Source organism: Indicator indicator, chromosome 8 (genome assembly GCF_027791375.1).
Source record: "Indicator indicator isolate 239-I01 chromosome 8, UM_Iind_1.1, whole genome shotgun sequence".
Taxonomy (NCBI): Eukaryota; Metazoa; Chordata; class Aves; order Piciformes; family Indicatoridae; genus Indicator; species Indicator indicator.
In genome coordinates, this window is record NC_072017.1 from 16988270 (window position 1) to 17132448 (window position 144179).

Genomic DNA, 144179 nt, shown 5'->3' on the forward strand with positions numbered 1-144179 from the left:
TCTGGCACTTAGAGAAAAATAGACCATTTATTGGCATTTTAATTTCTGCCAGTACTATAACCTACACCCCACCCACCCCACATCCTCTCACCCTTTATCCCCCACCAAGATTAGCTTCTGATATAGTTTAGTACAGACACAAAGAACACGATGGACAGAAGAATATCAGTTGTCACTGGAACTGGGAAACTCCCATCTGAATTAAGAGAACTAAGGCTTAAGATAGAGGGTTCTTGAGAGGAAACTTTATCCAAAGAAAAACACATCCAATCTGATGATCACATCTCAGACCATTGAATTAAATACCCATGAAGTAGAACCAATTTCTTTGTATGTATCCAGAAATCAAAGGCAACAGCAAACACTTAAGAAAACCAGACTAAAAGATCTATTTATTTGAGTTACCCTAAAACTTACTTTTGAGGTAATATATTTTGAAGAATGTTAAGTTACAGCCTTGTGATAAGTATGCATATTTCTTATGGAGAAAATTGCCAAATACTCTTATGTAGACTCCTCACTTGATTTTCAGAAAGTGAAATATGTTGCTAAGCCTCTTGTTGCTTATTGAACTATACTGAACATCTACATTTAATATTTGTAAGTGATTTTACTTCCATATTTTAAAGTTGGCCTTTCTATTTTAGGACTGTGTTTATCAAAAAACATCCATTCTATTTGTAGTTTTGTTTTAGTAATAGGTCAAAGCCTCTGGGGTTTCACACTTGAATGAATTACATCCTGGGGAGTCCTGTGTACTGAGAAAGCCAGATTAATTAACATAATCAAACATGTCTCAGTAAAACTGGGATCTAAAACTACAGTGATGTCATATCCCATCACAACACCCTCTTAAAATGCTGGAAACGTTCAAACTGGCAATGCAAGTGTGGTAAAGAGCATAAATGTGAGATCTTTATTCTTCACCATTATGATATATGTGGGTTCCAACTCTGTCAGCTTGACCAATATATGCAAGGTCAATTTACTGCTTTTTTAAAAAGTAAGTAACTTTAACTTTGTAGCTGAATATTGTGTGTTTATAGATTCACATGTTTTAACACTGGAGCCACTGCTGATTTTAACTTCTAAATCTCAAGGGTCATCAAACTTTACTCAGCGGCTTCTGGATCAAACCCAGAACATACAGCTGACCTAAATTTGAAGACTTTAAATGCTGATCAGTACTACTCCCTCTTTAGTTGCTTCAATCTTTTAATTGTTTCAAAGTAGGATTTTTTTTTCTATTCTGAATTAATCTTTTATCATGTTTCAATCTTGTTAATTTACTACCTCTACTTTTTTTAAAAAAATTACCTTCACTTTGTAACCTTTTTTCCACCATGAATGTGTCTAAACCTTTTTTTGATTCTTTTTCAAGCTAAACTGCTTTAATTTTACATTAGAAAAGTATTCCAAACTATAAGGTTCTTGTAGCTCTTTTCAGAAACTTTTCAAACTTGTCAGCAGCTTTCTTAGAAAATGATTATTTAAATATATTAAACCATAACATGTTCAAGGATTTGACACACTAAAATGACAGCAACTTCTCATGACTATCGCTATGATTAGATTGTCTTAATATTACAGAAGGACTCTGTCACACCAAAAAGAACACTCAGTAATTCTTCAATCCATAGCTGCACATTGGCTTCTCCATATGAATACTGCTGCACAGCTGCATGATCTTGCATTCAGTTGTATAAATCGTGTGTTATTAAAGTGAGCTACTCACAAATATCGACCTACACTTACCTCTTGCTGAGTACGAAAGTCCTTTGAGATTACAGGAGGGAGACATTCCTGATGGGGGTCATAACAGTAGATTACTTTTTTTGTTGTTGTTTTGTTTTGTTTTAATTCCCAAAAATGGGGATGCTTGTTCTTGCAGCTCTTTCCAGAAACCTTTCAAATTTGTCAGCATCTTTCTTACAGAATGATTATTACCTTTGGGTGCCTTGAGAAGAGTGTGACCAGCAGGTTGAGCGAAGTTATATTCCCTGTTTGCTTTGATCTAGTGAGGCCACATTTGGAGAACTATATCTAGTTCTGGGTTCTGTACTTCCCAGTTCAAGAGAAACAAGGAGAGTATCCTTCTTACAAGGAGAGGCTGAGAGAGACCTGGTGCTGTTTAGCCTGGAGAAGAGAGAAGACTAAGAGGGGGTCTTATCAATTCTTACAAATATCTAAAGGGTGGGTGTGAAGAAGATGGGGTTGAACTCTTTTCAGTGGTGCCCAGTAATAGGACAAGGAACAACAGTTATAAACTGGAACACAGGAAATTCTATCTAAACATATGGAAAAACTTTATTTTGAGGGTGAGCACTGGTACAGGCTTCCCAGAGAGGTTGTAGAGTGTCCTTTTCTGGAGAGATTCAAAATCTGCCTGGACTCATTCCTGTGAAACCTGCTCTAGGTGAACCTGCTTTAGCAGGGGATTTGGTCTAGATATCTCCAGAGGTCCCTTCCAACACCTACTACTCTATGATTCTGTGAAGAACATGATTATCTATGGATTTAATTTTAAAATGGATGTTTAAACAAATCTCACCTTTCAAATTATTGTAGAAGTATCTAGAGATACCATAGAGACTCAACATAGCTATCTGTTCAGCTTTGTGTAATAGCAGGTAAGTCTACCTGTGGTGATATAGAAAGAATAAAAATGTTTTATCAAAGTTCATGATTAAAAACCAAATGTGCTCTTATGGCTCTAAGCTCATTGAAATCAGGAGTAAGTGGTTGAGCACTTTCTTGAACTGGAACTTTTTGTAAATCAAAGCAAGTTGTTTGAATTCGCTCAGAAAAAAGAAAAGTATTTTAATATTCAACAGTTCCCATATGAACATTTCAAAAAAACTTGAAAATAGCGTTCATATTTGCAGAACAAAATGATGCAACAGCAAAGTTGCTGCTTAAAGCACAAGCGAGTGTAAGTTTTTCCAGTGGGGACTTGGGGAATTTTGAACTCTGCTTATCTAAAGTACAATCTATACTTATAATTAACAGAACTGTTCCTATAGAAGTACTGGAGAATTTGTGCTGGTAGTTTTAACTAATTCCATCATAAGAAAAATGCACTTGCCTCAGTCCAAATAAATGAAATGTCAGACCAGTTCACTGTTGACATACATAACTGCACAAAGATAAACAGCACCTGGAGAAGCAAATTCGTTAGTTATTTTGAGCAGAAAGATAAGAATCAATTGTTCTTAATATACAAAGGAAGTACTCTACACCAGTTCTGTGGAGCACCAGCACTGGCAGACTGTCCTTAGCAAATAGAGGGATTATTTAGTTTGCTTGCTATTATGTTTTCAGGTAAGGATTTAAATAGGTTCTTTTCATGATCCCTGTTTCCAGCCACCCAGGGCTAAAGGATAAACGTTTTGCAAAGTGGACCTAGAAACTTTGAGTACTGAATACAAAGAATCTTTGAATTACATAAGCAGTACTATTAAAGAAAAAAAGTTCAGGGAACAGAGGAAATAAGTTAGTGATACTATACAACATTCTTCAGCTATAGACTTGATAGGTATCAACAAATAAATCTAAACTGGATCTAAAATATGTAGTAGATATCATTACTTAATGATACATGCTGGAACAACCTTGAAGAGCTAAAACATTAATAAGGATATGGTGAAAAAGGAAAATATAAGTTAAGAAGCAAAATGTAAGTTTGAAGCAAAAAGGAGAATATACTGGGAGGTGGAACATGGGATTGCTTTAAAAGATTTCTAATTAAATACCCTAACACCTACCCTATCCTCAGAAATAACAACTGCATAAAATCACTGCTTCTTATTTCTTTCCTGCATCTACTCTACACAATGATCATTTAATCTGTTTTTTTTTCTATTTTGTGTAAAAAGTTGATGCATATTTCTGTCTTTCTTCTTGGGATTTTTGTTGTTTGTTTGTTTTTCTGTAATGTGTTTATTATACTCCCCTAAAATTTCAGTTTCTTTTGCTCTGCTTCATGTGCCTAATCTGCTTCCTGCTAATCTGCCTTTTACCACATCTGTTTCCTTCTTCATCACTTGATCTTTGTTATAGCTTTGTAATAGTTTAAATAGGGCTGCAGAGCTAGTAGGGCTGCTGTCTGACATGAATTAGTGGCTACAGGAAAAAGCATGTCAGATTATACTGAGGCAAATACTGGGAGGGGCATATGACCAGACAGATACATTTCACATATGCAGAGATCCGTCTCTGAACTGATCCCAGATTTCTCCTTCCATTGACTCTCCCAGACATGATAGAATCATAGAATGCACTGGGTTGGAAGAGTCCTTTAAAGGTCATCTATCTAGCCCAACCTCCTTGCAGTAAGGAGGGACATCCCCAACTAGATCACGTTGCTTAGAGCCCTCCCAAACCTAATTTCCAGTCTAAATCTACCCTTCACTAGTTTAAAACCTGCACTACTTGTCCTATTGCTACATACTCTTATAAACAGTCCCTCTCCAGCTTTCTTGTAGGCCACCTTCAGATACCGGAAGGCTCCTATACGGTCTCCTCGGAGCCTTCTCTTCTCCAGGTTGAACAATCCCAACTGTCTAAGCATGTAGATGTTCAAAGGCTATTACCTTTTAGGCTCACAGAGGGCATCCCTACTTCACGATGTATTCTCCTCTTCTGACCCTCTCCAGGTAAAGCCCTTCCTTACAAATCTGCCGTTTTACTTCACGCACAAACCACACAGATTACTGCAAGACTCTCAATACTTCTCAGTATTGACTAATAAATCCTTACCCTTTTCTAATGCAAGCAGCTCCTGGTTTGCATGAAGTGCTGTCTGGTAACTCTAACTACAATCATTTACTTTTCTACTGTCGCCTGTATTCGTAAAGTTGTTTCTTGTTCCTCCTTTCTCTAGTGATTAACTTTCTTGTTTCCTTCTTAAAATGTTCCTTCTTTTGTTCTCTCAGTCCCTTCCGCTCTCCTCCCCGGCGAAATTTGCCAACCCTTTCGATTTCCCTGCCATCCCACCTCACGGCACCGGATCATCTCGGTTTTCTAATTAGTGGAATAAAACAGGATATACTTCTCCTGTGTCCAACAACACTGCTTCCGCCCCTTCCCCCCCCCATCTAAAGAAAAAATCATAGCACCAAGCTCTACAGGCAAAGTAGAAAAACTTTCACTCTTCTTTCCTCAAAGACCCAAGGCTCAGAGAATTCACCCCAGCCTTTGAACGCAGTTTGCCCCGCGCAGGCGTTCCCGCCGGGCCCTTCTCTCCGGGGCAGGAACCGTAGACGGCGGCTGCTTTGCTCAGTGAGGGACTGCTCTCACGAGCCTCGGCCAACCCCATGCCCGCGCTCCCAATGGGGCCATCTCCCCTTTCAGGGGCAGCCCCTCCAGGGCGCCCCCTCGCCGCCGCCGTCCACGGTCCCGCCCCGCCGACCTTCCCAACGACAGCGCACTCCGAGGGGGCGGCCGTGGCCAGCCCCCCGCCCTGCCTCCCCTCCCGCCCCGCCGCCACCGGGGCTGCCGCGCCCCCTCGCCCAAGATGCGGCCGGCGGCGGGGTGCTGGCTGCTGGCAGGAGCCGGGAGCGAGCAGGCAGGGAGGTAGGGTCCCGCCGCCGCCGCGGCTGGGATTAAGCTCCCACTCGGCGGCGATGCGGAGCGGCGGGGCGGGAGCGGCGGGGCCCAGCGGGAGTGCGCGGGCTGTCGCCGGGTGCTAACAGGGCGCGGAACGGAGCTGCTGGAGCTCTCCAGGGTGCTGGGGCGCCGGCCTCCCGCCGAGAGAGGAGATTCACTCGCGTCCACCTCCCGAGCTGCGCCTCGTCGCGCAGCGCTGCGGAGCCGCGCCGATGCCTCGAACACGACTACTCCAGGGCTCCACGGTGGCGCCGAGCAGCATGACCCGGATTAGGTACCTCCGCGCTGCTGTCTCGGGATTTTATCTGTGGGAAGCCGCGGTACTGCTCAGGTGAGTTTTGCTTTTTGAGGAAGAGAAGGTATGCTCGCCAGTTTTCTCGGGCGGCCGAAACGCCCGGGACTCAAGCAGCGAGTGGCCGTGGTCGCTGCCTTTCCTCGCTGCTAACGCCTGGCTACCTTCGGCAGCCAGACTGCGGGCACAAAAAAGCAATGCGCGGGGTTTGCGCTTCGCAAATGGCTTTGTAACCTTTCATTGCCGCGAATTTAATTCTGAACCTGATTTGAAGCTGAACACTGCATTTCCTTCACCTGGTTGTAGGTAGGGTTTCTCTATCTGATCTGTGAATTTTACCCCTGGTTTTAGCAGGAAACATAACAGTTGTCTTAAAAATTCTTAAGGTGCCAAGTGTCAATATTTAAAAGTTACAGAAGGTAATCTGAGTTGGTAAAATACAGATTTACTACTATCAGTTATTTTCAGTAAAGGGAAAAATTAGAGATTGCATTCAGGCAGAGAAGTCTTTTACAGAAATGATCACGGAGTGAACAGGTCTAGGGAATTTCCCTTAAGAGGGAAAATATTTGCTGTGCCACTGACATTCTAGGATTTGTATTATGAAAAAATGGCAACGTATCCATAAATTATTACCTGAGTTCATACTCATATGACCGAGGTTCATACAGCTTTTTCTGCTCAGCAGCACACCTTTTCAATCTAAAGTAATGCTATGGTATCAGTGCAACAATTCTTTTAATACATAGCTCTGTCAGTGTGGTGAGAGCAGGCTAAAATAAACTTGACTCCTCCATTTAAAGGTGAAGGGAAACTTTAAAAGGAAAAATCAGATAACTAACGAAGCAGACTTGAATGTCAGCATGTATGCACTGCTCATTACCAACATTCCAGCTCTGTGTCGCAATGAACAGACTATGGCAGATAACATGACAATGCCAGACTGCTTTAAGAATCACATTGTTACTTGACAAAGATTAAAAAAGGAAACCTATACTGGAAAAGTGGTTCTCCAAACAGAGTTTGGAGATTTTACTTGGAAGGGGTTTATAACGGTGCACAAAGTTAGCAGCATGTAGTGCCCCACAGTCTTGGCACACTTCACAAGTGCTCACAGGTTCATAATAAATCTTACTTTTTGAAGACCTGTTTTGTATCCACATATGCATTGTAAATAGTTTACAATGTGATTTTACTGCAAGTGTGCCGAAAGAGATTTTAGGAAACTGGGTCACATGGTATGGGATTAAATGGCACTGGGAGGAAAGAGTAAATGTACTTATATTACCATTTAAATTTTCCAGTTGCACTGAGTCTCTAATGTTCAGAGTAGATGACCAAACCCCTGTGTAGTGTGGGCAATACAAGGAGCATGGTGTTAGTATTGCTCTCTTTCAGTATACTTACAGAAATTATTTTTTCTCTGCATACTCTTTAAAGGCCATTTTACTCTTGAACAATTAATCCTCTATTTTAATGATATTAAACCACATACTAGGGACTGTAAGTGACTTTAGGTCTAGCAATAATATCCAAGAAATCGGAGTCCATTCAAGATGCACTACACTCTCCTCCATGCTTTACAATATAACAAGTGGGGGAAAAGAAGGAAAAAACCCTGAGGTTAAAATAATAAAACCTGTAAAATTCCTGGAGCCATTACTTCTAGTTCTTTTACAACTTAAGCCTTGTGAAATTATTTCCATTAGAGCAAAGGGAACAGGGAATAGTGAGACTCAGCTTCCACTCTCTGCGAGACACGCAGCCCCCAACCTTAGCTCCTATGTAACACTCAGTGAAAAGATGAATGTGCTGCAAATTTCCAGGTGCAAACCTTGTTTTACTTGCTCAAACATTATGGAAAAAAGGAATGTATCTTCTCTTACCTTGTACAGCATCAAAATATTTCTGCTCTTCATTAACACACACTGAAGGCTGTGTAAAAAGACTGAATGAACCTGACAGTAAAAACTTTAATTTCTTGTCCAACGGCCCCAAGGCTGTTTAAAGTGATCATTGAAATGTTAGGCCTGTGAAGACAGATGTTTAGTTTTGTTTTCAATATGGGCCAAATGAAAACAGGATTCTTTTCAGTATAAATTTACAGGCTTGATACTTTAATGAGAAAAATCTTGAGACTGGCATGCTTCACAAGAGGAAATTGCACCTAATTTTTATTTATTTTTAAAAATAATTACATCTAAAGACTTTTCAAATTGAAATGACTGAAACAAGATGTATATTGGTCATTGTAGAAGCTAATTTTCAATTTAATATCCGAAAGACATTGTAGAGAGAATAAAACATTGGTAATAGTCTTTCGCAATATTGTACATGTTTGTAGTACTATGTCTTAGATTAATAATGTACTTATCAATAATATATTAATAGATTTTAGACATGAAAAACAAAGGTTTAAGCACATAAGACTCTATTATGGTTCCAGTGGTGTATTTGAGGACTGGGAGAAAAGCTATAATCAGAACCAAAATTTAAAATAAATAAATATTTATTAATGACTGCCAGGCCAAGTCCCAGTGTGATACTGAGAGTAGAAATGCAAATGGTGAAAGCTAGGGGAAATAATTTAATAGAGCCTAGAAATAACTGTAATTCACTACCAGAAAAGGAAAATGAACACATTTAAGATATGGTTTGAAGTTGTAATAATCTCTAAGACTAAATATTCCTACGAGTTTTCATTAAAGTAATAGCACAAACAAAAACTCCTCTGGAGCTGCATGGCAGGAGATCATGCTGAGAGCAAGGTCATACTTGTAGAGGCAACATGAAGATCATTTTTGTGCATATGTTTTATGACATCTCTCAAACTTGCATGGACAACCACACAGTTAGGGACTTCCTGGGGACTCTGCTTTCTCCTTAAAGCGTATGGCATGGCTATTCCATATGCACACCTGTGTATGAGGAAAGCACAGAATGAAAAGGTAGGTGGCACTGTAGAAATGCAAAACAGGTTCTCCCTATATAATATTTCTAATATTTCTAAGAATCAGGCCATGACTAGATTATTACCTCTTTCCTTGTTCTGTTCACTGCCCCATTGGATTTATTTTGAAGGAAAAAGTATCACAGAGATAGATAATTGCACTCAGAGACTAGATTCTTGTGGAAAAAAATCTTCACACAATTTAACTCTGGGGCATGTCTGAGCTCACAGATAACTGCTTTTGAAATTATTCCTGCATTACATTGCAAATTTTTTTCAAACGAATAGCTTTAAGAAGCGGAAGTCGGCATTAGTTTCCCCAAATAATGAAAAATGAAAAAAGAAAACAGCTAGAAATATACTAAGAATTATACTATCAAAAACACATTTGACAATAGTTTCAGATGTTCTAATGAGAATTCAGCATCTAATTAGTATGTTAAGAGTTATGCTTACAATATTGTCCAAGAAATAAGATCAGGATGTGAAAAAAAGTAGCATGTGAAAGAAAATGTAACAATTCAATATGAGAGCTCTGAGGCACAATACCTTTCCTCACCAACCCAGACTCAGTTTGAAAAGATTTTGTAGGATGAATCAGTCAACAGCCTCCAGGTCCTAGTGAAAAAGGTTTGCTATATCTCAGGGAGTGGCAAGGGAAGGGAAGGTGAGCTGGTCATTTACATTCACAGCAAGGCAGGCAGGAACAGGATCCTACTAACAAAGTTTGCAGCCCCACAGCACCTGTGCAGAAGCAGAGTAGATCCAGTAAAAAAAAAAAAAAAAAAAAAACAGTTCAGATTTACAAGCAAAGTTGGTAGTGATGAGGCAGGTCCAAAGTAAAGCCCAAAAGTCAGGACATCACATCAGGCTCAGGGTCAGAATTAGGAAGGTAGGAGACCAAGTGAAGTTGTGCTTCCACAGTGGCTTGCACAGAGACCAAAAGCACTCCAGAGGTTAATAATAATAATAAATCCCAGCTCCTGAGAGAAGAGGGGTGAATCCATGCTAAGGCTTCTACATCTTATCAAACAGCTCTGTTTCAAAGCTGGGCTTTGAATTACTAGAGCTGGTACTGAGCCCAGGTAGCCAGACCGTGGGATGAAGGAAATAGGCTCAGGGTCCTTATAAATGTTAGGAGGAGAGCGTTGGGGTTCCCTTGCAGGGGATGGGGGGAAAGCATAGACAGGCATTTTACTTTCCGAAATTCACACAAAAAGGAAGTAGGATTTCCTGTGAACAAGAATGTGTTATTCAAATTCTCTTGTATTTCAACTATACCAGTGAAAATACTGAAATCCCTTTGAATTAAATACAGGCTTTGTCATGAGTATAAATTTAGTCAGAACTTTTGGAATCCATTCTTTATTTCTATTAAAAAAAGTTGGCTTTTTTTTTTCCATTTTTGTAGTTTGTAGAAAGAATTGCATGCAAATTTTTTAGTTTATAATGTTATAAACTAAGATTAGATAACAGCAATTAGAAATATGAATCTTTCAATTTTTACTGTGCTAGTGACATTTTCTTACTTTTCAACCTCTTCTAATTAATTTCTAGCCAATTGATGTTAACAACAACTGAAAGCAAGTAATATTGTGAGATAAGTGCTATGCTTCGGTATGATGAAAATTGTAATAGCTCCTCTCTCAGGTTAGTCTTGTCCAGATATCCTAGGAATCATGACAATCAGAGAAAATTAAAATCTTTATAAGATTAGAGCTTCTTATTTTAACAGATTTAGAATACAAGCTTCAAATGACCTTACTGAGTATTATGTAATAAAACCTATGGGGAATTATTCCTGCAAATCAGCTTTCCTCAAGTAATGAACAATGAAGAGCCCTTCTGTGTAGTGTTGCATCTTCTTCTTTTTATTGCTTTTCCAACTGATCACCATAATGTTTGTTGGGAGAGTCATTAAAAGAAGATAGGAACCAGTATGTAGGCATTGTGAACAGATCAAGTAAAAGGCACCTTTTGGAGGCTATCAGCTACCAGCAGAAAGGGGACATTTCAGCAAGCAGGAAAGGACACAAGTAGAAACTATATGTAACAAGAAGGCAGGACCAAAGCAGAAGAATGAGAAGAGCATCAGGAAGCAGAGCAGTCTGCGATGTAAAGTTAAGAGAAAAGGCAAAAACTCTTTGAGACTGTACTTTTTTCTAGCATAGACTACAAACCATCACTTTTGTGGCTTTTGAAGCTGTATGATCCATCCTGATTTTTAGATACTGCATCAATACAAATGCTAAATAGTGAAAGCAAAAAGAAAGAAAGAAAAAAGTACAAAACTAGACTTCATATGATTATAAAAGAATGAATTTTGTTATTGTTTTTCCAGCTCTCTGTCTAGTGAATTCCTCCAATGTTATTCAACAGCAAACAGCGTAAATATACTTCCTCCACATTGCAGTGGACTTTCTGTATAACAAACACTTTCTATGCAATTTTCCTATACTGCATACCACCCAATTATTCCTCTAGACCTACCAGGGATGTACAATATAGGCAGGGACAGTGGGTAGAGTCAGGGCAATTTCTATGTAGGAACTTCCCTAAGGAAGATCAGTCCTCTTCAATATTGTTATTATTGAAGTTTCTATTCAGTGACATGAAACATTATTAGTGAAATGCAGTTTCCAGGGGAAACAGTTTGAGAGAGCAGAAAATACAGAAAAAAATCAAGACTGTAGTCTGGGGCTGTTGAAACACTGGAGCTGCACAGGTAATGGGGCTACGGTCTAATACAAATCAATAGCTACAGGGAAAAGTAAGCCAGCAGATTGGCCTGAGACTCTCCCAGTGAAACAACAGGGTAGAAAGTAAACAAAGGAGTACCACATTATAGCAAAATGTAAGGTTGAGGTAATTGCTATGAACCTGTATGTGATTCTTACAGCAAAAACTGATTTAGAAAGGGTATCATAAACCAAATCAGTGCAGCCATGGCATTGAATAAAGCTAAGTAGTGTTTTAGAATCATAGAATCAGTCAGGGTTGGAAGGGACCACAAGGGTCATCTAGTTCCACCCCCCCCTTCCATGGGCAGGGACACCTCACACTAGAACTCATCTTGATTAAAATTCAAGCTGCAGTTTTAACTACACTACCTGTCTTAATATTTTGCCCATTTCTGCATTCCATCTTTGATATAAAATATATATAAAATAGATTTGATATTAAAAGAAGCTAATAGTTGAATACCTACCCATTTCACTTTTGTCCAAGGCTTCACATAATATGTACATTTCACATGAGACTCCACTATAGCTAGAATTTATCTTCAGTCTCTTTTTCTCCCTTTCAGAATTTTGAAAGGTGAAATATGAGCCTAATGTAATCCTTCATAGCATCTCTGAGGGTCCACAAGTACCAGAATATATAATTTCCAAGATGACTTTCTGTAAAACTGTGTGTTTATAAATTTGTATAATATTTATCTATTAACTTTAATTTCATAGCTAGACACTCAGGAGAAAAGCCTTGTAAATACAGTTATGCTAGACATGGTTCTTCAGAAAATTGGGGTGGTTTTAAAATTATTACTAGTTTATGTCTTAGTGGGTGACTGCAGAGCTTAGTGAAAACTTAATGTTTGTAATGTTTGTAATGTTATAGGATGCAGTCAGACTTGATTATTAAAAACATCCTGAGTTTTTGTCCTGCTAAGGCTTTTAATTAAAAAAAAAAACTTCTAAAAGGCACTGTTATCTGTTAGATGCTGTAATACGCAGGAGTGTCCATGCTCTGGGCATATGTAGTCTAAGACATATTCATCTGCAGGGACCAACTAAACTTCCAGTTTTATGAGCAATATATCTGCTGGCTAAGAGTGCCCTACTAGACAGATAAAATAAATGTCACAAAATGGTAACTTGCTGGCAAAAGCAGGGTAAAAGTTTTTTTCAAGGGAAAACCAAAAATTTTGAAATCAACCATGACTGAAGCACCAATGTCACAGAGCTAAATTATGACTAACTAAAGCATTCTAAGGTAAATATTAATTCTGTACCTAAACATCTGAGTGATGTTTTCCCTGACACTATAGCATCAGATCCAGCAGTATTAGAACTAAAATTAACATCACATCTGGACTACATCCTATAAAAGAGTTTTTTATAATCCATAGTAAATGTTTTCATTGCTTTATTCTATCAGTTCCTGTTCTTCTTGTTGTTTGTTTTGTTTTGTTTTAAGAAAGCAGATTTATCAGTTTGCTTTAACCCTTAATTTTCAAGAGTTAAAGTAAAATAAACTATCTTCTGTTTTGTTTCAGTTCCTGCACATTAAAGATTGAATACACAATTGTTTTGAACATGATACTGAATTTTTTTCTACATAAAGTGAATATTAATTGTAGCCACCTGAGACAATAATCCATGATTACAAAAAGTACAATACTGTAGAGAACTGGAATAAAAAAATACTATGTACAAGCAGTTTCTCCATACGTGTGTTAAAATTTTACCTCCAAACTCATCCCAAAATATTAACACTGTGCAAATGAACTTCTAAAAATTTATATGTCTCTTTACCTAATTTTGTTGTTCCTGAACACAGATCTTTGGATGCAAGAGTACTCGAATTTTTGTCTGTCATCAGAACCTAAGCACAAATGAGTTGTTCAGATTCCCTAATGGTTACCAGAATGCATTTTTTCATCCTTTTGAACTGCACTGACTCCTTCAGAAGAGGAAGTGTCTTGTACATAATAAAGGCTGGAACAAGTTTTGGGGCTGTTTCTCAATGTCTTCACAATCTCCCAAGGAAGGGATACTCTACCTGGACCCTGTGAAGCCCCCTGCCCAGCCTACATGGGATGTGCAGGAAGTGGCAGCAAACTGGTGCAGGTCATGATCTTTCCTTCACCTAGTATATTTCCATTTATTTATATGAAGCTTAGAAGACTCAGATGATAATTAAGGGTGTTGGATACATGGCATAAGCAAATAAAATATGTATTCAAGAGGAAGTTTAAATATAATTTTGTGTGTGTGAAAGTGAATGCGTGTAGAGGACCAGGATCATTTTGGTGGAAACATGAAAGGCTAGCAGCACTGTCTTTTAACCTTCACTTTATTTTCTCTGACTTATTCAGTAAGGAATATGCTTCAGTGCATACACTAGAAATACTGGGTTCTGTCATTATGTAGCATGAAGCCTGCCACTCTTACCATCACCCTGAAGCTCAACACTATTCCTTAGAGAAAATCTTATGTTGAATTATATAGTGTTGATTCTGGATAGAATTAATCAAAAAGAAAAAAATTGCTTAATCCATGTATCTCATGTAAATAATACAGCTGGTTGAACATCACTATTCCTGTCTCAGAAAATTCCAGAGTTCTGAAAAGGTTGCATTACTTTTTCTATACACAAAAGGAGGTTTAAGTTGCAGAAAGCAGGAAAAATCTCTGTCACTTCTGTGGGGGAAATGGTCAGAGAAGTTTTTGAAAATTAGAAACTGAGACTCCATCTTCAGTTCACATCAACATTAGAAAACTGATTGTGTCTGACAGAATAGAAAGGACACTGGACAATATTCATCCAAGCCTGCCAGCATTTCATTAAAGCACCACTGAAATGGATATGTTTCTGTAAAACTCTTATTTCAATAAATTACTATTTTTCCAACTAGAACATTTTCTATTAATTGAAAATTCTTAGTCAGTAGTAATAACACAGTATGTGCACTATAATTAGCTGACTAATCAGGATAAACAATTTAATGAGAAGTCTTTTGGGAAAGAACTTTATGTAGCACTGAGTTCTATTTACTGCTAAGTTTTGACTTCTCTGGGCTGTAGTCTTGCTCATCAAAATACTTCATTTTAAGGTGAGGCTATTTTCAGCCTTTCTCTAACTGAGCTTATGTCTTACCAAGCTTACTTTGGAGAAAAAGTCTTGTCTTCTAAACTGCCATCTGACATGTTCATGGAAAATACAGGACAACACTTGTACTGATGACACAAGTAGAGCTTCCCTAGGGCAAATGGGATAGTGTTTAATTGAATTGTGCTTCAGTCTTAAAAAGCCCTGCAGTTTTAATTCAAAATCAGATTTTTATCTAGGTTTGATAAACCTCAACAATTTCATTCCATTTGAAGATTTTCTGTGAAGATTTTTATGAATAGTAAAATAATTGTTTGAGAGGAAACATATCAAAGAACATCACTTTTCAATTTCACCTATGGTTTTCAACTCATAAAAATGGATTTTTAAAGCAAAACAAGATAAAGGAGGAACAGAAGACATAGCATTCTAAATGCTCATTAATTATGATTAAGTTAAATATCTTTCTTCTGCAAATGTGCACTTTAGTGGACTCTGTTCATGTTTATATTGAGTAAGAATACAGCAACCTAATATATGCAAAGTAAGCTGTGGGAGCGATTCCACAGTAGTAAAATATCTATCTAGAGAGTAAATTACTAGAAAACACAGTAATATGCAGCTCTACAATTTAACTTACACTTTGGGATGCATTCAAAATACGTGATCAACCAAGCATCTATAATCTGTAGATTTCTATTTTCAGTATTCACAGCTTGCCCCTAGATTTGGGAAGAGTTTGCATTGTAGTTTGCAATTTTTTAGGCAGTTTCATTTTAATTAATTCTCCTTTCAGTCTAATGTTGCCTCATTGACATCAGTTAAACCATTATTCATTATGGTAGAGACAGCCACTATTCAGTTCCTGCACAAGTTCAATTGGTTAGAGGAATCATTGATTAATCACAAAAATAAGTGCAATTGTTTAGCTCTGACATGCTTTTATAGAAGGATATGTGGTGTTATAAAAGACAGTCTTCTAAAATTATTTTACCTGATCACTTTACAATCTATCCTTTTCTCCAATGAATTTTCTCCATTATTCAATTGATATGCAAATTCATTTTTATAATGAGATACTAATGCAAGTTCAGACTACTATAAATTAGTGATTCACAGTTTCTAGTCTCAAAGATATTCCATTCCTTTTAGCCAAGGTTATCTATCCAGAACCCCCATCCAAAACAGTCAATTGAATTTTGGGAAGATCTGCGTATCTTTAGTTCAAAGTTGTCAGAATGTCATCCATGGAGTAGAACTTTAGAGGAGTGACAGGTATGTCAGAATTCAAATACTTGAAACATTCCCTTTTCCTTGTATAGGTGTTTGATTGAAACAGCAAGAAACTTAAGATCTGAGTGTAGAACATTTATAAAAATAAAGCTATACAATAGGTACAAAAGACTTCTAAGGAGGTAGGTGTTTCTGGAAATACAATGAGAAAATACTCAAGAGTTAAAATTCATAAAATATCTTAAGAAAATTCACATGCTGCATAACTGAAATTGGAAACAGTAAACTTGTCTCAAAGGAGAAAGCAAAATGAGAGGGATAACCTGTACTTGATTGAATACATTAATTAAATAGAAAGCCATGCCCATAGGATTATGAAGAATGCTGACAAATTACTTTTCTTCCTTTACCCCAAGAGATTTTTTTTTTTCCAAAGGCAGGCTGTAAAGCGTTGTGCTTATATCTATATATGTGTAGTGAGTCACAAACAATTATATATATAAATTTATCCTCACATGTAGAGTGGTGATAGATCAGACTGGCTTAATCAGAAGGCTTAAAAGCCTGTTATTGTTTCCTCTCTGTTAAGAAAATCTGAAACAGTCCCCAGCAATTCAAAGCTTTTTATAAAGCTGTAGCCCCTGAAGTAATTAAGCTATAAATATTATACCATTTTTTCTTCCATGACAAACAAGATGGGGGCAAGACTGTAGGGCTGGAAGGAGTTCTCAATTGCAACAATAAAGGAGAAAAGCTATGACATGATAAAAAATATCAGTTATGTCATAAAAAACAAAAAAGCTTGTAACCATTGCCTAACCTAGAATGAGCACTAAATGCAATGATACTTCAGCCACTGAAAGAGAAAAATGCATTTTTTTATCCAAATCTGAAAAGATATTTTAAATACTTGCATTGAAATGCAATCCCATGTATTTTGCATGCAGTTTTCATCTCTAACTACTAAATTAACAGATAGGATCATTTGTCATCTTAATGGAAATCTATTGTTTGCTGCACAAAAATATTGTTATTTCAGCTAAAAAGGTGTCTTGATCTGATACTACTTACCACTGCAGCATGATATTGAAAAATTAATCTGACCATTTGAATTTATTCAAAATAGGAGGATAAAATTACCTCCTTGCATTAACCTTGAATAGTAGAAGAAGGTAACACTACCTAATTCAGGCATCTAAACTAGAAATTCAGTTACTCTGGGTTCACAAGGTAAATAATGTAAAGAGACTGAGTCCTCCAAAAGATAGTTCAGAGAAGGAGATGAACTTTGAGTCTTGGTTTCCTCCTCAGAAACAAGTTTCTGCGTGAGCTGGAATGGGGCAGCAGTGACAGCTGATATTGTATATCACTTTCAGGACTGGGTTTGTGCAGCTGTGACCCTCTGACACAGCTCTTGGCTTTTTCTGAGTCAATATTGCTGATGAATGGCTTTCAATAAGAGAAGTCGATTTGTCTTCTATTTTCTGTTAAGGATTTTAATTCCAGTAGAGTGGAGAGATTGCTTTAAAACTGCATTGCAATTTTAAAAAATATTTGCCTTAAACGTATTCATTCCCCTTCTGAGCTCCCATTCCACAATATCTGCCTCATCTGCAAGGCTTTTAAAAGTTCAAGTTGGGTATTGAAATAAAACACAGAGAACTGCATTTCTCTTCTGACACAGCTATCTCAGGCACCCAGTCTAAACACATGAACATCTGTGTCATGCAACTTGACTGAACAAATGCATTTTAATGAAAAACTGTGCACAAATCTGGAAAGTCCTTAGTTTTATCCACAAAAATCAAACAATTTAGTATTGTTTATGCCTTACCTTGACATTTCCTTTTCTTTTTTTTGTCTAAAATTGAAGGCAGTTTTTATGATTCTGAAAGAGCAGTATTTATCAATTCTCTACAAACAAGGAAAACACTTTAATTTGGATGGGCTTGAGGCCTTCAGTGGTCATTCTTCTTAACATTTGGCTGTAATTATGAGCTGTCACATTCTGGAACCTTTTTCTGTCAAAAAGGTGTCAGATTTAGATTCACTCTTGCAAGTTAATAGATCAGAGATGCTCCTTTTACAAAAAAAAAAATCATGTGCTTCTGATTTCTTCAAACATAATACTCACTTTAATCCTACCAACTCCATTGATCCTACCAAATATATTTTATGAAATTATCTATGTTGCACAGAAGAGGTTCTAAAGACTGTTTTCATACCACAGAATCTTATTGATACAATTTTGAAAGTGCAATTATCATGGTACTGTCAGATGATCAGACATCACCAATTTGACAAGCATTTCATTATAGCAGACCTTGTTAATTACATGTTTACACTGTATAATTTTTATTTTAAAACTTATGAATTTTAACACCATTACATACAGTTACAGAATCAAGAGAATTAGTCATGAGATTAATTAATCTAACCATTATTTGTGAACCAGTGAATAAATACCAATGCAGATAAATTTACTGATATGCTTTTGTGTATTGTTGTTTGTGAGATGCAGCTGAGTGTGTATTGGCTGGCTGCAGTTTTTGCTTTCCTTATGAGTGTGTAATTAATTTCTTGAGATTGTCCACAAAGCTCTTCAATGTAAAGTGTACTGAAGTCATTCAGACATCAGCTGGAGGGAATGGTCCACAAACACAGGATCCAATTGCTCATGGGGTTTTATCACACTTTCTGTCTGAAAGATTAGACTAATTAATGACATGAAAGAGTCATTGGACCATCATAATGCATGCAAAGCATAACAGTTCTGTAGTGTGCATTCTAAGATGAAATATAAAACTTCTGCTTATCTAAATGGCTAAGATGGATTGTGGTTGAGATGAAAGAAAGAATTTTTGATCAGATGAGAAAAATCAGCAAGCCAAATATGACAGTAACCTGGTGTTGAAATAAGATAAAATACATATGAAGTTTTACTATGGAAGGAAGAAAACGAACATGCCATCTAATTCAAAGCCAACTGGTATCAGTTGTATTCAAAAGTAAGTTAGTGAGACTCTGGAGACTGCTTTCAGAATGACTTGGGTAAATTAGGGGACTGCTCTAACCTGGACTTGGAAACTTTCCTTCTCTCCAGGAAGTTTCACAGGTAGCAGCGGCAAACCGAGAGGCAGCAAGTGATATAAGATGTAATTACTTCCTTCACATTTTGCCTGTACTATTCTTATTAAGTCCTTCTGGAGGACTACAGTCTTTCTTGTACAAATGTTGACAGTAGCCCATACTTCTTCTCTTCAATATTTTCAAATAAAGAGACATTCTTTTATTATTAAAAAAACCCACACTAAATATAATTTTTAAGAACCCATACTGAAAACGAGAGAAGAGAAATCAGTGAAAAACAGGACTTACTACAGCACACAAATGATACCAGACTCTCAAAGCTGTACAACTGAAAATACTTCTGAAAAGATAGCTTTAAAAATAAAGCAGATATAAAGCACTTTCATTTGCAGAATTTGTGCTGCAGCAAAAATGTGCAGAAATTTGAGGCAGATAGAAAAGAGGCCATTTATGAGTAGGAATACAGTGATTCTTAAAAAGCAAACAAACAAACAAAACCGTGGGAAAACTATCTGATTTTTTGTAGGTTTAAATGTTCTAGGCAAGGAAACAGTTGTGGAGATTGTAAAAACCTCTTTGAAAAGTTGCTCTCAATCTTTTCCCTTTGAAGGACAGGAATAGAGTATGGTTTCCTCTCACAAACATGCATACTTTAAACAGACATTTCAGGAGCATGGATTCATGTGCCATGCTTTCTATTCCTAGCTAAATTGCCAGCTCGTAGATGAGATCTCCTGTTTAAATTCTGTAGATTTTGGTGCTCTAGCTGTATAGCTATGTTAGCTATTTTTATTACTTTTTTCTTTCAGACTTCTGTAATAGCATTTATTTTAAAGACATCAAAGAATAATAGTGCAAAACATATCCTCAGCAGAGGGGTTAGAAAAGAACTAAATCCCATCATAGTTATACATGCCACAGCAGCCTGATATCTAGCTCCATCTTGACACACAAAGGCTTTTCTATCTCAACTCGGAGTGCTAAACTATTTCCAAACTGAAGTATTTCAGTAGTTGAAAGCCATTTAGTTTATGCTGTTTCTTTCATGACAATGTCATCATTTAGCTTAAAATTCTTTGCTCCTTGAGGGTGCATGTCCGAGAGAGAACATTAGCACATTTTCTCCTAGCAGTGCTCCATCTCTGATATTTTAAGCTGCCTGTAGTTCACAGGTAACTCAAGTGCAGTTTCCAGTCTAGAGCTTAATTCCATACTGTGCAAGGAGATGATGCTTGTAACTGCTGGGTAAGTCAAATATCCAGCTGTGAAAAGAACTGAGGTAAATGGGCCAACACCACCACGTGTAACCTTCAACCCAGATTACAGGTTACAGTACCAGCAACTGTAAGCCTGCAACCCAGATTCTTTGTAGAAGGACACTGAGAAGAAAATATTTTTCACTTTGGACTATGCCTATTGTTTCTCTTCCTTAAGGTCTTTAAGATTCACCAAGCTAGCCATATATTGAACACAATACCTTATATTTTACTAAATTGTGTCTTACAGAAAGGTAAACTGTCTTGGTTGCTACACCTTGATCCTCTGTTATCTTTAATGTTCAACTGTGTGCCTAAATTTCCGTTTGAATTTGTCTGTCTCACTGATTTTTCTTCTGCCTCTCTTTGAATAAATTTTATGCCCCTTTGAGTTATTTACACCATTCAATTATGTTATTTTGCAATCTTCTTTTTGATAAACTAAGCTCATTGAGTTCATAAAGTCTCCTACTTTTTTGGTACTTTTCTTAATGCTTTGACATCCTTTTAAAAATTGGACACAGGATTTGATGCAATGTCCCCAACCTGGTCTCATTAATAACATAAAATGATAAGCGACCTTCATGCTTCTACTTACTCTTTCAAATCTTTCCACACCACTGGATAACATAGTAGTGCTGTGACAGCTGTAACACAACAGTGCTGAGTTGTTCAGCATGAATGCTGAATCCTTCTTAGACTCAAATGCTCACATTCCCAATTTATTTATTTCTGAGTATCCTTCCTCTGTCTGTTTTAAACTGTTTTACTTACTCAAGCCAGACTTAAGAAATTAGTTATTTTCTTGGACTCATCAACATTCATACCTGTGTTGGGTTTTTTGTTTGATTTTTTTTTTCTTCTAATTCTTAGTTTTAAACCATCAATGACTTTCTATTTTCTTTCCTGATGGTAGATGTCAGTGCTGAATGTAATTCTTACTACAACTCCCTACAGTAGCTTCTTGTCTAGAATTTAGCTGCACCTTGACTTTTCTGGGCAGCTTCTTACTCTCTAACATTTATATTCCATGCTAAATGTCTTCAGCTTGGCCTAACACTTTCTGACTGAAAAACCATTTTGGGTAGGTCATGCACTCTGAGAGATCTGTGATTCAGGGTGTTTTCTTATCTCAGTTCATGAAATTCTGATTTGACAGTCTTCAAGGCCTGATTCACAGCTCATCTCTCCTGAGGTTTTTTTTTAGGTGAACACTGATTTAATGGACAGAATAGATCAAAGACAGAAGTAATTATAGCCCTGGTGATTCTAATTTTCTTTTCATTTCTGGTTTTGTGTAACAGTTTATTTGGAACAAAAACTTTTACCCCAATTTTTGATGGTGTAAATTCAGCCAGTAACAAATTACTTTTTTTTTTTAATATAACTTTTGACAGCATTTTTGAGACTCCAAAAGCCACAAATGGTTTTAGTTGCACTGTATATCACAACATTACTCACAATTTTATTTGCATATATATTTACTGACTACTGTAACTCAAGAGTTACAGTTAAGAGTTAAGAGTTCCACAACAGTAAAGACCTTTCAGTTGGGTCCACATGGCCAGTCACAGTGTGGATATTCCTCACTCCTATTGTGTGCAGAGCACACTTTAGAATGTCAGTGGAAGTTCTGCATGAATATGAAGAGACTATAGGAGATGACATTTGCCATGTGGCACGGAGATAAAAATTTTGCCCTAAAATAGTTCCTTCAGTAATTTGTTGGGTTTTTTCCACCACAGGAGTCACTTTTGTTTTAACAGATAATGAATCTCCATGACACTGCTAAAGAATACCATTTGCCAAAAGACTGTTTGATATTTTGTATTATGTTTGAACACCAACTTAAAATATTTGCTGAACAAAAGTGGTGGTGGTAGTACTATTCTATGAACAATCCTTACTATGTTTTTTTTTTCCTGATCTAGCCTTCTGTTACACCACCACCCAGTTAAACAGACCAATCCTAACTCATTATATCATTCCATATGCACAGCTCTTATGTAGATGACTTTATAATGTATGATTGACTGAAAGTTTCAGTAATCTCCAAAAATCCTGTGGAAGAGTAACCTGTAACTATGCAGCTTAGCAAAATACAATTTGCATATAAAATGACAGATAGATAAAAGAACTTGATGTCCATTTCTTTATTACTATTATTTTTGAAGCATAAACTAGCTTGAAAGTCAGTCTTAGCTTTCCTATTTTCCTGTTCATACAAGAATGAACTAAGTGATTGACTGTAAAATTCATGTTTCCGTAACAAAATCTCTAACAAAATGTTCTGTTCTGTTTTTTTTTTTTTGTTTTCCCTTGCTACTAGCTTGGTAGCCACAAAGGAAACAGACAGTGCAAGATCTCGTAGCATGCCAATGTCGCCATCTGATTTCCTGGATAAGCTAATGGGGAGGATGTCAGGCTACGATGCAAGGATCAGGCCAAATTTCAAAGGTAATTTCAAACCTAAACTTTCAGGTTTTAAGTATTTCAGTATTTCTTCTCACACCAATGCAGTTTCTGGAATAAGTATTAAAATGAGGTACACACTATAAGAAGTGTTTTTTTTATTTTTACCTTTCATTCCTGTGACACTTTGTGTCGGTTCTAATATGCTCTATTCCTGCCATTTTCACATCCTCCCAAATGCAGATCTCTTGGAAATTTAGCTTATCACAGAATGCTATCACTGTTACTATTATCAATAGATTTGAATTGTCTAATATGCTTTGGGTTTATTTTGCTTTCCTGAAATGCTTGTTAATAGATTCGTCTTTCCACCTTGCAGCCTGAAGCATTCCAGAAAAAGCAAGTTCCATGAAAAAGAGGCCAAATACTCACACCTGCCTGTTCGTAACTAAAAGGAAGGGCATGTTAATGATATGTCCATCAAATTTGAGGGACCTTATCTTAGTTATCTATCACCAAACCTGTTTCTCACTCTGGTGTCGCAGCTGTGCTTTTAAAAGGTGAAAGGGATCATCTTTCTTCTTGTTTCTTTCCCAGTTCTCAGTTCTCCACTGAAACTGCTGGTTCCAAATACCTGGAATTGTCTCTTGGCATATGCCTTTTATGCACTTACCACAAAGAAGATTCAAAGAAGTCCAAGGTTTGCAAATGCAATGATTACGTCTTCCAAGGGTCTTAGTACAAACCATGTTATCCAGACTCAGTCATGCTAAAATAGGATATTTAATGAAAGGTTTTACAAACTGCAATATCATACAAATATATAAGTGATTCTACAGACAAAGACCACCCATTCTAACTTTTACAGTCCAGGAAGTTTAGGCAATTTTTTTTTTTTTTTTTTTTTTTTTAGAATGCAAAGAGTTACAATAATAGAGTAGAGCTACATTTCACTGTATTTCTGAATCGTTAAATCAAGATATCAATCTTTTGAAAGAATAAATCTATTGTGATTAAAAATTACATTATTCTTTTCCTTAGCTGCTTTCTTCTGTGCCTAACTCCTTGAGTTCAAGAGATTTCTTCTTTCTAACATTTCACTATAAGGAAGTTTTACTCCCTGTTTACTACAAAAATTGTCCTTCAAGCAGACAGGCCTGCCTCCTTTAAGTCACCTGTTGCTGCCTTTGTATCCTAATTCTTATTCAGTACCAGATTTTACCACTTTCTGACTTCTTCAGGTCCCAGAAACTTAAGTGGTTATGACTCTAAAGCTGTTGCTGTTTACTGGCTTTGCCAGAACTCGCCCAGACTGATTCATAAGAACCAAGTAGTTTGTAAAATTACTTCCTCATTGGTAAGCCATAAACACTTGGTATTACATATGTAAACTTATTACCAGGATTTAGTGCAGCTGGAAACGCTTTGCTTTTAATAAGTTAATTATGTTGATGTTTCTCAGAAAATGATAAAGATGCACTGGAAATTCAAATACATTGATAAAAGATTTACAGCAGCAATCAATATCACTGATGACCACACAAAATAAGTCTGTTGGACTTTCCTTGATGGAGATATTTTGAACAATATTCCGGTGCCTGGCCTCCTGCACCGTGTCAAACATTGTGTCAAACAATATTTTCAAAGTAACCTAGAACACTGAGTTAATTTCTAAAATTAACTTCTTATATGAATTTTTTGCTCCTTATTAAAGTTACCTTGACTTGTTGCCATTTTATACTCATTACCGTGCAAACTACAGGTTCAATCTGAGGTAAAGCCATAGTAGGCAAAAGAAGACCTCAGGCAAAGACAAAGCACTGCAGTTTTTCTTCTTCTTTAACTCAAGTCCTGCAAACAAGCATTTAAAAATGAGAGTTTACCACTTAGCAGTTCATTTGGGGATTGAATTTTGGAGTGTGTTTTGGACACCATGCAATCACAATCTGCTGATGGGGCTATGCTGAAGAATAGGCAGATGGTATGGAGATTAGCAAATTCAATACAGTGCTTCTTGAAAGCATAATTCAAAAGATTTACAGTCTTGTTTTGTAACTATTAAAATTTAAAGAGACAAAACCTAATTTGACATGGTTCTTTTTTAAAAAGTGTACATTCTAAATCTTCTAAGACAGCTACGCAGTTTGAACAAATCTGCCCAGAATGATTCAAATCTGTCACAAAGAATAAGCTTCTCCTTAAGTGACTTTGCCACTTTCTGGTTAGTTTTATTAGTCCTAGAACAAGCACTGGGGCTTAGTGCTTTTTTGAGGTTTTTAATCTGGCAACAGTTTTGAGAATCACAACAAGAACGAATAAGAGAACTCATACAATAATTTAAAATAATTTGTTCTTCCAATAAAATTCTGGTGTAGACAAGGTTTTAAACTACCAATTTTAGTGATAATTTGACTGAATGCTCTGCTTTTGGATAAGGAATTCTGCCTGTCTGTTCTTGTACAACAGAAATAATAGAGAAGACTGATGATATTATTTTTGCTATAGGATCAAGCATAAAATTAATAACTCTTGTAAAATCTTTGTTCCAGTTGCAAAATATTTTTATTTTCAGTACATCAAGCCTATACCAAGGCACTTCTCCTACTACAAAGATTCAGTGCAAATCCATGGAGGACCTTACCAGCAATCACTTCATACTTTGAAAATTTGCTATTTACGCCTAACGTTAAAAAACTTCAAAGCAAAAGGACTATCAAGACTGTCTCTCACTTCTAACAACCTTAAAAAGCCTTTGACAAGATCATGCTGAAAAGTTTTTGAATATCCAAGTTAACTTTTTCAATTAATTTAATTATATATTACAATTAAAATTAATATTTAAGTCATAGATTGCCTTTGTCCACATACTCATCAGCTCTTTCAAAGAGAGCTTCAGTAGACATGTTCAGCAAAAGTATTCACAGAATCGTAGGAACTAGAAGGGACCTCTGGAGATCTAGTCCAACTCCTCTGCTAAGCAAGGTTCACCTAGAGCGGGTCCAGCCTGGCTTTAAAGATCTCCAGAGAAGAAAGCTCCACCATCTCTCTGGGCAGTCTGTTCCAGTGCTCCATCATCCTCAAAATAAAATTTATCCTTATCTTTATGTGGAATTTTGTGTGTTCTAGTCTGTGTTGTTGCCCTTTGTCCTGTTGCTGGGTGTGTTGGGCACCATTGAAAAGTGTCTAGCCCCACCCTCTTGATGCCCTTCTTTAAGATGTTTAAAAAGTAATGATAAGATCCCTTTTCAGTCTTCTTCAGGCTGAACAGCCCTAGGTCTTTCAGCCTCTCCTAGTAAGATGCTCCAGTCCCCTAATCATCTTCACATCCCTGCACTGGACTCTCTCTCCAGTAGATCATTGTCCCTCTTGAACTGAAGAGCCCAAAACCAGATACAGTGCTCCAGATGTGGCCTCACTAGGGCAGAGCAGAGAGGAAGAAGAACCTGCTGGTCACACTCTTAATGCACCCCAAAGTATTCTTGGTAACAAGGCTCATCGCTGGCTCATAGCTAACTTGCTACCCACCAGGACACCAAAGTCATTATCTGCACAGCAGATGAACCCATAACCTGTATTGGTGCATGAGGTTGTTTCTCCCAAGGTGCAAGACTACGCTTCCCCTTGTTGGTCTGCATTAATTTACTCTCCACCAAACTCTCTAGCCTGTCCAAGTCTTACTGCACAGCCACTCCACCCAGTTTTATATCATCAGTAAACTTTCTGGAGGTACACTCTGTTCCTTCTTCCAGGTCATTAATGAATATAGTAAACAAGACTGGATCCAGTACTGACCCTTGGAGAACACTGGAGATGTTCTGTAGGACTCCAACTAGACTCTTTGCCATTGTTCACAGCTATCTCATAAGTCCACCTGGCCGTCCACTCATCTAACCCACATTTCCTAAGCTTCCCCATGAGGATCTTGTAGGAGACAGTGTCAAAAGCCTTGCTGAAACTGAGGTTAAAAACATCCATTGCTCTCCTCTCATCTATCCAGCCACTCATGCCATCATAGAAGTCCGTGAAATTGGTCAAGCATGATTTTTCCCTTTGGTGAATCCATGTTAACCATTCATGATAACTTTCTTTTCTTCTGTGTGCTTAGTTCCATCTGCAGGGGTAGAGGTGAAGCTGACTGGCCTGTAGTTTTATACCCAAAAGAGTAGTCTTACCCTTTTGGAAGGCTAACGTGACATTGGCTTTCCTCCAGTCCTCAGGCACCTGTTCTGTTTTCCATGACCTGTCAAAGACAATGGAGATTGGCTTAGCAATAGCATCTACCAGCTCCCCCAGCACATTAGTTCATCCCTTTGGGGCCCATAATATTCACCCATATTTTGTAAGCAAAACAATTCTTATAATTTCTACCAATCTAGCAGGTACAGAGGTAAGGTTTAAAGGGATAGAGTTCATTGACAGCATCATCCACCATCGTACCTCAAGTCTGTTTTTTGTTTTTTAATTAAAGTTATACTTGCTGGACAGGGTATGCATTTCCACTGATACCAAAACTGACACAGGTGATAACTGATTCAGTGATTCCTATATCCACAGTTTTGCAAAGATTTTTATAATATATGGCTTGATATCACCTCAGCCTGTCAGTTTGTTCCTGTTTGCTTTGCCTGAAATGTCTTCTAAAGTCCTCATATATTCTTGAATCAGAATGGCTCCAGTATTTGACACAGCTAGCAACTGGAGGCACAAAGACTCCATTTAGTTTTTCTGCTCTGAGCTTCTTATCTTTTATGTTGTAATAATCTTCTTTTACCTTCACTTTCCAGATCTTGGCAAGATTCTATTCTTAATGCCTTGCAGATAGTTATCACTGTTAGCTTTCCTGTCTCTAGTGAGTTTCATCTTTTTTTTTATTATTATTCCTGTCTTTAATGTATGTTTAGCTTGTCTGCGTTCTTGTGGTTTGCATTTCCTGTGGTTTCCTGTTTCAGCAACTTCATTTATGCTTCTTTTTGACCATGTTTTGCAAAGTTCATTTTTACTCTTCGCACTATCTTTAAGTAATCTCTCCATCATTCACAATCCACTTTTAACCTTTCCTTTTATGTTCCTTTCAACTAGCTGTTAACTATATTTCTGCAACACTGCTTTTCAAATTAAGCATCAACACTGTAGTGATTTAGAGATTTTTCTTCATAAAAGCAGCTATGATTTTTGATACATCAAACTTAAAATTTGAAGCGTAGGATGATTTTAAACAAGGTAATATCATACCAAAGTTGAAATGATGACAAACATTAAAATAGGGAAGCTTTTGTCAGGAAAGCTGCCTTGCAAAGAAATTATCTAACATAGCCAGGAAGCACACTATTCTCTCTGACAATTTTTACTGACTCTGCCTTTTTTTGTCACTCTGGCTTTTTTTTTTTTTTTTCCCCTTCATAATTTTCAGGAGTTGTCCAAATTTACTGAATTTCAAGAAGGATAAATATGTTGGATGTGCTTAACAGTTCTAAATAAGTAGCCAAGTATCAAAGTGAAAATGGTATCAAAGTGACTGCAGAGTGATACCTCCTTACCTGAGAATTCTGCTCCATAAGTATAGTCTTGTGTATTATTAATGATTGAAGAACACAGAGATTTTTTTCTTGAAATTGCCATAAAGTACATCAAAATAACAATTGTCTTGAGGAAAGAAAATGGAATCTTCCAAGTTGCGTCCTACTGGTCCAATTTTTAATGGATGGTCAGATTCTTCATGTATTTGATATCAAGTACATTGGTCACTTTAGATTTGCTAGCTGCAGAGCATGAGCAGAACCAGACAACTTCTTACTTCAGCAATCCTGGAAAAGAAATATTGCATAAGGGTCCGTAAGACCAGCACTCAAATTCCCTGTATAGATCTTTCATTATTAGTGACTGCTTTGCTCTGCTAAAAGAGCTCCAGTGCTGAACTAGGTTATTGATACAAGAATATCAAGGTACAGGAGGGTGACAGAAAAACCTTGTGATGGAAAAAAAAAAAATCTTCTTTTCATTGTACACTGAATGAAGTTGATAAGAAATAATGGAGCAATTCACATGCTCTACCACAATGTCATTTTTACAGAAACTTTCAGAGAAATAATTTAAAACCTTTTCCATGAAGAGACAAATCATTGTTCTGTTATCATCATGGCTGCTCTGCCACTACTGATGCTTCACAATTGCAAGATAAGACAGAACAACAATTGATTGAATGCCTGTGGTAACAGAAAATTCAGTTTAAATAGATTCTTAACCTTTTTGTGGATTTAAGAGGAATGAGAATAGAATCTAAGTCATTTTTTCTTATCCACATTCTTCCTGTAAGCAGTGGAGATAAGAGCAGCAATATTTTTCTGTAACCAGTGATGACAGATAACATGAAAGAGAGCAGCTGCTTAAAGTGAAAAAGGTGACTTTTATCTCTAATTGTTGTAACAAATGACATACAGTTCTAATTGAAACACATAAAAATGCTTTTTACTATTTATTTCAGACAGAATTTTTATCATTATATATAGTATCATCCTCACAATTTTATAACAAACTTTCTGTCTTTTATTGAGAAGTGGCCAGTCAAGTATTGTACCTTAGAGAACGATCACAAGGAAAATTATTGGAAAACCTTCAATTTAATTTTGCATTAAATGAGGTGTGAATGTAGACTTATTTTTTCTTAAATCAATAAACATTGTTTCATAATGGTTTGTATTTTACAGTCACTGCTTAAGCAATGATTTTGGAACAAGGACTGGGTTTTTTTCCTCTTTTGCAGGCCCTCCAGTTAATGTCACATGCAACATATTTATAAACAGCTTTGGATCCATTGCAGAGACAACCATGGTAAGATATTTTACCTCAAAAAATGTTTAAAGTTCAAGTTGGTCAATGGGCTCAAATGCTAGCGAGGGCTTCTCTTCACCAGAAGCTAAATAAAGGAGGAAATCCACATCTGAGAACAGAAAATGAGAACATTACTTTAGCAATTGTTTGGTGCTTTTCTGTTTGGTTGGTTTATTCTAACATAAAATCCATCATTATACCATCTATCACACAAGTAAAAGTAAAGCCAAAGGCTGTTTTTTAATATCTCCATAAGTTTTATCTGACAGTTGTAGTGAACTCATTTTTAATTAATTTGTGTCTATAGTGTTCAAACTTTCCAACCTCAAAAATGTCAATTCATTAGGTTATTTTGTTAATATTTTAGAATTTTGTTATAAACAGTGCATAGGGTGATATATACTTTATTTTTAAATTCCTTCTTCCATAGACCTATTGCACAGAGAGAATAACTCAAACAGTGATCCGGTACATAAGATTTCTTTACAAATTCTTAAAGTGGGGTAAATAAGTGGATTGCACACCTTTTGTATATATACTTATAGTTTATATGTCAAAGAAAGGCAGAAGATAGAGTACAAAAAGTCTGTGGATTTTAAGGAAATAATGAGATAGAGTCTAAAGACAGTAAAACCAAATATTGAACTGTGAATGAACAAAAATAACTTGGGTAATCTTATTTAACAGGTGAAACATACAGTAATGACTTGGAGCACAGATTTACTCATTAAAATCTGTGGAACTAAAAGATATTCATAGAAAGCTTTGCATTGGAAGGAACCTAAAAGAGCATCTAGTTCTAACCTCTCTGACATGGGCAGGGACACTTTGCACTAGACTGGCTTGTTCAAGGTCTCATCCATCCTGGCTTTGACACCTCCAGGAAGGGGCATCCACAACCTCCCTGCGCAACCCGTACCAGTGTCTCACCATACTCACTCTAAACAATTTCTTCTTAATATCTAGTCTAAATTTGCCCTCTGCAAGCTTCAATCCATTCTCTCTCATTATATCACTACAAGACCTTGCAAAAAGTCCCTTCCCAGCTTTCTGGTACTGGAAGGCCACTATAAGGTCTCCTTGGAGCTCTTTTTTCTCCAGGCTGAACAGCCCCAACTCTCACAGCCTGTCCCCACAGGGTAGGTGCTCCAGGCCTCTGATCGTCTTTGTAGCCCTCATCTGGACCCACTCCAGGTGTTTGGTGTAATTCTCATGGTGGTGGCACCAGAACTGGTCACATTACTCCAGGTGGGGTCTCATGAGAATAGAGAGGGAGATTTCACCCCCCTCATCCTACTGGTTACACTTCTTTTCATGCAGCCCAGAATATGATTGGCTCTCTGGGCTGCAAGTGCACATTGCCAGCTCATGTTGAGTTTTTCCATCAACTGACCTCCCTCAAGCCCTTCTCCTCAAGACTGCTCTTGAGCCACTCCTCTCCCAGCCTATATTTGTGCTTTGGGTAGCCCCAACACAGGTGTAGGATCTTGCACTTGACCCTGTAGAACTTCATGAAGTTGGCTTGTGCCCACCTCTTGGGCACGTCCAGGTCCCTCTGGATGGCATCCCTTCCCTCCAGTGTGTCAGTTGGACCACAGAGCTTGGAATCCTCCACAAACTTGCTGAGGGTGCCCTGAATCCCACTGTCCATATTGCTTCCGAAGTGGTTCCAGCACCGACCCCTGAGTAACACTGGCCTCTGTTTGGACACTGCTGTTGATCTCAACTCTGAATGTGGTCATCCGTCCAGTTCCTTATCTAGTGAGTGGTCTACCCTTCAAATCCATACTTGGTCAATTTGGTGACCAGGATGTCATGCAGGACAGTGTCAAAACACTTCACACAAGTCCAGGTAGATAACATCCGTTGCTATTCCCATATCCACTGGTGCTGTAACTCCATCACAGAAAGCCACTAAGTTCATCAGGCATGATTTGCCCTTGGTGATGTCATGTTGGTTACCAACAATCACCTCTTCTTCATTTTACATGTACCTTAGCAAAGCCTCCAGGAGGATCTGCTCCATGATCTTGCCAGGCACAGTGATGACACAGACTGGCCTATAGTTTGCAGGCATTTTTTCTCCATACAAGTGCTTTACATATTTTTATATAAGGCAAATAAGCACTTCTGGAAACTGTTATATAGTAATTTGGGGACTGAGGTAAAGGCAGAACTGAGAAAATAGAGAGATATGAAGGGAGTTAAAAGGTCAAAATATAGCAAATAAGAAAAGATGAAGGCAAAAGTCACCATTCTGAATTGCAGGTAAGAGCTAAAGCCAGACCTTTGAATGTAGCCAAGGGCATGTAGCTAGGAAATTCATAAAGTCAAATACTTATGACTCCTATCTCCAAACTGATATTCACAGCTGCCTCATCTACCTTGGAACACAGTGGTAGACATTGCTGAGAAAGGCAGATTATTTTTTCAGGTAGAAAATTACTTTAATTTGCATTTGGGTGCCTTGCCAGATTGCAAAACAGATTGACATGGCATCCCAGGAGATTTATTCAGGTTCTATCAGAGGATTAAGCAATACCCACATGATAAGAATAATAGTGCTCCACAGCTACTTTTTGATGGCAAGCTTTGTGAATCTGGTGCAAAGCAGAAGACAGACCACAGGGTCAGTAAAGGGCAAATATCCGGCAATTAGATTGTTATAAAAAGAATATTAGAAAACTGAAGTTTCTGCCACTTAAAAAAAAAAGTCCTGAATTTAGAAAGAGAGTGTCTGAGTTCACATCTCAAGTGTGAGAAGTAAAAAACGTTTCCATTCAGAGCAATTTAGTAAGCCAGTTCAATACTTTGATTTTACAGTGAAGTTACATTCTTCTCCTTGTTGCCTTGAAAGCAAATTAAAATAGTTGAGACAGACTACAACCTGATCTATAACAAATGGTTCCAGGAGTATGTTACAGAAAAGACCAAATCTGGTCAGAACCACAGGAGGCTTTGTTCTATTGATTATATGTATTCAAAAAATGGATAATTAAGCACAACTGTGACCTTAGGACAAATGCTGCCTTCATGATACTGGTATGGTGTTTATATGCTATTCATTGGTACAGTTCAAAACAGACTTTTGCTTGTGGTCTGCAGCTGTTGACATCTCAGAGACTCAAATCCTCCCTTGCAGAAAAACAAATGCTTTTGTGTAGATAGGACTTTTCATTGTGTGTTTTATTAGTTTTACTTCTCCCCAACACTGAAGATGAACATCTTCTGAAAAACATTATAATATTTCTATATTGTAATTTCATTCAAAAGCATATTCCATTATTTTAAAAGCTGACTTTCTACATTTTGGAACAAATCCATTTACTGCAGTTCAGCATTTTACCAGTTATTATTATTTTACCAGTTTTATTTACTGTAGCCCTTAAAATCCAGGTAGTTATGTCTTAACATTTATTCTAAATCCTTGTGCACAAGATGACTCATTAGAACAATTTATTAGTCTCAAAAAAGCTTTCTATGTTCTTGATAAATTATTTTTTCAAGCAGGAAACAAAAGAGCTTAAGTAATCAGCAAGCGCAGAATAAAACCTGGACACTAAATAGTATCTTGAAGGCTCGCTGGTATCTAAAACTACCAGCAGAATAATGAGAATTGCATATAATCGGTTAACTTTAAAGGGGTCCGAGTACATCAAGACACGCTCTTACGTGTCTTTGCACCCAGCATTGTCAGTTTCTTGAATCTTCCAGTCTCTATTTCGCCATTCTTTCACTGATCGTTAAAATCTTTGAGCTCCCTCTGCTGCCTCGGTTGTGTATAACACAGTAAACAGAAGAGCAATGTGTTAAAAAACCCAAACCAACCAGGATGGGCTGCAAACTACAGACCAGCGCCAACTTTGCATTACCGGACTTCATGGTTCTCAGTAAGGAAGAGGAGTTTCTCAGTGCGCAGTGGGAAGTGAGTGTGCAGCTTTCTGGGAAGTGAGTTCTAATTTGCACATGCTTAATTCCCACATATGTCTGGATGTGTTCCTGTGTGACCTGCTCTAGATGGTCCTGTTCTATCAGGAGAGGTTGGACTAGACAGTCTTTTAAGGCCCCTTCCAATACCTAACATTCTGTGACTCTGTGTGATTCTGATTTTTAAACTCATATACCTGGTCTAACCGATCAGGAGAGATGGTTAAATGAAATAGAAAAGGACCTTAATTTGGTTTACAGCTTGAAATGCCATAAATTGTTTGGTTGTTTTTTTTTTTCATGGTTAGGTTTTTGGTTTGGGTTTGTTGTGTTTGGTTGGTTGGGATTTTGGTGGGTTTGTTTGGGGGTTTTTGTTTTATTTTTTGTTGCTATGTTTGTTTAGCTTTTTTTTTTTTTTTGTTGAGTCTTTCAACTTCTTGAGAGCACGAGTTATAGTTAGTTCATATTCAATTTCTTTGTCTCAAAAGACAAATAAGATGGTTCATAGTGGGGAAAAGCTGTGCCATATCTTGCATGGAAGATGTGATTCTAGTTGAACCTAGGTCATTTTATGTGATCATATGAGGAACCTAATGTATATCATATATGCTCTGAGGAGGTAGAGAAAAAGTAAATCACAATGTAAAACTCCCCTAAACAAAATTTCATCAGCAGCATGACTTAAAGTCAGGCCTTGCAAATCTTCACATGCTATTGAAATGAATGGCAATATCTGATCTGTATCTCTCTCAACAGTATTCACTAAGTAAGGATTTCATACTCATCCTCTAGGCAAGTAAAAGTCATAAGGATTTAGAAATCTTAAAGAACAAGAGATTTTAAAAAAAATTAAAGCTTAGACTAAAATAACTATTTCATTATATGAAATTAACATAGCATATTTAACATAAATTAAATCTGAATTTTACTTCAGATAAATAGCGACATAGCTAACCCTAAAAATCTCACAAACGAATCAGATTGCTTTGTCATGTAAAGTTAAATGTATGCTAGCAATGCGGGAATCATTTCCTACGGGAAACCAAATCATTTGCTTATGGATGCACTGGAACTTTTTTATCACAGGATTTATCACAACATCCTCAAAAGTCCTTTATGGGTTTTTTGTAGCTCAATCTGTGCACAACCTGTATTTGGGCTCTACCTCCTAATACTAAGAGATTCCCTGATTAAGAGCAGCGTCATGTAGATTGTTGGCAGCTACCAACAAAAAAAAGTCTTACATGGTGAGAATAACATCAATGCCAAGATTTTCAGCTACAAATGTTCACAGAGTACTGAATACCTGAAGCAAAGGCTACAGAAGAGTGAGGTTATGGGGGAGATAATAGGTCATACAAGGGGAAGCCTCCTTTTTTCTAGTAAATAGGACTGACCAACCTCCTTAAGGTTTTTTGAGTTTTAAAAGTCAGGAGCAACACTTTGATCTTAATGAGGATTTACAGCAATATTTACTATGTATTATTATGCTTAGCATAATGCGTGGGCTAAAAATGTATTGAAAGGGACATTCATTAAGAGACCTTATGGCAAATTACAGCAATGCAGACAACCAGCACATTAAAAAGCATGTCTGTTATTTGTTCCTGCCACATTTTTGCTGATGGGTCTCTCTTGATTCAGTCTGAAAAGAACTACATTATCCTGACTGTTGTTAAAAAGCCGGTGATAGATGTTATTGTACTTCCAGCACTAATCATATTATTTTACATTTACAAACGAAATGTGCTTTTAACATGTATTAATTCATTTACAAGCCATTATAAATTATTCTTATTTTACAAGCCGCAGCTCTAATTGCATTAGTTTCATCTTTCTTCAAGTGAAAATTTATGTTCTATTCTGCCTTTCTAGGTTGTCTTTAGAGTGCTTGAAAACAGTGTTCACTTGTAAAGCACTGCAAAGTTTAATGCTGATGAGTTTCACTAAATACTTTTCCCTAAATAAATCATTTAGTTGATTGTCTCAAATACAAGGAAATATATTCTTTTTTCAAAATATACTGAAAAGTTCTGTGTAATGGACATAAAAATGTGTTAATACTGAAGTGATGGACAGAAATCTCTATTCTGCACTTTTTATCTCAGATGAGTGAACATGAAAAGGCCATTTCATCAAAAAAAAATAATTTTTTCCTCTATTTGACAATTAACTTCCTTTTATCAAGGGACAGAGGTGTCAACAGATTGTGCTTGTATGACTTCAGAAGCTAAATCATTTAATATCCTTTATTTTGTCATAAACTTGCCTCTGCCATTCTGAGCCTGGGTCACTGTGTCAGGAGCAGACAGAGGTTTTTCAGGTTCTAGTGGGTTTGCAGCTGTGCAATTTGCTACATGACCAGATTAATCCATGCAAATCTCCCTGCTGAACCTGCATTCTAAGCAGACAGCATCATACCACCCTCCTCAGATACAGCATCTATTTTCTATATTGTACAGAAAATTTATAGGATGCAACCAAGGTGTGCTTGAAAAAGTACATTACTAATATATACATATATTCATTGCAAACTAATAGAATAATTTGTTTTCAAATTTGAAGCAAAGAAAACAAACCTGTATCAGTTGACTTCATAAGCAACACAAAACATTGTGCAGTTCTGCTCAAATTTTCAGTCTAGCATAACTTTTTAGAATTCAGATACTGTCTCGTGGAAGATGCTCACTGGTATTACAACAGCTCAACAGCATGATCCAGCAGAGGAGGACAAGGAAATGTTAAATAAAGGTAGCACAGCTAGCTCACATCCGTCTCACCCAAGTTACAAGGTGTGTCATGGTGCCATTAATCAGGTTACCCCTCAGTCTCCTCCTCTCCAAACTAAAGAGACCCAGCTCTCTCAGTCTCTCCTCATAAGGAAGATGTTCCACTCCTTTAATCATTTTTGTGTTATTTGAAAAAAGGGGCTCAGTTGCAGGGATGGTTTCCACATATTTCATGTTTGAAAGCCAGTTTGTTCAACATGAATATATAGAAAAACAGAAATAAAACATATGAATAGACACATCAGTAAAAAATGAACAAATAAGATTCTTATTAAACATTATGTTATTCTTTCTTGTTTGTTACTATAAAACAGCAACAAGACAGCTCAAAGCCAAGACTCAAGTTTAGATAGCAACCTAAGGTCAAATTCTTCTCAAAGCTCTAGAGATATAGTGCAATCTTATGCAATAACAGAGTATGTTTGTCTGAGAAAATACTGGAAAAACAGCAAGGTCTTTTTTTCAGGTTTCAAACCCTGCCATTTCCAGATAGCCTTTCAGCGATTTAGGAAGAGTTACCAATGAATAAGTATACAAACAAATATTTTTGTTAATTGACAACAGCAAACATTAAATGATTGAAATCTCCAAGCTATCACTTCACAGTCACAGCTGTCACAAAACATGAAAATTACTTTAGTACCTCAGGCCTAGTGCTGAAAGCTGAGTGGCTGTATCCATTCATTCAAGCTGGGCTCCCCCAGAATCTCTCTTCAGCTGCTACAAAATGCATGCAGTATTTTCTGCTTTGACCTCCCAGGCTTGGGGGAGAAATGTTGGGTCAGGTATACAACTATTTATACCAACTTCAGGTATGACCAGTTCTGTAAATATTTTATAATATGTCAGCCAGAGACTGTTTCATAGGTTGAGGGAACAGGCAGGAGTGCAAGTACTAAATTTGTATGCTGGGTGATGTTTTCTTAAATTCTTACATTAAGGGAAACCTAGCTACAAATATTATTTTTACCTCTTTTGAAGAAAATACTGAATCCAGGTCTGAAGTTGCCTTAAATACTCTGAGCCTAAGAGTAATTGTTCTGTTTTGGGGGGTTTGTTTGTTTGGGTTTTTTGTTTGTTTGTTTGTTTGGTTGGTTTGGTTTGGTTTTAATAGATAAATGTTTACTAGAATAGGTGTTACAATCAGCTCTTCCAGCCATACTATAGGAAATAACGTTCTCCTCACTGGTCTGTATTAACAAACATTCTTAAAGATTTTACAAAATATTTTGTACTGTGTGGAAAGCTGATCACTTCATTTTAAAAGACACCAAATTCTCCATTTCCTTATAACCATATATTGCAATTATGAGGAACAGAAGTCTTGATGGGACCTCCCTTGCAAGCCCTTACTAGTGCAGGAAATTGTGCTTTAGAATTTAATCCATCTCCTGTTCTATTGCTAAAACCAAAATGGTTTCTTTACATGCCAGCCTTTATGGAAGGTTCTTCCAGAATCTTAATCTTCTCACTCCAAGGAAGACTTAACCTGTAGCTAATTTTTATGTCCTCTATTTCCTTACACCCATCTAATCTTGTTCTATAAAGGATGGAGAAAACACGCCTCTTGCTACCTCTTGCCTGTGCTTCTTTTTGACTGTTGTTTCACTTAGAGGAAAAGCCATGATTTATGCAACACCACACTATGAAAGATCGTGTCATCTGGCATTTTCTTTCTTACTAACATTTTTATGTTAGTCTTTTTCAATCTGCCTGAATAGCAGCTATCGTTTTACCTGTTGCTAAGTCTATGTCCTGCCATAGCAACTACAACATTACCAAGAAGCAGCTGTGAAAATAACTAATTTGCAAGCTGAGATCTATGCTGACACTATTGTAGGGAAATAGGTGGATCTGAGAGAATAACATTGTGGCATCACTAAATATTCATGTTGTATGAGGTATGTTGTTTACAAAGTTTCATATTTTGTTGCAACTTTACAAGAAGACTAATTCCACTGAGGATACCATTATGCAAGACTGAAGAGGTTTCTTTTAATATATAAGGACACAGATACCAATGTAAAGACATTTTAAAAAATTATAGTAATACTTTAAAAAAAAAAAAAAGGGGGGGGGGGAATGAGCCAAAAGAAATAATTTTTTAAATGTCCTTAGTATAGCTGCCTCAAGGTATATATTAAGCAATGGAAATTAAGCTCATCGTGATATATGGGTATTTTTTCTTTAATGAATGCTAATAGGAGTTAAGTCTATAAAGCCCCATCGATCACTGTAGGAATATAGATTTTCTCACTCATTTTTGCATGAACCTGAAATTTACTAGCACTTAGTTTACAGAAACAAAAACTATGGTTGACTTTAGAATAACTGTTAAATGAACATAAATCAAGGAAATAAGGGATTTTTGAATTGTCACTTTAGTTCCTAATTTCTGTTCTTGAGTCTAGTAGAGGTATGCTGACAAAATTCTCCTGTATAAATGCCTTACGTGAGGCATTAATCTTGAAATTCCTTCCTTGAATCAATTTGACTTATTTTGGCATAATTTAAAAACTCAGTTGCACTCCCATGTCTTCACTCTATTCTGCATGCTTCATGCACTCTGGGTGTGCATTTTTAATTACAATAGCCAAAGTAGTCATTCAGCATAAAGAGCTGTGTCCTCAGATGTTTTTATGCATCACACCCATACTGCAAAGATATATCCTAAATCATATTTTTAAAACAGTTGAAACCATATTATAATACTTTAAAAAGTAAAATTATACAAATTTGTCAAAAGAGCTGTTTTCTGCATAGCATTTTTCCTTTTCCAAAGAGAATATGCAGAATGCTATAAAATATGGTGATTAAGAGCTGGTAGAACAAGTATTGTGAGACCATGATTTAGGCTTTCATTTTCCTTGAAAGCCAATACAGTTACAGGAACATGTGGGCTGAAAATGTATTTTTTACTAACATGCCCCTCCCTATGTCATTGCTGCAATTACAAAGATGGTGCCAGATGTTCCCCAACTCCCCTCCAAATCCTTCTATACTTTAATACAAATTTACACAATATCAGAGCTCACCATATCTGAGGCAGTTTGATTTCTTCAACAGCACAAAATAACTCTTGTGACTCCAGAATCTGCCTTGCTTTCTCAGCAGGCCCAGTCATCTCCTACAGCACAGAAAATGGATTCTGTACCTGTGTTCACTACCAAAGCACTTTTCTTTCTTCAGCTATATTCATCATCTTACCCAGGAAGATCCAAGCTTTGGATTCACAGGTGCCTCTAGACAGGGATCTACACATTGTCATCCTCCCGCCTCTTTCCAAATTTCAGGTAATCCCAGCTCACAAGCTTCTCTGCTTCTCTAGAATAACAGAATAACAGAATGTTAGGGCTTGGAAGGGATTTCTGCAGGTCTAGTCCAACTCCCTCCTGCTAAAGCAAGTTGCACAGGATCACATCCAGGCTGTCTTTGAAGATCGAGAGAGAAGAATCCACCATCTCCCTGGCCAGCCTGTTCCCGTGTTCTGTCCCCCTCAAAGTAAAGAAGTTTTTCCTTATGTTTAGGTGGAACTTACAGTTTGTGCCCATTGCCCCATGCCCTATCACTGGGCACCACTGAGAAGAGACTGGCTCCATCCTCGTGACACTCATCCCTTTGATATTCATGAGCTTCATCCAGGGCCGTCGACAAACACCAGCTGCCTCTGCCTGCAGCCTTCCCAGCAGTTTGGAAAGGTCCCAGCTTGTAAGCCTCTACAAAACAAGCAAACAAAACACCAAACCTGTTCAAGGCATTTCTTATCACAATTAGGAAGGTATTGAAGGTGAACTAAAACCAAATGTATTGAACACATGTAACTGAGAAAAGGGGTGTATTCATTATTTCTTCTTTACCTGTTTTTAATGATAAACGATAATGAAAAAAAAATCTTCATAAGTACTTCTGAGGAATCTGAATTTATACCCTTGCTTTAAAAAAATAAGTGTGTTTTTTAATTTTTTTTTTTTTAACACTGTCTGATCATTTAAGTCACTAGATTTCTTCTTCAGTTAATAGATTTCCAAAAGGTAAATGTGTAGGAACACATGTCAGATAATTTATTGGCATAAGAGGATTAAAGAAAATTTCTAGTCTCTTTCCTTCATAAACATTGTGCTACAATGCATGATCTCTCACAAGCATTTCTTAGTTGCTCTATCTTCTTTTGTTGATTTAAATTGTATGAAGGTTTAGCTGCTTAATTCTTAGTAGTATTGAAAGGATAGTTGAACAGATAGAACATTTAAAAATTGATGTTGCTACTTCATCTTTCTTAGTTCCCTGTTTTATATTTTCCCTTATTGTTGTGAAAGTTATGAAACTGGCTACTCTATAACTTCAGAAAACTGAACATGTAAATACATTATTTCCATGCCTTGAAAAAAATATTTATTATACATAAGATATAATAAACACAGTCCATTTGAAAGCATATGTTTGTACTTTACATGGTTAAGTCTTTCATTCATTTTGGATAATTTTACTGCAGTTTTTAAATATTTATCCTGACTTTACAGTGTAACAAGATTGTTTTCCAGCTTAGCAGAAGGTAGAGAAAATGTTTCCTGTTTGTGCCTGTGACTCCTGTTCTGGTATCACTGTCATATTACAACCTACGGGTATTTGAGATCTATCAAAATAAGGTTAGGACTGGCTTTTCAATGAGTAACCTCTAGTTCCACCCTCTTCATCATGTACCTAGTGAAAGCCCATTAACTTGACATTTCTTTCTGTCTTGATGCTCATCTAGGTACACATGCATTGGTTCACAAAGTTAATTTCTTCATGAAAGGAGCAGCTTAGTGAGTGGATACTGAATGGAGTTTATGTCTGCTCAAGTTTTCAGTTGCTTAAGTGTATTTGGAGACTGATTTAATAATTCTTGAGCCACGAGTTTTTTAGGCTGGTAGGCATATAGGATTGAAAGAGACCTGCATCCTTTTGAACTAGCAGCCAAAAGGCAGAATTAAATAGAGCTTTTAAAACACAAATAGATGTCTTTGTGTGGACAAACTGATTGTTCCCTTTCTCCTTAGTTCTAGAACAGTTCAAATGCACAGTAGGTTTTCTGTGTTGGTATGGCATCAGTGTAGAACCTCTAAAACAACAATTTTCCTGACAAACATCTCAGTGTGCTTCATACCTATCAATAAATCTAAAGACAACTCAGATCTAGTCAAGTTTGTTTAAAGTTAGACATTTATCCCTTTTCATAGCCCTTTTTAGCAGTTGCTTAAGCTGCTGGAGTTAGCTTCTGGACTTGGGCTAATTCAGGCTTGTTTTTTATTTTACTCTACCTACCCTGTTCTAAACAATGTGATATTTACCTACCTGCACAAGAAAAAACTACAGGCAAAAGGTAGTCTGGAATTCCCAAAATCCTATTTGATCTAATTGCATTATATTCCCTTGAGGAGATGAAACAGATGATTTCAAATATGTTTTCAATAAAGATTTCCTCTATTAGACCATCCACAGTCACTCACTGAAACCAGTCATATTCTAGGTGCTAACTAATAAAATATATTTTGCAATATATTGTGCAATATGTAATGTATTGCACAAAAAGTTCATCTGGACAAAGGAATAATCTCAGAAAAACTCAGCTCTTAGCAAGAAATGCCTTCTGCTGTTAGAGCAAAAACTGTTAGAGCAAAAACATCTTCAGGGACACATTATCTTCCTGCAGGAAAAAAAGAAAAGAATCTTTTGTCAACTGAGAATATTGTAAAGATCAATGAAGACAGAGGATTAGTGAATGATGTTTGTGCATGTAATTGTCATGTCCATTTTAATCTAATCCCTTATACCCCTGCTTGAAAGTGCAAACATTTTAAAAGGCCCTGAGCTAAGGCTTAAAAAAAGCAATTACATTGAACAAGTCACGATATGCATCAGAGCTGGGAACACACAGCTTCCATTAAGAACACAGAAGTAGTGTATTCAGTCTTTAAGTAATAAATATTCTGACATGCATTAAGAGCTGCAATAAACATTATTATACAGTATGTCAGTACTATGTTTTATTATTTTAAGAGCAAACATCCTATATATTAACTAGCTTTGACTTTTGATATGACAAGTATTTCTGAGCACAGAAAATTAAATCCAGCCATTGTTACAGATAATAAACAAGAAACAAAGAAACAACAACAACAACAAAAAAAACCCCAGTAAAGTTAACTAAACCTTTCCATTTTGCAATCTTTCTAGCCTGAAACCTATGGAAAATAAGTAGATTTTGTAGCACACAGGATTTTGATTATTTTGTAATAAAGACAAGCGAGTCAGAATTTAAAAATAAAGGAGTCCTTACAGAAACTACTGACTACATTCCTCTTCTTTTAGGTATGGGCTGAATGACAAAGATTGATAATTCTGTACTAATAAGCATCCTACAAATGACCCCATACCTTAAGTACAGAAAAGATTGAACTGGAATAGTGACAGAACAGTTCTCATCCTCCAAAACTTTAGCAGTGACGGTGAGATATTACTGAGCCTAGAAGAAAAGAAGGCTTTCTGTCCCAGAAAGAATATTAACAGAGGCCATACCACTTCAGAATCCAAGGGTACCAAACCAGGTTACTCACCTAGGAATAGCACTTGATGCACAAGTAGTGTATATGCTTATTTGCTGAACTCTGAACTTTGACTTTGTATTTGAGACATCTCATTAATCATAGAATGGTTCGGGTTGGAAGGGAACTCCAAAGGTCATTTAGTCCAACCCCTCTGCAGTGAGCAGGGACATTCTCCACTAGAAGAGGTTGCTCAGAGCCTTGTTGAGCGTGACCTTGAAAATCCCCAGGGATGGGGCCTCAACTACCTCCCTGGGCAATCTGTTCCAGTGTTCCACCACCTTCATGGTAAAGAACTTGATCCAATCTAAATCTACTCTAATTTAAAACCATTGCTCCTCATCCTATCACTATAGGCCTTTGCAAACAGTCCCTCTCCATCCCTTTGCAAAGTAAGTTCTAGTTCTATTGACTTCAAATGAGTATTGCTAGGCAGTTATCGGAGTGAAATTGCAACAGAAATAGGCAAAATTGAAATACAACTTTTACAAAACTCTTCACAGGACACCCACCCAGACACTTAGCATTTCAGAAGCATAGCAAAAGCAAACCAACAAACCAACCCAAATAACCTCTGAAATATTAAAAATGTGAATTAAAAAAATATTTTATACATCCATGGACAAAGAGAGCTCTTCATCCAAAATCCATCAATCTTTTCTGAATGGCTCAAGTAATTTCCTAAAGCTTGCTGAAATCAGTAGAAGCAAGTTAGCCCTTGCTCAAATCCCCAAACCATCTGGCCTGTTCTGCTTAATGGAGGGGGTGAGAGTACCCACCATTTTCAAACTAGTCTAGGATTAGAGCTTTTATCTGGGAACCAAACAGGCCTTACTGCTCATCCTCAGCCTGCAAGGACTCAAATGTAGGCATCCTAATCACCAATGAAGTGCTTAGCCAACTAACTTAAGGCAGAGCTCTTATTCCAGGGTGATAACAGTAAAATTATCCTTAGTTTTACCCACTACCAAAAAAAGTATATCAAGTTGCATGTTTTTCAGAGACTTAGATAGCAACTTCAGAAAGTCTGACCAATAAAAATTAATGTGCTATATATCATAGTAATAGCTTTTCAGGCACAGCAGTGAGAATGAGGAAGCAAACCTGAGAGAGAAGACAACTATGACAACTTCTAATCATCAAAGCCCTGCATGGTACTACCTTTGCATTAGTATAAGAAAACCCAAAATGATTCTTCATTTTAAGAAATTTTCTCTGATGGTTTTCTAAGGAAGGAAAAAACCCCACAGTTAATTAATTCTAGCTGTGGTAACCAGGAAAGCATGTTATAAGGGAAAAATATACCCAAGAAAGTGGAAAAAAAAAAAGTTACTTACTGCTGTTCCACTTGAGGAGCCCGGTCTACTGGAAGGTGTCCCTGCCCCCAGCAGGAGGGCTGGAAATAGATGATCTTAAAGGTTATTTCCAACTCAAACCATTCTATTGTTCTATGGTTCTAACATCCAGGTTGAGAAGTCAAAGTATATTGAAGATAAAATGCATAAAGTAACCATAATATTTTGTAGAGCAAACACCAAATGTTTTTTATTTATGCAAGAGAAAAAAATGTAAACTAAAGTGACATATGCTCTACAACATTCATTTTTAGGTTGGTGTATGGTGGGTGTTACCATTTCACTAGTAACTGAACACCTAATAACTCAGCACTTCTTTTTTTGCTTGTTTGTTTGTTGTTGGTTTTTGTTTGATTGGTTGGGTTTTTTGGGGGGGGTGAGAAGAAGAGTGATAACAGACTCTGACAGCTGTATGACCCAATGGTCTTGTTCCCTGTAGGGTGATAATCAAATTCAATAAAACAAATAGCCCTTTATAGTTACAAAATTATACTTGGTAATGTTTTGAAAAGTCATTGGTTATATTTTTAGGCCAGGATTACCTTGGGTCTTACTATTCCTGATACATATTCCTCTCCCTTGGAACACTTACTTGAATAACTTTAAAAAAAAACATCCTGTAACCTTCATGATTCTCGTAGTTCCCTCTAGTTCTGCCTTGACTTTTACTCCAGGACACCCCGCTGATTTTCATTCCTTCAACCTTCATGTAAGCAGCTGTTTCCAGTATGTGACATCTTCCTAGGAACAGAGGATCATATCCAGCTTTTATTAAAAAGGACCATAGCTACCAGGTTAAAAAAAAAACAAACATTCTTGACAGGAGCGATTTTTTTTCCCTAGTGCCTTTAAATGTACTCTTTGCATTATTCTTTGAAAGTCCATAAGATTCCCATGTCAAAATTTTACAATGACCTAGAACAAATAAATCAAGAATCACTTGACTATGTTTTGCAAGGGACAAGTCTAGATTTCACTTAGATATATTAATTGAAATTATAACAGTACTTAGAACTGCAATAGATAGAGTTCTGGAAGGTTATTCATTTATACATGAAAATTTGACTATTTGGTTCAAATGACAGCATTGAAAAAACATGAAGCAGGTGATATGCAGTGTTCAAATAAAGGGCACATTTTGGACGTTTGCTTTTGTATATCTCACAGATTCAAACAGATTCTACTTACGGTGCATATTAAAAACAGTGAAGAAATCAGTGAGAGTTAGGCAATTAATATCTTGAGGATTTGTGCAAAAGTTTCTGTAAAGTAGTCTAGCTTCTGTATGCTATGGGAATATAGAGCTATCTGTATCAGCATAATGAAGAAGAAATCAACATTGTGTACATATTTTAGATTTCACTGGGTGCTGAAAATTGCAAATCAAAATGTTAGTACTGGAGTCCTCAATGGCTTTGGCATGGAGAGCAAAGACCAATTACCTGATCTCCCAGATTTTATATTTCTGAAGTCTATGAAGAAGATGAACAGTATTCTCACTCTAAGTTCACCCTGTGGCTAAGGGTTTTGAAGGACAGTAGTGCAAGTGCAGGCCCACAAAGTGACCTCATTTTGTAGGACCAGTGTACAGCAGCTGTTGAGATATGTCAGCCTTGAGGTTATTGAAGTGGCTGTGGAAGTCACCACAACTTAAATGATGATTTCTCTCTCCCCTCAAGGAACCTCCCCATCACAGAGTTATTTGAGTTGGGAGTCACTCCTCCAAGTAGCACATTAGAATAGTAATCCTATTGTAGGAAAACAAAGCAATTCTCACAGTTTGATTACAGTCTCTATGTTTGCATCAGACAACCCTGCTTGTTTAAAGCAGTTAAGCCTTATGCACACAATATGTAATTATAAACTGAGACAATGAATACTTGTCTTTCTTACAACAGCAGTCAAATGTGTCTTTACTTTTGATAGATTAAGGACTAAGGATGCATAATGAGAACCACATTAAGTCACTTTCCAGGGAAGAGAACAATGAAAAATAGCTTCAGCTGTGTCTCTGAAAAACTTAACTAGGATTTCATCTTATGAGTTAGGAAAAATTTAAACCAATATAATTAAGGGAAACTGACATACAGAATAGCTTCATATAACCTGTAACATATTCCTCCATTGGTCTTCCTCCATTATTTTCATTTCATCTTTTTTGCTACACATTTTTCACCTGCCTTGAGAAGCCTTTTACTCTCTAAGTAATCCTATTCATGAACTCACCATATTCTGTAGACAAAAGTAGAATAAGCGGACATACTTCATGTTATACAAATCAAAAGGTAAAGCTTGCATTTTTCTGAAGTGCAGATGAAGTCCTGAGAGCGACAGTATTCCCACTGAGTGCCCCAGATTTAGAGCTGTTTCCTTCAGTGCAAGTATTCCACATGTTGAGGCAGGCATTAGAGATATCACCACTCCCACATCCTACTTCTTCCTGGTGTTTTGATTGTATACAGGAACTGTACTGGTACTACAATTATATACAGGAACTGTACTGGTACTACGTGGTATTTGGCATGTAATGCAAAGAAATTAGGGTATTTTAGAAGGGATTATGTCCTCTTGATGCATGGAAGACACCCAAAGCTCTGTTCTATGAACACTGAGGCACAAGCTTGTCTAAGAGTCTTATCTCATTTTATAAAAATAAGTTTGTTTCTACATCTGTAAGGTACAAATCCCTGGCTCTGGTTTCATCACACCATGGTACTAATTATGAAAAATAACAGCAGCTTCTCTTAAATTTTTATGGTTCTCAAAACTGTCACTAGCTATGATCTTTTCTGAAAGGGACGTTAGCAAAATCAAAAATTACTGTTTTTTGGGGGTTTTTGTTTGGTGTTTTTTTTTTGTTTTTGGTTTGTTTGTTTGTTTGTTTTTTTAATTGCAAATGGGTAACAAGTCCTATGCTTTTGACACCTGCCATTTAATATTGTATAATTCCATTTGGCCAGAGTACCTTTTTATGTCTGAAATAATTTGATTTTCTAGGTGTAGTTTTCCACTTACTGGATTTATCTGGAAAATTATAAGGTTGTATGAATATAAAATCTCAACTGAGGCTTAATATGATATGCCATATTTTCTGACTATCAAGCAACAAACATTTGTTAAGTATGTTTTAGCATATTTGGCTGCCCTAATTCAGGCTGAGTAATTAAATTGACCAAAACAGCATGATGCTGAAGATATAAAAAAAGTCCCTCTGTTTCTCATGAGTAAATATTACATACTGATGCTCCTGTTCTTTATTATACCTGTGGACATGATTCACACAACTATATGGCTGCATGTTCCAAGACCAAATATTGATATGATACTGGAGTGTTAGCTGTACCCACAATTTCTACACCAATGGCTCCCTAACTATTTATTCTAACTACTAGTAAATACTGCCCAATTGTATTGCTTAGCCTTGAAAACTTCATTTCCCATTCTGACTCAAAGTTTTCCTTTTTTTTTAATTAGTTTTCATTGGCTTTAACAATTACATTCAAAATTGTCAGGTAAGCTCTGACAATGATCTTACATTTCCCGTCTGCACCTAACATGTCTTGGTTTCTATTTCTATCTTCTTTCATTAGTGTAGGAGTGCAAATGAGGAAAATCATATTATGACCTATAAAAGTATAGTACTTATATCCTTATGCTTAGTATCTTAATGGTCTTAGTTCTTAATGTAATGAAATGCAAACACTCACTTCTTTAAAAGAGAGATTGGTAAAGTTTTAAGAAAGTGTCCAGTCAGAAAACACAACATTGTTTCTGACAGACTACATACAAAATGACTTCCAGAATTTTGAAGCACTCCACTTATCTTTTTCATAAAAGCACCCTTGGTTAAGACGGGACTGTCTGTAGGAATTAAGGTGACTCAGCTTGTACCTAAGCTAATTTTTCATAAGGACTTGCATGATAGTTCCCATATTTGAACAGGGGATGAACATATTTGAACAGCTGTATGACAATTTACTGCTCACACAATTTTCAATGGGGAACTGAGGCAGAAAAAAGTTGTGGATCTAAATATGTAAGGATGAGAGAGAGAAAAACTCACTTCTTGAGAGGAAAGTGGGAATGTCCCCACCAGAAGCTAGGTAACCATAAATCTTTATGCTTCTCCCATTTTAATTTCAAAACAAAGCTACTGTGGTGGTAGAATTACATGGAATTATATGCACTGTAATTGGAGGTTGGATTTCTTGGAGACTGCCCTAAAAGGCATCTTTATTCTTATCCATTGTATTCCTGCTAATACAAACAGATATCATGCTGGCATTCAGCTAAGTAATTCTTTTGTCATCCACAGATGGACAGGGGATTACATGGTTAAGAAATGAGATAAAAGCTAAATCCCTGTGTTTGATAAAGCTTTGTTTGTTTTCTCTTTCATTCAGGATTACCGAGTAAACATATTTCTCCGTCAGAATTGGAACGATCCACGTCTCGCATACAGTGAATATCCAGATGACTCTTTAGACTTAGACCCATCCATGCTGGATTCAATTTGGAAACCTGATTTGTTTTTTGCCAATGAGAAAGGTGCCAACTTTCATGAAGTTACAACAGATAATAAGCTGTTACGAATTTTCAAAAATGGAAACGTACTTTATTCCATCAGGTGAGTCTCTAATCAGATTCTTTTTTTCAGATTGAGGCTCAAAATTATACCTAAGAATTACTGAGATATCTTCAGTTGATGGGCGTATGGAACTATCACAAAAGTAGTGATTTTTCAATATGTAACTGTCATCATTCCTCTTCATTGATAATACTAGAATAAAAAAATGATCCTTCATTAGGCATGTTCATAGTAAAAGCAATACGAAAAGTATCCTTCCTATTTTGAAATTGTGGGGGGTTGAAATTACCCCCCCTCCCCCCAGCTAATTTGGAGAACTATCCTCCCCACAATAAAATTGCCAGGCTAGCTCAGTGGGATGGAATCAAATGAAGCTATATTTACAAGCAAACTACAATCTAGAAATACGAAGTACAATGAATATGTATAAAATATACAATATTTACATGTATTTACAATTTATAAACAACACAAGAACCCCCCTGGACAAAACCAGGGGGTTACCAATAGCTTCCCCCTCTCCACCCCTTCCCCCCCCTGTACAAGGGAAAAGAGAAAAGGTAAAAGAAGAGAGTAGCTTGTTAGTACTTAGCCACAACAAGAACGCACCCAAGGTCAGCAACAGCCAAGCAAAAGCTACCAGCTCATATCTGCTAGACTGAAGAAGCTGGGAAAGAGACAAAGTTAGTTTACACAACTAACTTTGTGTTAGTTATCAGACCATTGGGATTATTTCAACCTTATCATTTTCCCTTTACGTCCAATGGTAATTTATTTACATTTTACCAATTTCTACTCAAGATCTGTGGAAAATCTCCTAGGCATCGGCCTAAAACTGCCACAAAAATACAGATACCAACCCTAGAGGAGCTAGGATAATTGCACAGAGCAAATAATCCTTAAGTACTATAAATTGAGTTGGCCTGTGTATACGTTTCACATGCTGTAGCCTCCAGCATTATTTCCTTTTCATCTTTTTGGGTACTGCAGTTGGACCTTCAACATGGAAAAATTACTTGTTTGAGGAAGCATGACATGTAAATAATAGTTCACTTACAGCTGGAAATGGAGAGAAAAGTGGAAAATAAACTCTTGAAAAATGTTTAAAAAGTTGTAAGCAGCAATCATAAGTATTGACAAAACCTAGTTATCCTACTTCTTTTCTCCCCATTTTCCTTTTATTAATATAGACATTAGTATCTTCAACAACTTCACCTAATTGGAAACACATTGGATGGAAGTATATTAATGTCTCACTAGACATTATATAAATTTGGTATTAATACAATGACCTACTTGTATAAAATCTTGCATTTTTCAAAATAAATACACCTTTTGTCCACTTAAGTGTTTTGTCTTGCATGCTTTCATGACACTTCATTAACAGGTAACTGGACTTTTTGAACAGGAATGTGTAAACAGTTTGTATACTAAGAGAAAAAAACATTTGTGACTTACATGGTTGTATCAGTGGTATGGGAGTTTCCTTCCTCCCTCCTTCCAGTGCAAGTGTGGAGCCTCTTGTCAAGCTTACACAGAGAAACAGTTGGGTTAAAATTCCTACAAGCATTTCAGATCCAGAAGGAAGCTAGTCTGCCAGCTGGGGAATAAAATCATTCTTCAGCGTCACAACATGTATTCCTTCACTAGAAACAGATGGAAAGCAAGTAAAAAGATTTCTTCTCCAGTCCCAAGTAGAAAGTAGAGCTAAATCAGTTATCTCCAGATGGAGTCACCCTGAGAGCCATTGGCAGTTGCTCCACTCTAATCAAATAACTATTCCTCCTTGTCCTACTCCCTCAAGATACATACACCAGAGACAAAATCACTCAGCTGAAACAATTTTGGATTGCAAATTCAATAGAATTCATGATGAAAGCATATGCCAGATAGCTTCTGTGTTTCTTACGGAGGCAGAAAGTAGGTTGCTATGATTTAATTAAGAACTATTATAATTTCTGAAACAGACTTAAAATCCCATAATTAGCATCTAGTTGAGTTATGTGGATTTGAGTCAGTTAAGCTTTTGATGAGGGGAGACGTGCTACTTGTGTGGTGGTAGCAAAATAAAAAAAAGAAAGAAGCTCAATAAATTTTCTCTTTCCTTTCATTCCTTAATGTCTCCTCCTCCCCTAATTGCATTGGAACAATTCAGACAAGAAAGTAACAAGTAAGTTTCAGCTCCCAATGTAATGAATACTTAATATGAAACAATAAAATATTTACTGAAAAACTAAGTCCAGGTGTATCCTCTCTGAAATGACCTGCCATGTTAGCAGCCTACTAGTTAGACTTTGCATTTGGAAGCATTTTTAAGAGCATGGGAATAGGGCCTGGGTCTGAGTGCCCTCTTTGGACTCTTCCTCTGCAGCTATCACTGTCAAGCTAAATAGAAGTTACAATAACCGAGAATCCAGAAGCTTTAGAGAAGGGAAAAAGAAATATGCATCCATTCGTACTGCATCCTGCCCACTTCACTTTAGTTCTGATGCCAAAATCAGGGGAATAGGTTTAAAAGAGGTGGGGGGGGTTAAACCACAGCCATTCTAGAAAAGCCTTACATGGGATGAATTGTACTTAACCCCCTCAACTCTTTGGATAAAATTCTGTCAGCTGAACTGCTAAATGAACATGGGGCAAAGTTTTCAGGCAAGTTATTCACCAGCAAGAAGAAAAGAGCAGTCATGATCCTGAATGATGAATGGATACCCAGATATGCCCAGGGAGGTACAAAAAAATGTGCTTTTACCTCTTATAGTCTTCTCATTCCACTGAGAAGTATCACTCTAAAGATAAGCTATTGTATTGATTTAATGTGAAAACCAAGCAAACAACATTTTGCCTATAGGTTGCAAAGTATTTCACAGAAGTTACCAGGACTGATGTGAAACAGCTGCAGTTCAAAGTTGCAGGCACATTTCATTTACCATCAAAATCATAAAATATTATCCTAAACCTTTGTGTTGACAATTTAAGCACCTTATTTTAGTCCAATAACACATAAATTACTTTTCCACCAAGATTTACAGCTGACATCTGTTACAAAATTCTTGCAAATCTGGGTAAATTTTATGTCAAGGATTTGATATTTTGTAATAGTACAATAATTCTGCTGTAACACAAGAAATATGCCCTTAGAGTTCCTTGTAAAGTTAGGTAACACTACTGAGGAAAGTATTTTTCTGAAAGTCTGTAATTTTTTTTTCCATTGTCATATTAGGCTCATTGAGTGAAGTGGGCTCAGCTAATATGCATCCCTTCTGAGAACTTTCAATGAAAAAAGTATTTTTTTTCTGTGTCTAATGGCATCCAGCATTTTCATGCATTCTTCCTGTGCAGTTCTATGACATTTGTGGTGTATTTTTAATATTGTTTTTGTGTTCTTTCAGATTGACTTTAATACTGTCCTGTCCGATGGATCTCAAAAATTTTCCAATGGATGTGCAAACATGTATAATGCAGCTGGAAAGCTGTAAGTTTGCGTAATGTATTAGCCTACAAATACCTCTCTAGGGATTACAACAGCTAAGGAGGAGATAAAAAGACCACTTGTAGTGGTACAAGAACTCTCTATTTTTCCAAAAGCATCTGTGAAACAAACATGATTTTCAAAGGAAGAGATTGTTTCATCCTTACTTGTACTGAAAATCAACAGTTTGGTGTAAATCTAAAGCTACTACTGAACTTAAGTACCCAATGACAGTTTATCTGTATGCAAAATTTATACATATAGGGATTCACCATGAAATCTTCCCTATGTTCACATATACAGGGGGACAGTAATGTGAGAGAGAATAAAGAAAAAAAGAGAATAACTTAAAGAAGTGATTTATGTGATTTATGTGCATATCCTGAAATCAGTAACAACTCAGCGTTCTTAAAAGCTGGAAACAAGGTAATATATACCAAGTCCCTGCTCTTCAGATTCCTGCCCCAGCTATTCAGCATGCCTTACATGTTACAGATACATATCTGTAGTTATCACCTAATCATCCTAGAAGGGATTAGGGAAAGGGTTTACCAGAGGGGAGAATTGTAGAAGCTCACAAAGCACATGTGTGTGAATGTATATACCGGTGTGCTTATACGTAGGCTATGTCACAGCACTCACCACCTCAGCTGTGCCAGTGCCTTGATTCAGTGCAACACTCCTCAGAAAATCTTGGGAAGGGCTGTAGAGCCCTTCCATAATGAGAAGGAAGAAATCCATAGATGATGTCATCTAGCTAGGGATAAAATGCTAATATGAACTGATCATCCATAACAGTGGAAAAAAGCTCTAGCATCTTCCCAAGACTCTGGGCCTAATGGAATTTGTAGTAGCATAGATAGCTTGGCACAAAGCAAAATCTGGAAAGAATAAAGGACCCAACAGCTTTCTAGTGCAGAGAAGATCAGACAGTTTGACCACATCTGCTGTTACGCTACAATGCCAGTGGGAAAAGTGAAATCACAACTCTTCATAAAGCTTGCTTTGCATTATATACTGATGGGAACAGAAGGTAAAATGAGCTTAAACAAGACAGGCCTTGCAGAATTATCTTTCAGTTAATAGCACTACTTTTTATGTGAAATAAAATCAGCATTCATTAACCCATCATAGATTGTACTTATCTCCCTTGATACCTCACCTAGAACATAAAAGAGGATGGAAAGCATACAGCATTATCCTGTTTCAAGGCACACATACAGACAGGCAAAACCAAAGGTTCTGCCTGATACTGTCATTAGAGATAACGCAGGATGTGTGGGGAGAAAGGCACAGAGATGCATTAAATTCTTGTTCTTGTAATATTAAGTATTTGGGGGTTGCCTTTACCCCTTAAAATGAAGTGGCTTTGGAACACATTCCTAGCATAGAAATCCTCCTAGTTTTGTGAAGAACAAAATAAAATAAAGTGGATTTTGAAGTGCTCTAGCAATTTGACATTTGTGAAAATTAATGTCAGGAGAAAATCAGATAAATAACGAGTATCTTTCTTAATATCAGGTCTAGATATGCAGTTTTAGAATCTATAAGTAAAATATTTCAGAATATATTTTTTGCCTATAGAAAGAACATACTGGAAGACTCGAAATATATATCAGAAGCACAACATACATCATTTGATTAAATTAGTTCTTGGTGGTTTTCTTATTTTACTGGAACAAAGTAGCATCTAATAGAAAGGGAAGATAATTATCCCTCAGTATGTCAGAACTGTTTGTTTTATGGCTAATGGTATGCTTTGACAAAGAATTTACAGTAGGAGTATAAACACCAGGTCTATCCTTCATTACAACAGATGGATAGTAATATTATAAAGCAGCCTTTCAATATGCAGGCAATGGTTGAATCTGACAGCAGAAATTGTCTTGACTAAAATTGAGATACTTATTTGCTGCAAATGTCAAGGAATTTAGGGCAATATTATATACTCAGCATTTAAACAAAACTCCAGTCAACCCAAGCAGATAATTCTAATAATAACCTGTGTCACCTTTATAATTAATGTGACTAAAGAAAACATTGATAAGTCAGTTATATCAGAGTACACAGAGATGGCATGTATATTAATGAAATATAATTATGCTTTGAAGTATCGTCGTGTTTGACCAAACAATCAAAAGCTATAATTTCTTTTAAAAAAAAAAGTGTTAAAAAAGTTATTAAATTATTACTTTAACAACTTCATAACGCTTGGCTATATTTTGCATCTTTCAGCCCTTGTGAGGACAGGTCATACAACAACTGAGCATTCTTGAACAAACAGGCATCTGTTTTGCTTTATAGAAACCTTGCAGGAACTCACAATTCCCACAAATTTCACCACATGGAACCAATACTTGTTAGCTGAATAGCACTGTAGATGTTCTACCATATTTTCCAGTAGAGTGTTTCACTTAAGTTTTTGGTGTGTTTTTTTTTTTATCATTCAGCTCAGTGGAAATAAATTCCCTGCTGCACATTCACATAGAGAGAGGCAATGTTCATAGAAGACCTGTACAAAATGCAAATGAGTTTTTCAAAACCTGATAGTTACAGAGAAAGATCAAATTTGATTTCACAAAGGAAGTTACAAGTAATAAAGCTTTCCCCATATTGCCTTGTCTAATTCTATTTTATCTGTAGCTCCAGACATTGTAAAATAGAAACTATGAACAAAAGAGCTGTCCTGAGGCAGAAAATCTTGCATCATGCAGGGGCTCTGGCTATACTCACATATCTGATAGTGGAAAAACCAGTCAGGTTTGCAAGACAGGAGTTCCTTGAAACGATAGTGGGATAGATTTAAAGAAGATAGGCACAATGACGTGACTTCCAAGCTACTAGACCTTTAAAAATTGATGTTCACCTTCTCAAAAGCTGTTTCTCTATATAGGAAGGGAAATAGACACCTTGGATGAGTTACACAATGAGTTACACAGAAATATCTGCATGCTCTACAGGAGAATAACTAGCTAAAAAAAGTTTTCTTTGAGTCTGATCTCTGATCAGTTTCTAAAACTTGGAAAAAGCTGAGCAGAAACGTTCAAATTCCAGAGTCTCTGGCTAAGAACAGGCATCCAATTCTCTTTAAAATCACAGAAGAGAAAAGGAGGATGGGTGCATTTAGCATTTTCCCAGGCTTCATATCAAATCCCCTGAGGTGAGAACTGACATGACCCTGGGAGCCTGAATACCTCCAAGCGTCTTTAATTTCTAGGCCACAGTATCATACTCTTCTGTGGCTGTCTGGCTTAACATTTTTTGTTGCATAGTAAGACAACTTGAGTAGAAGGATGAAAGCACTGTCAGAGGAAGTGGAAGTTGTGGGGTTTCAAAACAGTCTTTTCATGTCCTGAGTAAATGATCTGATCATCAGGTTGTGTTATAAAAACCAAAGTGGTTGCAGGAGGAAACCAGCAGCAGCCAGACTTCCAGATGTTTCAAGTGATGATCACTGCTGCTTTTTCCACTAAGTGCCAAGTTGGGTAGGACATTTTACAATTATGAATTTACAAGGCCTATGTTTCTCACAGCTTCTTTGCATGCTGATCTTGCAAGCCTTGCTCCTGCATGCATCACCAGTTAGACTTTTTCTACCAAATCACAGAATTAACCAGGTTGGAAAAGACTTTTGAGTCCAACCTATCACCCAACACCATCTAATCAACTCAACCATGGCACTAGGTGCCACTAGGTGCCTCATCCAGTCTTTGTTTAAAGACTTCCAGGGACAGTGGCTCCGCCACCACCCCAGGCAGCACATTCGAATGGCCAATCACTCTTTGTGAAGAATTTCTTCCTGAAGAATTTCTTCCTAACATCCATCCTGAACTTCCCATAATGCAGCTTGAGACTGTGTCCTCTCGTTCTGGCACTACTTGGCTGGGAGAAGAGACCGAACCCCACCCAGCTATAACCTTCTTTCAGGTAGTTGTAGAGAGCAATAAGGTCTTCCCTGAGCCTCCTGTTCTCCAGGCAGCCTCGTCTTCTTGCTCTTTCTCTGTAACTTATCTTACCACCAATTTGTGATGAGGCTGTCAAATGAATAATACAATTTCTTTACTCCCAGTCTCTAAATTGGAGATTGTGCAAATGGACACCATGAGGGAGGTAACAGAACTGGAGTATGTTTGTTATCTGCCAGAGAACTGGCAGGTGTTTACCTGACTGACAGTAATTATGGACAGACGAGATCAATGCTTGCCTGTGTCTGAACATGTGAAAACCATACATATTCTCTCCTTTCTGTTTCAGTAGCACAAAAGTTGTCTACAACTCATCCTATGGTTTCTATTCTGCATATGAGTGACTCAGCTCACTGTGCATATGTGAAGCGAGACTTGACACAGCTACAAAGACCTATGTATTTGTAGTTCTCAGCTCTTGACCAATGCAGGAAGAAAGGGCAGTAGTAAGTGTGCAACCACTGCTGAACCCACAGTAACCCAGAGTGAGAGCTGAAAATCTGTCAGTATGAAATCTGAGATATGGTAGAAATCTGGGCCCAAAATCTTATTCTTCTCTGAAATTCAGGCTAAGAAAGATAAATCTGTAAATCCCAAGGCATAGATTCCATCAGAATGGCTTAAAGGGTAGTACAGGAAGCAGATCCTTCACAAAACAGGCCAGAAATACATAGAGCAAAGTCCTGCTTTCTTGAAGCTGCAGCATAAATTTAACCTTGAAATGCATCATAGCTATTTCTGAATCTAATATATTAAGTGTGTCATGTATATTAGAATAATTTATTTTAACCTCAAGCCAAACCCAGATTCATTAGCTCTGTGATATCTTTCCCCTGCTATGTTGCTCAGAATTTCAGTAACAATTTAAACCTCATGTTACTTCAGTAACATGAAGGCAGCCTATCCTGGAGGCTCATTGTTGGGATGCCTAACAGAAGAGCAGTAAATAACCCTAGTCAGCATGACTGTAGCCCTTGCCTCATCTGGATACATATTGAAGTGCTTGGTTTGCTGAATAAATCCAATGTTACTCTTGGACTTGTACCTTAGTAAAGATTGAAGTATTGAGAATGGACTTTAGAAAAATCACTGGGATTAAAAGAACTATAAAATAAATTCAGTAGTGAAACCAAACTCTTTTGTACAAAAATGTTAAATATTCACATCAGTTGCTTCTTGCCTTTCATGTGTTTATTGAACAAGAGGAAACAAGTTAGGTTTTAAGATGCCTGTGGGTATTGCAAAATGACACAAAGAAGGCATGGTCTTCCCAAATAAAACAAAACGAGGAGAAAGTTTACATGATATATTGGTGTTTGACTGGGCCACAAGTTTGCTCAAAAATCCTATTCTTCTTGGCTTGGAATGATACTCTAAGGGCAGTTAAAAGAACATAACACATAGGAGTATGTCAGAAGTAAAAATGGGGGCATCTTGGAATTACCAAGACAATTGTGGTTCAAAGACGTGGAATCTCTGAAGGTACAAGGGAATTGCTTACCCTGATTAACAAACTGTAATGGTGTAATCTGTAATGGTGTGATTTTTGGACAGTCTAGAGAAGAGATACTATTACATACATCATTCCTCTACTGCCTTTCCCAGGAGATTGTGGGTCTTTAATGTCTATAATTGATATTGAATTAGCTAATCTAAACTCTTCATGCTCGGCATGCACATGTACAACTCATAAATAGTTTGGTGGCAATAAGTTCTATATAGTCTCATAGACTATGGGGTTGAATGGAATTGTATTTAAGGTGGACTTTCTTCCTATACTTTCAGAACTGGATGAATGAAAAATTTCTATTTATTTTTAAGATTAATACAATTATTTTTAAAACCCTACAGATAAATATTTTTTTTCAAGGAGCTTAGGCAAGTGTTGATAACAATTTGTCAATGCCATTTTTGAAAAGATAACATTTTCTAGGAAAGTTGACTGAGGCCAAAATGAGAAGTTTGGTTTTCTCTTTTCCAGGCACTATAGATGACCTTGCTGCTTAGAAATATTGCAGCAGGATCACATTCTTTTCCTCTGCAATTTCTCCTAAAACCTCTAATTGAACATACTGAAAAGTTTCACTCTAGCTAGACAACAGTGACATAGCAAGTATATGAATCTGTCAGAGTAAGTCCAGAGGAGGTCCACAAAGATGGTCAGAGGGATAGAACACCCCTTCTAGGAAGACAGGCTGAAAGAGTTGGGGTTGTTCAGCCTGGAGAAGAGAAGGCTCTGGGGAGACCTTATAGCAACTTTATAGTACTTAAGAGTGCCTACAAGAAAGCAGGAGTGGGACTTTTTACAAGGACATACAGTGATAGGACAAGGGATATTGGCTTTAAACTGAGTGCATATTTAAATTACACGTAAGGAAGAAGTTCTCCAATGTGGAGTTGTGAGGCATTAGAGCACATTGGGCAGAGAGGTTGTGGATGCTCCTGCCCTAGAAGTGTTCAACATCAAGTTGGGGAGTGCTCCATACAACCTTTCCAGCTGAAACTGCATGGTCTTTAAAGTCCCTTAGGACCTAAACCATTCTATGAATGTTCATCACTGTCTAAAGGCTACAGGTAGTATATCTGTCTTGTCCATCTTCTGTCAATGTGCAGGTACTACTGAAAACCCTCTATCAACTATTCCAGGCACAAGACTTCACAATCACTCCTCATTCAATGCCTTGTCTTGTCCACCTCCTCCTCCCTCCTTAAGTGTGACCACAGTTTTACTTTTTTTTTTTTTTTTTAAACTTCACACTTACCACCATCTCTGCAACAGACCATTTTCTAAAGAAAATCTCCCACAGGCCAAATTCAACTTTCCCAAACGTTTCAGGTCCTCTACACTGCCAGCTGATTTTAAATTCTACTTCATATTCATGTCAGGCTGAGGTCTCAGTCATGCTTCACCAGCTAATTAACCTGGAATGTTTCAGGATCCCAAAAATGAGTTGTCTCTTTTAAAAGACTTGTTTGCTGGGAGGCTACTGTGACATGCATACACTCAACTCTTGAGTTCTCTTGAGAAATACTCACTCTAGAAACCTTTCTTCCTGGGATGGTAGCAAAGCTTTACCCTGAAAGATAGATATACTCAGAAACAGATTCACAATTTCTTCTTCCAGACACAGACTGGAACTACCTTCAGGCATGCACACCACATTTCCTATGAAAAGCAGAATACAATGAAAGCAAAGCACAAAGAGAAGACATCTTACACTCAGCTCTTCTCCCAAGTCAGAATTCAAGAGCTAAGCACATAACATCTACTACAGAATAAGCTCCATAAATCTATAAGTGAGATAACTTAAAAAATTCAGTATGTGTACTTGATAAAAGCATTCTTCTGATTTGTCTTTAAGTCATCTCTTCTATGCTTTTAGAGTTGAGTAGAAGGCCACTGAAGTTATTTCCCTAGACAAAAGACAGTGCCCTCTTGATAGACAGTTTAGAGACATAGGAAATATGATTAAGTATTGTCTTTGCTATTTTTACAAATTAAAAGAAAAAATAAACTGCAAAGCTCATCTCTACAGTAACATTTGGCATGGGCTTCTGCAGTACAGAAAGTGTGAGGAGAATCTAGAAACAGGTATAATGAGGGAGATAGGGTTTCTGTAAGTATGAGTCTGAACTTGAAAAGCTGCAAGAGACGTGATTCCTCATTCTGTGACATTGTCATGAGTTGGTTCCCCATTTTCCCTCAAATTCAAGGTCCTAGATTATGTCAATTCTCTTGCCATCTAAATTCTATGGATTCATACTTATGGACCTAATGGCACAACAAAAATACAGTTTTCTATCCCTTAGAATAACTAAAGAAACATCATGTTCTTTGTAACTACCACATATTTTGGTTCTTACGAGATGGAGAACTTATTTAACAATACAACACAGTGCAAGTTTCTATTGGTAACCAAATATCTGTTCAGGATAGTCTTCATGTTTCAAGCCCACAGTTCACTGAGAAGGTGATCCAATCATACAACTATTCTTTACTGCTTCATTTGCACAGTGATAACCACGTAATGCAATACAGCTTCTTGGATGTTTTATCACACAGGCTGTTTAGAAAACATGGACTATGTATCTCTAATCTTTGCCAGCAGACCCATATCAGCAAGAAGCATTTAGGCTGCTGCTTAAAGTTATTTTATTGAATGATAATCGATAATTGTTACTGAAAGATTAAAAGACATTTCCAGTTATCAGTAGGTATACTCAACAGGTCATTAGCATTGAGCTAAAGCAGGAAGGAAATACTGAAGAAGCAAAATACCTTTCAATCACCTATATGATTTAGATGTAAAAATTACCTCCTTACCCTTCTGGTTAAATCTATTATATGTGGCTCAAGCACCTTTGTCATTCAAACTGTTACAACATATATAGAAGCTATCTAGTTTTATATTTTAATCTAAAATCTCTTGTTGTCCAAATACCTTCATGGACTGGGGAGAGTAAAATTTTCCCAAGCACACAGGGGAATTTGATGTTTAACTCATTTTGTAATTCCATCAACAGACACTTTATGATTAACAGGTACAAGCAGACCCCCTGTTTTATCTCCTCTTTATGACATTTACTTAAGTCATCACTATTTACTATGCCTTTGCTTTTCAAAGCCTGGAACTGCCTTAGCTTATTTCTGGGGTTTTGTTGGTTTTGTTTTGTTTTTTTTTTTTAGTTGGATACACAATGAATGATCTAATTTTTGAATGGCAAGAGAAGGGAGCAGTTCAAGTAGCAGAAGGTCTCACACTGCCACAGTTTCTGCTGAAAGAAGAAAAGGATTTGTGTTACTGCACCAAGCATTACAATACAGGTAGGAAAGCATATAAGCAGTTAAACCTGTTATTTTGGAGAGTTTGATGTTGGTTTGGGTTTTTTTCCTAAATAATCTTACTGAACTCAAAATGATTAAAATGTACAGGTACACTGTACAGGACAACAGACTTAACAGACAGTGAAACAATTGCTTGAAAGCTGGTCAAACAACTATTTCAAGAAACTTCAGAAAATAGTTGAAATGATTTAGAAGAAATTCTGTCAGGAGTTACTTTTACAGTGGCTTCCATGGCCACAACTAGACTGTGGGATCTGATACACTGTTAAAATAAATGACCATCAGCTGTGCACTAAGCATGGCCTGGCTTAGTCAGGAAAGAGGGACACAGGGTTGCCAAGCCCTGGTTCTTACAGCAACAAGGCAGTGCAAACAAGCTGAAATCATTCTTAGGGTATGCTGGCCAAGCGTCCAAACTGGATGCAGCCTTTGAGCTGAAGCCTTTGTGGAACTTAGCTCATAATCGCTGAGGTTTTGGTTGTTGGTTTTTTGTTTGTTTGTTTTTAAACCAAAAGAGATTTTATTTTTCATTGTAAAAAGTTGTATCAATAATTGGATAATCACAAGTATAACGATCCTCAATAAAGTCTAAGAATGCATAGCTTCCATCTTCTTAGGATGAAAAAAACCCTAGAACTCTTTCATTCCAATCCATATCTCTTAATTTCTTCTCTCCAATATGATACTTAAGAGATTAAGCATATCTTGAAATAACTTTAGTATACTTTTACTTGAATTCTGCAAAAAAGGCAGAAGGGATGAAAGGATTCAATAGGTGACATTCATAAGGAATGTCCTGTGGCAATCAAAATTCAGGAAGAATGCTTTTCAACATGAGTCTTACCAAAGGGCTGCCATGCAGCCCTAAGGGAGGGAAAGGCTGTCTAATAATTTCCATTCAGAGTGGGGAGATATTGATAGAGATATTTTGAAGTGTTGCCCAAAGGAAGTTGAAAATATGTAATGTTCACTTTTACTGTACAAATCCTTAAAAATTTTCAAAAAAATGGAGATACATATCCTATAACAGGGTAATTTTTTTCACTCAAAAACCCCTTTGTAAGTGATAATAATAAAATTAATATTTTTATTTTAGCCATAATCTCTATGACAAACGAGAAAATTTCATTTTTGTTATTTTGCTCCATCTCATCGATTTCTTTTTTTCCTTAGGACTTTCATGCTTCTGTGCCATTTTAACATATGCCTGTAACTATACTCCCATAACCTGTAAAGTGAGATTAACAACTGAGAATTTGTGGTAAAAAGTACCCTAATTTTTCCAAAGTTCACCTGGACAATAGGATTTATCAAAAAAACCTCTGTGCAAGGAGTCAAAACATTATTGTGGTACTTAATCTGATGTTGAACACAAACCTGTTTTAAAATATCAGAAATCCCAGTGACTTCCAAACATTGCATCCAAAGCTGAACTGCACTTACTTGTTTAAGAACTTCCATTAAATCAATTATTTTTGAGCCACTCCTTTTCTTCATAACCTATGTTTCAAGCCTGCTTAAGTTATTATTAATAGCAAAGCATGCTAGACTGAGGTACAACACACTACGTTGCATAGGGTCAACTTAAGTCTACTGCCTTTTCCACTATGGCCATAAACTGAGCTGAGAAGTAGGAGCAACAGATGTTACTAACTGCATGTATGGTCTCATGACTCTCAAAACTTACCTACAAGACAAATGTGTTTATCCCCTCAGTGACCCTCCCCTGTTAAAAGGAGAAGAGACCCATAAATGAAAATTGATTGAACAAAACTGCAAAATTAATACCAGTATAAAATAGGCAAAGTTATACTCAGCCCACCAAATCCACAATGGCTACAATAAACAGGAAAGCAGCCCTCAATAGCAGGAGAAGAAAGAACAACAGGGTCAGGAGAACCCCAAGTAGCAAGCACACACCACACACCCCCTGCCTCAGCAGCCTTCCTACTTTATAATGAGCATGATATTCATCGTACAGGATATACCTGTGAGCCAGCTATGTGAGATGCCCTGGCTGATTCAGAACTTCTAATGACCTGCGCCATGTGGTTGGCCTATTATTGTCTTAGAAAAAAAAATGGATAATGATCTAGACACTGACTCCCATGAAAAGCTACTTATATATTCTGGGGGAAAGAAAAATCATATAGACTGACTGGAATATGCATTTTTCTACTATAGTATTGGTTTCAGTGTGAACATTACATGGAAATCATACCAACCTGGCAGATCTCACATTGTTACCAAAGAACATGTGTTAAGAGAGAAAAATCCACAAATGCCTATGTACCAGTACATTCACTTGACATACATAGGTAGAACATTCAGCAAGGCAACATTTCAGTCTTTATCACACTGGAATCCCTGGTTAGCCTAAATTTATAAACACAAAGAATGTTACCTTTGTTTCAGGGAGGAAAAAAAAAAAAAAAAGCTTATCCTTTAGGAAGCCCTCAACAGCTGTTGTTTCTTTTGCACTACAAAAGCCTGTCTATTGTATGCATTGTGTGCAAATCTATATTTGGCTTTAGTCTGTGTTAATTTGTTACTCAGCCTCAGCAGAACCACAATACCATGAAGTTTCACACACTCCTCCTAGCCACTTTCTGTGACATTTACAGTGCGTATCAGAATGAACAAGGGCTTGCTTTTTATGTACTAGGAAGGAATTTTTAGAGCAATGCTCTTAGCTGCTTGTCTGTCTCCTTCCCCAGCTGAGACAACTTCATGGGCATGTCTCTTTTGATCCATTCAAGGATCTACTGAAACAGATTCAACCACAGCTAACCTGGCTGTTAATTCAAAATGGAAGAGAAAGGGAGTCAACAGCTGTGTGCAGGCTTCAGCTGGGAAGCAACTGCACAACCTCTGCTCACTGCTTCCTAGCTGAAGCTCAGATCTGCTAGTGCAAATGTCAGGGTTTTTCCAATTTGCTTCATTTAGTTAGGTTTATGCACATTGTTCTGATCTCAGCCAGGAAGATCAAAAATTAACACCAACCTTCTCACACTCAGGCCAGTAACTGCTACTACTGTACTGCCAAGACTGACTTGCAACTACTGCTTTTCTCCCCTGCTGTCTAATGGGATCAGGTCAAGATCTGTGACATGATGTACAGTTTACAGGGTCAAAAAAAAAAAAATCTGGGTAAGAGAAAAAAATATGAGGTTTTGGCATATCTGTGAGCAAACAATATTAGTGGAAGTTCCTTAATGTTCTGCATGTGGAAAAATTAGGTGATTTAATTGGCTTCCTAAAGTTGCCTGAAGTCCTCTCTGTTTGAATCTTGATCATTATACTTCTGAATGGGGATAAAATGAGAGATTTGGAGAATCTTTTATTGATAACTTACTGCCCACACTGATCACACTACCTTTTTCCTGAATTAATTGGATTTAAAAAAAATAAATTTAATCTTAAATTTGGATCAAAAGATAAAAGAGATTTTATACAACAAGCAAGCAAGCCTTTTCTTTGCATACAGCAATTCCAAACAATAAGTGGAAGAACAAGTGTGATCACACAAAGGAAATTTCCTATGTCATAATGAGTTGTCATTTTGGTCTTTATAAGGAAGGAAGATTTTCAGAGGTTATCAAATTCTTAAATTTTCAGGTTTTCTGTGCCCTTTCTTTCCAGTATATAGTCCTGTTATAATGGGGACTTTGCATATTGAAAATCACTAAGGACAAAGAAAAACATTCATCTTTCATTAGAGAATATGTTTGACAGTGTAAATTATTTAGAGTGTGCCCTGGTTGCTGACAATGAAGAACATTCTATTCCTGTATAATATTTTTAATATTTCTTCTTTGTTATAAAAAGGAAAGTTTACATGTATTGAAGTCCGATTCCACCTTGAGAGGCAGATGGGTTACTATCTCATCCAGATGTACATACCAAGTCTCTTGATTGTCATTCTCTCCTGGGTTTCATTTTGGATCAATATGGATGCAGCTCCAGCCAGGGTGGCTTTAGGCATAACAACTGTACTGACCATGACAACACAAAGCTCAGGTTCAAGAGCATCTCTTCCAAAGGTAGGCAGAATTTCCTTTGTTTGTACCATATTAATACAAAGTCATAATGATATATGACAAATAGACTCCTCCTGTCAACCTTATGTGTTTTAATTATTAGCATTTAATCATCTTTGAAAAAAGGTAAATAACTTTGGCATATTTAGAGGTTTTTTGAGTCACCAATCAAATCTATTCTATTTCTCCCATCTCAATTATTTAGACAACCACATATCTAATAAATTCCATAAACCTCAGCAAGTAGTGAAAGCAATGTTATTCAGTACTACATAAATTCTGCTTAGAGACTGACTGCCTCAACCTTTTCCAGATCTCAGTATCTGATGACATGCTAGCAGAAATTACTACACTTCTAAAGATCAAGATTCCAGCTTGTTCTCAATGATGTTGCTTTTTCTAACCTGCCTTCCTGTTTTTTGACTTGTCATTGCTCTAAAGATTTTTTTCTTCATTTTAAGAGTCATTCTTTGACCGTTTTCATGTGCCATTGTAGTATTAATTTTAAAATGGTATTTTTAGGTTGGCTAATTAATTTTTTTTTCTAAGCAAAACAGATAGCCCTAACAGAGGTGAGTGTCCTTAAACATATGGATCCAAGTATGGAACCTGTGCTGGGGGGCGGTTCAGGCTGGGTATTAGGAAATACTTCATCATTGAAAGGGTTATCAAACATTGGAATGGATTTCCCAGGGCAGTGGTGGAGTCACCATCCCAGGGGGTGTTCAAGCGGTGTGTGGACCTGGCACTTAGCGGCATAGTTTAGTGTTGACTCTTCAGAGCTGGACTGGAGGTTGGATTGAATAATCTTTGAGATCTCCTTCAACCAGATATATTCTGTGATTCTGTGAATGCATTTGAATGTAGCATCAACAAATAAGAAAATAGAATGCTGTAAAAAATCAAAAAAGCAAGATTGTAAGAGGTTACCAAAAAGAGCTAACAACGTTTTTTATCACATTTTTGAAGCCCAAAGCTAGCTATGTTGTCTTTTATGAAGTAGCTCTTATAAATCTGCATACAGAGTGGGAACAGGCCATACTTTCCTTGTTCAGATTACATTCTGCAGTTGATGTTGGCAATAAAGGATTGCAGTGAGTTCATCCACTTTGTAATTGATTTTCAATACTTCCACTTTGTCAAAATAGCAGCACTAATTTTAACCTGTATCTTTGATTTGCCATGCCTCTATTAGCAGAGTATGTGCATATCAGTGTTCTGCACCTCCTTTCTTCTACCTAATTTCTATTCCAGGAACTTTCAATCAGATCTGTTATAATACAGGAATTTCCAGTGGTCCCACTATAAAAAATACTCTGGGTCATTCTCTGGGTATCATACACAGATCTCAGTGGGACAAATGGAGGAAGAGGTCGTGCTTCTTGTGGATTTTTTCTGGTTTGTGATAAAATACACAGTATACTACAAGGAAATGATAATGACGTAAACCATATACATATTTTATGAAAGACTACTTTTTAAAAAAAAAATATTCAACACTTACAGGTTGAATTGTTGTCCCTCTTATTACCTAGCTTTCATGTTGTGTTTTGTTTGATAAAAGTGGTGTTGGGATATGGTGATATTAATGCACCTCCTCCTGACATGAAATATTAAACTTCACATCTGTGGTTTTAACATATTCTGTCTTCTGCTCTGTTCTCTCCATAGGTGTCATATGTGAAAGCAATTGACATCTGGATGGCTGTATGTCTGCTCTTTGTGTTTTCTGCACTTTTGGAGTATGCAGCTGTAAACTTTGTGTCAAGGCAGCATAAAGAACTTCTGCGATTCCGCCGCAAGAGGAAGAAGAACAAGGTAAAAATAACGTATTCACAACTTTGAAAGAGAGCCAGAGGTTGATTTATGCCAAGATATAGGATTAATTTTGTAAGCACACTGCAGCTAAAAGTAGCAATATCAATACCATGGCAGCACAAAATGAAATTCACTATAGGCAGAGGGTCATAGGAACTATGCATTGCATAAATTCAACCTGAAATCTCGAAATAGGGTTTAAGAGGGATTTAAGTGAGGCATGGGCCATGTGGGAGCTATCTGCACAAGCACGAATTTCACTGGTAGAAAAGTTATACTTCAGTGGATGAATGTTACTGGTATTTGCAGCAGTTTGTATGACACTGAGATTCAATAAATAATGTTCCCTAATTTCATTCAAACATTCAGTTCAAAGCCTTAACAGCTGTGTTTCATGTAAATATTTTTTAAATACAAAGCATAGTTATTCAATTAATATTATTGGTGGAACAACAAATATTTTACTTTAAAAGGCTTAGAAGTCTTTTTTTATTTCCTGTCATGTTAACTTGGTGTAAATTGTTCATACAATAAGACCCTTTAATATAGCAACAGTTATTTTTTAATATGCACTTTGTAGCTGAAGTTGTCTAGTCTCTAGTAAAATAAGTCACTACCAATGTGCAAAGTCAAACAGCTAAGACTACAGGTTTGAACTCTGAAGTCCGTGGTGAAATCAAGCAATAAATAACATATCCTATAAAAATATGTAGCTCCTACTTCTGATTTTTTCAAAGAGTAAATATTTCTCCAACCTACTCATTAAATGAGTACCCACCACTGATGTCATGCAGGGTTTTTCCACTGGCTGTCAGTCACTATCTAGGATAATACTGTAGATGAAAATCTGACTATAGCAACATGACTCAGTTCAGCCATCTTTCATTCCTGAAACTTACCTCAACTTACTGCTTACATCACAGGGAGAAGACACTTTATTTAGACAATACTGAAAACCTGTAATGCTCTAAAGCCAACCAGTGCCTGATAGCAAGACCCCATATTAAAAGGCATGGACAGTCACATGAAAATTACATTTTCATACAGTTGCCTGTTCCTGTGTGTTGAGTTTTCTTCTAATACAGAGAGAAAGTCATGTACTTTAGCCTAGCAAATTATTTAGATGATTTTTTTTTTTGACAGTAGCAGAAAAAAATGCTTTCTGAGAGACACAGGAGGAAAGCATCATTTTTCTGACAGGGTTTTTGAAATATAGCAGCCCTCTGAAAGCTCTCTGTGGGTCACAGCAGTGCATCATGTATCACATACAAATTCATGTAGTAGGTGATGTGACTATACTTCTAGCCCATTTCTTTCTTACCATGTATTATAGTGTTTTCTGGAATTCAGGAAAATTTACCATATTCGACTTTAGTGATATCTTTATAATTCCTGAAGTACATGGCAGTTATTTTAACCACAAGGTTAAAAACTGTAAGTTAACATTACCTTCCTCCCTCCTAATCAAACCAAATCTCTTTCCAGCTCCCTCTTAGCAAGATTTCAAGCTCACCAATGACATTCTTTCAGTAGTCACAATCAGAGTTCAGCTTAGAGGTATCTGAGGAATGAACCACAATATACAAAACACTTCTAAGAGAGGACCACTTAACAAAAAAGTATGCACATGTCACAGACTTAAGTGGGTTTTTTGGATCAGTGCTTGTCATCGTGGTATTTCTGAACTCAAAAGCCCTTATTCTAATTTTACACTTCATGAAACAGTCTTCTATCTTCAGGTAAGTTGCCTGCTAGGCTATTACAAAATTAGAGGATTAGACTGGGAGACTGCAAAGTCTGAAGTAAATTATCATGTACTACACTAAGTTTTGTGAAGGATGAAGACATTCATTTCAATGAATTTCTTCATAACATAACCAGGTAAGGCCATATGGTTTGCCTTTTCTCCCCATATCCATATGTTTCATCATGAGGCATGTTTCTTGACCTAAATTTATTAAAAAAAATAAAAATACTTTGTTTCCATGCAAGGTTATGATTTTGAGAAACAGATATTTTTCTGAAAAAATTAACTGAACATTTCTTGACTGATTCCAATTCTAAGTAGACTTAGGGACTACCCCTTCTCAAGCTCTGAAGATAGCTCAGCTAATTGCTTCTCTTTTCTCAGTATTTTATTAAACCACTCCTTGCCCAACAAGTATAATAGAACTTGAAATATTGCAGTATGGAAATTTTATCTCTTCCAAAAAAATTGGATCACGTCCTAAACCCTCTGGTATACAAATAATAATAAATGATGTCTTATGGATTATAAAAAGCAGTTAATAACTAGCCTTTCTTACCATAAATGTTATTATTTGTTCACCACAATTTTTAACATCTAATGTAGGCCCATAGGATTGTAAGTCAAATTAACTAGTGTTTCCTTCCTCCTTTGTATTTCTCAAAGCCAGTTACTATAGTTCATAATAATATTTTGTATGGGTTGTTATCCATTTGGAATAGGACAAACAGCCACAGGCTCTCAGGAATTAGATTGTGTGGACTTTTAAAACTATCATATATAAACAAATGCTCATTTGACCAAAGGATGCATAAAGAAGTTAGGTTAAAAGGCAGTGTACAAAATAAACTTGAGGGGTTGGCTTGAGCAGTAAATGCTGTTCTAGTCAGTATTTATGTCCAAGTAGATTACAGAAATAGAGCATATTAAGATAGCATATTAGATTTTTTCATCCTGTATGTTTACCATCTTGGGACATTTTACTAGGATTAGGTTTTTCTACCAGATTAATTCCAACTGATTAATGCAGAATTTTTTGGCACTGGCATTTTATCTGCAAGGGTATGGAAAAATTCCTGAAGTCCAGAAGTCCAACAATAGATGGTTCTGGAAATGTTTCATTTTAGGCATATGTTGACAGAAGAGAACATGTATGAGTAATATCTAATAGCAATGTCACCTGAAGAATTTTTGAAGTCTATTTTCTTTACAATTAAATAAATATGTTAGTTGCAAGAAACACTTACTTTTATCAAGTATCAACCATAACAATGGCCAGACAATTGAACTTCAATGATGGATTGCCCTTAAGAGGTCAATGGATTCATTTTCCTAACCTAAATCAGCTATGCCTAATTCATCTCAGTTCTAAAGCTCCACAAGCTCCCCTGCAATCTATACCAATGGTTTAGAAAGTTGGTTTTTTTATTCATGCCTTTTTTGGCTTCTCATGGCTTGTTGAGAAGGGATGTGAAGAACATCTTACTTCACTCTTTTATTTAGCCATTTGCACATTTCCATTCAGTCTTTTTTTCCTTAAGTATTCTCAGTTGGTACTGTCTTTTTTCACTCATTCTCCATCTATGGAAATTCTCCTAATATCATACAACTCCTAAAAAACTCTCTTTGCAGCATGAAGCCCAGCCAGTAACATTTGAAAGCAGCCAAAGGATCACATGATTCAAATTATACGCTGGTTTATCCAAACCAGTTTGCCATTTACCTCTTTAATAACAGCATGGTATTGGCCCATATCAAGATTGTGACCTTCCCTATCTCCCAGGTCTTTTTTTCCAGAAATACTGCAAAGCCATCATATGTTTGTGAAGTTGATTGCTCCTCGCTGAATTTACCTTTCCCAGATCAAATTCCTTTGTAAATTTAATCAAAACTATGGATTATTCCTTTTCAATGCTGATTAAATGCAAAGGAGAACTGAAATCTCTCTCAAGAATTGTAAGAAGTCAGATAAAATCCCTGCAGTTAAGAAATTAAGCAAACAAAACAAGAGCTGCTGAATTTTATGGAAAATTATGCAGTTATACAAAATGTTATTATGTACAGAGCTATATCAAGACATATTGTCATTAAAGCTTATCTATCCTTGCCATTTTCCCTATGCTTTTTCCACTGAAGTCACTGTCTTTTTTTAACACCATCTAGTACATATGCAGGTTCCTTCCCAGACAAGGGTAACAGCAGTATCAAAGGCAATTCTTAGATAGAACTGCACCTTCTGGCTACCTTTTTTTTTTATGATTGTAAGCATGGTTCCAAATAACAGAAAGGCAAATTTCTTTCCAGAGGCACAATACAATTCGCACAGAAAAAAAAACAAAAATGTTGAAGTTTTTGGGATTGTGCTATAAATAAGTTTATAAATTATCACTGTTATTGCAACATAAAAAACAACCTGCTGTTCCCCAATAGGCATTGCAATAGATATAGGAGATATTTCAAAAAGGATCTAATTTATTTATGGTTACACAAATAGTATAATGAACTCTGAGAACAGGAGAACTTTGGTTCTAAATTTGAGACTTCTTTTGCTAGTCGGTATAATGATCCATAGTGCTTTGTCTCTGGCAGAGAAAGAAATCTGACAACTATTTCACAAATATATTTATAATGTGATGGAAACACTTCTTCAGAAGGAACGAATATTAATTATTCATTTACATATCCATTCCTTTTGGTCTTGACAAAAGGGGAAAATGGCAGATTTAGAAGGAACACAGGGATATTGAACCATACCTACAATCACTGCTTTCTCTTAGCTGCATTTACACTGTATGCAGAAAAACATTAATTGTGCATATATATTGTGTAACCCTGATTTTAGATTATCTTTCAATATATTTAGTTTTCAAGAATAACCAGTTTTTCTAATTCTATTTTCAGAAATCTAAAGATCACTCTATCTTTAGTGAGGAAAATAGACATGCAAACTAGATTGTGTTTAATGGTAACCACACCTCTTTTCTTTTGTTTTCTTTTTGGTCAACCCACCTGTTTTGATGAAAGTATTTTGAGGGAGTTCTTGATGGAAATGAAATCAGTGAATCATTGCAGCATAGCAATGGCTTGAGATGTACAGGACCTATAGACGGGACTTTGCCTCAAATCTACAGTACAAATTTAAGGGTAAACTATGAAGAAGATGTCCCATTTGTTCATGATGTGATATCCAATCATTAACAGAGGCCCTGTCCTTTTGTCTGAAATAATGTCTTCCCATGTGAACTCCATATACCTTCATTGTTACCTGTATGTGATGACGTGAAATGTTAATAGGGCTACCTGACCTCTTAATTTTGTAATCCATTTTAATCTGTTTAAATATGGAACAAACATAGCATGAAAATTTTACTTTCTGTGACTTCAAAGGAACAGTGACATCCATTCAAGGTGAAATCATTTGCTACCAAATCAGCATTTAAGACCAAGCTGCTTGAAGTGCAAAACAACATTTTTCTTCCCAAAAATAAACAATAAGAAACAGTGTTCAAATAACAGAAGAAAAGGCTTCAAATAATTCTCCAACCTGCTACCATAGCCTACCATAGTCAAAAGGCTGTGGAGATATGTTGAGTTCCTGTGCAAGAGAAATGTATTATCAAATATATGAACAGAAAACAGTGTAATCATAGGGCCACAGAAACTGACAGTGTTCTGTTATAACTTAGTATTTTAGGGAACAATGCTTATAGAAAAATAAAATAAGAGAAAGTATTTACTTCAAGTCTCCAAAGAATTCTTTCTAAATAAAGTTTGTTATCTAAATTTATTTCCATGCTTTAATTACAACAATTTGAATAGAGATGATAAATGCTTATATGTAGCTGTATGCAGAATGAATGATAAAAACAGAGTGTCATTGATATTTTATAAAAATGCCTTCAAAAAGCACTCAAAAGTTAATATATTGACAATAACTGCATCTTTACTGCTGTGCAAAAGGACCCTTAGATATGAACCTAAGGCCAAATTAATGATTTTTCTACATTATGAACCTGCTGGAAAACTGGCAGAACCACAGATTGGATATTCCACCTGGTACCCCAGAAAAGTCACGTTGGTACCTGGCACGATGTAATGCCCTTCCAGGAATATCTGTTAGCCCTAGCAATTTGGTCTGACTGCAGGCTTCAAACATCCCAACTGCCCTTATGGAAACACCATCCAACAAACACTAAGCAGAAATGCTAGATTCCTAAAAGGATATTCACACCACTTCAGCAACAGAGAACTTTTCCAATCAACCCGCTTGCAGACTAAATTCAGCATGTTTGCAAGCAAAAAAAATAAGCAGAGACTTGACCTTTAAAACTATTCTAGGGGAATGGTCAATTCAGATAAGCAGAGAGCAGATACAGTAGAGTTTTAATACATAGTGCCTCCTCCTGAAAAATACCAAACTGAAAGCTGCTACTCAGAAAAATTATTTTATCATCTTTTTGAGCCTGTGCAGTCATAAGCATTATTTTCTGAAGAAACGTGAAACTATTTAAGCCCTGAATGATATGTATGAAGGTGTTTAAATGGCAAGTTCAGTGTAAATTCTTACAGTCTGTGTGTTTGTAATTTCTGTTAACTGAAATACAAACTATAACTCTTTGGGAATATAACTACTGTGAAGATGTTATTTCACATTATTTTCTGACAGGAAAACTAAACTGTTGTAGTTTGGTTTAATCACGTCATCAAATAATGATCCTATCATTTTGTATTTCTGTTACTCATTTTCATATTGAAGTCAGCAATTTTTCCTCCTTTTCTTTCACATTAATTTTCCTTTATTTTTGTTTTTAGTCTACAAACATATTCAATTTACACATTTGAAAAAGTATTGTTGAGTGATAAACACAGCAATTGTATGATAACTACATATCTGCTGAATGTTCATGCTGATTGCCAACTAGTTCAGTTCAAACTTAGTAATTGATCAGCATATTTTTGTAGATAATAAATGAATTGGTATTTTTTAAAACGGAGTAATTAACAGTGGTCCTGCCAGCCAACCATTTTCAAATTTTCCCTGAACTGACAGAAGAATAATTCAGAAGATCTGGCCTACAGTTTTCATACACTTTGTTTTAAACAGAGACACTTTACCTATTATCTTTATCTGATGTATTCACAGGCAACAGCAGAAATAAGGCATGCAGATAAGATTACTAAATATACAATGACCAAATAGGCAGAATTCTCACTAACAGAATTAACATAAACATCATCAGTGCTAGTATGCTGAGTATCTCTAGGGGCCAGGGTTCCATTTCATTAAGCAGTGTACAAAGTTAATTACTATTGTCTAAAAGATGAGTTTGAAGTTTGCCCACTTGAAGACTGCAGATATTTACTTTAAATGGGAAAAAATGAAAACATATCAGAAGTTGTGTGCCTAAGTACCACTAGTTTCCTAAGATTTTTCTCTAAGTAGATTACAGAATATATAAACAAATAGGAAAATATTGTGCTTTTTAAAGATGCTGCAATATTTTTGACAGACACTAATAGGGCTGAAATTTCAGCCACTTAAGCTGTGGATTCAAGAAGTCACTGAGGTAATGGTACAATACTTTCTATTTAACAGCTGGTAAGTTTTCTGGAAAACAACCCGATTTAAATTCTTCCTTTGTTTTATTTTCCTTTTGTGTGTGTTTTTTTTTCCCCCCTTTTTAACAGGATGATGATGCAAGGGACAGTCAGTTTAGCTTTACAGCATATGGAGTGAGCCCATGTGTGCAAGCAAAAGATGGAGTGACACAAAAGGGGCCAAACAATCCTGTTCAAGCTGCACCAAAAAGCCCTGAGGAAATGAGAAAGGTATTCATTGACCGGGCTAAGAAGATAGACACGATATCCAGAGCTTGTTTCCCATTAGCCTTTCTGATTTTCAATATTTTTTACTGGGTAATTTACAAAATCATCAGGCATGAGGACATTCATCAATAATAAGATTAAGGCTTGCAGTGCATACAGATAAAGCTACCATGTTCAACAGGAAGCTGTCTCTTAGGAATGCATATTGAAGGAGTAATTGGGGAGAGTTAAAAGCATTAAGTGGTAAAAAAAAAAAAAAAAAAAAAGATCTTTCCTGAACTACAATGCCCAGGCACAGTGGAATGAAGAATGACACCTAGGAAAGCCACTTCTGCTATTGCAAACTTTCTGTATCAACCTAAGTATTAAAAACTTTTTCATTGTAAATCACTCTCTACTGAAGATTTACTGCCAAGTACTTATACATACAGCTACATGGTGGTATCATTGTACAATGCTTTTGGTGTTCCCTAATTTTTTTTTTTAATTTTGGTGTGTTTTTAATGAAAAATAAATAAATGGATCCAGAATACCCTAGATATATTCCACAGTATTACAGAATAGATCATTACTTGTAACTTCTATTTTCATTTAACAAGGTAATGACAAATTACTAATTTGAGATTATAGTTTTAATGACTTTTTGTTGTCTTAAGGACAGTACCTGTGATTTTGCAATGCTCAATTTGGCACATTTAAGTTATGTAATCTATTCAATATGCTTCTTATTACCATTCCCCTGGAAAGTGTGTGTGTGTGTTAAAGTACCTCAGACAGCATGATGTATCTACAGCTTAACAGTCTGCATATCACATGGGAAATATAGTTAAATTTGTAAAGTGTTGATTCCTGCAAAGGATTTTTTTTTCTTTTAATTACTTATACGTTGACAATTGAAACTTGCAATATTTATTTTCTCCCTTTTATAATTTTGAAGGGGTTTATTTCTCAATAGATAAAATTCTTACAGCTTATGAGATAGACAAACTGAATCAAAATTTTGCAGTGCTTCAATTTGGTTGAACTTGATGATGTGAGAGGTCGTTTCCAACCTTAATGAATCTATGACTCTGTGATTTTGGGTCAATGCAAAGAGATCTCAGACCAAAACTAAAAGCAAATAGTCTACTGATTCACTGAAACATTTGGAAGATAAATACATCTGTATTTATATACATTTATCTCCTACATGTCACATAAATAAAGGAAGTTTAATTTATGAATATAGCAAGTATTTCTGACACTTTCTTTGAAGTATATTGATATGACTTAGATCCTGACTAAGAAGCACTTCACAACTTTGGGAAAACATGCAGATTTTCTAAAACATGAGAAAAGACTTGGATGGTCTTTTATTGTACTTTACATTCACAATTAAAGAACAACTGTTAAAAATCTTAGACAGATTTTCCTGGTTTAGGATTAAATAAGTAATATCAGTTACTTCTTTGAATGGTAACACAATAGAACACGTTTATGGCATAGCTTGTAGGCAAGGGTTTACTTTTGCCTATATTGTCTACTGAAAAACAAAAACATGAGGAGATATGGAAATCTGACATTTAGAACTACTAGATACTTTAAGTCCAGTAGCGGAGGCTGTTTCTCATTACAAAGTATTTTTATTTTGAACATGTATTAAATTTTTGTTTTGTCGCTCAGAATGTGTACACAAAAGCAAAATCAGATGGAGGCAGACATCTGGTGCACTGCCAAAGGCATGGTGCATATGAAGTAACAGAAGCAATGTAACTGCACTGAGGATTATTGCGTAGCAGCCTTGGGTTTGTTTTGGTTTGTTGTTGTTTTCCTCCAAGGATTAGTTAGAGAGATTCTAAAATAGTACCTCACAGATTTTGTTCAGCTCTGTCAAAAAGAAGCTGTATAATTTCCTTTATTATTAAACCAGTATTTTTATAATAGCTTTGATCCATTTATGATCTGAAATTAATTCAATTCACTTTAAGCAATTTTTTTTTTTCCTGAGGATATGTCTTGTTTATATTGATTTCTTTACATTCATGTTTGAAAAAAAATCCTGTTCACTTATAAAGGTGCTTATCTGTATCATGGGGTATCATGTACTAATGGCTGACATTTCAGTTGGGTTATATGGTTAAGTATACCCTACTCCTATACCATACTCCATTATATTTGCGTATAATGCTCAATCTTTTAACAGGGAATATTGAAAATAAAGAAAATGAAATGTGTTTAAAATATCGTTATGAAAAACTGTACAAAAGCTGGGACTTTTTTATTTAGCAATCTGTTAATAGCAAAAGTACTTCAAACAGAGGGGAAAAGCAAAAAACTCCTCCATTATGATGTTTTTGAATGCACATAACATTTGGCATGTCATTCTGCTGCCCTCATATAAGTAAGATTTTCAATTTTGATGTAATGGAACCAAGATCTCTCCTGAACTGATGGGTTTGTGTTTTGTTTTGGGTTGTTTGGTTGTTGTTTTTTTTTTTTTTTACTGAAGTCATAATAATTGCCAAGGTAACAGAAGCATCTGCAGTCCATTAAATAATGCGGGTTTTGAAGAGAGCAGAACTTAGAATTTAAATTTCATTTAGATTATTCTGAAATTACTTCAAGTCACATGGTAAAGAAAGTTGATTGAGATTATAAGAAATTTCACCGCCAGTTAGGGAAAAAGTCCAGAAATGCCAGCAGACATGCCAGCCCTCTGCACAAAGCTGGAATCAACAGTTGCTGCATCAGCTAAAATTAGCGTGGGAGATGATTCCTTTGTAGCTGTAAAATAAACATTAAGAAGATGCAAAATTTGAAAGATAATCTGCAGTATTAGGCTGCAGTACTTACACTACAGTTCTATGGAAGAGGCGGTGGAGAGGCAGAAAAATAATTCTTGGTGTAGCTGCTACCTAGCAGGACTTCCCTTAAATCTAAAAAAGACCCCATTCATCAGGCTGAAGCAGATGGCTAACTCACCTCACTGTTACTGAACCCGGACTCTGCAGAGCACAGGTCCTTAGAAAGCCATGCAAGAAGGCTTCTTGCAAGCACAACCGCTACATCATAGGCTGATATCACTTCACCTGACTTATTATTCACTGTGGGTGCAGACCTTCTGCCCTTCAGGTCATGTTTTCATGGTCTTCGTAGACGTGCCCTATACTTTAAAACCAAAATATTGGCACTATAAGATCATCACAATACAATTAAAACAGAGGGAGAAAATATGATCTGGAGCAATACTCCAGCAACATTGCTACCAAAGAACTTACACAGTCACCATTAATGGGAAAGAAAGAAACATGAAGGCATCCTTAATACTTTTCCCCATCCCCCAGTATCAGCTCCACAGGTAACACTTGTTCAGATAGAAGCATTAGCTGCAGAGGGAAACAGTTTATGTCAACAGTTGCTAAGTACATATATATACACACATATATATATGCTTGGGACAGTAGTTTCTACCTGTGTGGTTAAAGAATTGACTTCCTCACCACCCACTTTCATAATTAAAAGAGAAGAAAGATACCAGATGGAAAGCATGTGTTGTACATAGCATAATAGGAACCATAGGGAAAGAAAAAGCTCAGAGCAGTGTCTGGAACCTCTTATATAACTGTCTTTAATTCCTGCACTACAGAGAGAGATGTGGTCAAATCCACGTCACCACTTGTAAGGCAAAAATCTTCAGGATCTTAAGACAGAATAAGAAAGGTCCCTGAGAGGAGCAATGGATATAGTAAAATACCAAATACCTGCTTAGATTCTGAAAACCAAACATACTTTATTTTTGGAACTACATGCAAATATCAACAAAATAGGCTGGCTTTGTTTCTTTGTAATGCTGATAAAGTAGAGACTTGAAAGAGAATGGGAAGAAGGGGTACTAGTGTTTTACTATTTAGAATTTAGCTATTTTAACACATTCTACTTCCAAGAAGTTTTGACAGCAAGCACAATAATTTAAGCAGGTTAGGGGAATTCAGGAAGAATATGAGACTTAATTATTCTTTCAGCTCAAACATATATCAGGTTTCTTTGGATTCTCTTTATTAGTATGTGTTTCAAAACCTTGTTGTAGGCTGCTTTATAAAGATTCTTTTATGAAGTGTGAGAGATGACTCTGTTTAGTCACTAGGAAGACTTATATTTAGTGATTTAGATATGCACTTTACATTTAAGGAATAAGCTATTGCTTCCACTTTGTATTACAACCCCTTACAGAACTGTAGATTGACAACATAGATAAAAATAAATATAACGAACTGAAAAAAAACTTATATTTTTAACAGTAGTAAAGATAAAAAGTCTTCCTTAAAAAAAAAAAAAAGAGTTATTTTTGGCAATAATTTTATATTAGATGGAAATAAATTTATTTATACAGTTCCCAGTCCAAACTGAGATGGTTGGTTGCAAAAGATATACATACTTCATGTGACATTTCTGCTCTCAATTGAATTATCATAGGAATTAATCTAATCTGATCCAGCAGAGCAGAATTTGGCCTTAAACTGTGAAACTGCTGAATGAGCTATTAATTTTTACAGCACCCTTGCAAGCTAGTAAAATAACTTTATCCTCATTTTACTGTGTAATCATATGGTTACTCAGATGAGAACAATATCAGGTCATTATGGATTTTTTTTCCTTTTTGAGACAACCAAGAAGAAAAGTATAAATCATAAACCAAACTACTTGTTAACAGTAAAATGAGTATTCTGGTTTGGAGAAGTTGTGATAAAGGTGCCTTCAGGCAACACACATCACCTACAGAAGTTACTGAAATACTATCAGTATTCAAGAAAGGCTTGTGGAAGCAGGTTAAATGGCTAGAAGTGGTGATTTAAGTGCCAGAAAAGTGTTGGCTCATCTTGTATTCTTGACATTCTTGAGTATTACTGCACTTTCATCTTTGTGAAATATGCAAGGAACATTTCATATATTTGTATTCTAATGTATGACAAAGTGATGTTAAGAGATGAAATGGACTAAAGTAGCTGCTGATGTTCCATGAATGTGTAATTTGTAAGCTGATAAAAATAAATTGTGCCATAAGCTTTTGACATAAAGATTTAATATAATATACAATATTTTGTGTGTTAGTGATTGCAGATTTTTAAAGGCTACCGTAAGGAAAATAAAACAAAATCATGTGATAATGTATTAATAACTTGTCTGTGAGTTCTCAAATGTTCTTCTGTGAATTCTGTCTGATGGCAATTTCATCTCAAGGTATCTACTTTTTTGGTAAAACTCTGTAAATGTTTTTGCATGGACTTGATTAAATCCCTTTTTATTGTGTTACAGTATCATATTGCACTTAAACTGACATTCTTTACAGACAGAAGTGCTAAAATATGTGAAATTTATGGTGTCACCCATGTTATTGTAGATAATTTGTTCAAAAAAAATAAACTTAACTTTTTACAGAAATCATGCAGTTATTTTTATGATAACATAGGCAACAGGCTTAAAGCCACAAGAGGAATTGTGAATACCATTGGAAAAAAATATGAAACCCTCAACAGCATTTAAGGTACATTCCCATTCAATGTGTGAGTGAAAACCTGAGAAAGAAGGAATAGAGTGCTTTCAGTTGTTGTATTATCAGATTAAGATTCAAAATACTTTGACTGCATTAATGAAATATACAAAATTATGTTTTCAGAGAGGATGATGGTGGGTGGCAGACACTGAATTATGAGTTTGATCTTCCAAGGCTTCCTTTGCAATGAGTGGACAACTGGGGGGAGGCGGGGGGGAGGAAAGGGGAAAAAAAGGAAAAAAAGGAAAAAGTAACATATCTTAGAGATCATTATGTGACTGTATTGCATAAACTGTACAACCCTCTCAATAGAGAATTATGGGAAAACATATCAAATATCCTCTTTTTCATGTTTACATATACCTGCCTAATTATATTTAAAACAAAATATTTAAATCCATGTGGTCCATGCAATGGATTTTTTTTCTCTAATATTTTATTCTCTATACACTAGCAGGATTTGAGAACACTCTTTTCCTGAATAAGATACTAGCATGTTATTTTAAAACCCTGAATGACCATCTACCAACTAGAATTACCAGGAAAAAAAAACTTCATTTTGGAAATAAATGAAACCTTTTCAAACTGTGAGTAAGACACTTCTAAACCATTAATAATCAAGTATAATATATACACATATAATATTTTGTCAGTGACAAAATACAGATATTTCAGCATTTACTTCATATACTCACAGTCATAGAATGGTTGAGGTTGGAGTAGACCTCTGGAGGTCATCTGACCAAATTCCTCCTAAAGTTGCCCAGAACCTTCTTCAGACAACATTTGAATATCTCCAAGTAAAAAGACTCAACAGCTTCTGTGAGCAACCTGTGCCAGTGCTCAGTCACCCTCCAAGTAGAAAAGTGTTTCCTGATATTCAAAGTGAAGCTCTTGTGTTTCAGTTTGTGCCCATTATGTCAGGTCCTGTCACTGAGCACCCTCCATCCATTTTTACACAAATTGGTAAGATCCCCCAAAACTGGGCACGGTGTGGTCCTACCAGTGCTGATAGGAAGGATTACCTCCCCTGACCTGCTGACATTACTGCTAATGTAGCCAAAGATAGGACATTGCTGGGTCATGTTCAATTTGGTGCCTACAGGACCCTCAGGTCTTTCTCTGCACACCTGCTTTCCAGTTTGCTATCCCTCAGCATACAATGGTGCACAGGGTTGCTGCTCCCTAGGTGCAGGACATTGTACTTTCCCTTACAATACTGGAAAACTTCTCTTGTAACACTGGGTTCTGTTTAAGTAATCTGCACTTAAAAACATCTCATGAGCATAGACTGAAATCTACTTGTCATGTTTTAATTCTTAACAAGCCAGGTAGCACCTGACCTGCCCTGAAAACCAGCATGTTACATGTACATGTTTAGTCCTACATAGATTGTTCTCCTTAGGCATGTTCAATAGGTAGAGAAGACATTCAAACTGTTGTCTTTAAAAGCACATGGTACTGCAGCTTGTTTGTCATTGCATGTGGTAGGAGTAAATTTCATGTACTTATATGAGAACAAAGTCCATACTTTGTTAGAATTTGACTGAACGTATTTAAATTAAAAGGCTGATGGAAATTCTTACAAATTTCAATTACACTTGATTTCCTTATGTATGAAACAGGTTTTTCCTCCCCATCCATTTCTTATTTCATTGTAGTGACAGCACGGTCATTTCTCAGGAAAGGATAAATTACACCACGAGATGGCTCCCTCTCATACCTATGGGGGCTGCCATGGATGCCTGCAGTTTGTTCAAGGAAATAAATTGTAGTTAATACATTTTTCACGTGGAAGCTGACACTCATTATTGAGAAGTACACTTATAAAGCACAAGCGTTATTCGTGATACAAATCACACTTCGCTTTGGAAGCGATGCAAATATTGAGGTGATGCTCTGTTAGCAACAGAAATAGGTGAGATGTTAATTAAGAAGAAAACCCAAGTGTATGAGGCTAAATACATGCATGAAAACGTGAAGGTTTGTGTACCTGAATAGAAATGATACTTTAATACAGAAACCAGTAATGTACTCTTTTTTTCAAAAAGACCTTTGTTTAACAATTACTGCTACAGATGTGATTTTGTCCAACAGAAAATGAATGGCTAGCTGATTCTTAAAGCAGCTTTTACAAAACTAAAGAGGAAATCAGTGATTTACACTCTGCTTCCAAATCTGCTGAAGTTGGAAAGTCTTTGGAGTAGATTCCCTATGTTAAGGATGCCTTAAGAGCACAGTTACATCAGTTACTAACTATGCAAAACAGCTACTCCTTTATGCTGTTGTGCTGTAATAAATGCAAAGAAAGAAATGCATACAGCTTTCACTGAGGAATATGTAACTTCATATTAACTCATGTCTAAGATGAGGTGATTGCACACATTCCAGCAAAGTACACCATGTAAATCTGTCGCTCAGCCTGTAGCTTGTTGCATCATCACCCTCTCATTTTCATAGAAGACTTCACCCTGCTACACACTGAATGAACAAGGAAACAGCAGCAAGAACGCCCTAAACTTTGATCAGAAATGATACTGAGGATATTATTAGAGATAAATACTACAGAAGAGTTACAGACTAAAACAGATACTACAGTGTACTGCTAACATCCATTTACCATTTGTCCTTAATTTCTCAAGAGGTTAGAACATACATTGTCTTTCATTATTTAGATGCTAAATAAACGAGACTGTGATGAAGACTATTCATTTTTAGTCTAATACTAGGTAATAAATTGTTTGCCAAAAGTTAGAGAGAGATATATTTAAGGATCATAGCAGTATTTATAACTTTAAAAATCAATGAGTATTGTTTGTTGTACTTTTTTCCCCCCAAGCTTTACACAGATGAATTATTTTTATGTAAGAACCAGCTGTTTTATATTTAACCGCATTGTCAATAAAAGAAGCTCAATAAAAATGAAACAAAAAGAGCATATCTCAATTCAGCAATAAACCTTTCAATTTTATATAAATGCGGTCAGATGTAATACAGAAACAAATTTTGCCAACACATAGTTTTAAAAAAAAAATAAATTTTAAAGCACTTTCAGAAGCACCCTATCCCCTTTTCACTAGCCTGAAATTTACTTAAGGTTTCTAAGTAAAACAAACAAAACAAAACAATAACAACAACAAAAAAACCTGATTTTTTTTATTACAAGTATATGGGACCTAATACCTTTGTGAAGAGTTTTAAAGCAGTACCAACACAACTCCTAGGTGAAGAAACACGGAAAGTGTTTTTTTTCCTCTCTCTCTGTCATTTCTCCCTGGCAGCTTTGTATCTCATGGCAAATCTGTGAGACTATGATGTTCTTGGAGAATGGGCATCTGTGAAACTAGGACATTCTTGGAATTTGCTCTATAGCTGCAGTGCAAGGCAGCATTGATTGAAGTCCCACCTAGGCTACCAGCTGTGGCAGAAGAATTTCCGTGCTTAGGTAAAGTTCTGACAGTGTAAGTCCCTTGCTGAGAGCTCTTTGCCTACTGACTTCAGTTATTTCAGCTCTGCTTTAACTCTTTTATGCCTTAATGAAACCACCAGAATGTAGCCATTATGAGATATAGTTAGTACATGTGCCCTCTGATATAAAGCTATTGAACTGGTTTGCTATCCCTGATCCTATTCTAATTATTTCTCCCCTCTGATTAGCAACCACTTGTAGAACGGATGCTTTGTCTTCCAGATTACCAAACTTCTAATACTTAACTACGACCTGCATTACTTTCAATAAGAATTACAAGGAAAAAAAAAAAAAAAAGAACAAAACCTCAGCTACTTAGATACCTTCCTCATGTATTTCCTTTCTTTAGCACCTAATCCCAGAAACAATTCAAGACTGGTTTTCAGTATTAGCATGTCTAAATTACCTGAGGACTTCTATAAGCACATTCTTCACTACATATTTTTGAAGTATCAAACTTATGACTAAATCTTAGGCTTCACCTAAGGGCTTCAGTTTCTTTGGGATGCCCAAAGGAACTACCGTTAAAAGTGTCTGAAAACATTCAGAAAATCCTATACACTCTATTTTCCTGTCCAAGATCATAATCTCTCCTGAATCTGTACTAACTCTAATGCAACCTTATCATATTGTCTAATATACATGACATGGCTACAGGGTAATTCCAAGGCATAACCAGTGCTTGCTGATCTGTGAATTTTACAGGGTTGCTTAACCTTTTTAATATTAACACAGAATATTTTACTTGCAGAATTCAGAGCAACATATCCTGCATGTTTCTTCTGGAATGTGCAAAATATTCTTTCCAGTGTGACAGAAACTGTTAAGTGTTTTACATAATTCACTCGATGTCTATCAGTTTTCTACTTCAGGGTCAGATTTAAGCCTGAGAAAGCACAGAAGTCCAGCTTGCTGTGGGTTTGTTTGTCCCTGCCAGGCTCTATGCACATCAGTCACAATTTACATGTGCATTGCTGGTTCATGGCTCCAGATAAAACACATCTATCATCAGAAAACTTGAGCATAAAAATTCACAAGCTGTGCTCACATATTTGTCTTGAATAAAATAATATATAAAAAGTTATTCTGTCATTGATTTCTAGGCAATGCTGTCATACCACAGTATGATCTGATTTTCATGAAAGCAAATGGTAAAATCCAATGGAAAAATGAACCTAAGGAGCTTTATCTGCAGCTTTCTTCTGTTAGTGACTTGCACATGCCTACCCAGATATTCCAGAGTAAACAGAGCTTTCAGCAGGAACAAATACAAACTGTGGGAAGTGTGCTGTAAGACGCCAGCCTTACTGAAGTGATGAAAATGGTTTGTTTATATTCACAACAGAGCATTTATGTGCTACTTTGAGTGCCTGTGAGTGCGCTAAAATACACATTTCCAGCAAAGTTGTCCACCCACACAACATTTTTACAGAAGTGTACCTCCCACGCAAAAAAAAAAAAAAAAAAAAAAAAAAAAGAGAAAATGTGAAAAATGTGTAGTTCTCCTCCTCTTTGCTAATGTTTTATTTGGTATATTCTTTCTTTACACCGTATCTCTTTACTCTTTTCTTCAAGACAAAAAAAAAAAAAATTCCAATTCACTCATTCTTTCCTCACAGATCACAGTTTCCAGACTTCAAATCACTGTTGCTACTCCCTCTATGTACTTTTCAGCTAGTCTTCCACCTACATTGGAGAGTAAAAAAGTAAAACACAGAACTAAACAAAGTATTCTGACTGAAGTCTTATTATCACAATGCAGAGCAGAGGAATTACTCCACATTTTGTATATTGGGTTCTATTTACACATTTTCTTTTTCATAGCAGCATGTCTCTGTTATTTGTGTTCAGCATGTGAGCTATATTAATCCAAGTGCAGAAGTACTAGTTAGTCTCTTGTTTTGCTTACTAGAGCAAAATATTCTGCTCAATTCTAGAGTGAAGTGACATAAAAAAAACGTAATTTGAATCTTTTACAAGGAATAAGAGGCCCCTTTTAAAATTCCATCTCCAGCTTTGTAAGACATTTTAGACAGTTTTAAGACTGTGTTGGTAGACCTGTCCCCTTCACTGAATAATGATAAGCTTGACTGTCACAACCCAGCTACACACTATTCCTATGCTGTAGTAACAGTGTTTTTAAGGAAGAAAACATGACATTTTTGAGTAAATATTCATTTGAAGTAATGTATTTCTTTCATAAAATAATATCTTTAATTGCTGACACATTTATATTCTAGTCTTAAAGCAAAGGACTTCTGCAAAAAAACTTGATTTTAAGTATGACACAGAGGGTCACAGAGTGTCACCAAAATTCAGAGGTAACGTCCAATGAAAAAAACAACTATCATTATTATTATTATTACCGGCTTGTTTTGAATAAACAATCTTGGTTTATTTTTTCATCAATAACTTTTGGGGACTGTGTGAGAAATACCGAATATTTGAAATAGTTATTAAGGAAAATAATGACTCTTGTGAGATAAATGTGAAGTTTCTCTATTCTGTTATAGCCATATCAAGTATGTAATTTCACAGAAATGACAGTTCAAGGTCAAAGCAAAACCAAGCTAATAACCTTATGGAAACAACACTGTTGCAACTGACATTATACAAAAGCTGAAAGTAATATTGTGTTGCTAAAAGCATATTCACCTTTCTCTGAACATATCCTTTGACTGTCCACTGGCTCAATAGCCAAACTTACAACTCTTCATCTCTGATCATTAATGTTATTAATCTTACAACTAATAGGGAATTAAAAACAGTTCTTGAAGAATGCCTTCTAAATAACAAATGATAGATAAGTTATTTATACATCAGATTTTGCTCTGTTAGCATAAATATTTTGAAATGCTTAAATGTCGAACTGGTTTACACTGAAAATTCTCAGTCTAAGATTTTCCGTCTATTCATACCATTCATATCTGTTGGAGGCAGTACCCTGGTAAAAACTAAGTTATCATTACATAAAGGTTTTCTCCTAAGAATATGGATCTTCTTATAATTACAGAATCACAGAATGTTAGGGGCTGGAATGGACCTCGAATGATCATCTATTCCAGCCCCCCTGACAGAGCACAATTATCTAGAGAAGGTCACAAGGGAACACATCCAGGCAGGTTTTGAAAGTCTCCAGAGGAGGAGACTCCACAACCTCTCTAGGCAACCTGTTCCAGTGTTCTGTAACCCTCACAGTGAAAAAGTTTTTGCTTAAGTTTACATGGAACCTGCTATACTCCAGTTTGCACCCATAGCCCCTTGTCCTATCATTGGACATCACTGAGAAGAGTCTGGCTCCATCCTTCTGACACTCACCCTTGATAAACATGAATGAGGTCACCTCTCAGTCTCCTCTTCTCCAAGCTAGAGACCCAGCTTCCTCAGCCCTTCCTCATAAGGGAGTTGTGGCTCTACATTGGACTCTTTCAAGCAGTTCCCTCTCCTTCCTGAACTGAGGATCCCAGAATTGGACATGATATTCCAAATGTGGCCTCTTCAGAGTAGAGATCAATACCATCACAGCTCATACAGCAAAGAACAGATAATATTAATTTTGCAGCAAGCAACTGAGATGTTCTAGTCCATTTTCATGTGGATATCTAGACACAGACTCCAGAAGAACTCACTGTAAATGAACCTAATTAACTCAAGTAGCATGACCTACAGGAAATTGGCGAGAAACAGATTTTTAGGATAGCTTTCATTCCTTTTGAGGTGTTGATGATCAGAATATAAAGCAGCCCTGCAGCCTACACTGCTCACCATCTATGTCTCCACCCTTTTGTTGACCAAAATAGCTTCTATTCCCCTGAAGTTTTTCCTGGGAAGGATGGAGAATAAGCTAAATATAGTATTTTAAATGCCATATTCATAACATTCTTTGACCATAGTCCCAAGAGCTGCATTAATGCCATCCCTAAAAGGCAATGTCATTTATGGAAAGACAGATGGAAGAAAACCCTTTGCATTAGGTGTATTCAGAAAATATGTAGCACTGCTATGGACAGCTAAGTTTAAAGATTTCTTTCACTGCTTTTAGAGATGTAGTTGAATTTTTTGAGTTTTTGAATAATTTCAGTAATATAGTAAAACAGCACAACATTTAACATCCTTACAACTGGGTTTGCAATACTTCTAAAGAGCACACCCACACTGCTTTTCGCTTCTTCCTGTAGCTAAGCCAAATATGGTCAGAATCAATACTTATTTTTAAAAGACATTTTTCTCTGAACGTGCCAAACTTTTCAGCATGTCAAGAATCGTTAAATGGAATTACTAGTTATTTCAGAGAGCGCGTGGGGTAAAAAAAGACCTATCTAGATATTCTTTCAAAATCCCCAAATGTCAGCTAATTCAGATGCTCCAGATTTCAAGCATCTGAAGAATATTATTAACCCAATGCTAAGATTCCCATTGAAGTATTAAAACACAATGATAATACCCCTTCTCATTGCCTTTTCTCTTATGCAGTCATTAGGTGTGTACAATGTGTATGCAAGATGTTACTTCTAAATTGAGAGGGAGAACAGTGGAGTATTTTATCCATCAAAAGCAAACTCTGCTGTAAGTTGGAGGCTGATTTGATATTAGCTTGTTGAAGTTCACTGTGGACTATTTCTTCTGTTAAACAGTTAATTAGGGAAAGATACTAACTATTAATTGGTGAAGGTAAATTGTCCTTTTCCTTCTATCTTCCATATCAGTTGCATCTCTGCAACTGATAGTGATAAAGGGAATAGAAAGTTACCGTCACAGAGAACAGTAATTAACAATGAATAATTTACAGGGAACTTCAAGATTGCAAGAATTCTTTTGTTCTCTTCACCTGCTTTTCTTTTCCTAATAAGATTCTTTTTTTATATTGGGGTTCATGCTCAACAGCTTTCACATTTCATTAGATATACTGAATTATGTGACAGAGCACTGTTTCGATAATCTCTATCTGCAGTACAGAAGGATATGTACTGTGTTGAAAAAGGAATGCAGACAGAATACACTCTAAAGCATGGTAAAAAGCACTCCCCTGGAATTTGTCGGGATTTTCTGACCCAAGGAATTTGACATTATTGTATTTACTCATATCTCATGCAAGAGGTTTCTGTTATTTTGCTCTTTTACGTGCTTATAATGGTGTAACTGACGACAAAACCACAAGATAATAGAGGAGAAGGGCTGAGTGTGACCAGGGACAAGTCCAGCAGAAATTCTTTAAACAGCTCTTGGGGGTATTGCTCTAAGAAAACCTCTCAGAAGACTAGAAACAAAGTAACTACTTGGAAATTAATTGTAATTTTACAATAATGTAACCATTTGGTTTGATTTTTTTTTCAACAGCAACAAACAGAAGGACACAGTGAAAAAGGAAGAAGGCATAACTGAATTTTCTTATACAGATGAAGCCTCAATAAAACACATTACACTGTATGTGTGTACACCTCAGTGGTTCTGGGCTTCTGTCATGCCAGAGCCATTATCAGGTTTTAGGTGAACATATTCACAGTAGCAGAAATTCTTTCTACGAAGTAGATGCAGTTGATAAAGTTACCTTTAACTGCTACTGCCCAGTCAACCCTTTGACTACTTTACAATCACAAGGCACAATGCCAGATCGGTATTGCCAGTACATGTGATCTATCACAGCAAATTCTGTAACTCTCAGTTACTCCATGACTTAGAATTGTGTTTCCTAACTGAAAACAGGGAAAACAGTTTCCATAAATTTCTTAACGATCTTGTATACTGGAGGAGAAAAGAGGGACTAATTTTCCTTCAATAGTATAAAACAGAATGTCTTAAAATCCTGCTGTAAACTGTAAGCTTGTCAGCTGCAAACGCCCAGTGCCCAAAACGAAGGTCTGAAAGATCACTATAGAATGACAGCAAACTTTCACGTGTTCCAGGTGAGAAAAATGCAAAAGGAATCCTAGGAAACATCAGTGGATACAGTTTTATTAGGAAAATATTCAACAGTCCTCAAAATGTTCTCAGTACCTATGTTCAAAAACCTCAAACAGATCCAGAGTATATGGATTACAAGAAGAATATGAAATTTATCTTTCACATAAGAAGGCTCAAAGAGCTCAATCTTTTAAATTTAATAATATAAACAGCAAGGATATATGACTGATCTCTGGAAAATGAGCATGTCCTTATAATTCTGATGAGGGATAAACACCCAGGAAAAAAAATTAAAAAAGAAAGAAAAAGAATTCTTTGAATAAGAAAGTCATTAGTCATATTTTAGGGTCTCTTCTTATAGATGAAATAGTTCCAACCTAAAGAGCATTCAAGATTTGAAACAGGTTTGCAATGAAAGCAATAGAGGTAAAACCTTCAAAAAGAGAACTCATTATTTGAGACGTGATGTGATTGCCTGCAGCAAAATGAGATTTCTGTCAATGACTAAGTAATTTCCTTCTGGTCTGCTGTTTCCTTTACACACATATGCAAATGCAGATAAAATTTACAATACACAGAAATTGCATGTTATTGTAAAAAGCATTTTATCCACATCAATGTGTGGCATCTGTTCACATGTCTATAGACATGTGAGGAGTAAATACAAAAATATGCAAACTTTTGGCTAGGAGTTAAATGTCATAACCTGTTGTCACCACAAAGCAAAATATGTACTTAGGGTGTATAGCCCTGATTCAGTATTTTTATTGACATTAAACTATTATACAATCATTTTATTTTAGATAAACACAATGGCAAAGTAAGAGCAAATATATTTTTCCAGGAACTAGTTAGGTTGTAGTGTACCTTAGTATACCTTGAAAACTGTGTATAATCTAGGAGTGACTCACTAGGGCACCAGCTTCAGACAATGTTAAATTCCTGCCCTGCCGTGGCCTTATGATTAGTCAGAAGAAAGCCAAGTGGGGCCTATTTTAACTATTGGTAGTTCAGTCATGGTGCTGAAGGAATTACTCTCTACACTGTGTGTAGTGTAGTCTTAAAGACAGACCAGTAACCAACTGATAGTGACAGAGGTGATCTCATTCCTTCCACTCTCCTCCCTGATGCCCAGATACATAGCCCTGCCCCCTCCTCCATACCAGCTATGTGTCTGCCCTTCAGAAATCTAATTAAGCACACTGTGTTCATTATTTCTGCTTTACCAATAAAATCAGGGAAGGAACAGTCAATGCTAGCTGCTCAAAGTCCAGACCATAAGAGACAAGGCTACGTCTTTTAGTATAAAATGTTCTTCATTCAGTTCAGTCGTTTGAAACTGCATTCACAACCTACAAATGGGATGAAAAATTATATTTTTCAAGAGAAATAACACTGTTTTCTCAAATCTCTTTCAGGCTACCATTGTGTTAAAATACTGAGACGCAGGAAGAAGAGATAATTTGTCCAGGATATTATACTAAAAAATGCACTTATTTACAGTAAATATATTTCTAGTAAACCATTAATCTTTAGATCTAAATATCTTACAGATAGGTAAATATGTGCTTTTTTGTCCGTGTTTTTTATGTATTTAAATTAAAAAATTATGGAATTATTCATTTCATATTTTGAAACCCATGATTAACATTTATATCTGTCATTAATTAAAAACCCAGAGAGTTGGTGAATTTATATTCTGAATAAGGAGGGGAAGGAGAAAGAGCACCCACAAACTACTTTGTTTAATTGCTTGGGATTAGATTTGTTTTATACTTAGAAGAAATTCTCATGAGAGGAATTGGTATGTTGAGTAGATCCTACAAATCTCAGGTTGTTAGGAACCTTAATACTAGTGACAATTAGCTAATCAACATGACAAATAACCAACCATATTATGTTGTTTAATTACACTGAAATAGTCATTTACCTAGTTCTGTCTCTCTGTGTATGGGAATACAGCAAAATATTAATTACACAGTCACCCTTGACTGACATGAGGTATTACAAAACCCCAAATGAAGCTAGATGCCCTCAGCATTTGCCTACATAAAATTTGTTCTCAGGTTTGAGATGATTATTTATGATACATTCACTCAGTTTATTCAGCTTTAAGTAATAGAAAAAAAGAGAAAAAATATCTCTGCTTATTGACTTGCCATTTTTTAACTGGATGGCTAATGTGAAGTTCCCACATCACTAACAAAATGTCAAAATAGAAATAACCTAGTGGCTGCTGAACACTTTTAATTCCCATTAGTGACAAGAGTCATTTAACTTGTCATTGTGGCTGGCATCATGTCTATAACACAAATCTATTTTCATTTATTATTTAATTTCATGGTACATCCTCTGCAGTAGCAACTACATTTTTTATTTTCTGTATTATGTAACTGAGTATATTAAAAATAGACAAGGTTATTCTGGAATAATCACACAAATAGCAGGCATCTCTTACAGGCCCAGTTATGGATGATGAGTGTGTATTAAATTCTTCCAGAATTACTTTTAGGAGAAATGAAAAGAGAACACAATCAAACTGGCTAAAGCTACTGGCTCAGAACTACAAGCAAGTAAGCTGATTTCAAATTGCCATTTAATGGACTCCATACAAAAACAAGTCTGAACCAGTGCATATCACATTCATCCCAACAACCGCCCCTCTGGATTCAGAGTAATGCCCAAACTAACCACTAAAAGAGGCAATAGTTTTTTCTCTAGCCCTATGGGGTTTCTTGAATATTTTTAACGGAACAGAAAAAAAATTACAGTATTTCTTGGATCAGCTGACAAAATCCCTGCTCAAAGCCTTTCTCAGGCTTGTAATTTGGTTTCTCAAGTGTCTAAGCAGCTTTCTTCAAAGTGAGCTAGGTCAGTTTAGACAATTAGACTTTAACTGGTATATTTTGACTGAAACAGTCCCAGGAATGAATATACAAATAGTTCAGCTAGCAGCAAAGCTGAAGGAACAGTAGCCTCCAGCAGGACTTCCCAATACACGTCCACAATTACAACATTCTCTGCTGAGAGTAATAGAGCCCTAAATGGCCAGTGTTCAATGGCATATATTAATTAAGGTCTTTTCCTCCAGGTCAACTTTAACCAGGCTACTGCTTTTCTGATGAGGAGCCCAACATAAGAGGCAGGGATAAGCCTGATGTCTTGCTATATCCAGCACACCCAGGTAGTGAACTTCAGCTGTTCAATCGCTGCTACTGCAAAATAGAATCCAGACACCATCGCTTTAAATCTGAGTTTTTTACTTCATTATATCCTGTATTTTTTTAACTGTATCTAATTGATTTACAGATACAGTGTCTTTTCTACAATACTGGTCACCGTATTATCTAACGGTGCCATTTGTATTTTTACAATTTCTCTACGAAAAGGATTTTTTCTATATACAAACACCAAAATTATCAATAAATACCTACAGAAATTATTTTAAAATTTCAAGTTGAGAAAAAGCCCAAAGGAGATCAACAGAGGAAGTTACATTGAGTCAGCAGCAGCAGGCTCCATCCTTAAGTTTGTAAGTGAAGTGACGATAAAATAAGAAAAAATGGATTAATTTAGTATTTTAATTTACTGCCTCCATCTATCTATTTTATGCTCAGTCTCAGCCACTCCCAACAGGAATAAAACAGTGAAAGACAGGCAGTTGGAACAACCTTCCCTTCTCTTCTCAATGACTCAACAGTTGCTTACTGTTACTTAATATTATTTTTCAATGCAACAAGTTTGTGTTGATTTATTTGCATTTTTTTTATACCTAATTGATTGACAAAATCCTCCCATAACACACTATGCATATTAAACAGCTCTGTATGACATTATCCAAAAGCAATTTCATTGGGTTTCTATTCAAGTTCTCCTTTTCAGTTATGTTTTTTGTTTCTTGCTCCTTGCCAAAGAATGAAATTCTCTTTTTCTGGAATGCTAACATGACTAGTTATCATCAGACCCATGGGTCTACAGATTAAGATATATTTTTTTGTGCCTCAGCAAACAGATTACAATCAAAGTTTTCTTCGTAACATATGTTTCCAATTCCATAGCTATTTTTGTTGAGAGGTTTCCCATTGTAGAGAGAATTATGTGAAAAGCACAAGTGCTGGAGGTGTACTGAGGAAATGTTGTTATGAGTCAGACTGGATAGATTCAAAACACATTACTTCCTCTTAAAAAACACTGGCCTAAATTAGCGAAAATCCTGGATATACATATGCTTTTATAGAGTTTATAATATCTGGGATGAAATTCTTCTGTTATCCAATCACAAGAGATAAATACTCTTTTTCTCTTCCTTCACTCTAAAATGTATGTACTCTAAACTACAAGTTTATGTGTTTATTTGTTGCTTAGAAAATATGTAGAAATATCTGGAAAGATATTTCTACATAGAAATTTCTATATATATTTCTACATAGAAATATCTGGAAAGATATTTCTGTGTAAAATATATGATGCCTGCAGTCAGAATAACTTCTTTAGGTTCCTCCTTCACAGAGAGTCAGTGGTAAGATTTTGTGTCTTCACGTGACTTCAGAAAGCTCTATCTTGCACTACAGTAAACAATAAAGTCCAAAAAACAAGATATAGATTCTAGCTGCCTTATCAATGTAATCAAAACCTTTGCTTTTCTTTCTCCTCTGGTATTTTTAGCTATATTCTGCCCTTGTTGCCGCTTCCTCAAATTGCAGTGCTCAAACATTAATTTCTCTCATGAATACCATCCATTTTCCACATCTACATGAAGGCAGATGGAGTGGTTTATGACCCAAACAAACTACAAAAAATAATAAAATTCACTTTTCTCAGAAATGATGAAAGCAAGTACTTGTGTAATCATAGAAAGATTTTTTTTCTTCTTTTGGGGTATGACACAGTATTAAACCTTGCTTTCTCACTATGATGTCAATTGATTTTCAGAATATACAGCGTGAGAGGGGAGAAAAATTGAAGACCAAACTTATGTTTGAAATGCCTTGTTGAAGTGGATAGGTCTGAAACTTGAAATGAATTATTGTCTTTAGGTAATTCAGATTTTTTTCCTTGAAAAGGCAGAAAGATTTCACTTATATCTTGTTTCCTTTTTGTTTGTTTTTTTGTTTTGTTTGGTCTCATGGTTTTAACTTTTATCCTGGAAATACATCAATGAGCTGCCCACCCTATTGACTGTAAGAGGGGTATTTGCTATATTCCTTGACGAGTGCATTTTAAGAGAGAACATAATCAGTCTACATGAATTTGAATTTATGTCTTGGGAGGCAGGAGGTAAGGGAAAGTGGTGGCATGTTTGAGAGAAATAAAATATAATTCTTGTACAAATCAGAGAGAGATATCACTTCTCCTGAACCTTTTTCTCCTGTCATTATCTCACCAGCTTCATCTGCTCATTTGAATGACTTGTCAGCTTAGTATCAGAAGGTTGATGGAATATTGTCTCTTGCTTGACCTTGTTGTCTCAAAACCAGATGAGAAGATGGTTTTGGTACCACTGAAGAGTCTGTTTACCTGTAATAAATAGCTCATTTCACATGATCTAGAAGATGAGGATGGAGAACTCTGTCACTCTGAAAATTCATGTTATAGAGGAGCAAAATGGTATACAAAAGATTCTGCAAAATAGGTTTAGTTCTTGTGGTCTTCTGCTAAGTTAAAACAAGCATTTCTTAAGCCTGAAGCGATCTCCTAAATTTAGAATTCTCTTTGCCCTCAGTTGTTTACATATTCTTGTGGACAGTATGAAAACCAGAAGTATAATAAGTTCATTGTTACATGTTAAATTTATACTCAGTAAACTTGCCAAGAGTGTTTCCAGTTGACTTAGAAATATGTCAAGTTATTGCCTTGGAAAACAGGATATTAAAATGCTTGCTGACAATGTTGTTTCTCCTGAAAAAAATAATCAAGGGAAGCCTTCCCTGAACTGTCATACGATGATAATGAATATGCATTTCAAATCACATTTTGTTCTTGTTAAAACATACATGAAACTGATGAATTACTGATATTCATAACCGTGTCTTCTGAGTTCCAAAAACAATATAAATGCTTCTCGGTTCAAAACATTATTAGCTTCAAGTTTTGTTATGCTATGCTTTTGCCATTTTGCATCCATCATTACTACTATAAACAACTATTTGATGCTATTAAAGAAAGTAATCAGCCTTGCTGAAAATGTTTAAGAATATAAAAGCTTAATAGGATACTCATTTGTTTTACAAGACTGACATATGTAAAACATTGCTTATACTAAAGGCATCTTTGCCACGGGATTGCATAAAGCAAGATTATTTCAGGTTTTATGATTCCCAATGATAACTATAATGAATAATCTCATACTGGTATCCTTCAGATTCTGCTTTTATTAAATTAAGCAGTTTTATATGGACAAGATATATGTCATAATTGACAAGAAGTTAATTTCTTGACCAAAAAAAAAAAAAAATCATGGATAGAAGACTTCATAGCACAGCTAAAGAGAAAACACTAAACATTTTATGTAATTTGACTCAGAGGCTGAAGTTAATCTTTGATAACAACTTGCTGCACTTTGCCTTTCTGGATAAAGCTAGCTAAGATTTTTTCAAAATTTTTTTTATTATTACTTTTAATGACAAATATATTTCTAACAACAACAAACATGTGCGAACTGCAGTTCAGGACAGTGTGCAACTACTCTCTTTTTATTACTTTCCATAGTATTTTTTTTGTTTTTTTACATAAGAAATCAATCTGCTCTGTGAATTGAATCTGCATAATATAGATGGTAGGAAGCTAGGAAGATTCTATCTGCAAGGCAAACCTAAAAATGTGAAGTCAGGTCTACTCCTCTTCCACTGAACAGATTTGTAAAAATTACCTTGGAATGGAGGTGAAATTACATTCAGTTTTAATAATAAACAGATACAAATCTAGAATTTTTCTAGAGGCTGAGAAGAAAACTTTAAATATAACTGAGCCATGCTCACTTAGACCACAGGCCCATGTTATCCAGTAGTCTGTGACTAGACACAACAGCACACGTGTAGAAAAAGTATAACAGGAAAAGCACATAACATACTTGGTGCAAGAATTCTTGATTACCAGTTTTGTGCAGGTATGTCTGAGCTGTAGGACTGTTACGCTATAAACTTGTTCAAGTCTGCCTTGGGGCAGATAAAAAAATAAGGGTCCCTACAGCATCTGTAGGATGTAGTTTCATGGTTTAACTATGCATTGCATAGTTTTTGACTGTACTTCAGGAACACCGGGAATTTCTCAGGTATGGATGGGTTTCATCACACAACATGTTTTATTTTGGTTTTATTTTGTTCCTCATCATACTACCTAAATAAAAATTATATCAACATGGTACCACATACTGAAATTCCAACCTGATTTTGTGTGCAAGCTGTTCTCCTTTTTAAAGGGACAGCTGTTTTTCACCTCCAAATATATTACACTTGTTTTTCTTTTTGTCAATTCTCACTTTGTATTCCTAAAAATTGCCTGGCCACAAAGGCAGATCTTGGTTGTTAGGGCAGAACTAAGTAAAACATTGTGACAGAAAGCACTTGTTTCTGATAAAACTCTGTTCGTTATTTTTTTGTCATTAGTTCCTTAATTCAGTGTTAGTGCCTCAAACACATATGGTCTATCTCTGTATATTAAGCATATAAGAAGATAAAGCAAGAAATGAAAAGTCTGTTCCCTGTGACTCTAACGCTACTGTTTTCTGAATTTACTGGACATATTCCAATTTCTAATCTTATCGTCTGTAAAACTTCCAAAACATACACAGCTTGCCTCTCTGCCCTGAAATTGATTTACTGTTGTTTTTGCTACTGAAAAAGCTGTGGAAGTCACATCAAATCTTAGTTAGAGGCTCTAAAATATAATTAATCTCACATTATCACATACTTTTTTTTCCTCCTTCAGTTGTTTACATAATCACAAATCATCCAAACCCACACTGTAAGTATTTTCTGAAACTCTAAATATATCATTATCCTCTGTATCTCTAATTAAAAAAAACAAACAAAAAAAAACAACCCCACACCAGAACTAGCAAACAAACAAGCTATGTCACAACTGTATCAGGTCTCATCCACTTTCAATTATATAAATAGCTGGATAGCCGGGCTAACTGCAAGTATAATGCTTCACCCTATGTGCAAGGTTGTATTTCACAGAATCATAGAACTATTCCATTTGGAAAAGACATGTAAGATCACTGAGTACAGCCACTGGCCTAATAGCACCATGGCCATTAAATCATTTTCTGATGAGCCATGTCTACACACGTTTTTAATACCTTCAGGGACAATGCCTCTACCACCTTCCTGGACAACCTATTCCAATGCCTGGCTACACTTTCAGTAAATAAATTTTTCCTAAAATCCAATTTAAACATCCACTGATGTAAGCTGAGTCTCTTTCCTCTCATTGATACTTGGGAAAAGAGACCAGCCCCCACCTCACTCCTCTTCTTTCACGTAGACAACAATGAAATCTCCCCTCAGCCTCCTTTCCAGTCTAAACAATCCCAGTTCCCTCATCTGCTTCTCATAAGACTTGTTCTCCAAGCCCTTCACCAACTTTATTGCCCTTCTCTGAACATGGTCCAGCAACTCAGTGTCCTTCTTGTAGTGAGTGGCCCAAAACCAAACACAGTATTTGAGATGTGGCCTCATCAGTGCTGAGAATAGGGACGTGATCACTTCCCTACTCCTCCTGGTCACACCATTCCTAATCAGTTTGGTCTCTTTCCAGAGATTCCAAGGTGATTCAATCTCATCAGGTATTTTTTAGGCATTAAACTAAATGAAATCACAAAGTATCATATGATCTAGATTTTTGAAGTCTCTGTGTACAGGACTTTAGAGCATTTGCTGTACCTCTGACATGATGGGTGACCCTTGATAAATAATTACTCTGCATTTTGCAGCCTAGAATGACTACTGTTATAGAAATGTATATTTTTATATATTTTATAATTAATATCTTGGGCTGTGGTATCTTCAGACACCACTGTAACTTATTTACAAAATAAGTATTCACAGGTTCAATTATTCAGTTGTGGGCTTCACACTCCACATACAAAGACAGTTAAATGATTTAAGCACAGATCTAACCTTTCCAATAGAGCAATTCAAATTGAACATACAGGTGCTGTGGTCTGTGGTTTTCCCACAAATGGGACTCCATATGGCAGACAGGCCAGGTACTCACCGCTTGCTCCTCTGTCAGGTATCTTCCCAGAGGCTGTGGCTATAATTTGAGCAGTCCTTGGCTCGCAGTGGGGCCAGGGGGCCTCTCTCTTGTGTGCTCCCTCGCTGGGCTGCAGCCGCTTCTGGGATTCAGTTCCCTTAGAGCTTTTCCCCTTTCTGCCTTGGCCCAGGTGCAAGGCCTGGGTGAAGTTGTTGGTCTGCTAGAGCAGATTCTTCAGCTGCTACTCGGGCAGCATTTGGCTCTTATCTCTTTGTGGTAAGCGCACCCTCAGCTGCTAATTGGGCAGCATTTGGCTCTTGTTGCTGTCTGGGTGAGAACAAGGCAAGTTACCTGGCTTCTTGCCTGGTTTAAATACTGTCCCAAGACAATTAATGCCCTTTGGTAACACAGAACCCTGATAAGGGGACCTTCAGGATGGGGAACATCCAAACATGGCCAGGAGCACACACGCTTCACAGCTGTGTTACAAAGTTAATTACATGTGGTAGATGTTTATCTGGACCCCAGGCTGTGTCCAGGAATGCACATTCTCGGGGGCTTACAATGTTAATCACACTGCTATGCATTTACTTTGTCCGTCTGGACCCCAGGAACTGTCCAGGTTAGCACATTTGCAGGTGCTTAGCCCATTGTCTGGGCTAGGGCATGTTTGGGGGTTTGACCCTTCAGGACAACTACCTGAACATGAATACAGCCTACACAGAAAAACCCTGTTTATTGGATAACTTGACCAAGGCAAACAGTGAATTTATACATTACAAAAAAACAAAAACAAAAACAAACAAAAAAACCAAACAAGGTATAACTAAAAATTCTAGAAAAACTTGATATTTTAAATAAACCCTTTCATTTCAATTCACAAAATAACATATAGTCTTGCAATTTCAAGGAAATCCAAGGAAAATTCTGAGTCAAACTAATTTAAAGCTTTGTTTTACACACAATCACAATATTGCTCCAAGATGTGTAAGTGGTGAAGTAAATGAAGTTCAGCACAAGTAGAATTTAACCTTGAAGAACCAATGTAAACCACATCTTGTTTTCACTAGCATTACTGATCTGAAATTTTGACACTCTTCAAAAAAATCTACTTCAAAACTGGGATGTTTCTATTTGGGAAATACAGTGAGTCATGCTGAAGGTTATACTGATAACTGAAATGAAATCTTAAATGTAACTAGATAACTGATAAGAGACTGACCTGCTGCCATGGAACCACCAATTTGAAATACAATCTACAAGAAAAGAGGGGGGGAAGTCAATTTAGATTATCTTAAAACTATAAGGTTTTTTTTATTAATATTAATTAAATTAATAATTGCTGATAATTTAACCTATAGACTAATTCTTGAGCTATTATTTTTATCAATTTATATTTTGCATTGAGTTGATAATCATAAGACAAGTTGAGAATACAAAAGGCTAAATGTCTCTTAACTATTTTGAAATGTAGTGTTTACATACGTCTGTGCATGTATATGTTTGCATGCATGCACATAAACTCTACCACATATATTGGCCACCTGAAATCTTTGCTATTCCTATAAGCCTGCAGGAGACACCAATTATTTAGGAGACTGGAAACATATGTGGTACTATGGGCAAGTCACCATGGTATGATTGACATAGAAAAGGTGCAATTGGATTGACAATTTCTGTCATGACTATTTGCCCTAACTGCAAGAGAAGTACCTTTCTGCATCCTCTGTCTGTTGGTATATCCCCTGCCTTCTCACAATCATAACTAACATAATGAGACGATGTTTTCCTATGTTCTTTGTCTTCCATAACAAAAAAAGACAGTAATGCATAATATTGAACAGTTATTACTAAATTAGTAATTTTCTGTCATAGAAAAAAAACCCCACAAGATAAATTACAGCATGTTCTAGCTACAGCATTTGGAATCTTGCCATTTCCTAAACGTGTTTTCTGTTAACTTTCTTGAAAACAAGTAAAGCGGACTGGTTTTATTTAGATAATGGTTCCTATAAGTTTTCTTAACAATCTCTCTACTGCAACATATACTCAACAAAAGAGCAGACATAAAGCCCACTAAAATAAAAACAAGCAAGCTCTTGCTAAAAAGATAATCATTAGCTATATACATTGAACAAAACCCTGCCGCACACAGGTCTCTAAGCTGGAAACAGCATCTTCATAAAGATCTTGACAGCAGGGCTCTCTCAGACTGATGGGGGGAGGGCCTCAGATTCCAAAATGTAGGCTGCAAGCCACAAAGTGTTTAGCAGCTGCTTAATTGGAAGCAAGCAAGTAGTCCAAATGACTGTAAGCTCTGTGTGCCCGACTCTACCTGTCTGTTTGCTTACTTACTTACTTACTTGCCTGCCTGCAGCTAGCAAAACCTTTTCCAAGCATGAAAGCCATTTTCATGGATGTGTCTTCACTTGGAAACAAGGTGTGTCTTCATCCAGTAACAAATGTTTCACAAATTCCCAATGAAGACAGACAATTTGCAGCTTTCACACATTAGTAATTTACCATTGCTGCAGTAAAGGCCCAGTTGGATCTACAAATTCATATTGAAATTATGAACTGAGTTATCTTCATTAGGACATTACTGGTAATCTTAGTTATTATATGCTAGCTAAATTGAGTAAATTGACCTTTTGGAGAAAATGAGATGTATGAAATAGCTCATCTGTTTACCTGAGATGTAAATTGGGATCCATCTAAGAAAAAAATTTACTAATGACAACATTGAGAATAGACTGGTGATCTTTATCATCTTATTGTCACAAAAGAACTGCTAGGACACAACTCATAATTTATAACACTTAGAAGGGGAGAATTATGTGGGGAAAGATATTGGGCCTTTGTCAAGGACCATTCTTGGCAAAATTTGCTAATGAGACTGAATCGTATCAGGTTTTTCAAATAAAATATTTTTTTTTCCTGGCAAGCAACCCATAGGTTTACATTCTTTTAAAAATCTAAGACAAGTTTCTGGTGATTTGCCTTATTTTCCTAATGAAACATACACATGTCATATTCCTAGAATTCTGTTTGGTTTATTTTGGGGTTTTTTGTCTGTTTTTCAGTGAAAATTATTTCCTCTTTCATTACTTTAGAAAATGGTAATTGGAGAGGGGTTGGGTTTTATTGTTGGTTTTGCTTTACTTTATATAGAGTTGTACAGCTATGCTTAAGAAAAAACTTAGTAGAGGCAAGTTACTTTTAGGTAAAACAAATTAGGTCAGCAGTATGCCTTCAGGTCTCTTTTTTTATACCTGCATTATTTACTTGGTACAAAAGTTAATGTTTCTTGTCACTGCGTGCATTTTGCTTGTAGTAAGTAACCTAAGGTAAAAGCTTATTTAATGAAAATCAGTCTAGATTTTTATAATTTTGTGTTTTGGTGTGGTGGTTGCATGGAGTTGGTAAGAGTTTGAAGTCTGATGCCTGCTCTGGTAGTGGTCTGAAATTTTTAGTGTTTAGTAAATACTAGTAAGTTCCCTTTTCCTTTTCAGGAGAACCTGGCATGGAATCAAGTAAATTTCTGTGATGTTTTCAGAAAATTTTTTTCTCAGATCATGTCTCTAGGTACATTCTGACTAAAAGTTTACAGCAACTCTGTGCTTTGTCCTACAGTACCACACCTTTACCATGGCTCCTGAACAGAGCAAGCAAAGTCAATGTAAACCTAGAAAAAAAAATGCTTGGCATAAAAACTCATACACAATAATTATTAAATGGACTTTTTGCATATTATTTTAATTAAAGTAGTTAAATGGCAAGATTCACCCAGTAATTTCCAGTATGTAAGCACACAGGGTTTATTCACACTCCTCATTAATAACTTTCTTTGACATTTTTCTTCTCTGAAATGTGTTAATCAGACATGTTGGCAGGCTACTTTTATGTAACAGAGAACCCAAGTTGGACAGATTTGTTAAGAATGTCAGTGTAAATGAATCGGTTTCAATAAAGTACCTATTGATATGCACTAATGCAGAAACTAATCTTATTTACAAGAATAAATATAAGTAAGTAGACAATATAAATAAATGGTGAACCACTACTAAATATAGAAAACTATGAAACCATAGGTTCAAATTAATGTTGGTATCCCAGTATCCTCATTCTAAAAGATAAGGTAGCTAGGGAAACACAAGTACAGGGCAAGCCCAGATTGTGTTTTATGTAATACTTGCCTGACTTCAACTTCTTTCAATTTACAGAATTTCTTGAACATGATGTAGTTCATCCGCTTAATAACCTCTCTCAAGTACTTGCATCACATTTCTAAGCATCTTTACAGTTGTCTGCTTGAGCCTATGTTGATTTTTTTGAATACAAAACGTCCTTTGACAAAAAGTTCAAAATATATACAACCACACTGCATGATTAATCACCTCCCTCTGTTTCAAACTAGGTTCATATCAGCTTTATACATTAGTCCCTAGTTCTTGTTGTTCAGCTTAATCATTACTGGTACTGATGCTACTCTGTATCTTTGATCAAACTTTTTGTTCTTCGAGTCTTTATGATTACTGTTGCTAGCCTATGTTCTGCTGCAGTGAGATGAGAAAAAAAAATCACTAAATTCTAGGAGAAAATATATTTACAATGTGGCATAGATATTTATTTAATGTTTGCTCTTTCTTCCTTTTGTAATAATTCTTAACATTTCTATTTAGCCACTGCTGAATGTTAAGCTGATGTTTTGACAGAACTATTTATCATAGAGAGCCAGTTCACCAGTCAGTGGTAATGTCAAAGTTGCAGACTGCCAGTTCACATGTGGAGCTAGGATTGCTTTTCCAAATCCACATCATCCTGTTTGTATTTACAACAAATGTCAATGGCCCCTTGAGTATACAGTCACTTATACTTTCAAGGTCCTTTTGCTGTCTTCAAACAAGGTAACATGAAAGCTATTTCACTCACTCGAAATTTTCTAAAATTATTTTCTAAATCATTTATAACTATGTTGATGAGCACAGTTGCAGTGGAACTACAGTAGTAACAACTCTCTCTTGTAAGAAAAACACATTCTTTTTATTTTGTTACCTTTCAACAAGGAATTTATCAGGAGGATTTTCCCTCCTATTCCATAACTATCAGCTACACCACCTTTAGCTGTATGTTTACTGATTCCTTTGAAGATCTTCAAGAGGTTTGCAATGCAGGACTTGTCTTTAATGAATACCAGAGGATTGTATCTATCCCAGTTTCTACCCTCAATTAATTTAATACACAGTAAGATCCTGATCTCATAGGTATTTAAATGTTTATTTTGCTTACCTTAGTCATGTTTTCAACAGCATGAGGCTATTTTAATAAGTAAAGTTACATGTGTGCTATGTCTTTTTCAAGAATGTCCTGTGCTCCAATAGCAGGGGATCTGATTCTTTCTCCTCTATAATAAACACTGAGGTATAAATGCACTTCCAAAAAAAAAAAAAAAAGAAATAAGGTAACACAAATGTATTATACTGTAATGATGCTGCACTGTGATAAGTCATTTCTAATAACCTTCTGTTAGAGGAAGAAATTGGAAGTCACCTTTATATGAAATAGATACTTAATCTGGAGGACTGAAGTTAGAGTGTATTTGGCAAGAGAAGTTTTTGACATACTTTGCTTTCAATCTTGAGTTCATGTAGCACAGAAAGTCAGCAGCTGGGAAACATTCTGTCAGAAGTAACACCAGCAGGGTTAAAGCAAGAAGAGTTTATATTTTCTGAGGCTGTGGGTATATGACAAAATTTAAAAAATAGCACAAATAAAAGCAATATATTAAAAAGTAGACTAGAAGACGTGTAAGTGATTCCCAGCCTGATTTCTTCTTGGCAATTTTGCAGAGAAGTGAAGGTGATTGAACCAGCACTCAACGCAGCTCAATGCTCCAGGAAACAATAACATTGTAAGTTCTGGTTTAATTCCCACAAAAGCAAAGACTCTCAGAGCTCATAACAGCCCTTCTTTATGTGTAATGGTTACAAATATGCCTCAATATGATAAAGTCTTCAGAGTAATTACAGATTATCAACTTTTACATGTATTAAAAAACCCAATAACACTAGTTGTGATACAGAGGTAAGAGGCAAGAAATGTCTGTATTTGCCAGAAAGGATTCATATTCAGGATGAAATGGCAGACATGAATAGGAGACTTTAGAGAAGACTGTTACAAGTATTGATTTGAAATGGAAAAAAAAATAGTCATTGTCAGGAACTCTCATAACAAAGACACAGAAATGGAAATCTTATCCCATCCTTACAAGTCTTGTCATCTCAAAACATCCTAGAGAGTACCACAACATTTGAGAGTCAAAGGTTACCTCTAAAGTGCCCTTATAAAGCACATCCATTTAGTTGTCTTCAAACCCTCCTATACAAGGGTTTGTGTTGCAGGACTTACTGAGAGTGCATTAGTTGATTTTCTTTTGGAGAGACTGAGATACTGCACCCAGAACACAATAATGCTGAGCAGGAACAGTAGTTCAATACGCACAGCAAACCTCAGTTTTCCACATTTAATAATAAGCACTGGTACCAGAACTGAAGTTATTTTTTTCTCAATACAACACTTTAGACAGATGCCAGAATCCCAACTAGTTTGGTGTTAAGCTTGAAACAGATGACAGTTCCATGCCAAGTCCTCTAAACACCATTTAAGGCCAAGCCTTCATCTCAGTCTCTCATGTTAGACTGAGAAACCACACCACCTTAATTACAAGTGTTGAATATTAAGGCATCTAGCACACACAAAAAGAAGCTGATTCCATGATTCAAGAAGCCCTTTCAGGCCTGTAAATATGCCAGCCCAGCAAATATATCAGTCAGTCCCTACTATCAAGTTTGGCCAGAAAAATAGCCTCTTTGCAGGAGACAGACTCAAAACTGTACCCAAGCAACTCGTAGATAAAGGTCAAAGACAAAATTAACATGTCCAAAAAGGTTTATAATTTAGTCACAATTAAAAACCCCTGTAATTTATCCCAATGCCTGACATTTTAATGGGTATTTGCCAAGCTTTATTCCATTTGTTTTCAAACAGATAAATGTTCAGCACAGACTACTTGGTGAAAACATATTTACTCTTCCAGACCTAAAAAAAAAAAAAAAAAAAAGACTGATATTGGCAAGCCTGCTTAAGTGAGAAATCATCTAGACTGAGGAACTCCTGAGGCAGTTACAAGATAGATAACATCTTGCTTTTGGAATAAAGGCAATGAGGAAATTGTTTCAACAAAAAAAACAGTGAAACACATGGAGTTATTATAGACATCCACATAATAGCTAGGGACATTATAGTTACAGTGTCAATCAAGGTGGAACATGATCAGAAACAGAAGAAAGGGAAGGCAAAGGTCCAAGTAGAAAATAGTAATTTCATTCAAGTGAAGACTCAGAGACAGTATAAATTCAGAAGGAATTTAGAGAGATGACAGCAAAGATGAAGAATTCAGCTGCAGCTAAAATGAAAATTTTATAGTACAAGAAGCTCTACAGAAGATCCTGGAGATAATTAGATTAACCACAAGGGAAGACAGCTCTGCTGAGACAACAGAATAACTTGGCTGTGGTCAGAGAAACATGATGGAGCTCTGCAGCAACTAGATACAGTGCTCCGTTACGTGTGACTGCAGTACTTGATGCCCAGTAAACAGGCCTAAATTCGTAGCTTCAATTCTCTTGTTGCCTGCCTCTCCAATCATCACATTGTTTTTCACATGCTCTATACTTTTGTAGACTAACCTTGTAAACTTGCTGACAGTGCACTCAGTCTCACTGTCTGTACCAGTGATGACACAGAACAGCACTGATCCCAATACAAACCTTGAGAGACACCACTTGTCTCCTGTCTCCATCTGGACACCAAACCACTGATCATTCAACCAATTCCTTATCCACTGGACAGCCCACCCATCAAATCCATATCTCTCCAGTTTAGAGAGAAGGATGTTGTGGGGGATTGTGTCAAAGGCTTTACAAAAGTCCAGATAGATGACATCTGCTGGTCTTACCTTGTCCACAGATGTAGTTACACCATCATAGAAAGCCATTAGGTTGGTCAGGCAGGACTTGTCCCTGGTGAAGCCATGCTGGTTGTCTCAAAAATTTCATTATTATGAAATCTCTAATTAACAACTCTATGAAGCAGTATGGTTTTCTAACATAAGCAACTCCTGTGATTAAGTTTTATGGCAAAGCTTGGAAAGCTGTTCCACATTTTGCATAATCCATTTTCTGTTGAAGAAGTAAATACTTTCCATCATTGTTGAAAAACGTATTTAAAAGACATGAGATTCCCATGAGTTACAAAAAAAACTATAATTCAATTTTGAATAGATATGTTTTTTGAGTCAAAGGGAATTAAATATATTCATTCTAGGTCTGGATAGTTTTCCATAAAAAAAGGTCAGATGCCAAAGCAGATGCTTCTTGAGATGGATACACAGCATGAATATTTTTGAAGAGGAGGACTGGCATGGCTGACAAATATTTACTGCTTTCCTGAAAATCTGTTCACAAGTAGGTCACGAAGAATGACTTTTTCTATCTGACACACACTACTATGATTTACAAGGTCTCAGTAAATTTAAATCAGAGTAGAGTAGTCAAAGGTGTAAAGAGGGTACTATACCAGAAGAAGAAGCCAGGTAGTTTATACCACACAATACAAAGACCTGCCTTACAATCTTAGGTAGGTATTCACAACCAGACAGAGTTGGCGATAAAAACTGAGCCAGATGAGTTAAGTGTTAGCAATCTCTCACCTACACAGGTATAATCAGCAGGCTGTCAGAAGTATGCCTCAGGCTTAATGATGAGGACATTATTTGTCTGAGATATTTTAACAGGGAATAGCAGAGATAGCGTATTTGATATTATCTTTTAAAATTAGTCATGTATAATCATTAGAAAACTTCCATTCGGGAGAGATTTTGTACATGAAGTAGAAAATGGCTTAGAGTCTGCAAGACTGGTGTTTCTGTACAAGCCCTTTTCAAACTAAACCTCTTCAGAAGAGCTGACTGTAATGTTACATTCTTGGTCTCACTGCATGTCTGGTGGTGCAACACTTAGGAAGAGAAATTAGAGTATGGAAACAATAGATCATGTTCCTCTGCCCATGAAGCTGAATTACAAAATGTAGACTAAGGAGCAAGCCATGACAGCTGGAATAGGAGCAGATGTAAATAAAAATAAATCCACAGCAATACTGATCCAAGGCTAGGATCTGAAGTGGCGTTAAAATTAAGAGCTATTCCTCTGCATGACTGTCACTTAACAGCAGAAAACTCACAAATTTGTTGTGCTTTCCCTTCATAACTTCTTCTGACAGTGAAAGCACAGTGGTACAAGTAAGATAAGAATTATGGTCTCATTATAGTCTTTTTTCTGTCTTTGGCACTACTTGTGTATATTTGAGTTTGCAATGGTTTTGGTTTTATTTTGTGAAAACTAGTTTTTATTTGATACAGTAAGAATTTTACATAGCTGCATTGTAATTGGTCTCATAATACAGAGAAAGAAGGTAGTTTTGGTTTATTCCTTTTATGGAAGAGGCATAAGCATTGTTTCACATCTGGGAAAACAAACTGCTTCCTTGGCCATACTGTGATCTGGAAATTTTCCATGCCAATAGAACATTTTTTTTTTCCTTTCTTGACACTGAAAGAATATATATGATTTTTTTCTCTGCCTAATGCACAGAAATTAAAGTTTCTGAAATAGGTTTCATTTTACTATCTCAGATGAAATTGTAATATTAGCTGGGGTTTTCATTGAAAATATTCCATATAAAGAACAGAAATATCCATGTTCTTAAAAGCTATGATAGTCTTCTTTTCCTAACCTACCAATTCACATGATTTTCTGTCAGAAAGCTAAAGACTCTAAGTGAAGTGCTGATCTTTATGCTGAGTTTTCATTTTTTTCATGTTATCACAGCTGTCTTAGACTAAACAAGACAGTTCTATTTTAAAGTAAGAGACTTAGTACTTAGTATTTTAAAGAATTAACAGAACTTTTAGAATATTTGCTTTTAAAGTGTCTGATGGGAGATACCTATATAGAATAAATATAACAAAAGGTAAATACATATATTATCTAAATAAAAACATGTCAGAACAATAGTTTGACTACATGTTTGTTTAAACACTCATATATGGCAAAGATGTTAACTACTTAAAATAATATATGTCCCCATTATTTTAATTTCCAACATATTGGTTTATTTTGTTCCCATTTCCACATATTATTCATAAAGAATAAAGGTGTACTATTTATGAATCTATATTTCCCCTTCAGTGACACAGATTTAATAAATCACAACATGAGAGAGAAATAAATTTTTAACCGCTGAAGTGAAACTGAGAGTCTATAAAACAGCAACGTCGAACTCCACACTGGCTTTAGTGAGGTCCAAAAAAATGAGCTTAGGAAAGCAAGTGAAGTGTGTTGATTGGTTTTATGATTTAGTTGGTGTTAACCCTATAATCTATATTAACAGAAAAATGAAACAGGGATCAACACATCTCTTCCTTCATGGTGTTTCTATTACCTTTCTTAGGAGGACCATGACCATTCCTAGTAGGTAGACCATTCCTTAGAAGGACCACACCAAATACCTAGTAAATTACTTCTGATGTATCCAAAGCACATTAACTAAATGGTAAGTTTGTTACCACATATATTGCTCTGTCCATTTTTGGCACAGAATGTTAACACATACAGCAGCACCAAGGAAAATCTATTTTATCTTAAAAATAAATTACTGCAATTGCTATGAACACTTACTGTGGTTTCACATAGTCAGTTTTACTACTGTTAGTAGCTTCTGGCTCTCTCTTTTACATCTTTTCTCCCTTCACATCACATATCAAAACATTTCCCTTTAAGTTCATCTTCCTGTTTTAACTTCAGACTACTTGATGTCTTATTCTATACTCTGTAGATATTTAGGCCACAGTCTTATATTTTCTTTATCATCATCACCATTATGCATAAGGCTAGATTAGTTACAGTTCAGCACTCACATATGGAAATGGTATTAATTCAGACTGTAAATAATGGTATAATATATACACATATATGTTCTCAAACTACATCAGTTTACAAGAAAACGTACAAGAGTAGTTTCACTGAATTGAATAGAAACTGTTTACCTACTTCAAGCACATCTAAATGTTTACAAGAGCTGATCTTAGAAGAGGAATCACTTTGTATACTAACTTGTATATTAAGAAGATCTGTTGTTTTTTCCTGAGGCAAAAACGGTTGTGACCTCTTATGATTAATTGATAAACCAGTCACCATTTTCCAGTTTATAAATATGACTGATTTCAAAGTTATTTGAGATCTGGAGATAAAAGCAGCATGAAGTCTTACATTCCCATAATATTCCCATGAACATTGTGCATGTGTAATGGCTATTTTACAAGGGTTTAACACAAAAACTATCATTTCACAATTTATCATACTATGTGAATTTTTAATGTTATGATCTTCTGACGTTTTCTTCACTACAAGGACTTAGGCCAAATTCTGCCTGAAAATGTGTAAATCCAAAATCTTTATTGAAGTGGATACATGTGTTACAGATTTAAACAACTCCAAAAAACGAACAGTGTTTGGCTTCATATCTTCAGTCACAATCAGACATTTTAAGGAGAAGTGCAGGATGTTCTGCAGACTATTTTTTACGTAGTTTTCCTTTGTAAGGAAATATTTATGGCTATTATGTTGTCTGTCGGAAAAAGAATGTTTTTTTTTTCTTACCCTTGCAAAATTGGACAGATAGCTTTGCTGCATGGGATGAACACAAAAATGAGTCATAGTTACAGTATGTTGGGTGTGGCTGCAGGAGCAAGAAATATTCTTTACCTGGACCATATTAGCTATCACTTGGGGGGTGGGAGGGAGGGAGTATGAGTGATTTTATCAGTGAATGGGTGTGTTGCAGGCAAATCAGCTGGGTATGCCAGCTGAGTAGAGTTCCCTGCAAACTTTTGGTACCAGGATAGTAGTAGCAAAACCAAACATCTAATAATCTAAGAAGAAATTCCATATGCTGAGTTTGAAAATCCTTAAAACATCCCTGGGAGGAATGCAGTTCTCACAACAACAAGCATTTTTCCAGATTCTTGAGAAGTAGGCTGCGGGGTGCAAGAACAGGTAAACCATATACTTACAGTTACTGTATTTGTCCATCTACAGCTTCCAGGTCATGCACTAAAATACAGTGCAATTCAGTATCTATGTAGATGTGATGGTTTGAAACTCTCTCTTTAATTTTTCTATGCAAAGTTCAAGCAGAGAAAGTGAAAGAGTGTAAATAAGTCACTATTGGGTGTAAGAAAGCAAAATAATGACTGTTCTAAACACTTCCATTGGATAGATAGAAATGTTTAAGAACTACTACTCAAAACAAAGTGGGGCAGTCTACAGCCAGGGCTTCCTTGCTGGGCTGTCTGGTTGCTGTTTCTTCTTCTCTTCTGGCTGACCTTGGCGAGCTAAGTTAACAGCCTCTTTGCTTCTACCTAACTAACTGCTTTCTGCCAGGGGATCTGGGGGGGAGGCAGCCCCTGGGAGAGAGGCCCCTTGGGAAAGGTCCCCTTTGGGGGGAAGCAAAGGGAGCTTGGTTGTGCTTTTCTGTTGATTGTGTATATTTGTAAATGTTGTGAATTTTGTATATTTGTACATATTCATTGCATTTCATCATAGATTGTAGATCTGCTTGTACATACAGCTTTCATTCGCTTCCAGACTGAGCTAGCCTGGTTATTGTTGATGTAGGGGGAATTTAAGCTCACTCTGACACAGTAGATTAACCATGTATGTCTATAACATGTGAAAGTTTACAGCAGAGCATTTTCATTATTGCCTCTCATCTGCAATGACTGCTAATCTGTCTAACCTACCCTAAACTGAAAAACTACTAAAGTAGTAATACTAACATAATACTAAATGTAGCACACCTCTATGTATATAACATTACACATCGACCTGCCTTTTAAATATCTGTTTGAAGTAGGACTCTGCTAAACATCATTGCAGGCCTGAAAACAGCTTTTCTATGAGTCAGGATTTAACAGATGGCACATATGCTGAGATTATACACAGAGCACAAGGCAGGTGCTGGAGTTACAGATCTCAGGGAGGAACAGGAAGCTCTTAAAAGTTTGTCTCTCTAACATTTCCCTTATTAGCAGACTCCTATATTTGTTTCGTATTTGCCTCTACCAGAAAACACTTTTTATCATGACTGCTAGAGAGACTTAGGATTGATTTTTGGCTGACTTAATCAAAGATAGTTTTCAGCCTACATAATGAATGCATCCCAGAGAAATATCTGCATGTCAAAATTCAGACCTGATGCTTTTCAACTGTATTTCTGTAATTTAGTTCCCCTATCAAGCTTCTCATTTTTCATATGAGACAGCACAAGGATACACATGAGGGGAAGATCAGGCTAATATGTCTTCAAGACTCTAATTTCCTCTAGGCTCCTACGTCCAGCAGACACTGCCGAATCACATGAAAGCCCTCAGAGCTCTTCCCAGAGGGCTCTGGCCACCTGGTGAAGGAGAACTGAAAATTTTCATTACTCTTCTTACTCTTTCTTTTTCTTTCTAATTGTTTTTCATGCAACTGTATTGGTTCGTTAGAACAGAACTAATTCTGTTCCAGTGATTTTGCTTTTCAGCTCAGCTTCATCCAAGTAACTGCATTTTCCATAGTTAACATATTTTCACAGAGTCAACACTCAACTTTTATAGTTAGTACCAAGGATTTGCATGCAGACCAATGTCACTGCTAAATCTTGTGCACCACGCTGGGGCTGCAGAGTCAAAGGCTGCACCTTCCAGGAGGAGTAGACAGTTCAGGTGACCTTGAACTGAACAACAAGTTGTTCCATGCCACGTACATCATATGTAGTATAAAGAGGAGGGATCACAATGGTCACACTCTTCTTTAATGGCCAGCATTGGAGAAGGAATCTGTTTGTTCTGCCTTCAATCTCAATCCATGAGTTTCTGAATTAATCCAGATCTGGAATTTGGTTCCTGTTTGCCTCTGTGTCCAGTCTGGGACCTCTGTCACCAGCAACAGTGGTGATGGTGATGTAATTGCCATCAGAAGTGTTAGGTTTGATATTGGTTTTGTGTATACTTGTATCTATTTCATTTTATTATTATTTTCATTAAAGCTGGTTTCATTTTCTTTTCCAATCCATAAGTTTTTCTCCCTTATACACTTTCTTCTTCATTGTGGGAAGGAAAAGAAGTTAACAGAGACCATCTGTCACTCATTTAGTGACCGGACCAGTAATCACCCTGGACAAACACACACACACAAAAAGACAGACAAAACATCATTCACCAGTTGGTTTACATACAATGAAAAATTCATTCTGCAGACCAAAAAAAAAATATTTTCAGGAACCTCATTCACACTCAGTTTCCACACTTGTCCCATTTTCATCACAATAGTACCTTTCTAAAAGAACATCTCCATTAAGGATAACTTTTTAATGCACCACAGTTAACTGGAATTATCTTTGGGGAAGTATCTGCATTAAAAACCAACCAAACCAAACCAAACCAAACCAAACCAAACCAAACCAAACAAAAAACAACCATATAAAATTTGTAAAGGTACAATAATAAAATGTGAAGAATTTAGGGCTGCTAGGACATCTTCAAACCCAAACTAAACAGTGGAGATTTACATAACTATAGACTGTTCCCTAGCTTATGTTGGACGATGCTAGCCAGTCCACAGTAGATTAAGAGAAACATTGCTTACATGCTATTAACATTCCATCTTTGCTCCATTTATCTTTGTGGAGGGTCAATTTAATGCCCAGCAGATGTTGATTTTCACCTATCATCTTTCCTTTGCTTGCTTCCTTCTGTTTTCCCACTCTCCCAGTTTCTGTGAGAGCAAGACTTAGGGAATAAAGCATGGTAAAATATGTTTAAAGTTCTATGTTTTTTCAGTTCTAAAGATTATAGGTAACTTATCTTTTGCTGCTGATTTTACTTTTATGTTTTCAAAATATCTATAGAAGTCTGTTAAAACAGTATGAGTAACAACCTGTCAGAAAAAAGCAGAACAGACAATACTTACAATGCATTTCTTTTAATTTTGTATATGATGCTCCATGGAAACAAGGTTTAATGTGAACTTTTTCTGAGTGTTTTGTTGTTGGGTTTTTTTCTGACCATTTGATTTGTCCTAATAGCTTTTGAGTGGTTTGGCTGATTTTAAACAATTCTTGTAGAATGCTGGAGGCAGTTTCTTTGACAATAAATGGCAAGGGAGAAAACCCAGGTGATGCAGTTTTTCAAACTTTGAGAAAAGGTGCAGAGTCAGTTCATATATTATTAAACATGAACAAATCCAAATGGGACAAGCATCTCATAAATATGCTTGCCATAGGAAAAGTTGTTGTCATTTTTAGAAACCAAAGCAAATCAAATGTGAAGCATACATTTCTAGCAAAAAAGGCTAGTCCTCGTGATCACTGAGCAAGAACCCACAGTATGTTTGAAAGAAAGTAAAGATATCTACTGTTTTTTTGTGAAAAAAGAGATTTTTTAAAATATGCTATTCCTTACTGGACAACTCAAGCATCATTATTTGCTGTCACTCCAAAAATTATATTCATCCCTGTATAAGAACCTAAATTTATTTTGCTTTTGTTAACCATTGGTTTATGCCCAACCTAATGGTTGCTGGATTGAATCACTGGATTGAAAATCTTCTAGGGCAAGAACATAATTTAAATTTCAGAAACTGCTATTCAACTCGCAATAACAAAATATTACTAAGAATTCAGCAACGTGTTAATGAAGGAAAAGATGGTAACTAAAAGGCTTTAACCTTTATTTCCTTCCAGAAAAGCATTTTATTGCCTTTTGTGAAACTTTCTTGTTCTCAATAGACCTTATCACATCTTTTTTTATGCCAGATATTTGCCCACAGGGCATAGGCCTACAAAAGTTCCCTACCAAAGTGGACATATCTTAGGAAAAGTGTTCAACAGCTGAATTTATTTTTGCTCAGCACAATGCTGTCATTGGAACAGAGGCTTTACCTGTGAGGAAAACATTACAGTATATGACAATACATCCCATATTAGCCCACTACATAAAAAAACAAGCACTTTTAAGTTCATAACCCCTAATGTTCTTCTGCAATATAACTTGATCAGAGCTCTTATTTCTTCATTAATCACAGTCAAAAAGTAAATAATAGTTTGTAAGTGATGTAATTTTCAAAGACTCTTTACTTTCTCTTTTCAGTTGTCATCGCAAATCTTGATGTCAGCTTTTATAGCTGACGTCTCACAAAAACCTTGTTCTCAAAAATAATTTGCTGTGTTTTGGAAAAGTACTTACTAGCTATAAATACCAATGAAACCAGTGAATTTAGTCAGCTCACAGACAGATCAATGCACTTTAAGTCTAGAAGGGACTATTACAGTCATTTTCTATGACTTGATACACATGGCAGATCCATAGCAGATCAACAAGTAAATGCTGCATTGAGTTAGCGAGTTAGTCTTGAATTGGAATATATCCCAGTACAGAAACATTCAACTTGTATCAGTTAAATTATCTTAATGGGAATGTGCTGGGAAGATTGATTGGATGAAAGTCTTTATACCTGGATTGGACCCTTTCAAATAAAAGCAAAGCAGTATCAGACTCATTTGGTAAACCACATTTAAAGGAAAAAAAGCCGGTTCTAGAAAAAGACACCTACATGGCTAGGCTTTCTCCATCTTTTGGACTATCCATCCTCACTCAGAGATGCAAGTACTTTTGCTTCAGGTGCAATGTACACAGTTCATCTTTGCAAGATGCTTGTGTCTTCTTAGCAATATTCTTTTAACTTCTAGTGCACAGTCAGCCTATATCTATTTGTTCTTGCGCCAACATTGTTCTTTAACTTAAACAGATCTGTTCCCTCCCTGTTCCCTCCTCTGTTATCCCTGAGGAGAGCAATTTTATCCCCTCTCAGCCTTCCTTTTGCAAAGTTAAACAAGTCACACCCTTCCACCTCCTCTCATTAGTCAGGATCCCCATTCCTTCTGTCATCCTAGCAGCCTTTTCTGCAAATGAACTAGCTTCAGTTCATTTTTTTGCATGTCTATGATAGGAGTTTTGACTATCACAGGAGATTGCACATCAAGGTCTATTGTCATTGATCCACTCCTTGGATCTCCTCCTAGAATCCTCCTGGTGGGGAATTTGTCATTTTTCATGGCTCCATCCCTTTGGCTATTTACACCTATGCAGTGATCATCAATAGTGTCTTGTATTTCTCCTCCTTAACTACTTACCAGATGCAAACTTACAACTAACTTTTGTGCTCTTAACCCTTAATCAAAACTCCATATAAGTGGCATTCTCTACCAAATTTCTTCTGGACAGATCAAACAGTAGCAAGAAACATGAACGCATAGGTAAAAACAGTTAAAATGACAGCATGGAATGCAATTGTTTCTCATATAACCACAACAGGATTAAGCATAACGCTTACTCACACAATAATAAGCATTTAAAGAGAGAGAAAAAAATAGCAGCATCCAAGTGCAGAGAAATATAAACAAGTCTTGTAAATCCATAGTGGCTAGCTCATTTTTTTTCTGATAAAATGTTTTAAGTTGGGTAGAGTTTTTGTTAAATAACAGAATATTGAATACAGTGGATTTATGAAAAATCCTGCATGCTTTCACATCTTATAAATAAGGAAAATAATTTTAAAAAATACAGTTTTTACTTCCTCAAATTTGGAGATATGAATTACAAGTACCAGCCTGTGTAGAGAAGGCTGTTTCAGATTAAAGTTGCGAAAAGTTGTTTCACAACTTGCTGACTATTTGTGTCTCCCACCTCTTAAGTGAACACCTTAGCAGAGGAAGATGTGCTCAATCCATCCTTGCAAACGATAGTAATTAAAACACTGCAGTGAGTTTCCTCTTTTCTATCGTGAATGTCCTAGTGACCAAACACAGTCACTCTTATTCCTGTTTTTTGTTTCACACTTTTTTTTCCTGCAGTTTCCATAAGTTTCCATAGCAGGCATAGTTAAGATAGCTATACAGCACTCAGGTAGTCAGAATCCTCTTTCAGGAGCCAAAGGACATGATTTCAATGCCTCTCAAGCTGAACAGAACACCAGACCCCCGAGTCTATGTATGAATATTTTAGGCACCTGGCGAAAGAAAACATGATCTTTCACTGGTTTCATCAATATACTCCCTCCTCTCTTTTGCTTTTCTGGAAATACCTGTGGAGCATTCCTTTGAACAAAGTGCTTTTCTAAGAACTGAGGGAAGAAAGTAAGGATCAAGCTCATTTCAATACAGCAAACTACAAAACATGTTTTGATTCAGTTGAAATGTTTTTTTTTCATTTGAATTTGCTGTTTCAGCAGCCAAAACAGAGAACTTACTTTTTGCTTCCTTTTCCATATCTTCATCACCACAACTTCTTGCAGCTGCATATTTTGACAATTTGACAGAAACTTCCAGGTCTGCTCAGGGCCAAGGAATGACTCTCTCCCTTGGAAGCACTGTCTAATGCATGGGGACACATAACTGCTTTTTAAAGGGGAACTCCAAAGTTGAGTCTGAGATAAGTTTTCCTTTAGTTTTTAGATTGTTATGCATGTAACAGGGAAAGAACCACTCTGCAGTGCTTTGTTTCTTACAGCAAAATGTTCATTGCTACCGCTGGGGAATAGTGGCCTTTTCATCTGATCCTGTGTGGAATTTTGGGTTCATACTACTTCCTATTATGGAGTTATACCTCAGGCACTGCCTTCAGCTCTTTCAAAAACTACAGCTGATCAACTAGAATTTGCCCAACAACAGCAATTTAAAACCAAGAAGACTATGTTTCTTTGTGCATTCATGTGCATTTAAGGGCAAAATACATACACTTAAGGATGACTGCTCTTGACAGTTTATACTAGATGAAGTTTACACTTTCATCTCCCCTACCAAATCCTGGATCTTTTCTTGTTTCTTCACATCACTGTATTTACATTGACCGCACCTTCTGTGTTCACCATGGCTTTTTCTTCATAACTGTCACATCAATGTGTCTGGCTCTAATTTGCAACCTTTCAGCCCTTTGGTTGTGGTCTAAGATGACTTCAGTCCAAATCATATCTTCTAGCAACAGAAATCCCCCAAAGAAACACGCTCCTAACTTCCTCAAAGAGGGTCACTACTTTCTTTTTTGAAATGTTCATTATGAAAATTTTCTCAAACAGCAAGAACTGTGTTTTCAATGCTAGACAGCTGAGTTCCTGTTATTTTCTGTAAACTCCTTCAAGGTCTTGGAGGTTATCTGCCTTTTGTCATAACTTAGAGAATATGATTTAGTAAGCAAGTAGATTTGGCTAGAGATGCAATGCTGAAGTAATTTCAACTTAAGAACATGTGGTATATAAGATTCCTAATTTTTTTCCCATTTCATATTAAATCTGAATTCTCAACAAAGTAATGCCAGCCTGTCAAAGTAGTGACTACATTTGTATTAATTGTTCAGATTTCATAAAGAATATTTCACAAGATAATTTTTTTCAGACCAAATGATTCCTTTGATTTGTATAAGAACAATGTATTCATGAAGTACAGCTCTCAGTTATGCTATTCAGCAGTGATTTTGCAGTTGTTTTTTAAGATTTCTGTTGCCCAAAACATTTTTGTAATTGTGGTTGTTATTTTTGTTTCTACAATTAGGGAGTGATGCACAAATTGACTTGACAGCCTGCAGTTACATGATGCTGCACATACAATCATGAATACGATTGTGTCAAAACTAGAAAAAGAGCCACTAGGTTAAAAGAGAGAGAGAGAAACACACCTGGTTTAGGCCATTGTCATGGTTCCATTCACAGGATTAAAAATGAAGAGGCATATGTTACTCAAGATACGACCAAAGAAAAAGTTCTATATGGGCTTTGAAGTGAAAATTAAAGGTAAAATCTGTCTGATGCAGGCACTGTTTTGAGCACGTACAGATTTCAGTGATCTGTCAAGGTTTTTCCAACTTTTTTTTTCCCTTGAATTGGTGTTTTCTGACGAAAGAAAGGAAGCAGCAAGTAATACATCAGTGTTTTGGCTCCCAAACGCATAGAAATGACAGATTGCTAGAACAACAAATAATATGACTCACTTTGGATTTTAAAGCAACATCGCCCACCTGGAAAACAGGTCTACACATTTCAGGAAACTTCTCATTTTTCATGATAAAAGTTGTCATTTTGCACTGCCTGTGAAGTTTTATTAGCATGTTCCAAAACCTCAGCAGAATATTCTCAGAATTGCTCATTCGTGCCACTGGGCTTCTCCATAGACACTATTGTGAATGTGGTGTTCATCTGTTACGAGTGCACTACCTGGTTCTCTTTAACATAGGTTTATGTTCATGTGATCTAAGAGGCAGTACCATCATACAGAGAGTTGCTGGCATGGTAGGTCATCAGTTGTACTCTGCCAACTGATCACCTACCATGCTCTTCTCATGGTAGTACAGACTGACCACTGCCCTTTTTAACAGAAATGACTATGAGGAAGCTGTCACTGGAGTCAGCAGCATCACCAAAGCATCTAATGTCTCTGCTGTTTCCAAGAAAACATAACTGTGGCCAGAATCCACACACATTACATGGCCAAGTTCACAGATCCAGGGTGTTTGCTGCCTCTGAAAAGGCTTGTTAAAGTCTGTTGGACCATGCTGCTGGAATGAGCTGATGAAATCATGAGAAGCGATAGTGTTACACTCAGATTGCCAGCAGACAGAGCTCCTTTTCCCCTGAAGTAACTTTCTAGGGCATATTTGTTCTGTGGCTGTTTTTAATTTGTTTTATCACGTCTAAAGTCCCCACCCTTTTGTGATCAGAGCCAAAATATCTGCATAGCCAGCAAACAGCAGCTGTGCCATTCAATAACATGGGGTTCAAAATCTGAGAGAATTTAACAATTACAAGTGAAGATGGTCTCTACCAAATAATATGTCAATTGATATCCTAGTAGGAAACTCTTCTGGTTAAAAAAAAAAAAGAAAACAAAACAAACAAAACAGCAAAACAAAAACAAACAACAAACCATTCTTGCCAGAACTGAAATATGATGACTGTTACAGAATTAACTGATAATCTGTGGAAAAAGGCCAGCAACTGTTGAGACTTTGAAGAAGTTATCTCAGGTGATCCTGATTGCAAGCTGAATCCTGGGCAAAACAGGAACACAGGAAGTTCCATCTGAATATAAGGAAAAACTTTACTCTCAGGGTGCCAGAGCGCTGGAACAGGCTGCCCAGAGAGGCTGTGGAGTCTCCTTCTCTCAAATACTCAAAACCCACCTGGGCATGATCCCATGGAACCTGCTTTAGAGCAGTAGGGGCTTGGACTAGATGATCTCCAGAGGTCCCTTCCAAATGCTACCATTCTGTGATTCTTTGATGCTAGACTGATTAGAGATGTTTTTCTTCGACCACATCAACATTCTCAAAGTGACAGACTGTGCCTCAAGGTCAGAGTTTGTCCTAGACTAGTTCATATTCACCGATTCTTGTTGCAAAACTTCCAGATTAGCTGTTCCATTTGGCAAGCTTCCAGACATAGAGGACTTCTTTCTATTTCTCCTGAAGTACTGCTCAGAGAAATGCTTCCTGTGAACAGCCTGTACCACTGTTCCTAGAACCATAAAGACAGCTTGTGGCTTTGGGAATCACAAGGCTGCCAGATCAACAGCAGTTTTGCATGGTCAGAGATAGTTCTCCTTCTTTCTTGAGATTAGGAAAAATTAATAACTCCTAATCTTCTTTTTTATCATTCAAGAACTACACTTATGTATGCAATCAGACTACTCTTCTAGAGAATCCTCATCAGTGGCTGTTCCTTCTATTTCTGCCCGTCTGGACTGTCTCTTCCTTGCACAACTATAAACAGTCACAGTTTCATATAGAGAAACTTGCAACTACAATAAGGGGCAGGCTTCAAATGTTAGTTCGGTTTGTTCAAGTGAGCTATGTATATTGTGTCAGTGTGAAACCATACAGTCAACAGCCACATGCAAGAACACCTAACAGAAGTAGAGAACTTCCTGAAATCAAACCAGAATAAAATAGTAAAGCCACAAAGGTGAACACACTTTTCAGTTAGATCAAGCATGCTACAGGTTTTTTTTTTTTTCTGAAGGCAGTGCAAAGTGGCTGGAGTTTATCAGTACTTTCTGTGGAAAAATGCCATTCATGAAAAAATTTGGACCAAATTTAGTGAAAACTCTTTGTAAAGTTCAAAACAGTTCATAAAAACTCAGAGGTATGACCTTCAGAGTATTCTATGATTGTCTGGAGAAAAAAAAAAAAAAAATCTGTTCTCCATTCAGAGGTGTTAGCATTTAGGAATAAAGTGAGGAGCTAGAATCCTGCTAAAGACACATAAGTGAATAATCACTTGATTGTGCCCGTGCAGTAAAGAATCTGCATAGAAACTATTGACATATAGTCACCACATATAAATTAAATGTTAATAAGTAAGTAAACAGAAATTAATAACAGACTCTCATGTGCCAGAGGCAACATTTTTTCTAAATCTTCCATCTTCCAAATATAAACACAGTATCTCCTTGGAGTTATCCTGAGGTAATAATTCATTTCATACTCTGGAGATGTAAACATCCTGGTATGACAGACAAAATATTTAAATTATCTTTGATTTATCACCTTGTATTATTCCATGCCTAGGATGCCTTTAGCATGAGTTGCTTTGAGGTGAGAGAGCACTAAGATTAATCTAAAATTGCTCTACAATGGGTTGAGGATTAATCATTTATGTAATCTCAAACACTTCATGCTAGCATGAACTCACTGACTCCTTGTCTCCATCTATGCATAAATATGACACACATACATGTGCACATATATGCCCTGTCACCCCAGTGTAATTCTTAGATCTCAGTCCTGTGAAGATTGTCAACAGGATATGACAGTCTTTATGCCACAAACTCATCTACTGACAGGAAATCTCCACTTGTTGCGTTAGGGCAGACCTGTGTCTCAGGGTTACATTAATGGTTATGATTTTACTGCTGCCCCAGAAAACCTGAGTTTCTTGAGTGCCCTATTTCATATCTGTCAGTGGGTATCTAAGATCCTTTAAAGCATCTAAAATGATGTGGGTAACTATGTTTAAGCATCAGAACCCTTTCCATTATTGTCTCTAAACTGAAGGGTACATTACAGTGTAGAGTGCAAGTCAAAGACTTAGTTCAGTACTTGACCTTTGAGCAATAACTATTCTGATGCTTTCTGTCAAGAATTCTTATGGAACAGAAGACAGCCAGTATAGCTGCTGTTCACTGTTCAAAAGTCAGGCTATTGGCCTTTTTTATTAGTACATGTAGACAAAATCCATAACATACTTTCTGTTGTGTCTGAACAAAAGGAAAAAAAAAATTCATAAGAGGTAAATCTACATTTTTGTTATTTACTGTTTATTTGCCAATGACTGTACTAAAGACATCTATAAACTTACAAAGTTCTTCCAATTTGATTTTCAGACTACTGATTAGATTTCAGTTTCAAACAGCTACAAGTGTTAATCTTAACAAGATGGTGGTCACTGAAAAGAATGAAATCTTCTCCATTAGAGGAGTTTTGCTACCAAAAATATAGTCCCTGACACTGATCAGCAGGGTTTTTGAGAATTGCAGTGTTCAGTTTAGGTACTTAAAGCATCTACAGATCCACTTTTGCCACTTCGATATTTTTATGGATCTTTTCTTAACACTCCCTGAGACTTGATTTAGACTAGAATAATTCTAGTACTACAAGAAACTGTTAGACATCTACTATGGGGAAGCTTCTACTACCTTTGAACCCCAACATATCTGCAGACAGGCATGCTGAGAGTTATTGGTGCTACTAGCACTGCATCGTCTATCAGGAGGACTGCTTCCTCACTAGTAATATTGGTTGAAAGATGTAGGTCAAAAGGCTAGTACAGACACATCTCTGATGGTTTAGACTGATTATTTGTTCTCAGAGCAACAGAAGAAATCTATGTAATGAATTTGTGCAATAAATAAAGTATTAAGCAAAGTGTGTTCCCAGTTACTGATATTCCAAGTTTGCTGATTTCTCAAGCTCTCTTTCCTTTCGACCTTACTGTGTTAGCTCTGCCTTAGTCATTTACCTAAATGAATCAGCATGAAATAATTCATGTGTCTTAGCTTCATTGGATTACATTTAGTCACGCAATATTTGATTTGTCTTAATTCCTAGATTCCTAGTGTATGATTTTGCACTTGCACATAGTTTCTCACTAAATTTGTGGACATCTTTGCTGGCTCTTGACATTCTGCATTCAACGTTCTCTACTCCAGATGCCAGACGTGGTTAGTAAATTTCATCTAGAGCCCAGAAACTTAAAAAAACCCCATAAATCTAAAACAGATATGGAAAAAGAACCTATGGTGGTGCCAAGTTCCACCCTCATTTTTCATGTGTAGAAGGTACTCTGAAAACCTTGAGCAAACAGAGGCTCCATCCACAGGTCCAACGCTGAAAAAAATTACCTCAGAACAACTGCTAAAAGGAAATCTGAAGGCTTCAGCCTAGCAGGACAATTTGCACTTACTAGCTACCTCTTATTCAACACAGACAGTCAATTTTCATGCATTATGCCTGGGAAGTCTCTACTTAACCAATTTCCAGAGAACATATTTCTACTGTAAAGAGAAAGAATTAAATAAAAAAGATAACCAGATTTACTTGTAAAAGTCATAAGTCCAAAGTAGAATAAACACACATGATCCAGGAATAGACCATCCAGTGATAATAAAAGGCATTGTGTTGTTCTCCTCCTTCATGAAACATATTCTTTCTTTTACATAATCCATGTAGGTCCATAAGTATTATAGATACAGAGAATATTTAAACTTCTTTGTGTGTGTGTCTAGGAAGTCTTTAATTTGTGAAAATAACAACTAGTTCTATTCTCTTCCTTGATCCCCTATAAAATACTGTTTGTCTGTTGTTTTAAACCATATTATAGGTTCTGCGATCCTTAGTGTGTGGGATCATGATCACACCACGTTCTCAGTCCTCAGAATCAAAAGAGCAAATAAATACCTCCAACTTGTCTGAAACTAATTTAGAATCACATAGAAACTGCTATAGGCTTGATCTTAATCTCAAAAAAAAAGAAAAGTCTGGAAGGAGAAAGAACAAAAACTCTTATTTTAAAAGTGCTAAAAATATTACATATCAAAATTTCTTTCATTTAAACAGGAATGTTTTTTCTTAAGGTATAGAATCAGATAAGTACATTAAAAGTTACTCTGAGGTACATATATATCTATATGTTTTTCTTGGCACTGAAATCTATCAACCCCACCTAATGTCACCTAAGCCAGGAATTAAAACATAAACTTGCTCTGTAAATACTGTCTCTTTTGCTGAGTTGTACCAGTTTGGAAAGTAAGTAATGGGCTAATTTATCTTTCAAAATGAAAACAGTGACATGTAGAACTGAGCTATTTCCTAGATGTAGAAAGGTATCCAGGCTATGCATACCTGTACACATACATACAAATATATTTGGAGTATTGAATGCACACTAATAGAGAGGACAGAATTCAATATACCTGAATCAGTTTCTTTAAAAAACAAATATCTTCAAAAATAATATGTTTTATCTTGAAAAATATTCTGAAAAATATATGGAATAGATTTAGTTAACTTAATAGACAACATCACACTGCCATAATACCAAAAACATGCCTGTACTCGTTCTGAGCAAAGATAATCCTGTCTTAGACAGTAACCAGAACAGAACATATATGTATTGAAATTCTTACACATTTTGCTATCTCACCTTCAGCAAAAGTAATTTGATGTCTAACTAACCTAAATTTGGTTGATCATTTTTGGAACATGTGTAAAATTATCATAGCATCCAATGGCAAAGAGTTCCACAGTCTAACCATGTTATGTATGTTGTAGTGACTCTACTACCATTAGCATACATCTTTTAAATAACCAAATATTCCTTTCTAGTTAGACTCTGATGCTGAGAAGGGGTGCTGGAGCCAAAATAACAGACATCTAAAGCACAGGGCTCAGCCCTGTATGGTGCTTAACATTCCTACTCAAAAGCTCCAAGCAGCTTGGAAGAAAAGTTTCCTTTTTTGATCATCCATCTCATTCTCTCCGTGAACTGTATGTGCAGAATGCCTCACTGAAGTGATCTGAATCAACCAGCTAGGACTAGATGCCTCGTATCCTGGGATTGTTTCACTACTTTGAGGTGGCTGAACAATGAATCTGTCTGTATTTTGGTAATTAACTGTAGATTTATACACACGATAATATATTATATACATAACATGCATACATACATATATATATATATATATATATATCTCATAACAATGTCAACTGACATCATGAGCCTGAGAAAAAGTTCTGTTGATGTGAACTTCTTTAATTTCAGTGCTGGATTAGGAATATCTTCAGATCACTAGAACACTTTAATTAAACTCTGTTGAAGACTGCTGCTGCAATACTCTAAACAGCCTTACAAATTTTGCTGTCTCAGTTGCTTAGAAATAGACTACATAGTTCTTTACACATAGGCTGCAATTCACATGCCAACACAAAATTTGCCTCCAAAAGTGGGAGGATAATAGTTTTATCATATCCTAGTATACCTAATGAACATTTGTAGCTCACGCACTTCAGCATCTTCTGTGAGCTTCATGATTTAAGGCACAAGGCAGTAATTGAAAGACACTAAAAATTATATGGTTTCACTTTATGGGAATGCAGTGGTACTATCTTTACTTGTTCTGAAGGCAGATGATTTGTTTAAATACATTCATCTAATAAGTCTTAAAAATGCCTGACTAGAATGGCAGAGAATTTGAAGTTCAATTTTATGGAAAGTTCCCACATTTCACAACTGTTTTTATCATTACAATAGAATTTGTAGTCAGGAAATTTCAGTTATTCATGCAATATAAAATTTTAAATTCTAGGAAGAAAAAACTATGAGGAAGTTGAAAAATATTAAGAAATATATACAACAGAAAGTATACTACAGCACAAGGCAACTAATAGAATATAAAAGCTCAAATAAACAGTAACAAAAATTCATAATAAAACACATTAATTTCATCAAAAGAAACACTGTCATTAATAATGACAATAAGAACAGGCTTGTTCTAATAATTTTTTTCCCTCTGCAATTCATCAAAATAAATGTGGTACCATGAGAGGTTTAGGTTTTTTAATACCAAAACACTGAACATCCCTACAAACATTGACATGAAACATGAGAAAACAGATTATTTTTTAAGATATTTGATTTTTTAAAGAAATAAGGAGCTAGAAAGATGAAACAATACAGTCTCACTGATTTCACACTTAGTTTGGCACCTGGAGCCATTCTGGTCTTACATGGTTCATAGATTTTTGGTAGCGTACTTCTCTATCTTATTTTTTCTATTCTTATTTTGGATTTTAGCTTATCAGTTTCAAGATTTTTTTACACATTATGTTGTTATTCTGTAATCCTACAGAGCATGAGCTAATTCAAACAGGAGCGATATTTCTCTCAACTGATAAAACACTTCACAAAATTAGGCAAAAATATTTAATAGGATGCTAAGTTACTAACAATCACAACTGCAGGAAATGGAATTCAGTCACATAAGGATGATCCATAGATCCATAAAAAGATGTATATCTCAGTAGCTATGTGTATGCTTCATTTCTATAGACCTGTTAACTCCATCAACATCAGTGCATTATAAAAATATGAGGGAAATGAGATAACCAAATTAACAGTCCATCTAGCTTGAAAAAAATAAATTAAAAAAAAAAAGACTGTTCATTCACTGTACACATTTCTAAATATGTTCAAAGGAAGTAAGTAGGAAACAATAAGAGCAAGGTATTTACTGTGTCCCTGCCTTTATGTTTCACATTGTATCTGGCCTAATGAAATGTCATTGTTAGCCTGTATCACAAGAACGTTAGAAACACATAAGCCCCAAAGCAGCTAAAATTTAAGTGTGTAAAGTACACCTCTCAAAAGATAGAGATGTGCGTTTAAACTTTCCCTTTTCCCTGACAAGAAAAAAAAAAAAAAGAACCACAGACTAAGCAAATATTTTGCCATGGAATTATTTTGAAAAGTAGGCATTGCACAACAACATAATCTAGCAAGAGAAGTGTTGCCATGGTATTATGTACCCAAAACAGTATCTGTGCCCACCACTCACATAACCAGCATGTAAAACTGGTCAGGAGACTGGGAGATTTTATACATGTACTAGACAAAGATTAATGTACAGTTTACACCTTAGACACTGACATTGTTAGTGAGGCAGTTTTACTGACAAAAACAAAAATGTCCATCAAAAGGGTGCAGAAGCTGAGCGCTTGTTTGAAAACTGCTGAAGTCCTTTTGCAGATTTTGTTCTGCATGACAAGGCCAAAACACAAGACACACATCTGAGGGAGAAATACAATATATATGTGTGTTTAAAGCTACAAATGGATACAAGAATTAGGAATTTTTATTAAATCATCTTAGCCCATACTGCATTAACTGTTTGAGCATATACCCTCCTGAGTACATACCATGATGAGCAATGTCCTTATGTGTTCACTCATGTTCACCTTCTCCAAGGCAACCCTTGATGCATCACAATCTCAATGTTGATCTATTCCTTACTTAATCCTACCATCAAAACCAGTGTGTTAGGTTTAAATGGAATATTTGTGTTAAACTAATTTGTCTTTATACACATTAGTTCCATGTTCACCTTATCTATGGCTTTACTTTTTATTTTTACTTTAATCTTCAACCTTCTAACACGTTCCTACATATACAGTTTTATCACTAAACATCATCTTTAAAATGTTACATTAAAGCAGAAGGTTAAGAAATTAAATACTGTTACATCATACCTTTTATCAAGTTTCATGATTTATTTGTTCAGACTCAGAGATTCGTCAATGCTGCAGTGAAATATTAACCAAAAATAAAATAGGAAAGTAAAAACAATCTCCAATTCTGCATTAGAAAACTAAACATTTTAATCAGATTTAATAAATATGAAAACTGATTTTGTTGTCATAAAACAGACATTGGTATCATGGAGAAAATCTCCTTTGTAAAACATTATTTGCAGTCTGTGGAGCCTTTTCACAGAGCTGTTTAATCGTGTAAGGACATAGTTAGTACTGGGGATCAGAGGGAGGAATAAGCAGGAAAGTGGAACCTCTACTTTGCACAAAAAATTAATGACTCATTAATTGTACCCAAAGCAATGGAACAATGTGGACTATGAAAGTTCCAAGGCTACTCTTCCTTACTTGTGAGAACTCCATAGCTGACCAGAGCTAATTTAAGTTCCTGACTACCACTGAATGGACTTGACCGAACAAATCTAACTAATCTCAGGTCTTGCATGACCTGTCTGTATTTGGATTTTTCCAATCCAAAGAAAACATCTGATAGGAAAATGTCTTACTTTTGACAGAGTAGAATTATGAAGAATTTTAAATGAAGTAATTCTACAAAGAAAGTCGAGACAAGTTCTTAGATTGTGCTAGCAACCCTATCTACAAGTCACCCTCATAACAATTCCCAAGCAAACAGTTTATGATCTATTTCACAAAGATTTTTTTTGGTGAAAATTAAAACTTTTTTTTTCATTATTACCACTACATTTGAATAAAATAATTTGTGTACTACAGTGATTTCTGTGCATGAACAAAATCAGATATTTCCTGGTAACCTTTTTTATTCTATTCTGTTCATAGACATATGTGACCTTACACTTTCCATATCTTTTTTTTTTTTTTTTATGAATGTGCATATACAAGATGAAATAAGGTTAAACTATTTTTGTTGCCAAAAATAGTCTGATTTACCTCAAGATGGAATTAATCCAACAATTGTTGAGGGTTTTTTAATTTTGTGCTGTAGCTACTGATTATAAAATATGAAAACATTGAAAACAGTGTATCAGCTACTTTGCTGTCAGAAACTGACCTGACTTCCAGGGATGCACACAAGGTGCCTCAGGGACACACCTGGATAATATGCACAATGAAAATCAAAGCACTTCCTAAATGAGGAAGCATCACATGGAGTTTTCATGCAGTCCAACATACATTAGTGGGGTTTCTTCACCCCTGTAGTCAATTATTTTTCTAGCTTGGAGTGAGGGCATTGCTTTGTTGGAAATAGTATCCACTAAGTGACTGTAAACTTCTAATAGTTAAAATATTTCACAAACAGGCTACTGACAAATGTTAAGTATAAGTTGTGGTCTTCCCTTTGACACAGAATTACTTCATTGCACATTTTTATAGACTTCTTTAAGTAACTGCTGTTATTCTTAATGTCTGCATTTTAGGTTATGTTGGCCATGCCTGACATCAAGGTTTATTAGTTGTTCTTGTATTTTCACCAACTAATATTATCAGTTACATTTCCTTAACAAATTAAGAACCTGATTCTGGCAGTTTTATCTAATGTTTATTGTTGCTGTTAGTTCATGATTCAATGTAATGTATTACATAAAACTAAGCATTAAAAAAAAAAAAAAAGAAACCACTCATTTCTTATAAGCAAGCATTCCATGGTGCTGACATTTGAGATTTTCAACTCATTTTTCAATTTTATCTTAAGTGACAAGTGTCATTTCTGGTAAATACTTCACTCATCAGTACTTTTCCTTTCTTTTTCATACCTTTTCTTGAGTTTTGGTTCATTTTGCATATTATTTCTGAATGTCACCATGTCATTCTTCTCACCATATGGTAATCTGTAGTACCTTAAAAGTATTCTGTACAGGTTTTTGCACACCAGACAATTGTCAAAGTTCTCTGACTTTTCTAAAACAAGCATATAACAATCCCTCTGCAACATAATCTACTCCAATGCAAAAAAAAAAAAAAAAAAAAAAAAAAGCTGTGCATGTTATATGTATTTCCTAAAACAGAAAACTAAGAAACTGATATAACTAGACAATGATTATGTAGAGAAAAAATAAAACAAAACAAGCAAACAAAAAAAACACAAACAAAGCAAACCAAAAAAACAATTAAAAAAAAAAAAAAAAGAAAATGGAAGCCAAAACATTATCTATCAAGACAACTATCACTCTTAGACCATATAGAAATTTGGAGAGCAGAATAAGGAGGATTCATTGGATTCATGGCTCCCCACTAATCCTTATTTTTCAAAGCTGGAGTAAAGATTTTCTGTGATTTATCTTTTTGTTTCAGTTCTTACTTTTCAGAAGTTAAAATATAATCAAAATCTATTCCTTCTCTCTTTAACTGGACGTTAGTAAGAGAAAGCACATTAGTAGTATTTATCAAATAAGATCATTATTAAGCCTCCAGCTTTTCAACAAATATCCAAAAGCTTAAGTTTTATCTGTGTGGTTATAATCCTTTAAAGGAAGTAGACAACAACTCAATTGCACTAGATGTGTATAGTTCTAAGAAACACAAGTTACTTTACTGGGTAGCTGATCTGATTTTAGATGCTTACACTAGCTTTTCAAGAAGTCTTTTACAGTTTGAGCTTAAGCCTCCAACAATTTCTTTCCAAAGAATCTGCACTGCTTGATGAGTTGATAATCAAATTAATAAGGTAGACAGTCCTTCATATAGCACTTTGCCAAAGTTCCAAGAGGCATGGGAGGGGTTCACATATTGTTGTTTTGGTTTTAGTGCCAGCTGCCATACTTCTGTGGTGTGTAAAGACAGTGCCAAATACAGGGTTTTAAAGGTTCTCCTATAATTATATCAGATAGAGAAAGGGCAGGGCCTGCTTTAACACTGGATCCTTCCTTATTCATTTAGAGCCTGGATCGAGGCTTAAGAAGCTTAACACCTTGCAGAACTGCCTTCCTATCCAGGCCAGTTCTGCCCTGGCCATACACACATGTTCATGCTCTCATTTTTTCAGTAGATTGTAGTTTTAAAAAAATGTCTTACTGGTTCTCAGGGATAGAATGACCCCCATATTATCTAAGATAGCCAGTGAGTTTTAAAAAGTGATTTCAATGATACTCATAACACTGTTGAGCACTGTGTTGTCATAATTGCATTGAGTTTGTTTTTTTCTTTAAAAGCATTAATATCTAATGGGAAATAGTAGCAGCTTATTGCTCCCCAGTTATTTGACCTATATGCAGGACAATGGATTGAAAACTTTACCACTCTAATGCCTAAGATACAGGCTGCAGTACTGTTGGACATGAGAGAAGGAATTTAATCAAGAAAAGGCACTCTAGAGAGCTAGAAAGCCTCTATGAATAGGCATTCAAGTCTGGATTCCTAAATCCACTTATTCTTAGCTTTCCAGGCATTTATTTTCTACCCCTCTTCACTAGATATTTTTCACTACTCTAAAAGCTTTCTTTCATTCATAGTAGATGTTTCAAAAGTGACAAAAATCTCTCTACCTATTAACATTCATTTTTCTAATGCTATTTAAAGGCAATCTAAAAAAACAGTCATCACCTCTTGTATCTTTCATATACTGTAACATCCTCCCATGTGATCTGACAAATCTTTTCACAAAAACTGCATAGTTTTTAGACATTCTTACAAACCAGAAATTTGCACTCTACCAGTCTCTCATTTTATTTCCGAATATCTCTAGTGACTTTGTTTTCCTGCTTCACAAAGCAGAGAGACCTCATCTTCACTTTACAATCTTCCTTAAGCTACTAAATCAAGCCTTCTAATGCTAAGGCATTAACTTCTATTTCTATTGTGACAACAGTAGTAGCTTCAATTGCTATTTCTCATATTTTAAAAAAACCATATTATGCTTTCTCCTATCCTGCCTGCTTCTTTTGAAAAGGCAGACAACCACAGGTGTGGGTTTTTTTAGTGCCAAATCTCACATGGAAGCCTTAGCATTTTGAACAACTCATATAGGATGAACTCTGGTACTAGATTTTTCATAACTGTATTCTTATATTCTACTTTGATGTATCCTGTGTTCTCTTATTTTTCCCAAGTACATGACATTTTTGTGCACGAACCAGTGTTTTCCTGGATGATCTATCCAGTGACGTAGCATGAGCTGATATGATACTGTGTTGTAAAAATGCATTTTGGCAAATCTCTGAGCCTGTAGTTCATTCAGTTTCTTACCATCTAAATTAGTTTGTCATTTCTGGCAGTCAGTCTATCTATCTTGAAATAGTTTGCATAAACATCTAGGTATAATATCCGAAATAAAGCATAGCTGCATAACCTCATCTTTTTATGCAGTAATTACTACCTTTCTAACTTAATGTATGCAGAGAGAAGTTACATAATGAAAAAACCTCTTGGACATAAAAAACTGTCTTGCTGAACACTTAAGTTACTCCTTAAGGAAGGTTTGTTCACACGACATTAGTTGTATGACCTGAAATCTGTCTTTTAGTTACCCCACACAAAGCTAGACATTTGGGGCATTTCTCTAGCTTTCTTTTCCACCCATTCTTCTTAGTAGAAGTTGGGGAAATAGGCTAAACTGAAAAACAAAGTGCATATGCTGCATAATGGTGTTTGTCTACTCTTTTAAATAATAGAATCATTTTGGTTGGAAAAGACTTTTAAGATCATCGAGGCCAGACACTCTCTAACTCTACCCAGTCTGGTGCTAAACCATGTCCCTTAGCACCACATCTATGCATCTTTTAAACACCTCTGGTGATGGGAATTCAGCCATCTCCTTGGTGAGCCTGGGCCAGTGTTTGATAATCCCTTCAGTAAAGAATTTTGTTTTAATAGCCAACCTATACCTCCCCTGTTGAAACCTGAGGCCATCTTCACTTTTTCTATCATCCGTTACTATGAAGAGACCAACATCCACCTCACCAAAACCTCCTTTCAGGTAGTTGTAGGGGGTGGCAGGGTGTCCCCTAAGCCTCATTTTATCCAGAGTAAACAACCCTCAGCTGCTTGTCATAATATCTGTTCTCCAGATACTTCATCAACTTCATTGATCTTCTCTGGACCCATTTCATCACCTCAATGTCTCTCTGGTAGTAAAAGTCCCAAAACCAAACATAGTACACTACTGCTAAGTATTGGGGGACAATCACTTCCCTGCTCAGGCTGGTCAAACTATTCCTGCAGGCCAGGATGCTGTACTGGGTTTGGCTGAGCTGGAGTTAATTCTCCCCAGAGCATCTTTCTAGTGCTGTGTTTTGCAGTGAGGCATCTGGGTGTTGATAACACACCAGTGTTTTGGCTACTGCTGAGCCAAGCACCAAGGCTGTGGTTTTCCAGCATTTCCCCCCTCAACAGTAAGCTGAGGGATGGATCAGATGACATTAAAGAATGTTAAGTGAAGAAAGGAAGAGTGGAGGCATTTGCTAATGGCGCCTGTCCTCCAGAGCAATTGCTGCGCGTACAGAAGCCCTGATTCCTGGGGAGTGACCCAACATCACCTGCTTGATGGGAAGTAGAGAATAACATCTCTGTTTGCTTTGGCTTTGCATCTTATTAAATTGTGTCTATCCTGACTCACATGCCTCTTGTTATATTTTCACCTCTCCCCCGTTCATCTAAGAAGGGAAGTAATAGAGTGGCTTTGGTGGTCATCTGGCCCTCAGCCAGGGCAAAACCACCACAGGTGCTCTTGGCCATCTTGGCCACCTGAACACATTGCTGGTTCACATTTAGCCAGCTGACAATCAACACCCACAGGTCTTTCTCTACTGGGCAGCTTACTAGCTGCTCTTCTCCAAACATTGCTTGGGGTTGTGGTGACCCAAGTGCAGAACCCAGAACTTGGCATTATTGAACCTTATCCAACTGACCTCAGCCCATCAATCCTGCCTGACCAGATCCCTTTATACCTTGAGAAGATTAACACTCCCTCCCAACGTAGTGTCATCTGCAAACTTACTGAGGGCGCACTCAATACTCTCATCTAGATCACTGATAAAGATATAAGGAGAACTGGCCCCAGTACCAAGCCCTGGGGAACACCATTTGACCTGTTGCCAACTGGATTTAATTCCATTTACTACTGCTTCCTGGGCCCAGCCAATGCATTGCCTGATAATTCATCACTTATTTAGTTTTCAATGCAACTTGAACAGCACCTGTCAGAGTTTGAAGAGATGGCAAGAAAAATAAGGCATGAGTTGCTTTTTGGAAAACTGTTTTTGAATGAACAGTATGACATATGTCTGACAGACATCATATTCCTATCTCCTTTCAAAAACAACTTAAAATCACCTGGAGTCTCCTCATGCTCTGGTGCCACTGTGTTCTGTGTGGAACAGAAGCCATGAGCCATGGAAAAAAATAAATATAAGTAAATAGAGAGAAAGCGAAGAGGACACACCACAGCCACAAAAGGAAAGTAAAAAAGACAAGGTGTTGCTAGCTGGAAGGTTTACTAGAAAACAGCAAATGAAATCACATTCTACACAAAAATCATGTGCAAATGTTACTATGAGTTTGTCATTATGCTGTTAGCAGTGGTCATGTGTGAAAGGTTTCATTTGATCAGCTTTGGCTTGCGAGTAATTGATTACTATTATTTTTATTTTTAAACTTTGAACCGAAGGTGCAAATTATCTATGTGGAATTAATTTCTTGTCTCTCACAGCATCCAAATCAAACATTCATAGAGCCACGTAACATATATGAATGCTTGTAATTTCTATAATACTTGTGTATGATATTGCATAACCAGCCCCTCAGGCAAGTATTAGTGCAACATAACTTTTAGTTATCTCACTTTTTCTTAAATAAGCATATCAGTGTTTCAAACACAGAATAATTTACCCAAAGCATATACTCAGTTTTCTATAAGCTGGCCACTTAAGAAGATAGATTGTTTAGAGTATGTTACTGCCCATTGTGACAGCTCTTCCCATTTTTTATGTGAAGTTGGCTACTGTTTTTCCTTAAGGATAGATTATCTGAAAAGGTGGATGCTAAAACAGTAAAAAGCAGAAGTCCTTATGTTTCTATGAAAGCTTTCAAATCAAGGTTCAAAAAATGCCAGTTTATGAGTCATAGAGAAAAAATATTTCAGTGCTACTCCCCCAAGTTCCAGTAAGAAGACTGAGATGTTAACTCTGGATTTCTAATAAGCTTAATATTTATTTTTTTTATTATTATTTATATATTTTTTAATAATATTTATATATATTTTTCCTGTGAATGACATTTCATCTTCTATGCACCTGATCATATTTCAAACCTGGACTAGTAAAGGACTGTGTTGCAATATAGCTCTTAAGAGTGCTCATAGTGAGTTGGTAGCAAACCCAGTGTGGTTTGAAGGAGCAGAGCACACACATCCCCTCACAACCAAGTGATTTCTGCTGGCTCTAGGGGTGAATCATTGAGATATCTTTCTATTACTTCCTCCTGGATTTGGAGGATTGGCACATACTGTTCTAGATAGGAACGCTGTCTCTAATTCCAAATATAATTTGCCAAGGTTATGGGTATGGAGCTTTTTTTTTTTTTTGCCAACTTGCAAGACATGTCATTTAGGTTCTGGAATCAGAATGCTTTTATCAGAATACTTTTAAATTATTTCAATCTATATTATGCAGGATTATTTTCAACTAAGCCTATTTTTTGGACACAAGACTTGTTTTACAGAAACAGAGTGTACACTCAAATATTAAAGCATTCCAGCATCTCTGAAGAGTCCAGATTGTTCTTAATATTCATGCCAAGTTATCAACAATTTAGAAAACAGCTGCCAAAGGTCATTCCAAATGCAGCTGTTTGGGAACACAGAGTGGTTTATTGATCTTTTCTTTTGCATTGCACTTAAAAAAACTCAAAACCAACCAACCAAACTAAACCCCACTAACATATTGTGGAAATTAAGCCCATAGCAGATGTTGATGATGACTTGGCAAACGTTTGGGGTGGGGGGAGTTATCAGGGTTAGGGTGAGGGTGGAAGACTGCACTGCAATGGTATTGTTAGGTCCGTGTGTGGTAATACTGTTCTTGTGATATCCCTTTGACCTGGGCACTGTACTTGTCTCTCAACAAATTAGGGAAGCTAGCTCAGCTGGTTGGGAAAGAGCTCATTAGGCATGACAGTTTAGGTGGCACAAATTTCACAGCTCCTAAGCAATCTGGAGCCCTCCCAGTAATACAGGTATAGTATTCAGACAAATCACTAATCCCAGAGGCCAGCTTTGTCGGCTTTTATGAAGTACTGTGAATCATGATCTTTAGGAAAACTAAATGGCTGCTACCCAATTTAGCAGCTGGATTATATTAGTTCACATTTTTAAGGACAAAGGTTATAATAACAACAAGATCTTGTGTTACTCAATTTACTCAATTAGGTAACATAGTTACCTTAAGGACTCTGTAACACTTTGGTGATGTTGGGAGAAGGTATAATCCGTTTCTTCTAGGTAGTACTAAAGACAGGAATTCCATACTTGAAGACAGCCTAAAAGAAAATAGGCAGATAGGGTAAAATAAGCACACTGTTGCTAAGAAAGGAAAAATGACAACAGTCATTAATGACAGAGATGCAGGTGGACTCAGAGTACTTCAGGGCCATGAAAGCAGAAGGAAAAAGTTTTAACCTGATACACCAGGCAAAAGAAAACAAAGAACCCATAAGACAACTGTGTATTATACACAGACATGATATATGTGTATTTTAAAAGCCTAGGACTGGAACAGCAAGGTTTTCCCATCTGCCCAATTCTCCACACTTTTTTTTTTTTTATGGGACAACATTTGTGAATCTTTTTAAAAGGCTAATGAATAAGAAAATTGATTTCAGCTTTCAGATCTTTAAGATTGCTCTTATTTCTGATGTATGGTGATATATCTCACTAATGATAAATTTTAGTTGCATTTTAGTTCACATTACATAGCAGAACATGGCTTATAAACCGTAAATATAGATAAACGATTTTTAAGGTAACAATCTGTGTCATCCACAGACCTCCCAATTTCTAGAAAACACTTATCTTGATGCATCTGACATCCATAATGCTTACTGACTGCTTTGTCATGCAAACAGAATCTACTTACTGGCAGAATGACAGGGAGAAGGCTGGTGGGTATTTTGAAGTGTGAAAAAAAGGTTCTGTGTTTCGAGACTAAACTTTCTTTCAATTCTTCATCCTGCTGCTCACACAACTTGGGCAAATCAGCCTTAGTTGCTGCCAAGAGCCCTTATCAAAGTTTGTAGCCGTTTCTCACGCGATATGTGGAGGCACAAAGGCTCTTCCTTCACTCTGCGGGGAAATGAAGCTGCCCCGGGACCCCTGCCTCGGGGACCGATAGGCAGGAGCCGGTCCCTCGCCAGAAAACCCGGAGGGCTGAAGAGAGGATGAAGCTCCAGATCTCTCGGGTTTATCCAGGCACTCGGGAGAAAGATTTAATGACCTGCTCCACCCCTGCTCCCCCTGCCCAGTCAGCTCCGGGCCACTCCTGGTCACACAGGAGGGTGAGCGGGGGGGAGAACCAGCGGCGGCAGAAGGAGGAGGAGGGAGAGAAGGAAAGAGGGAGGGCAAGAGGGAGGAAGAGAGGGAGGGTGGAAACGAGCGAGTGAGCGAGCGAAGGAGGGAGGGAGGAAGGAAGGAAGGAAGGAAGGAAGGAAACCGGGCAGGTGACACTGCGCTAGGTTACTCCGGCTCGACGAGCGCGGGGCCGGCGGCAGCAGCGCGGCGACCATGCACGTAAATGGCAAGGTGGCTCTGGTCACCGGTGGGGCGCAGGGCATCGGCAGGGCCTTCGTCCAGGCGCTGCTGAGCAAGGGCGCCAAGGTAAGCCCCAGGGAGCACTCTCTCCCCCCGCACCTCCAGCTTCCTCCCCACAGCCGGTGCCCGCGGGCGCGGGGTGGCGGCAGCCCCCGGGCTCGGCAGGCCGGCGGAGCCGTCCGTCTGGCCAGCCGGCCACCCTTCAGCCTCTCCCCCTTATCCGCTCAGGTAGCCCTGCTGGACCGCAACTCCGAGGCCGGGCAGGAAAGCAAGGGGGCCCTGGACGAGCAGTTTGAAGCGCAGAGGACGGTGTTCATACAGTGCGACGTTACGGATCAGGAACAGCTGAAAGGTAAGAGGGAAACTGTCAGCGCCGGGCTCCGGCTCAACATGCAGCAACCTGAGTGAGCCTGTGTGCTGCACCAATACGTATGCAATTAAAGCTTCTGGAGGACAGCCTACTCTCTATCTTTTCTGAGAGTGACTCAAAAAGGATCTGTTTCTGAACTTGCAGATGTGAAATGTTACTACCAGAATGCATGCATTTAACCAAGTTACTTGGCACACGGTAAACAAAAGCCAAAGAGATCATTTTCATTGAGTATTGTGTATGATATTTTTTGCGTGAAAATCTCCACAGAAGATCATTATTTTATGAGTAATACATATAAACTTAAAGTATGGACTTGCTTTTTATGAGGCTTAAGTGCAGACCCGAAGCTGCATTCCCTCATAAGAGTAATAAGTTCTGCTCTGGGTTGCAGTGTTCTTTCATACAGCTGAAAGTCGAATTGGCAAAAGATAGCACACTGCTTTATCATGATGTTAAATATAGTTTGGTAACTTTTCACAGATATTTTGCCAATGCAGAGAATGGCAAGGAACTTCCTTCATGTGTGATTTACATTTATATTTTCACTTAGTGAATAAATCTTGTTCCCTACTGAGTTTTTATAGTATCACATAATGTTGATGGACTGTTCACAACGTTTCAATAACAGGCACATCACTTCATCAAAGTTTCATTATTAAACGATACCTTCAGAGATGGTGATTCAGATTTTGACATCATTTTTTTCGGCACCCTTTCCCCAGGTTCGTTTGTGTTAGGCTAGATGTGAATATTTTTAATTCTGCTTTTATTTATTACACTTCACCATCTGCCTTCTCAGCAGTGCTGACTGAGCATTTCTATTCCTCTTTCATAAAACATTGCAGCTAGTGCAGAATTCAGTAATATTGTTCACTCTCCAAGTTAGTGTGATAGGATCTGATTCCAAAGGTTTACATTGTCTGTCTGTAAGAGAGATGCTGGACTTTAAAGTTGAGACCTGTTCTAATCAGCAAACAAAGTTTTGATCAGCTAAGTTGGTTACTGACTTTCTCCAAGTGGGAGGAGTAACCTAGGAGCAAGAAAAAGCATCCTAGGGGCAGGAAGAGCATTTGCTGCTGTATGAGCGCTACTCTAGTGTGCTTTCTTCCCTATGATTTCTCCACTCTTTAATGCCAGATGAGTGCAGGACCAACAGGATGTGCATTGGGAATTGGAGTAAGCAGGATGGGTCAGCAAGGGAGGTTTTGGAACAAACAGTAAGAAAACAGCAGTGCAAGTAGGCTAAGAATGGGCTGTCAAAAGGAGTGAGAGGAAGAATAAGTGGCATCTGTTTAACTTTCTCTCATGTTGCATTTGTCCTGTTGCAGGTATGTTAGCATAAATTTGCCATCATGTCTTACAGTCTTTTGTGGTTTCTAGGTGGGTTTTGTGTATGTGTGGTTTGGGGGGATTTTTTTTGTGAGGGGGAGTTTGTTTGGGGTGGGTTTCTTGCCTTTTTTGTTGTTGTTGTTGTCTAGCAGGTTTTTTTTACTGCTTTATTTTCCTAACTTTTTTTTCCGACTTGTAATTGCAAACTACCTACTACTAAACTTAGATTAATTTCCCTCCTAGTGCATAAAGTTCTTAGTGGATTCATCAAGTTCTGTACTTGCTCCTTGTCTTGAAGGTCAAGTCTATGAATGAAGTTCCTCATATTTTAAGTCTAGTATGAAACAAGCCACAGTACTGGAACGAGTATCTGTATTACGGATAGAAAATCAGCTGCTTCATCTGGTAGCTCTTCCACATAGTCTCCTACAAAAATCTTTTATTTTATCCCACTTTTGAAAGCTCATTACACATTTACTTTTGCTTTCCATTAATATTTAGAAAGATCACATATAACCTTTCCTTTAAAATGGATCCTCCTCTTCATTTTTCTCCATTCAATATTTCAGAGGATCATATGCTTTTAATTTTTATGATTCCATATGCAGCAACTAGTGTGCAATGCAAAGACAAAATTATTCTACATTTGTAAAGGGGAAAACGAGTCAGTTTACATTGATGTGGGTGATAACTATATTAAGAATTTATAATGAGATTCTTCTTTGTATGGATAGATAATAAATGGGATTACTGTAGGCAGGTAAACCTTTACCAGAAATAGTCCAAGTAACGTCTCCTTTTCCAGAGACGTTCAAAACCTGCCTGGACACATTCCTCTGTGACCTACTCTAGGTGATCTTGCCCTGGCAGTAGAGTTGAACTAGATGATCTTTTGAGGTCCCTTCCAACCCCCTAACGTTTAGTGATTCTGCAAACATTCTTTATTTTAACATAGGTAAGGAAACAACTGAAAACCATTTTGCTTCATTGTGTGAATTTAATAAATAACCACTATCCATGGTGGTTTTTGAAGGCAAAAGATTCTATTAAGAATGAGGTTGGCAAAAGTTGCTCTTGAGAGAAGTTAAAGAGCCAGTTTCCTAAACTTGGAAGCTAATTGAAGACCAAAGTTAATATTTATTTCACTCATTAAAACTAAGATAAATATTCAGTTCTGTTCCTAATAAGGCCAAAGATTTCATTTTCCCTTGCTGATAGGGGATTATAAAGATCAGTGACGAATTGAGAAATTAGAGAATGCGTTACAAGCAAACAGCAAAAGCCAAAAAGACAGCCAAAACAGAGGCTTTAGTAATATTAAAATATCCTAGTAGAGAGTACAAATAATATAAAAATGTGTACTATAAAGGCAGTTGGACAAATAAAACCATTCTCATCACCTGCCCAGTTCTTACTCTGATGACAAGATGACTGTGATGAAACCTGCATCATTCAGGCAAAGAAAAGGATGTAACAGTACTGACCATCTAGTGCAAGAAAAACACCTTTGTAAGTAGATGTCTCAAAGCTGCTGCTATGCTGCTGATTGACCCTAACAGCCAAAGACTAAGATTTGGAGAATTAAGATGGGATTGTTTTCCAGTGAAGTGGCTTCATTAAGGCCTGTCAAGCATAATTTCAAAGAACCCCAAATAATACAGATTTTTACTGTCTTGGTTTACATAATAAATATTTAGTGATTAGGAAGAATAATTGAAGGGAAGAACAAGCAAGCTCTGTATGCATGACAGTCTCTGCAGTCATGGGACGTCTTAGTCTGGAGGTCATCTCATCCAACTATCCTGTCAAGCAGGGCCAGCCTTGATGAGTTTGCTCATCACTATGACATCATCATTGCACATCTTTTAGCTTAGTCTGAACATTATCACCTGGGAGAACACAATGCTATAGTGGAAGTCTTCCAGTTCTTTATTTTGAAATTCTTTGGAAGACAGGTCACTATTTTCATCAGCTGAAGGAAGAAGATTGACCTGAGAAACACATTATTAAAGTTACCTGACAAGTAGAACATAAACAAATTTATTCATAAATGGATAACTTTAAACAAGAACAACAATGAATTGTTTGTATTCATACAATTCCTACTAGTTATATCACTGAATAAGAATTACATTCTTAGGTTAAATTCAGAATTAAAAATTCTTCTGAAAAATAAAGCTGTTATTTTTAATTTAAAATAAATAGTGCCAAATCTTGAAATCACTACGTGTACAAAACTCTTACAAATAAAGCTATAAATGCTTAATTTATATAGTTAGGATGCCAAACATCTTACCTAATGGAAAATGTATGGCTGGTAAGAGATTTCATTAGGTCCTACTATCAGGCATTATAAAACTGAATGAAAAGACAACTGTGATATCTTAATCCTTTCATTTTTTTCATTAATATGTTTAATATTGTTGACTGTTAGATAAATAATTTACTTGCCTGTTGTTCATTAGTGGTTAGGAAAACAGCAAAATGTTTTGGTAGTCTAATGACATTAATTTGTATACATTTATTGTATTTTTATGTCTTTTATTAAGCACTAGGAAATTTCACCCTTGTGTCTTATTATAGGTGCTTTCAAAAAAGTAATTGAACATTTTGGAAGGCTGGATATTGTGGTAAATAATGCTGGAGTGAACAATGAGAAGGACTGGGAAAGTACTATACAAACTAACCTGGTAAGCATTATCTCCTTTCACATGTTCACATTCCAGTATGTAATGCTGGAATACATTCAGAACCCTTGGCATGCACAGATTGTGCCATGTGACAAAACATTAATCACTGGATTGGTAAGCACAGCTATTAAAACAATAACTATGTAACTGCATGTGTACTAACCAATACATGTGTGTGTGGTTGTGTCCTTTAAGCTATCTGTCCAAGATGTACAGCACTGTGTAGGAGGCCAGTCTGTGTATATGAATATTTTAGAACATTTTAGTTACCAGTGAGACACAACTAGCTTGCATTAGAGAAGAAGCTGCTATTTGCTGGTATTACAAGAAAATTTGTTCAACCAATAGCTCCATGTTTTCTTCACCAATGAAGCAAGTATGCAATCTGAACTTTTAACATAGGCCATTCAACCATTATCACTGATAGAAGCACACCACTTAAGAGCACTTCCTTGTCAAAACTCAGTATATTCAACAGACCTGTTAAATTTATTTTCAAACAGACTGTTAGAAGTTCTTTCATATTACCTGCTGTCTCATCAGGTAAGACCACATTAACTGTTTTTCATTTGAAAATTTTTCCATCTCGACTAAACTGCTAGGAAATCTAAGCCTCAAAGGAAAGATCAAATTCTAGGTTAGTAAAACTCTGACCAGATCTTATTCTATGATCTGTGATGTTCTAATTCAATAGTGATTCAGCAAGTCTGCCCTATGACCAAATGTGACAGTGTTATAAGGTAGATCTGCAAAGAAAGTAGCAAAAGGAAGCTTGAAAGAGTGCAATGTGGAGTTTTCTCCAACCAGTCTTTTGGAATTTGTCAACACCACAAGAAAGCTCAGAATAAGAAAACTAAGTCTTGACAGAAAGTTACCCAAGTCTTTGAACCATAGTGCTTACAACCCCAAGATGAGTAACACAAGCTGTATATGAGAAAAGTCATAGAACAATTAATGGGAAAATATGTATGGGGTGGCGGGGGGGTAGAGGGGAAGTTAGATTTAATACTACTTGTTCTTAAGCTTTTTTGTCTATCCAAGCTCAATTTTGCTTATTCCTAGAAGGCACTTAACTGAAATCAGAGATTCAAATTTACACAAGAGAAACATTTGTTCAATTTCCTATCATGATGTTTTCACCTACATTCTTCTTCCTTCCTCTTTCATTTCTAAAATATTCTGACAAATTGAACATCAGGAAACTTCATATTGTGAAGTAACAGAAATGTGACATCCTTGATGCTGCACAACATCAATATGTGTTAGTACCGATCCCTTGAAATGGAAAGAAAACTTTACCTGTGTTCTAGAAGACTTCATTACCTTTACATTTGTGCCTGGTTTAGCACAGGATAGAAGTGTTTTGTTTTGTTTTTTTTTTTCTTCCTGTAGAGAAAGGAGCAAAATATGTATGAAACACATGATTTAAAAATGTCTCTATTTCCCCAACACAGGTAATTTTTCAGTATCTTTTATATTACCCTAGGAACAGGAATAACTTCTACAGTCATGCTTTACGTACTTATTTCCCATTTTTAAAAAAGGGAAAACAAACTCTTCATGTTAATCTTTGTCTTAGTGATAGCATATATTGATACAACAAATATTCCCTGCCCCAGTTTAAAGTACAAAGTACAAAAGTAGAGCAGTACAGAGCAAGATAAATCAGAACAAACACGTATGGGGTGTGTTCTTTATGGCTAAAACAGTTCACAGAACTGGTTGGTCTTCAGGAATGTTTTTAAAGGAGTGCAAAGAAGCTCCCTGATAGCCCTGCTTGAGAAAGCATGAGGAACAGGAAAGAACAAGCAGGCTGAACAAAGGGGACTTAATTTAGGAGGAAAAAGAGAGGGAAAACAGTTTCCCAAGAGTGAGAAAAGACAGAGGGGAAAGAGTAACAACTCCTAAAAAAGAGGTTTCTGTTGCAATGCTTTCTTCCCTTTTGCTACCTTTTGTGCTAAACAACATCCACATTTTCACTACCCTATTACATTTCTTTTAACATTTTTACTTAAATATTCAAGCAATGCCATCCATTTCTCGCTGTGTAACTCCAAAGCTGATAAGCTGATCCAATTAATGTCAGCTTGATCAATGGCAGCTTCAATCACTCACACCCGTACTACTTGTTGTAAACTCTTATTATGGTATGTAAAAAAAATATCTTTGAAAGAGGAATTCCATTTTAAATGGATATTACCCATGTAGTTTCAACAGACCATTGCACACAGATAACCCATGGACAGAATAGAACAAGAACATACGACACACATTCTTATCAAGAGTTCTGTCTACTGTCCTCCAGCATGATGAGAACAGTGTTGCTTGCATTCAGCTTCAACTTTTTCAAGAACTTTATGCCTAAAGAATCCAGAAACTTTATAATATGACTTCTTTTTTTTTCCACTTTAAGTCCCTAAAGTAAGAAAAGGGCCTACATTTTTTTTTATGA

The 144179-nt window shown here is 36.4% G+C and overlaps 2 protein-coding genes across 4 annotated transcripts in view; both read left to right on the top strand.

Moving 5' to 3' along the window:
* Positions 1–5819: 5819 nt before the first annotated feature.
* Positions 5820–74586, top strand: GLRA3 (glycine receptor alpha 3). Of its 2 annotated transcripts, XM_054382970.1 has the most exons (10): positions 5820–5938; positions 22590–22717; positions 29433–29500; positions 48559–48782; positions 52133–52215; positions 60865–61002; positions 64852–65066; positions 66735–66881; positions 71653–71772; positions 74317–74586. In XM_054382970.1, the coding sequence occupies exons 1-10, from the start codon at positions 5820–5822 to the stop codon at positions 74584–74586; spliced, it is 1512 nt and encodes a 503-aa protein (XP_054238945.1). The 2 variants fall into 2 exon arrangements, with proteins under 2 accessions (XP_054238945.1, XP_054238946.1); XM_054382971.1 differs by lacking the exons at positions 5820–5938; positions 71653–71772 and having other exon boundaries at positions 22594–22717.
* A 62722-nt stretch (positions 74587–137308) lies between these two features.
* HPGD (15-hydroxyprostaglandin dehydrogenase) overlaps positions 137309–144179 on the top strand; it is a 22987-nt gene continuing 16116 nt past the window's right edge. Inside the window, exons 1-3 of one of the 2 annotated variants that reach the window (XM_054383125.1) lie at positions 137309–137401; positions 137564–137687; positions 141621–141727. In XM_054383125.1, coding sequence (XP_054239100.1) covers positions 137309–137401; positions 137564–137687; positions 141621–141727 — 324 coding nt within the window. The remainder of the gene's footprint in view (positions 137402–137563; positions 137688–141620; positions 141728–144179) is intronic. The other variant, XM_054383126.1, reaches the window with a different exon arrangement.

What these genes read in the sequence shown, in the direction of transcription:
- GLRA3 (XM_054382970.1), top strand. Translation starts at nt 5,820, where the DNA reads ATGCCTCGAACACGACTACTCCAGGGCTCCACGGTGGCGCCGAGCAGC. An exon ending in GAAGCCGCGGTACTGCTCAG is followed by an intron (nt 5,939 to 22,589) that starts GTGAGTTTTGCT and finishes CCTTGCTACTAG; the next exon opens with CTTGGTAGCCACAAAGGAAA. An exon ending in CACCAAGCATTACAATACAG is followed by an intron (nt 61,003 to 64,851) that starts GTAGGAAAGCAT and finishes TGTTATAAAAAG; the next exon opens with GAAAGTTTACATGTATTGAA.